The 129,196-nt window shown below is 40.7% G+C and overlaps 14 protein-coding genes across 16 annotated transcripts; all 14 read right to left on the reverse strand.

The window, feature by feature from the left end:
• Positions 1-20,966: 20,966 nt before the first annotated feature.
• Positions 20,967-42,537, reverse strand: pcdh2ac (protocadherin 2 alpha c). 3 transcript variants are annotated; one of them, XM_062426266.1, is made up of 5 exons: positions 40,242-42,522; positions 39,934-40,196; positions 36,449-36,513; positions 33,762-33,847; positions 20,967-24,152 (listed from the first exon to the last, which is right to left on the reverse strand). In XM_062426266.1, the coding sequence occupies exons 1-5, from the start codon at positions 42,520-42,522 to the stop codon at positions 23,845-23,847; spliced, it is 3,003 nt and encodes a 1,000-aa protein (XP_062282250.1). In that variant the 3' UTR covers positions 20,967-23,844. The 3 variants fall into 3 exon arrangements, with proteins under 3 accessions (XP_062282250.1, XP_062282248.1, XP_062282251.1); XM_062426264.1 differs by adding an exon at positions 37,169-37,171 and having other exon boundaries at positions 39,928-42,522; XM_062426267.1 differs by having other exon boundaries at positions 39,934-42,537.
• A 12,880-nt stretch (positions 42,538-55,417) lies between these two features.
• Positions 55,418-58,081, reverse strand: LOC133986339 (protocadherin alpha-8-like). Its single transcript, XM_062426166.1, has 2 exons — positions 55,699-58,081; positions 55,418-55,461 (listed from the first exon to the last, which is right to left on the reverse strand). The coding sequence occupies exons 1-2, from the start codon at positions 58,079-58,081 to the stop codon at positions 55,418-55,420; spliced, it is 2,427 nt and encodes an 808-aa protein (XP_062282150.1).
• Positions 58,082-58,689: 608 nt separating this feature from the next.
• On the reverse strand, positions 58,690-61,098 carry LOC133986340 (protocadherin alpha-2-like). Its single transcript, XM_062426167.1, has one exon. The coding sequence runs from the start codon at positions 61,096-61,098 to the stop codon at positions 58,690-58,692; it is 2,409 nt and encodes an 802-aa protein (XP_062282151.1).
• Positions 61,099-61,666: 568 nt separating this feature from the next.
• On the reverse strand, positions 61,667-64,096 carry LOC133986341 (protocadherin alpha-13-like). The gene has a single exon (XM_062426168.1). It carries the CDS (start codon positions 64,094-64,096, stop codon positions 61,667-61,669), a length of 2,430 nt encoding a protein of 809 aa, XP_062282152.1.
• Positions 64,097-68,240: 4,144 nt separating this feature from the next.
• LOC133986342 (protocadherin alpha-2-like) lies at positions 68,241-70,652 on the reverse strand. The gene has a single exon (XM_062426169.1). It carries the CDS (start codon positions 70,650-70,652, stop codon positions 68,241-68,243), a length of 2,412 nt encoding a protein of 803 aa, XP_062282153.1.
• Positions 70,653-71,983: 1,331 nt separating this feature from the next.
• Positions 71,984-74,404, reverse strand: LOC133986344 (protocadherin alpha-2-like). The gene has a single exon (XM_062426170.1). The coding sequence runs from the start codon at positions 74,402-74,404 to the stop codon at positions 71,984-71,986; it is 2,421 nt and encodes an 806-aa protein (XP_062282154.1).
• Positions 74,405-79,194: 4,790 nt separating this feature from the next.
• Positions 79,195-82,262, reverse strand: LOC133986345 (protocadherin alpha-3-like). The gene is made up of 3 exons (XM_062426171.1): positions 82,249-82,262; positions 81,671-81,734; positions 79,195-81,549 (listed from the first exon to the last, which is right to left on the reverse strand). Exons 1-3 carry the CDS (start codon positions 82,260-82,262, stop codon positions 79,195-79,197), a joined length of 2,433 nt encoding a protein of 810 aa, XP_062282155.1.
• Positions 82,263-82,785: 523 nt separating this feature from the next.
• Positions 82,786-85,236, reverse strand: LOC133986346 (protocadherin alpha-4-like). Its single transcript, XM_062426172.1, has one exon. It carries the CDS (start codon positions 85,234-85,236, stop codon positions 82,786-82,788), a length of 2,451 nt encoding a protein of 816 aa, XP_062282156.1.
• Positions 85,237-89,989: 4,753 nt separating this feature from the next.
• On the reverse strand, positions 89,990-92,386 carry LOC133985576 (protocadherin alpha-3-like). Its single transcript, XM_062425240.1, has one exon. The coding sequence runs from the start codon at positions 92,384-92,386 to the stop codon at positions 89,990-89,992; it is 2,397 nt and encodes a 798-aa protein (XP_062281224.1).
• Positions 92,387-93,392: 1,006 nt separating this feature from the next.
• Positions 93,393-96,063, reverse strand: LOC133985577 (protocadherin alpha-10-like). Its single transcript, XM_062425241.1, has 2 exons — positions 93,685-96,063; positions 93,393-93,422 (listed from the first exon to the last, which is right to left on the reverse strand). Exons 1-2 carry the CDS (start codon positions 96,061-96,063, stop codon positions 93,393-93,395), a joined length of 2,409 nt encoding a protein of 802 aa, XP_062281225.1.
• A 1,047-nt stretch (positions 96,064-97,110) lies between these two features.
• On the reverse strand, positions 97,111-103,033 carry LOC133985578 (protocadherin-23-like). The gene is made up of 3 exons (XM_062425242.1): positions 100,652-103,033; positions 99,551-99,593; positions 97,111-99,431 (listed from the first exon to the last, which is right to left on the reverse strand). The coding sequence occupies exons 1-3, from the start codon at positions 103,031-103,033 to the stop codon at positions 97,111-97,113; spliced, it is 4,746 nt and encodes a 1,581-aa protein (XP_062281226.1).
• A 102-nt stretch (positions 103,034-103,135) lies between these two features.
• LOC133985579 (protocadherin alpha-3-like) lies at positions 103,136-106,423 on the reverse strand. The gene is made up of 2 exons (XM_062425243.1): positions 104,016-106,423; positions 103,136-103,247 (listed from the first exon to the last, which is right to left on the reverse strand). Exons 1-2 carry the CDS (start codon positions 106,421-106,423, stop codon positions 103,136-103,138), a joined length of 2,520 nt encoding a protein of 839 aa, XP_062281227.1.
• A 143-nt stretch (positions 106,424-106,566) lies between these two features.
• LOC133985581 (protocadherin alpha-3-like) lies at positions 106,567-109,901 on the reverse strand. The gene is made up of 2 exons (XM_062425244.1): positions 107,496-109,901; positions 106,567-106,644 (listed from the first exon to the last, which is right to left on the reverse strand). Exons 1-2 carry the CDS (start codon positions 109,899-109,901, stop codon positions 106,567-106,569), a joined length of 2,484 nt encoding a protein of 827 aa, XP_062281228.1.
• A 1,353-nt stretch (positions 109,902-111,254) lies between these two features.
• LOC133985582 (protocadherin alpha-8-like) lies at positions 111,255-113,693 on the reverse strand. Its single transcript, XM_062425245.1, has one exon. It carries the CDS (start codon positions 113,691-113,693, stop codon positions 111,255-111,257), a length of 2,439 nt encoding a protein of 812 aa, XP_062281229.1.
• Positions 113,694-129,196: the final 15,503 nt, after the last annotated feature.

Consider the following 129,196-nt stretch of genomic DNA (forward strand, 5'->3'; position numbering starts at 1 on the left):
TTTACAAATATCATTCAATAGCCATACAGCTGATCATTCTGTAGGTTGACAAAGACAGTTTGATATCATATGTGAACTTGGTAAGAATGACACAGGGAAACATCTGATTATGAACTCCTGTCAGTAATGAAAAAATAGCACTGCAAAGCTCTCTTATCTTAAAAGAAATCTCAAATAAAAGACAATTTGTATATCTCACGACCCAGTTTATATCGAAAGGGTGACAAAAATATGTTGGTTTGATTGGAAGTGTATGCTATGCTTATCTCTCAGCTGTATAGGACCTCGGAGGACCTCACATGGAAGCACAACGCCAACTGCCTGACCAGGAAGGCACAGCAGCGACTCTTCATGAGAGTTCTCAAGAAGGTCAATCTGTCACAACATCTGCTCGTGTCCTCCTATCGCTGTTCCATTGAGAGCGTCCTGACCTACAACATCCTGGTGTGGTACAGCAGCAACTCTGCAGCTGACAAAAAGGCCCTGCAGAGAGTAATTAAAGCTGCACAGAAAATAACCAACACCTCCCGCTGCCTCCAGAAAACCTCAAATATTTGAAAAGACTCATCACCCTGCCCATTTTTTTGACCTTCTGCCCTCATGCAGACGATACAGGACACTGTACACGCACCACTAGATTGTTTTTACCCAAATGCCATCACTACACTGAACACTTCCATGAAATCATCCAGATAACTGAATATATATTTATTTTATGTTTACAGCATATGTTGGCCGTATACCTGCTGACTGTGACTGTGTGAGTGTTTGTTTGTGTGTGCGTGTGAGTGGAATGTGCATTTAGTAGAATTAATCTTATTTATCTAGTTTTGTATTTTTACTTTTTTACTTATTGCTTTGAGACCCGTCCTCACTTGATGCAATGAAATGTTGTATTTTTTTTTTTTACAATGACAATAAAAGGAATTTTGAAATCTTGTAGACAGATGTTTGTTTGTTTGTTATGGGTCTTTTTGTGCTCTAAATTATCCTTGACACGATGCTGTCTGCTCTCTTAGACCCATTTTTTCAGTTTTTTCAGATAGCTCCAGTACTTACAACCATACCTTGTAGGCTATATGGCCAACTGGTCTTCACTAAGAGACATACCTATTCATCACTTTATAAACAAAGCCCCTGTTGAAAAATTGCCATTTTTTCTTTACCATATATTTTTTGCATATTTTCACAAACTGAACTGAAGTGAAATTAACCAGAAAATAACAACAATGTTTTTTGAGGATTTTTAAAGTGAATCTCATTCATACAAAAAAAATGGTTGCAAGACAATCACATAGGGAATAACAAATTACTTTTTGTAGAAATAAATAAGTAAAGTATCAGTGGCAAGTGGCGCAAAGAAAAGAAAAGAAAAGAAAAAGAAAAACATTAAAAGGCCCAAAAGCTCTATTTAAAAAGTATTTGTAAGATGAAGTGTCAGTTATGCAGAAGCAAATCCTAAAGGTTACACAACAGAGCAATATTACACACTGATGTGTTTAAATGTCATTCTAATGAGTGCCATTATCTCCCAGTGTAGCATGCCCATCATGTTAGTGCCAAAGGAAACACACTCCTGTCTCCCTTTCTCATAATCAGCCAGTGTGTGGTCATGTTTTAACTTTTTTTTTTTAAACTTAAATGCTGGAGTTGAATACTGTCCTATCACAATGGTGCAAAACATAACTACCTAGTTGGACTGTTAACATGCCAGCAGTTATTCAGGGTACTTCATTCAGACTTTAGCATCCTCTCACTATAAACTGGTACCCAGGTTTTGATGAGTTTTGATGACGCCTCAGACTGAAGTATCAAAATCTTATGCAATTGGTGGGATGGACAAGAAATGACAATAATGGTTTCAAAATGGGACGTTTGGTGAAATGGCCAGTTATGACTCTTCAAATATATTATACAGCTTCGACATGCACCATTCCTGGGGTATCCAATAAACACAGATACTCAGCAAAAATGTCCATCAGATGTGTTGTCCAACTATCTCAGATCCACTTTGCCTGAACTGCTGTCTTCTTGATCTCTTTTTTCTCTCAGGTATCTGGAACAACATCTGTCCTGGAACCACTCTGCTTTCCTCACTGTCAGTGGATTTACAGAGGTCTTGTACCCGGCTCCTCAACCGTACCTGTGGTCTTTCCCTCTCCTGTGTGAATGATGTCCTTATCTCTCTCTCTCTCTCCATTGTGTGTGTGGTTTCTTGTCTCTCCTTCCTCTATATTTGTGAATGGTGTGATGTGAACTTGTGTGTATGTGTAGTCTGTCCTCTTTCTAGGTCTGCCCTCCCTCTGGGTATCACATGACCCAGGTCTTATCTGTTTTTGGTGGCACCTGGAAGTTGCACAGAGGTGGGCAAGACAATAAATATCCACTTCAGCAGTCTCTGGCCTGTGTTGATGCAACTAGGTGACATACAGCCTAATGTCAGTCTAATACAACAGCCCTGCAATAAAGCATACTTTCTGAAGGGTTTCTATTGAAACTGTTATAGACACAGTTTTTACAGTAATTTTTGATGCTGCAATGTGTGGTCCTGATGGCAGTATTGTGTTAGTATGAGAAGTGTTTCAAACACCAGTCTACCATCACCAAAATACATTTCCAGTTGATTGAGTGCACTGAAAAAAATTTTTTGGCCCTGTAATTATTATTTCAATTATCTATATAAATTCTACAAAAAATACGAATTCAGTGCTTTTACTTTAAAATAGCAGTTTTTCATGTAGTGCATTACTTGGTGATTGTTTGTAATTATGTGTCCTCAGTTTTGTATGTAAATTGAATCCTTCGATCCAAGTAATATTCACTAAACCAGTTCATTGGCTTAATTAGTTGATATTTCCAAGTAAAATGTAATTGAGTGACATCAGTGAATCTGGCAACCTTCTCTGCATTCGGAGCATGACATCAAAGCCCCTCCCCACATTTGAGCGGGCTTTCGGCTGACACTTACTACACGTCCATGGTCCACATTTCAACTAGGTTGGCGGACTTTGTTGACTGAGACGGGGAAGAACGTGAATATGGAACCATGAAGGTAAGTTTTAAGCGAAACAAAATGTGTACGTTCCTGTTGGCTCACCTACTAAGTCAGTTTCTCCGCACTGAAAGCAGCAGCGGCTGCAGCGCTAGCAAATAGTGTATTTTTCTGCTAGCTAGATAACTAGCTTAGCTGGCACGAGGTATGTCCTTTTCGCCTGGAAAGGCACCATTACATGAGGTTGTCGCTCACAGTATGGGTACAGTACGCCCGACTCTGGGAGCCATAACTGTGCTGGAGGAATGCTTTGGTCTGTGCTTAGCCGGCTGTGAGCCAGGTGTTTAGGAATATCATTTATTCAAAAAGTACATTTTATGCATGGTAGCATATCTATAGACACCTGTTCACAGTTTGTAAACAGTGTGACGTATTTTGGGGGCGGGGCTTAGCTGGAGGCAAAACATCTCAAAAGGTATAGCTTGTAAACGCCGGTTAGCGTGTTTTAACGAGTTTTGGCAAGAATGGACAAGGAAAAAACACATTTTAGTAAATATGTAATTACACTTACTCTCCGAGACCGTGTATGTTATTTTAAAAAATTGACACTGACTGACGGGACGACATTCACTGACCCCTACACTCTCACTCACTGGATGGACAATTTGACAGGACTGCCCCCCCTACAATGGCCAGACATTTACACCTACCTACATTTACACCTACCTAATCTAGTCTACACAAAATAAAAAATTAAGGCATACAAATCATTAGACGCTTATAACTATGTCGTGAACGGATATGTTCAAGATTTGTTCCCACTGCAAAAGTACGAGAGTTAAGTTACTCTCGCTAACGTTACCATGACTGCTGCTGATGCTAACTTACTGCTGCCTGCCACTACTCACGTTACTACTACAAACTCGATACTACTTATTCTACAGTGGCTTTTAGTTTTACTACTAATACCGACTTTCTGCTATTGTTATTGCACCTGCCTGCTGCTGCTACTACTTCTACTGCTATGACTACTAACTTACTGCTACTCAAGTTATACAACTGCTGCTACAGTTGCATTTCTTTGACATATTTTTACTGTCACCACAACTACTGCAGCCCCAAATAATGATTAACTTAACGTAATTTCAGTCACAATTTAGTCTAACCCATAACGTTATCCAGGCTGAAACTGATGATGCATTACATATTAATCTGACCTGATATGAAGTGTGCGCTGCAAACACGAGCGTTGTTGATTATACTTTCAGTCCAATCCTTCCGTCTAATCGCGTTCAACCAGTCTGTGTAAAGTGAAAATAAATATCTGTTCTGAGTTTGACATATCACAGAAAAATGTGTTGTTAACCACCCTGCAACATTTGAATGATTAAAGAAATCGCCAAATATATGAAATTATGCTTCAAAGTTGTGTAAAAGTCTGCCTATTTCTATTCTACCAAATGCTGTGGGAGTGCCCGCCTAGTCCGCTGGAACCCCGCCCCCTACCAATAGTCCATGGGCCAGACCAGATGTCGGTACCACTCAAGGTGGCAAAGGTTACTTATCATTTTTGAAAACCTCCATGTCTGTAGATATTATTTTTGTATGATAACCCTTCCTGAGTCACAGCTATATTACAGTTATCAGCTGTTGAAGTTAACTTCCCCCATGGAAAAAATGCATTTTAGACGTTGGTACATATCTTGGTTTAGGCTCAGGTTCAGAATATTTTTCAATGTTTAAAAATATTGTGTTTAGTATCATTTTAAAGGGGACACTCTAAGCTTTCATTTAAGCCCTTTTGTAAATCTTTATGACAAGTACAGTGATCACTGGAGCTCATCAAACTTTTAGTCACACACGTTTTTCCACAATTTTCGCCTAAATCATTTACTTTCTTTTAGTCCTGTGACATAAAGGAACATCAGGGACACAAAACGTTAATATAAGAATACTCACAGGACTCCAAGGATTCAGGAAATGTATAACATACCTATATTACTCAATTCCGAGGGGTGATTTTCAGCCTTTTATTTTAAGCGCAGCTTTACTCAGAAAGTAACCAGACCAAAGTCAGTTAGTTCAAAAAGGTGTCTTTATACATTCTTTCCAATAGACAATGAGTATAATAAGTTACCACAGTGATTTAATAACTATGAAAAACTATGAACAACATTGACATTTGCATGAACTTGGTCAGTGTGGGATATATTATAATTAATGTTACTGGTATCAAGCTCTATGTGCACTTAGATTGCGTTAACAAGGGTAACCAGGTCCAGAATCACCACACTGAGCATCAAGCTATACTACTACTACTACTATTACTATAACAGTAATACCATCAGAATTGTATTACACTGTGTTACTCATCAAACTGATCATCTCTTTCATCATCTGACCCCCTAAGTTCAAAGTATGGTTCTGGATCATCCAATTGCTTTTGGTTATTACAGGTCTGTAACCTGCACATGTCTGTGCAGGTTAGTCCATTTGACAGGCACGTGCAACTTGGCAATTTGCATGAACGCACACACTTGCATGATAGCAGCTCCAAGACCACATCTGGTGCAGGTGGGGAGCGCATCCAGTGAATGGCCAGCTTGCCATCATTGTCTGTCCATCCATACTGAGTAGGGCTTGGCGCCACAGGAGTAGCTTGCAGACAGCACTTCCAGATTGCTGCCTGATAGTTGGCTCGTTGAGCATGCATGAAGAGACAGTCTCTACATGGTGGCAGTTGGCTGGACTCGACTTCTCCCCTTTTAGTGCAGAAGAGCTGGTAGCGCAATTCATTTACCTCAGCAGTGCTGCTATTAGCAACATACATGCGACAGGTAAACTGCTCAATTTTCTGGAATAGCTCATCACTCACATTCCATGACTTTCCCAGTTGGCTGAAAGTCTCTTGGCAGGAAGTGTCCTTTCTGACCATCTTCAGGGCATTCAGCTTCCCTCGACCGGCGAATGCACTGACAGTGTCACAGCCTGTGAAGGCGTGGAAGCCAATTAGGCTGTCACAGATGCTGTTTCCAAGTGAGCTTACCAGTTTGCTGATGTCAACAAAACGTGTGCGGTTCTGTGTCCCACATTTCTGGTAGATGGGACAGGCAATGTCTTTCTGGAAGCCAAGACAAAGCACCATGACATCAGTGTCCTCAGCTGTTATGATAACTGCTTTTGAGCCTGCATTAGCTGCATGCAGTGCATGCAGGAGCAAACGTGTGTCAGCTTCTTCATGGGTTGAGTGCAACTCTGCTACTTCCTCACACTTATCGTTGGTCAACTTGTAGCAGGTTTCCTCACAGGTCATGTACAATACCTTACCATGAAGCATTTTTCTGTATAGTGGGCCTTTCCACTCTTCCACCAGAAATTTAATGAGACTGGTCTTGTTGGAGGGACTGCAAAGGAATTTTCGCCACTGCCTGACATGGTGACCCCCTGTGAGGTTCTTGTACTGGAGTGTTGTTTCTGCACCCCGGTTCAGTCGTTCAGCACCTTTGATTGAAGTCTGGCAGTAGACATCAAAAACAACATCAATCCTCTCACTTTGTGCTCCTTCCTGGAGAACCTGAGTCAAGGCTGACTCTGCCACCTGTGCAAAGATTTTGTTGTCACCATTCATTTTCTGCACCAGGCTCATCCCATCAATGATGCAGGTAGATGGGGTTGGGATGTGTTCTGTAGGAGACACATTCTTTTCAAGCTCTCTGGCGAGTGCAGCCTTGTTTGTCTTTCGTAAGGACCCATCAGGATTTGCCAGTGCCCATGGCAACGGGCCTAGTGGGTGAGCAAGGACATCCCTCATATTAACCTTCCTGCTTTCAGCCACAAGGATCATGTGGCTGAACAGATTTCTATCAGCCTTTAGAACCACCTCCTGAGCTTTCTTTCCATGAGTTCTTTTTATGCTGATATTTGAGAATGTTTTCAGACTTTGCTTGGTCATCTTGTCATGGAATTTTAAAGGTGGCGGGTCCTCTTCTAACCGTGTTTGCTTGAATACCTGGTAGGCCTTTTCTCCTATCTCAGGAGCTCTCAAGAGATCCCTGCTCACATCAGGTGGAGCAACGGAGCCCGTGGAGAGGTTACCCAGACCAATGCCATTGGGGGCCATAGGATTGAGCCAGGTATTCTCCATCAGGTCAATGAGAGACTTGACATCTTCTTCATCTCTTTTGATCCTTGGACCTTGTAGATCCGGATGGGACAGCTGGGAACTGCCTTGACCTATCAGTTCTCTCAGCTGTCTGAGGTACATGCTTCTGTACTCGGCTGTTAGGTAATATTTGGTCACAGCTCCTGGCTTCAAGCTGAATCCCTTTGTCCCTCCAGCTGTCTGGGTGTCTTTGTTCACAGTTTCTTCAATAGCTTGATCAACAGGGATACAGCCAAAGGGATTGGTGGAGCCCAGTTGCACTGAGAAACCTCCTTCCATGAATTCTCTGTACACATCTGGGTGTGTGATGGGCAGCTGAGACATCTGAGCATAGTAGTAGGGAAGGTAGCGTGCATAATTCATTCTGTCGTAAGCAAAGCACCAAGGGATCATTGCTCGAATACTTGCCAGGTGCAGCATCCAGTCTCCCTCTCTGGATGCTCGAATGAGCCCCAACAAAATTTCCACCATGTCCAAATAGGACATCCAGAACGCTGAGAGACTGCCATTTCCATCCCTAAGAAACTCCCTGTAGACTTCAAAAAGCTCCATGATGCGTGTACAAGAGCTGTTCTCAAGGACCTCCTTTAAAGCGGCTTGTGAGACCTCTTTCCCAAGGCTGTCAATTGCCCTCAATGTGTCCTCCAGGTGAACCATGTCATTCAGGTGAGTTGCTTCCAACCAGGACAGGAAACCATTCCATGTCAGCCGCATGAGAGCTTCATACAGAAGCTTGTGTAATCGCACTGCCCTGTTGTACTTGCGGCCATCCATAACACCAGCAACAGAACCTTCTGCAATAACACCAGATTCAATGCAGAGATCTCGGAGTCCAGCATCTTGAAAACGCTTTCCTATTATTCCAAGCAACGTGCAGATGGTGTGGAATACCCCAAGCCTGACAATTATATGTTGGAACTTGTCACTGTGTTTCCATGTAATCTCAACGGCCTTCGCATAAAGGGCTTGGTCAAAGACACAGACAACCTTGTTCAGGCTTAATTGTTGCATGATTCTCAGTGACTGATTGAGCACCTCGTTGACAGTAGACATTTGTGTTGCTGGAGCATTGATGGTAGGTAGATAGCCTACATTGTTGGGGATAACGACCATCTCATCTCGAGTCAGGACATTGAAGCCTGTCCAGCTGCTGACTGACTGTCTTTCCTGTTGTGACATGCGTGCAAGGAACCAAACAACGTTCTTCTTTCTGGCAAGCTGAGTATTAGCCGAGGTACTGTTATCTGCACTTTTGCTTTGTGGTGGCCCCACCCGTTGTCCAGCGTTGTAGGTAGGCAACGTTAGTGCAGGTGCCCTGATGCTTCTCTGCTTTGTTTTGGCAACAGTGGGCTTGGCTTGGACAGGAACTTGGTCGACTTTCTTTGCTTGAACAGCGATTCCATTAACTCTGTGAGATGTTCCCTCACCACTTACAGTTTCTTCAAGGCGATCAATATTGTCCCAAGCTAAAGTTGTGAATATACCAGGGTGGATGTTAGCAGGCAAGGCTATGTCACTCCCTAATGATGAGAGTTTCTGAAGGCAAAGGGCAGTATTGATCTCCTCCATCTGTGAATAAGACACACAGTGACCAAGTCGATTTAGGATGTTTATCAGCTCTACATTCCCTGTCAATGACTTGATACTAAATGGAAGAATGACATGCTTGGAAGGCTTGATCGTTCCACATGTCACTGCATATACTATGTCTTGTCCAAATGATTGCAGAAGCCGCTGAACTCTCTGGGTTGCATGATCAAGATCATTAGAGCCTGTGAGTAGATAGCAAAGTAAGACACTGAGCGACTCTGGAATGGTAGGACATTCTACTTCTGGTTTGACTTCAGGTGGCCAGGACTGAGGAACATCTTGACTCTTGATGTCTGCTCTCAATGTAATGGCTGCTCTGGCTATAGCATCTTGAGCACCAATACTTTTAAGGATGTGTAGCTCTTGAATAAGAGACTGGTTTTGTTTTATAAGTTCCCTAATTGACAGGTTATCTGGATAGAGGAGGAGTTTTCCTTTGGCATCAGGAAAGATGTGCAGGAATCCATCAAATTCACCCTCAAGTTTTCTTCTTAAATGTTTAATGGTTGATTCCTTGACTTGGATAATTCCTTTTGAGTTAATTGAAGCAACCAGTCTGGAAGTTAGATCGGCCATTGTCATTACTTGAGGTTTGGCAAAAAGCTCCATCCTGATGAATTGGAACAGCTCATCATATGACTGATTTACAGCAGCTTCATACTGGGCTTCAGCATCATCAGATGTATTGCAGACTAATCCTTCTTTAGAACCCTCCTCTTTAGTATACAATCTATAGCAAGACCTGTGGTAGTGTCCCTCGGCTGCTACAAGGTCTCTACTAACTATTGCAAGGATTCTGCTGTCCTTTTTCCTTGTGGCTGCACTCCTGATCTTTGCATCAGCTCGCAGTTCTCTACACTGTACTAGTGTGTCTTTCATATTTTGTCTCTTTACATATTTGTCAGTTTTCTGACAAAATATGCACTCCATATCATAGGTTCTTGATGTCATTGGGGCATGTCGAGCTTCTCTCTTAGTTGCTTTCTCTTCAGCAGAGCCACTAGCACATTGCTTTTCTTTATTGAGGATGCCATCAAGAACTTTCTTCATAGTGAAGATACTGCGGCACTTCCTGTGGTAGCAGATTGCTGGTATCTGTCCCTCAGGAATGTGTTTTGCCAGTTCTAAAACTGGTGCATGATTACGGATCTGAGCTGCCCTGAGCAGAGTTCTCCAGGAGTCAACACTCTGAAGTGAAACCAATTTATCTCCATCATCAGAGCAGTGGATAATACATTCCATTTGTGGTTGCTTTGGTAGTGGGCTCTTCCTTACTTTCTCACCGGTGGCCATGATAAGTCAATTTTCAACTGCAATATACAATCAGAAATCATTAATCAAAATGTATCTTAACTAATGGTAACTAAATGATCAAATCATCTTAGCACATGCATTAACAACACACTGAAGGTAATGTTAGTACTTACTGATCAGAAATACAGAACACTAGTATTTACCTTAATTGCAGGTATATGATAATGAGCAAACAAGCATGTATCAATTATATACTTAGAGTTTACCTATGGTGTTCAAAATGTTCTGGTCTAAGGGCTGTATGGGGATTACAAGTAATTGTTCAAATTTAAGGCATGTATTCATGGGCCTAGGAGGCATTTAAAATGTGGGTAAATGTGGAGGGAAGCAGGGACACTGCCATTATGTGCATGCGCAGTAACCAATTGGCTTATGGTTCCTTTTAACAGGTGTTTTGACACTTTGATCTGAATATACTAGTGCGAGAAAAATTCTGGGTACATTTTGTAATCACATTCAGAGGAAGCGTTTGACCCCAGATCATATGGAGCTAAATCGAGGTCATATGTTTTATTCATTCGAAAAAGAGATTCGAAACTGAAATTCCAAATTTCGATATTGAAATTTGAAAATCTGTATTTAAAAAACAAAAGTAATAGTAGTTTATTTTGAGTAAATTATTTGTGTTCATGCAAATCTTTTTCAGTTTTTTACAGTATCAAATCTAACCTTTTCCAGTTAAAGGGTTTTTGCCCTTTGCTTTGTGGGTGTGGTATTTTGAAAATTCCCCCCTTGCCTCTTGAGGAAGCATTCTGATTGGATACTAAAAAGCCAATCAGGAAAGGAGTTGAACGTTGCAGCCTCCCACAACGATACTTGGTTGTCTATAGCAACAGCATAGCAACCGTCTATAGCAACAACATAGCAACTTAGCTGTTCAAGTTGCAAGCCAAAACTGAGCACACCTCATTAGTTAGAGCGCAGTGAGACTTATCTGAGCGAGCAATTTATATTTTGAACAGAAAATATTAATCTGAGCAAACAAAAATATGTCCTGTGGGCGTCTACACGCTCGCTCAATCTCTGCTCTATGCAATGACAGGCACCCGGCGCGCTTGCTCACAGAGTCTATGTGCACGCAAAACTTCATGTGTGCTCAAAACTTCATGTGCCCCCCTTGAGTTGTATGTAAATGAACCACAAAACCAGCAGCCAACCACAGACTGGGAGGGGAGGAAGCAGCCTGATTGGCTGTTGAGCTAGCCAAAGGGCTGAGTTGCTATGTTGTTGCTATAGACGCTTGGTATGCTTTTGCTATAGATGGTTGCTATGATGTTGCTATAGACGCAACCCAGTATCGTTGTGGGAGGCTGCAACATAGACGTTGCTGCAACGTTCAACTCCTTTCCTGATTGGCTGTTTAGCATCCAATCAGACTGCTAGGAGGACTTCAAAATACCACACCCACAAAGCAATATCAGGTCCAAAACCTCTATAACTGGAAAACATTAGATTTGAAACTGTAAAAAGAAAAAGATTTGCATGAAAACAAATAATTTAATCAAAATAAAACAATTACTTTTGTTTTTTAAATACCGATTTTTATTTTTCAAATTTCAATATCAAAATTTGGAATTTCAGTTTCGAATCTCTTTTCGAATGAATAAAACATACAACCTCGTTATAGCTCCATAAGATCACATATAAGAAAACTATAAACCTCTTCTTTAAAAAAAATAAATCCTAATGTCCATGTTGTCTGTGGTAGCAAACATATCAAACCAAGAGACTGTCAGCCAACCTAATGTAGCATTAGCACTTCTTAATGGTTATCTAACTGAACAGTCTGTGTAGAAACTTTGTCACAGAAACATAAAGGCGACAAAATACTAATATTTAGTAAAATACTAGCATTTAGTTAAATACCAACATTTAAATGGTCATTTTGATTTTCAGTAACTTAACAATGTCCAGAACATTTAGTTGTGATAGTGTTTGACCCACCTTAAGCTTCCCGGTGTCCGTGCATCAATGGAGCGACAGCATCACCTTGCGCGTGTGTGTGTGAGCGCAAGTGTGCGAGCGTGTGCAAGATGCTGCCAGTAGCAGTGAAAACGTGGACTGGAGTTTCATTGATTTGGGTTTTCTCTCAATAAACATTTTGAATGGATTTGACAATGAAACACTTACACAGCGCTCTGAAAACAGCGCTGAGTGGATAGACTGATATACTGATTTTTTGACATGGTAAAGGTGGAGGGTTCCAAACTAACAATTTTAGATTATCCTGTATATGCCTGCATTCATGTCTCAAAATAAAATAATATAGGTATGTTATACATTTCCTGAATCCTTGGAGTCCTGTGAGTATTCTTATATTAACGTTTTGTGTCCCTGATGTTCCTTTATGTCACAGGACTAAAAGAAAGTAAATGATTTAGGCGAAAATTGTGGAAAAACGTGTGTGACTAAAAGTTTGACGAGCTCCAGTGATCACTGTACTTGTCATAAAGATTTACAAAAGGGCTTAAATGAAAGCTTAGAGTGTCCCCTTTAAATTGACACTAAACAAAATATTTTTAAACATTGAAAAATATTCTGAACCTGAGCCTAAACCAAGATATGTACCAACGTCTAAAATGCATTTTTTCCAAGGGGGAAGTTAACTTCAACAGCTGATAACTGTAATATAGCTGTGAATCAGGAAGGGTTATCATGCCAAAATATTATCTACAGACATGGAGGTTTTCAAAAATTATAAGTAACCTTTGCCACCTTGAGTGGTACCAACAAGTGAAATTTTGGCCTCTGGCCCATGGACTACAAGTGTCACCTGTCAATCAAAGTCACCACCTCTAACAGAAACATGGACGCTATGTAGAGCTTTCTGCTGCTAACTCAGCTGCTAGCTCGGCAGCTAATTCAGCTGATAACTCGGCGGCTAGCTCAGCGACTAACTCGGCGGCTAGCTCAGTGGCTAACTCGGCGGTTAGCTCTGCGGCTAACTCAGCTAACTGGCTAACTGTAGACTGTAGTAGTAGTAGTGTGCGCTAAATGTATTTATACCTCTACAGCAGCAGGGGCGGGTTTATGCTCCGGTGTGTAACGGTGCTATTGGTCACTGGTTACGTAATAGCCGGGTTACGTAAGCCGGTGGAGATTTTCAGACCCGCCCATTAAATCCAGACACAGAAATCTTGAAACACAGTTTGTGAAGCCTAGCTCCACAATTCAAATTTAAAAGGTTGAAATGCTTTTTACACCTTTTTTAGAAATACATTTATGACCTATTTAATGTGTTTAGAAGAAAATGTCTGAATTCACTTTACACGGTCTTTAAGTTTGTGTTTTAGCTTTTGCGGTTTTGGCACCCAAAAACACAGCAAGACGACATTATCGCTGGTGTTCGCCTCAAGCTTACATTTGTTTTGCCTCCAGCTAACCTCGTGACATCACAGTGATGTAGGCCATGAAAGGGTCTATTGATTTCTGCTGTCTATACTATCAATTTGGAGAACTTTTTCGCTTATTCTTGTTAACTGCAGGCGGGAGCAACAGCACCCCCTATAAATGAAAAAACGTCTCGGCAGGCTGCAGCTAAACAAGCACGCATATAGTCATATGACACACCGTGTTGTTCAGAAGAAGCTCAGCCATCGAGCCAGCACAACCATTTACAGCTCAACAAAACACAAGTCAAACACCGAGCAAACACCTCCACTCAACCCTGCAGCTCAGCCTTAAACACCTGTGTGCTGTTTAAAAGTACACAGCAGCGACATTTTGCTTTTTGGTTTGGTTTTTGGTTTTGGTTGGTTCAATATAAGAAAGCAAAGCCTTAATGAGAGATCTTCTTTATGGTTATGATGATGATCTCTGTATTAAACAGCTGTATGGATCACCTGTTGGGGCTGAGCATCAATGTGTGCTGCTCACACAACCAGGTGAAAACTGGAGGTGACAACTACATCCATGGTTGTACTCATAAAAATCTTTCAAGGTTGGCAGGTCTGAGCAATATCCCTTCATACTGCCCATAGACTCCAATACAATAATTTCCCAAAATATTACTCTTGTGTGTGGGAATTCCTGTTCCTGGTTCATTTTGTGATAGGAGGTACTGTTATGTTGCGAAAAATTCATTTGCAGGTCCAGTGATAGCAGAAAACTTCCCTCACTGGGCGAGACAGAGTTTCTGGACCCACAGATTATGACATGCACTAGACATTGACTCTTGTCTCAACACACATCGTTAAGAAATTCATGTTAAGTTGCACACTTCACAACGTTAGAATGCAGTTGCAGGCTTACATTCCCCATGGGTAACTTTCTGTTTACATCTTTATATGCTGTTATGTATGTATATATCATATGTTATGTTATGTATTCTCTGCAATACATTTTTCTTTTTGTGTTTAATAGCATCATATCGATGGCAGAAGGGACATTATCATCCGTTGCTTAGTTGAGTATCTTGGAGAGAGTGGAGAGGAGCTGATCAAAGACTATCAGGTATCTGATGATCATCATGACCATATTAAAATGATTGTCTAGCCTTATAATCTGGTCTTCACTTGTGATATTATATTGAAGGTCAAAGATTCTTTACACTTGTGATGTTTTTTAAAAAAGACTCAAGATGCATATTTTTAATCAGGCTTTTAACTGATTTTTTAAATTTGTTTTATGCTCTTACCCTTTATTTTTTTAATCATATTTAATCTTTATCTTATCTATCGTAAACGTCAATTTGCCTTTTGTCTCTGTTTTTCTGACTATTTAACGATCACTTATTAACTTTATTTTATGAGCAAAAGAGTATTTCATTTCATTTATACCTTTTTATAACCCATTTTACTGATTTAATCCCTCAGTTTTCAGCTCCAGTGATTCCTCATGGGGACCTTTCACACAGGGAGTAGTTCTGGTCTACCAACACGGGTGCCGTCCCATGGCTAGCTCCAGCCTGGGTGGCTGGAGGGCTCTGCACCTCTGTGTGGAGCCTCCGGTCTGCCCGGGCCAGGGTGGTAACTGTGGCGGTCCTCCCTGTGGTCGTGGGCGTTGACCCTTCTCAGTCTGGATGGCCCCAAAAAGTGACTTTCTTTGTCTCAGGGTCAGCCTCTCTGAAGCACGTTGTGTAACTTTACGTATGAAAAGTGCCATATGAACATTGTTTGATTTGAGTACACTAAATTGAGTATACCTCTTTGTTTTTATTTTCACATTTTTTTCTCTTAACCCTTTCTTTTATTTGGAATCTATTCGTAGTTATTTCTAATTGTGGCTTATTTGTTTTCACAGGACGTCAGCCAAGAAGCAGTGAAAGAGGACTGCAGTAATCACATGATGAAGATCACCGTCATCCATCCCAATGTGGCACAGGAAAACCAAAATCCTGTGACCGTGTCAGTCATCATTGAGGGGACAGAAGTTCTGGAGGACTGCGGTAGTGTGACAAACGCTTGCCTCCTGCTCATGGTTGTCATCTATGCTTTCAATTTAAGTTACCCACTGAAATTCAAATATACGTTTGAAGTATTTCAGAAGCTGTTTCTTGATCTTGACATCCTTAAAATGTCAGCAAAGGTCCAGTCTCTCCACAAGAAACTTTTAGCGTGAGTGTTCCAGTGTTATTTGTGCTTTTGTCCAGCACAAACAATTTGTTTACATTTTGCGTCAGTGATTTCAAGTGTTGGTCAGTTTTATATAAGCTCTTTTTGTTCTGATCATCCTGAGAATGTTAGCAAAGGTCCAGTCTCTCCACAAGAAACTTAATGCGCCAGTGTTATTTGTGCTTTTGTCCAGCACAAACAATTTTCGTCAGTTTTCTTACAGTGATTTGAAATGTTACTCAGTTTTATATAAGCTTTTTCTGTCCTGAACATCCTGAGAATTTCCGCAAGGGTAGTGATCGTAACTGTTAATGGACAGAGTTGATGTATGTATTCTTTACTGTTCTGAAAGTTGATTAGAAGAAAGGGGACAGTGTACACTGAGTTTTTGAATAGCATGTTTTTTTCCCCTGCTAAGGCCAGCTATCTGATTGGTTGAAACTTTGAGCATTTTTTTCCCCTTCTCAATGAACTTCTACCTATGAAATCCACGAGAAAAGTGAAAGTTTCAATCTTTTGAAGTTTGTAATAGAGCCCAATTGATGGAATTACAGAAGTTAAAGGTAAAAGTCAACTGTAACACTGTATTGGTTTGTATGCTGGATTATCAATCATAAAGTCAGTTGGTGCTTTGTCATTCCGCATTTAATTTTTCAAATTCTGCACTGCTTTACTTTTGAGCTTTATAACGGTCTCTGAACTCCCTTGATGTATATACTCTATGTACAGTGTATGTATATATGCACTGTTTTGAAATTTGCTAGCAAGAAGTTCTATGGCCATGTATTTGTGGTTATAGATATAGATATTTTAAATATATCTATGCCATGCCATTTCAAATGGGAAATAAAAGTCTCTTTTAAACATCCTTTAAGCTGCAAATATTTGTTTTTGGAAAATATTGAATAATTATTTAATAGAATAGTAAACATTTACTTAATTCAATTAATATTAACTAACACATTCATAATAAATATTACTTAATAATTACATAGAATACAAAGAAAAGATGAGTAAGAAACACAAAGAAACATCAGCAACATTTACTTGGGTTTTGTAATTAGATGTAATGGTAATCTGAGTGAATGTTACAATCTATAGGTGAGTATTGCCAGTGCAATTTACTTGTGTATTTTTCATAAAAAAGAAGTGGTTCTAGTAAGTAAATATTACTTAGAAATAGCCTGAGTAAAGATTACAAGCACTTACTGTGTGGAAAAACTGGCCTAGCTTTTTTTAAGTAAATGTCAGTCCAAATTGTTTTCAGTTTACTCCTGGTGAAGTGTAAACCAGTAAAGCCCGAAAACTAGCCTGATCAGTACCAGACTAGTCTGGAGGGATACATCTCCATTATAATTTAAGTAAACCTATTTAAATGTGTCTTCGTGGACAGATTCCTGAAATGTTAATAAATACCATTAAAGCACAGCAACATAAAAGTAAGTTAAAACTAAACTAAAGAAAATACAAAACATTTTTTTCCTCCAGATTTTCAAAATTGGTTTGGGTTATTTCTCTCTCTCTCTCTCTCTCTCTCTCTAGTGCTTTAAATAGTGGATACATATTATAAATATAAACAGCAAATAATATATATAAATGTTTAACATATTTGGAAACATTTGCAATATAGATTTAGATTGAAAGCAAACATTTTAATTGTTGCATAACAATTGACTTAATTCAATTTCATTCTGAAACAGTAATTCATCTGTCAGCAATCTTTCCAGGAGGTTGACTCACTCAGGCAGTTTGCAAATTAACACCACACCCACAACAGTGACTAAACAATCCAAATGTTTATTTTGACATTCAGCAAAACTTCCCCACTCAAACTGATGTCCCACTCAGCCTGAAATCAACCTATTACTGGTAGATACTCGGCCACCATGCATCATCTGAAACCTCACTGTATTTAATCAGAATTCACACATAATGTTGTATATTATCCTGTATTTACCTTGCTTTCCACTACTTTCTTTAGTAAGTCATTTTGATTCGGCAGACAGTTTGGTTATAATGACCATTTGTGCTGTAAGACTGGAACCAGGAGATGGCGCCTTTTGCTCACCACTCCAGCAAGTAAAACGGGTGCAGCAGTCAGGATTAGATGGAAAAGTAATGTGCTGCCATGAAGTAGGTTCATACAGAAAGGTTTTTATAACATTAACCTGTCTAACAGTTTAAGAAAATATATTACAATGTAAACGTACGAACATATCCGTCCAATTTCCTCTTATTTTATCTAACAGGAATGATGGATGCTGAAGCACCATCGTCACTGAGCAAAGGGATATCCTACACTCTGCACGCACTGCATCGTGGTATATGAAGTCCAACATCCAACGTGTTACATTGTCCACTCCGTGTGCTGTAGAGTTGCACACTGTTCTGTAGCTTAACAAGAGCTGAGCGTTGAATGCAATGGTGCCCTAGCTTACTGAGTCTTTTTTCGGTTAGCCACAGGAGATGGCAAAGTCGGCTACAAAACACAAAGCACAACCTCAGGCTCACAGCAGATTATCAAATGACCTCTACATTGTGACCGCAACGTGTCTCTTACGGCAGAGAATGATCCAGTGGAAAGCAGTTATTGTTCAGGCTCATCTATCATCACTTATCACTTAATAGAAAGGCTACGGTTTGTGTGGTGGTAGCTTGCACTGGAAACTATCAAGTCATGTGTGCGAAGGCCTCTTGTATTTAATGTGTAGCTTTTCATTGGCTGTTCCTTCGAATGAATTAAATACTGGATATTTATATTATGACATTTTAGACCACACAAACAAAAACACAGGGACATATAGATAGATAGATAGATAGATAGATAGATAGATAGATAGATAGATTAAAAAAATACAGCATGGGGTTGAAGCTCTTTGGGAAAAGTAAGTCAGAATGTATTATCTCATTTGTTAACTCTAATTTACTAGAGACCCCCAGCTTTCACTTATTCATTTTTTTTCATTAAATGCAGATTTCATAAAACAACAAATATCAAGACCAAATTTGCACTTGAGTGTGGCTTATTTATCCCTATTTAGGCTACCAGTAAAGGGCAATTAAGATCAGTGGCATTAATCATGACAGGCTGAAATAAATTTAGTCTACTTAATTCTAAACTTCTGTCTCACCCTGTTTAATTAACTCCCTTGCACTCTCTCTCTCTCTCTCTCTCTCTCTCTCTCTCTCTCTCTCTCTCTCTCTCTCTCTCTCTCTCTCTCTCTCTCTCTCTCTCTCTCTCTCTCTCTCTCTCACTCTCATACACGCTAGCACACAAACACACACACACACAAACATACACACACAAACACATGCACACACACATGCACACAAACACACAGTGTGACATCTTGTGGTGTTATTGCCACAGGCCAGAATCATTGTGCACATTAATCTCTCCATCTTCATCCTGGCTGCTCCCAAGTCACTCCATTTGGCTTCCTCAGCAGGATGATGGTCCTGCTGAGTCACTGCAGCTGGCTACATCACCAGCTAACACACCCACTAAAACAAACACATACACATTTTACTGTGATTGTACCATTTGTACCATGATTTGGCATACACTTAATGGTATCAACACATGTTCAAAGACCTCTTTCACATACTTATAAAGATCATTTAGTTGTTTCTATTTCACTGTTTGGCTTTCCACCCTCCTTGGTTGTTTAAATCCATTGCATAGATGAAGGTATGGGGCTATGCACTGCACAGTAAAGTGTAGTCTGTGTTTATGTCATGCAAGTCTAATCTGGTTTGCATTTGTCGCTGTGCAATGAACAGCTTATAAAGAGGGTGAACAGAGTGGCCCGCTGCTCTGCTTGCATGGCTCTGTTCATTCTGCCACAATATATATCCATATTCATCAGCCAGAGATTCACTGCTGTGCAGACCAAACACTGCAGGCTACTTTTCTGCACACAGAGCCAGTTTGCTTGTTTGTTAATTTGTTTGTATAATTCAAATGAGCCAAAATTCAGAAAGACCAGAACACATTTTGTGAATGCTCATGGGAATACATAACTGCAGGGATATTTAGTGTGTGGGTGGTATTAATTTTTGTTAATATGTTCTTCTATGGATCACCCGCTCTTAACAGTAGTGTATTTAAAGGAGTCAGAGGTGCTGTTTGTGTTATTAGCAGTCATCTGTGCTGCCTGTGACACATGAAAGGACACACCCTTGACCTCATCCTGGGCATCCCACTGGTTAGATGCTCCTGTGTTTGCTAAGCATATAAGGCTGTTGCTATAGAGACTGTTCCCCCAATAGCTGTAACCATAGAAACCATTTGTCTGTCTCCGGGATAGAGAATGGGATGTAGCATTTTTGCATGCATAACATGAACTATTGAACCTCTCTCAGTGCTATCTCCCCTCTATGGATCTAAGATGAAAGCCAAAACTGGAAAGAGTGAGGCTTCATTAAGTTTATATATTTCAAGAGCAGCATGAGTATATAGAGACAAAAATACGCAAACACATCTACCTTATACTCAGCTGTGAATGATTATTCCAGACAGACAAATAACAACAAAATGGAAATTCTGTTGTTGTTGCTGGATTTCTAAATAACCTTTCTAGGAAACTAGTGTTGCCTGTGTAAGCGGATGACTCGATAAAAGTATTGATTATTTACGCTGAATTTTATCTAGGCCAGCATGACCGATGACTCTTCATTGTTATATTCACCCACTGGGATACAATAAATCTACTTAGCCACTCTATTAAATTATATTGCGTCTGGAAGCTTCCTTTCACAAGGGACTGTTTCGACCATCTGTGACTATGGCTTTCCACAAGGACAAATGAGGCATCAGTACTGGCCAGGTAACTCAGCCTGTGTGTCTTACCTCTGCTGGGAAGGTGTTTTTCTGAGAGCTTGTCAGTGCAGAGAAGAATTGGGATGTGAGTATGTGTGAAAGAAGAGAGCAGCCGATCGGACCAGCCCTCGCTGATGTGATGAGACGTACTCTCTACCAGTAACTAATCAATTATTTCCCACTCTTATAGAGTGTCACATTGACCTTTTAGAAACGTGCTGTCTAAGTTAAATACAATTCTGATACTGATTTTAAATTAAAGCTGTAATTTGCACGTTTTAAATTGTCCTATTCATTACACAGTATTTTAAGAAATGTAGATGAACTGTGTACTTATGTATGACCATTTTAATAAAAATCCTAAACAAACCCAAAATCTAAATTCAGTCATATCCTTTATTTGTTACTCCTCTAAACCAGTCATTATGCTTGTAATGTCTAAAAACTCACATTGCAATGAATCTCTTATAATGAGAAAGTAAAACACATCCACACATACAAATGGCCCCAAGACAATTAATTCAAATGTATTTTTAAGAAAGAAAACTTTATTAGTGATTTATAAACAAAACACATTACCACTGTATCCATTTAGGTAAAATAAAAAAGTCCGAAAATAAATGAAATAAATGAAATTCACTACTGCACTGTTACAGTTGATGAGCGGGTGTACAAAAAAGGGTTTTACAACAGATCTGGGCTGGTCCATTTAGGACAGCACATTGCCACCATAGTTCACCACCATACATTGGGAAAAAATGACAGCATGAACGCTCACTAAACACAAGCATACACTACATATACCTTTTTTTTCTTCTTTTTTTTTTTTCTTTACACTGGAATATTTTTTTCAGTCATTTTTTCTTTTTTTAAGAGTGAAAGGGAAGTGATAGCTCATCATAGGATCATACATATTTCAGTTACAATATTACAGTGTTAGTTAGATCGTCATGTCAAAGCCGGACACAGAGTGATTTTTTTTTTTTTTAAGGTTTTTTTTTTCTTGCTTTGCTTGATCTCAAAAGCATAAATGATAGTTTGGAAAAGAAAAAAAAAACTTGCGTTGAAAGGTATCACACTATAGCATTTACAAATATCTAAAGAGGTTTAGTGAATGCCATACAACATCTGTAGAGCGTGAAGATTGTAGTACATAGATGTTTGGCATAGACAGAAGTACATACAAATAACTCCTGCGCGAGTAATGAAGAAAAATGATAATACAAAAGAATAAACTCATAGCCATCTATCTATTTATATATATATTTCTCTATATAGTATGTGTTTCCTTAGAGCAGTACATGCAGCAGCCACTTAATGGAGTGACGTCATACTGAACCGCAAAACTTTGGGGACATGGCAACAAGTTACAGGCAGGGGACAGGAACCAACAGAAGCAGGTCTTGAGGCATGTCTCTTTTTCAAAACCTCCTGAGAGAGGATTGGTGGGATATAGCTGTGGGACGGGAATCCCTAGATGCCCATATTTTTAGCAGGTTTCAATTACTAGTGTAGAGACAATCTATGAAAAGTCTACGCTACATTTACAGTGTACATAAAAGCTATGTGACTCAATGAACCTAAACAATCAGTTTTCTTCTCTTGCACATGGAGTCGGAGGGCCAGCCCACGGCACCTGTCTCCTCACTTTATCCCAGTCCTCCACCCCTGTAATCTGCCTCATCCCACCTGGTCCCCTCTCATCAGTGGCTACAAACAGGAAATGAACAGCGTACTGTAGTATTCACAAGTTAAAAGCACTGAACCGTTTTGCACTTAGAGAGACATCTGACAAAGAGTTCAGGGTGTTGACCCCGACTGGCTTCCCCAGGCCTCATCCACATTACTCCATGCTGTTCTCAGCACACCACAATGTTCAGAGCAGGCCATTCCCAGGATGGATCCTGAGCAGGGGGGTTCAGAGCGGGAGTAAGGGGGCAGTTTCTGAGGGCAAATGGGGGCGGGCATGACATGCAAAAAGCAGTTAAAGCTGTGAGGAAAAAAAATAAAAAGGATGTAATAGTGAATCTCTTTAGAGAATAAAGAAAAACAGATTAAGTTCACGAACTTCATCATCACATGAAGAGGCATTCAGTGGGATGGGTGACTGTGGGGGGAAAAGGCAGTTGGGGGGAGGAGAGGATGGCTTGTGGCAGCTTGGGGCAAGTACAAGCAGGTGAGCAGTTGTAAACTCAAGGTATCAGGTAAGGACTGGTTGCTACCAAACATTCAAAGCAGAAAGCATTAGGCTTTTGCTGCAGCAGGGGAAGAAGAGACGGTATTATCAAAATCTCAAGACTCTCCTAATATTCTGTAAGGTTTCATCAGAGTCCACTGACTGAAAGCGGAGTCACAAGCAAGCTCAGCGGGACTCTCCCCTCTGTGATCCTCAGTAGAATGTGAGGTATCTTCCCATCTCTCCATCTTTCCTGTGCTCTCTGCATTCCTCAGTTGGGGTTCTGGCTGGAGATGTAGCTCTCTGTGTCCTTCTAACTGCAGTGAGCAAAATACAGAGTGATTGCAAAGGATGCTGCTTCCATCCTGAGAGAGTTGATGTACACATGTGCACCGCATTGGTGACTGTGCAGGGCAAAAAGCTTGCAGTGTCTAGTTTTAAGCACATTTCTTTGATGTCAGTTGATTCTCCTTTTTTTATTACCCTCCTTCTCTCCAGGTCTCAAGTGCTTTCCGTGTCCACCTTGTCATGATAAGTGTGTGTCTCTGTGTTTGTTTGCATGTTTGAGTGTGTGAGCATGCGTGTGTGTGCATGAGATCTCAGGAAACACTGTTGGTAGTTACCAGAGGATTTTGCAGCAGTGTCATGTCAAGCCGTTGTTTCAGTGACTCTCTCCTGTGCTATTTACAAGTAGTGTGTGTCCAGCTCCAGATTGCGTACATCTGACTCAATCTTCTTTGTCTTTCTTCTTTTCCTTGGCTGGCACAGAGCTTTTTGTTGTTCTTGAACAAAGTATTTGTCTTCTCTCACAGAGAATGGTTTACAAATCATAGTTGGGGAGGGGGTAAGACAGAGGTGCCAACATGCCCAATGGGTTAAAGGAGAAAAAATTCAAGACAAGGGCAAAGAGTGGTCCTTCCTTATTTCAAAGGATGACATTAGTTGACTTGTGGTATATAGGCACATAGGGGCGTGGAGGAAAATCAATCCTTTTATTGTTTATCAAGGCAAGATCAATAATTTACCTCAGTAAGGGACTGAAGGCAAAATAAATATTGGTAAGGCCAGGTTCAAAACAGAAAGAGCTTTAAAATGTTTTCATCGAAAATAGTTAATAAAATGAAATTGGAAAATTCATAATAGTTTTCACATTTTCTTTTTGCCCAGTGGACTTTGGTTGGTACCTCTGTTTTAACAACGCCCTTTTCTTCATTGCTATTTTCTCTCTCTGCTCCTCTACTCATCTCCATCATCCTTTCCCTTATCCTTCTTGTCTTTCTTCTCCTTCTTCTTCTTCTTCTTTTTCTTGGCCTCCTCTTTCTTTCCAAAGGTGATGAAATCGCTCTTGTCGTCCTCTCCTCCCTGGTTTTGTCTGATGGATATTATGGCGGGGGAGCCTGGGATGATGAAAGCCTCTGGGGGAACCTCACCAGGCTTCAAGTGCTGTGGGGGTGCACCAGGACCGCCGGGGCCATAGCGAAAGTGCCAGCTGTTGCTGTCTACGCCAGCACCCATTGGGGGTGACACCTCTCCCCCTTCAGCATCTGGAGGAAACAAAAAGAGATGGATGACGGATTATTATTTGCTATTTATTTGTTTCAGACAGATGTCAATAATTATGATACATGGACCACTATTTGTGATATTTGTGACCGTCAGCATTAAATTTGCCAACATTATATCCTAAGAGCTCTGAACCTTAACACAAAAAGCTGCACTTGCCAGGTATCATTCACTGGCAAAATTCTTCAGACGCACTGGATAAGATTTACTTATCATTTTGTATCTAACTCTGTCTCCTCACTGTTGGCTACTACTCTCCATTTCTTATTAAAAACCTGTTATTTGTGTTTTTGAACTAACTCAGTATAGATTTATTTCTGAAATTTGAACCTGAAATTCACTAAGCTGCTACTGTACTAAAACAGTCATGTTCAAGGAGAGACAGTCTGATAAATTGCAGTGGCTTATATTTTTTATATGCAATATTTTCTACTGTGAATCACTGTATGTCTTATCTATGTATTCTATTTTGTTTCATGCATGTTCTTGCTGCATTAGCTCCATACACCTTTCTATGTAGAAATATGATTCTTGGTGATTTATTTGCAGTAATATTACAATTGTTTTATTTAATCAATAACCTATGCCAAAACAATTATCTTAATCAAAGCACAGACATTTAAGGTATATCTCAATCTCAGTATTTCTTTCATTTTAAGTCTGACAAATCTCATCCTGAACCTTGCAAGACCCGTCACTTGCAGAATGTGCTTGTGGGAGGCAGTTTTAGCAGCTGACCATAAAATAAGCTGCTACAAACTGAAAGAATTTGCCATGCTCTTTTATATACATAAATTTGGCATACTGTGTCAAAAATCTGACCGTAACAAGAACCCACTGATCTTTCACAGTAGGGACTGAAAAAATCTTATCGTCAATAATAAGTACCATTCCCTGAGGAAAAGCCATGGCTATGCTATAAAAAGTGGGAGGTAGTTGAACTTAAAGAGAGATTTCCATTAAGAGACTGCTAAGTGGCAATGAATCAAAGGCTCCCTCCTGCCACTGCTAACATCCGTGGCACAATTTAATAAAACATTAAAACTCCCATCAAAATATTAAAGGCTGGGGACAGACATAGAGTAAAGATTTCAGAGGAATTTAGCTCAACTATTTTAATTTGTAATTACTGTCACTGCAGTAAATGCCATATTTGGTCCTTCTGCTGTTTGCTCAGATGTCAGTTTACAGTGATTTTTAAAATGTTCAGAGGGTTAAAAAAAACTGAGTTGGGTCTAGCTGTGTAGGTGAATAGTCCAGGATTTCTGTCAATTTGCCTGTGAATAGACATATCTTGTCCACAGAAATAAATACACAGTTCAATGGTGGTAACATGTACAAGTATAACACTTGTGGTGTGGACACAAAGCCAGCGCAACATTATTGAGGCATTGGCAGGGGTAACTGTATTTAGGAGGGCATGGACACCCGGCCTGACCGTATATTAAGGAATGACCAAACCATTAGTCCATTTTGTGTGTGAGTGTGTGTCATTGTATAAATGTTTATGTGTAGTACATAACAAAGCTAAAGTCAGTCTACCAGTAAAAGACCCCATTACTTTGGTTCTTTCCTCATAGCAGTGACCTACTTGCCGCACTTGCCTCACATATTCCCTTTTATTCCTTTGACTCTTTTTTGAGTTCTTTCCAAAGGGGAGATTAGCTGAGCAGGGCTCCATCCGACCAGAAGGAACAGTGTCTGGAAGAAGTAGCCTGACCTAATGCAGTACCCAGGGCAGAAAATACCATCCCACAATCTTATCGTATCCCTCTGACCCAGCCAGCTCCAAAATACAGAGTGTATGTTCAGTTTCCTCTTTCCTCATGTTGCAACTTTTACACAAAGTAGACTGTGTCATCCTAAAAATAGTGGGAAACAGGTTGCAAACAGAGGTGAAGGGTCAGCCTCTTTGCAGATGGCAATAAGGGCAGCAATTCAGTTATTTATCTGACATTTCTCAGATTATGATGACTCTGTGATGCAACACACTAGGATCAAAGTGATCCCTGGGAGACTGTAGCCTACTGTTTCTAAACACTGATATCAACATACCTCAATCCTCCATTACATCACTGAGATCAATCTCAAGTTGTCCCCTTTTCCAAATATTATGCACTCCAATCTTATTTCCTTTATAACTACCACCCCACCACTGCTTCACGTCTTCTCTTTGCTTATACTTGTTTTCCCTTCCATATTTCACTAACTCCCAGTGAGATCTGCTCACAGTGAAGGATTCATGGAATAAAGCCGTAGCAAACATGACGTCTCCCGCTTGGCACACAATCCTAATCAGTCATAGAGGCACGCACTGCTGCAAAGCTCCTCCATCTGCCTGAGTCGAAGCAGAGAATGCCATTTTATTCCATTTCATTTAAAAGTCACCTGAATTAATACACACAGGCACACACACCACAGCTCTATAAAGGGTATCTAGAATACTTAGTTTGAATTAGAGCTGAAAAGATTAGTTGATTTATTGATTAGTTGATATACAGAAAATTATTCAGTGACTATTTTGATAATTGATCAGTCAATTAATTGTTTTAGTCATATGTCAAGCAAGAAAACAACAAACATGTTCTGATTCCAGCTTCTCCTTTGTGATGATTTGCTATTTTCCCCTGCTTTAAGAAACTGTAACTAGAATATTTTGGGATTTTTGACTGTTGGTGGGATGAAACAAGCAATTTCATGATGTTATGATGAAAATGTTTCACTATTTAAATATATGTAATATACTATGATATAGTATATGGAAATAATTGTTAGTTGCAGCTCAAGTCAGAACTGTAAGTTTTAATATCATGTTCAATTCCCTCAGATATTCTTAAAAATCAGACATTGGGACCATAGTACAAGGTTTAAGTGGGTCATGCACTTGAATTGGTCCACATTACTATTTGCCAAAAAGTTCTCATTCTTTCACCCACTGTGACAACACAGCTGCAAGTTCTTCAGAAAGACGACAGAATTTGACAAAGAGACTGAGAAGATTAGGACAGGACAGTCTAGATTCAATCATTGCTTCCTCAACATGTAGACACGGAGACTGCAAGAGTCACATTCGTTTACAAGGCAGGAGTCCTCTCATCCATGATAAGTCCTCATCTGACTCTCCCAGCAAACATAAGAAAAAGTGCACAAAAAAACTAGATGAAAAATGCAGAATACTAGAGTGCAGGCAATGCTTTGCTCTAAAGGGTCCATGCCCTTGCTTGAGAAATTAACTGTCAAACTCAATGTGGGAATTTGACGAGACACCAATGCCCCCATGCAAACTTACACTCATAAACAAAACAACACCCCGGAGAGTGATGAGTCATGCTGAGAGCAGACATATGCAAAAAAGGAAGACAGGACTGGGCAACTCTTAAAAGGGTCAATGTCTTACTGCTGGCTTAAAAAATACAAAAAACAAATCATTGGCTGTGCTGTTATCTGCTGGTATTATAAACTGAAGAGGTCATATCAGTCTTTACTGCTGCCTATGTAGCTATATTTGGATGTTACCTGCAAAACTGACACATGATTTGACCTATAATGACAACTAGACCTCTGTCTCCTCTATATTTAAACCATTTTATCTGTCATCTTATGTATCCCTGTATGTCTTTTCTCTCTTCATTTGCTCTTTGCCTCTTTTCTTCCTCTTCCCTTTTCCTTCATGGTGGTAACAGACTCACTTCACCTATAACTGATCTCCACACAGCCATTGCTTCTATCTGATTTGTCGATGGCTGTTGCAGAGCAAAATTCTCCCTCTTCTCTCCTCTCTGTTTCTCCTGCTCAGCCTCTCTCCCCCTTCTTTCTTTTCCCTGCCACCCTCTCTCACTCATTTCCCCTGACCTTTCATCTAATCTGGCGTGAAAACCCAGCCAGCCAACACCAGTCCCTCCCAGTTATTGACAAAAGTCTTAATCATGCCTATCAATGCTTGTGATAACATTAATGTGATTGGGTATTAAACAGCTTGTCCATCAGTGATAACTGCCAGGCACATTAGAGAGGAGGATAATTTCTTTCCTCTATCGAGGATGACGACAACTGTTGCCCCTAACTGTATTACTGTCTCCATATATCTGTAACCTGCACTATTTTTATCCCTCTGTATTTGAAATGCTAGATTGATACACTCCACTGTGATCAATAACATTACAGACTGTGATTCTTGCTGTATCTGTACCCTTAAGGTTGATCTCTGGAGTCTTCAATCCAGTATCTCTGCGTGTCCTTTCGCTCCCCTGTGCCGCTCAAGGTTTTCACAGCCACTTAAATCACCCAAGCTCCATTTTGCCACGTCTACTTTATTCATCCCCCTGTCTCGCCCTACCATGGGCCAGTTGGGCAGAAGCGCAGTGCAGCGTTACATAACGAGCTGAGGAGGAAGAGGAGGAGGAGGAGGAAGAGGAGGTGGAGGAGGAGGAAGAGGGGCAGGGAAGTGCAAGGATGCAGATATGAAACACGATGCTCACCACCAAAATGGAGGGTAGGAGGAGGATGGAAAAAATGGATTTAAATATACTGAAATATATATTTCTCTTTTTTTTTTTACACTGCAGTAAAAAAAGTGTGATTGTTATGATGGCAGACACTCGGAGGGACCACACCCTTTTCCAAGATAGCACCTGTGTCTGTTAGTGAGCTGTGCAGCATTTGTGTACATTTTGATAAAAAAGTGTGATACTGCAGTCCATAAAACATAATTCATAATCATGTGTATGTGCTTTCACTTCTATGCCTAGGTGGTGGTAGAAGAATGCATTTAGGTGCCTGCATAAATCAACATATATTACCCAATCTGCTTGCAGTTAGTGAAATACACAAGTAAAACTGTCATGGTTAAAAACACAACAAAGATAACTGATTATAAGCTCTTAAGAGCAGTGCTGTGCATGTTTGAGTGTACAATTGTTTGTTTGTGTATGTGTTTGTGTGTGTGCACATCTGTTGGGTTTCACGCCAGGTTGAGCACCTTGCAGTCTGTTACCTGCTGGATCATGTGGCAGAGGGTGGACACAAGTTATCCCAAGTGACAGGACTTAACACAATAAAAATAGCACCCAGTGTAGGTGTGTGTGTGTGTATGTATGTGTGTGTGTGTTGAGGGGAAGTGTGTTGAGTTGATACCTGTGTATCTGTTTGTGTAGTGTGTAGTTAGTATGTGTGGGTACTATGACAAAAAAAGTGTTAGAAGAGAAGCAGAAATCCATTCATTCTCCAGAGAGAGAGAAAGAGAGAGAGAGCTGGAAAGATATTTAAAGAATAGGAGAGTGCAGGATGGGAACAAAAAATACAGTGACAATAAAGGAAAGCAAAGCACTGAAGTTGAGAATAGGAAACAGATGGGGCGCAGGGGTCTGGAAACAGTAAGAAGTCCCTGACAGCTTCTAGAGCGTTCTACCTTGCCTTTTTGATTCTGCCAAATATCACTTTGCGGCCAAAAAGTATAACATGCAGCCATAAATTTAATTTACTCTCTTTATATTTTCCTTACCCAACTCTGTCTTTATCTCTTTTTCCTCCACTCAGATAAAATCTCTCAAATGTGACTTTGAAATTTGACCTGAAACTCTCACCTGCCCTTCCTGATGTGACAAATAATGATTAAATACATATAAATGGATCAGGCGGTGGTCCCAACTTCTCAACGGCAGTTTTTATATCCAGGGTCTTAGTTTTTTGGATATTTATATATATATATATATATATATATATGTACTTTTTCTCCCTTACTTTTCTATTGCTTTCACCCTTCAGGGCATTTTTGGCCTGACAGGTGCTTACTGCAGAGGATTACTGTTCCCTCTAATCATATCTGTCTTTCTCTGTCCCTCTGCGTGCATGTTTCATTGCATGCGTGCGATCAGGGCTGATACAGAAAACAGTAAACCTGCATCCAACTCTGCAGTACAGCACCACCCCAGTGAATGTAGGTCACTCTCCTTCTGTTACTCACTCCTCTGCTCTCTCCTTCCCTTTACACCTCTTATCCCCAACTCTCACCTTCCAAACACATCCCTTCCTCCTTTGACTCTATAACTACCTCTGGTTCAGTTTTTAGATTTTGCTCATTTACGTGCATTTCTGTCAACACATCCTTTTGTCTTGTCCTTCACCTGATGCTACAGTCAGCTTTTTCTCTTCCCCCCCCACCCATTTCAGTACCTTTTGTCCCACACCATATGTTTGCACTCCCCTCTATATAACAGCTCCCTCCTTTCCTCCCCCCTGCCAATATTAGGCAGCATGAATGGTTGCCTTGGAAACAACTTCCTCCACTGAAGCAGTAGGACATTGGAAGGAGTCATGGTGACAGTGCTTGTGCTGATGGAGAATAATGCTGCAAGCTCTCTCTCTCTCTCTCTCTCTCTCTCTCTCTCTCTCTCTCTCTCTCTCTCTCTCTCTCTCTCTCTCTCTCTCTCTCTCTCTCTCTCTCTCTCTCTCTCTCTCTCTCTCTCTCTCTCTCTCTCTCTCTCTCTCTCTCTCTCTCTTTCTCTCTCTCTCTCTCTCTCTCTGGTCTAACCACTCTCCCCTAGCAACAGCAGCCTCATACAGATTCCTCTCTTTCTTTTGCAGACTTTGCTTCAGTCTATCTCTCCGATTTATTCATTGTCACTCCCTCCCAAACAGTTTGTGTCTGTCGCTGCTCTACCTTCCAATCCACCTCATCCTTTATTGTGTGTTTCTTGTTCCTTTTCAGTCCCTTGCTTTGAAAACCACCCACCTCCCTCCTCCTAGCTTTCTCTCTCTGCCCATCTCCCTTGGGGATGGTTACAATTCTGCATGGTTCTCTCTGAATCCCTCAGTGCCCTTGGTTTACAGACAAAGCTGTGAAAGCGGAATAAGATGATAAAGGAGTGAGGAACAGATAGGGAGAGAGACAGTGAGCAGAACCCTGATTTCATTAATGTGGGTCTGTTAATCTGGGCGTGGGCTGTACTCCATCTGTCACAGCAGGAGCGGCACACAGAGCAAGCAGCCAAAACACACTCAGAAAACCAGCCAAGCACTCACGCACACAAACACACATGTACACACGAAACCACAAAATAAAATGTGCCAGCACATGTATGCAACTAAACAAACACACACATTAATACCAACACACAAATCCACATGCTCTAAATGAAAAGGGAAGAAACAGGGGCGTTGTCAACTGCAACTCTGTGTCTCACATCGGAGCAAAAAATAGACTGTGAGGCAAAACAGCACCCACACTGAAACAATTCTCTAAAGAGACCAAACTCCCCTATACCCCTGCTCTCCACCTAAGGAACACAGTCTGCCTAACAAACAAGACAATTTAGCTATAAATAGGACTGTCTATGACTCATAGGGATGTGAAAGGCCACTTTGAATGAATATCTCAATTTTTATCATTTCTGGGATATGATAATCATTCTGAAAGTAAGAACACAAATCCTTTTCTCACCTATACTATAGCATGGAAGCTCCAGAAATGTTTTTTTTTCATATTATCTGACATTCTCATAATTATCTTTTATCCAACCCCAACTCAGTTTGACCTGAAGCTGATAGAGCCTTCAGCTAATATTTCCATTCTTAACCTGGCTAACAATGAGATAAAGAAGGGACAGCTTGCCCCAAGTCAAATCAGGGTTAGTGTGGACTGAAGTGCCACGACCTAATTAGACCACCTTAAATCCTCACCAGGTGATCTTGTTACCACTGACCCATCCTGTTGACGTCACTCCAGTCTGTTCTTTCTCTCTCTTTCTACTTGTCTCTCTATCCATCTATTTGTCTCTCTATCTCTCATGTTTTGAAGTGCCTACAGGCTGTAAGTCCTCAGCCAAGGCAGGAAATCGATGGCAGAGAGGAGGAGGCAGTCTGTGTGTGTGTGTGTGTGTGTGTGTGTGTGTGTGTGTGTGTGTGTGTGTGTGTGCGTGCATAGGAAGAGACAATGTGTAGATAGTTTGTCTGCCTGCCCAGCCCACCGCCTCCTGTCTATAAAAGACACCAGGCCAGGCCACCTCTACATTCTTAATTACAACAAATCACATCTTTATCTAAACTAAACTGCACTGCCGTCCTCACTCCAGTCATTATGCATACTTCTGTCTTGGTCTCTCACCTGTCTCTTCCTTCATTTTACTCTGCTCAGCTACTTTTTCTCTCTCTATTTTTCTGCTTTTATAAACAGAATGGGAGGAGAAGTCGAGTTGACAACCAAATTCTCTTCGATGCACAGAGGGCGCTGACACTGTGTACGCAGTGCATCTCTGGTCATATATCTTGGTTAGGGGCAGTAGATATGTCATCATATGCAATGACATTCACATTACTTTGTGTTGAAATGTCATCTGGCATAGAATACGCCGTCATTTAACCCAATGTTTCTGTTCTTAAACTAGCACTAAACTACTAGTATTGTTATGCTTTGTTTGTTGTTTGTCTTTTCCATCCTGATGAAGGCCAGATGGAAAAACAAAACATTTTGTTTTCAAGCCTTTTGAAAATAATGTGACTTCTTCCATGGAGTGTGACCCTCTGTTTTGCAATCATTAGTTAACATAATAAGGATAGGGCACCAATCTTTCTAAGCAAGGTGGAAACTATATATGTCTGTTCCAACCTTGCAGTTTTCCTGCAGCTCTGACAACAAAATGCAGCAAAATATGTGAAATGTTAAATTTAGACTTGATGTTTATGAAGTAGAGAGCTAACTTGACACTCCCATGTGCGTCACTTGCCCGGAGCAGCTTCACAGCAAAGCACTTCCAATAATTACCATTCTATTTGATTTTCACATTTTGGCTCAGATTTGCAATTTCTCAGGCTGTCTCGCAAATTAAAATGCCTGATGGTAGAAGTTCTTCAAAAGATTGTTTCCTACATGTCAGCAATATTGATATCTAGCTATACTCATGTAAAGTTAGCATACAACTGCTTAATGTAGGTAATAATGCACAAATTCATAACCATAAATGTCTATACATTAAATAAAATTAGTCAAAACAAATGTATGTACACATTGATGTGAATGTGTTGCCCCCATCACCCACCCCTAATCTTGGTCTTTGTGAGCATGTGTATAAAAGAGTTAGACAATGAGAGAGATTCACATTAAAGGAGAGGGAATGTAATTATGTTTATTATTCTTATCTAATGTGATCTCTAATGTTTGTCCTCTGTGGTTTGGTGGCTTATGCCTCTGTAAACATCTTGCTGATAATCCAATCAACCATTGGCCCTCTCCCTCCCTTTTTTCTCTGCATTGTCTCTTCCTGCGACAGAGAGCAGAGATATCCATCTCCGCCTACGTAGCACATGTCATTTCCTCTCCCTGCAGTAGTGGGAAGTGGAAGGAGTGGGTAGGGGCGATCTCGTAGTTGATATCTGTTTTCTTCATTTTATTACTCTCTCATGGTTTGATAAGCTCTTCAGGAGTGTGCAGTCATTGGTATTCACTGGTAGTCATATTTTTCTGTCTGTCATGGAATGTTTGCATCTTGGGACACACAGATCTATTATAAAATAATTGTGGATGGTCTGTTTTTCTGTGTGTATACCACTGTTGACATTGGTTTTGATGAGGTGAAGATGGGCTTACTGATTCTTACCAGCAGCGCTGGATGCAGTGGGCCAGTTCTGAACCAGGACCCCCTGGGCTCCCTGCATTACCGAGGACTCCTCCATGTGCACTGAGCTGGAACACAAAAAAGCACTCATATAATCACACATTACACACAGGGAAGGTAGGAAATATTATATACTGTAACTCACAGACAGTATATAGTAGGCTTTGTTAAATTCATTTAATACATACATACATAATTATTACTTTGGGAAACTGATTGTTTCATGTTTCTAAAATATGAGATCCTACATATCCAATTCTATCTTCTCCACATCTTTCCTATATTACAAATTCAAACCCCCTTGGCATGTGTGGAGGGGTTGAGATTACAGTAAACGCAATCCCAGAAATGCAATTTTCAGATTAGGATTTAACCATTTACTCCACGTTTCATTTCACTGGCATTCTCTGGATTATGGATTACAGATGGCCGTTACATTTTCACACCCACTCTGTGGGATTTTAGCACCCTCCCCTCCCCTGAAAAACACCACACTCTCTGCAGTGTTGAACAGCAAACAGAAACGCTGCTACAAAGAACAGTTCTCTCTCACTGACACTGCCTCCCCTTTAACAAAAAAATATTATATTTTCCATCCCTGACAATATTTTCTCTACCTGCTGCTGTTCAACTTTTAATACACCTGTCCACTGTTCTCCCAACTGTCCTCAAGTGTGAAACGAGGTTTTCAGTTGAAATCTGTAATTTGGACTTTCCTCCTTTTAATCTGTGTATTTTGTTTTAATTTCTTGAAAGCAAGAGGCTTTCAATCTTAATGAACATTTTTAAAGGAGGAGTATTGAAATAGAACTTTGTAAATATGTGTACAAGTCTGTAGTTTAAAAAAGATAAACACAGTTATGTATCTGACCATATCCCTGTGCTTACAGCATGCGCAGTGTGAGGAGAACACGAGTGATTTGGTGATGGAAGCCATTTTAAGTGCTGCTAAGCACCAGTGTCATCCAGAAACTGATCAAATATTAATAGAAAACACTGGATTGATACTACACTTTTCAGCTTATGCTAGTCCATTGTACTCATTTTCTACTTTCTGTTTGCAGTGTTAAGATTTTTCATTAAGCTTACTTTGTGGCAAATCATAACCACAATGATGCACAACACAACCTTGTAAATCTCAGGAAAGGTTGTGCTTTCCACTAGAGATTAAATGAAATGAAATAGGTCAGCATCATTACATGGTGTTTGGGTGTGGTATCCAAAATCTCTGACACAAGCTCCGATTATGTAGTGGGGTATAAACAGATGAACATTTAGTGGGGCTTGGTAATGGGCCATGGGAGAGAGTCAACCTATAATACATCAGAGTTAGCGAGTCACAAGAACGATTTAGTATATTTGACACATGCATATTAACTTGCAATAATCCCTGCTGTAATTATGAGATCTGTATAACATTAATGACACTCAGATGGTTCACTTTTCGTAATCGGAAAGTGCATACACATGAATATTGCAGATATGTGTATCTATACTGATATTGTAATGGGCATGTTCCTACACAGCATTATATAAATAAAGATCTGATGCAAACAAAGTCAAACATGCTGCTCAACACACACAGTTGAGCCCCAGGAGACAGGTCTCGTGAGGAGCAACAGACAAATGCTATTTATATGGAAGCTTTTTGTAATTATGATTACATCTCATTAGCATGACCCTTAATTTAGTTGGGTCCATCTGATCCCACAGCAGGTGCATGCCCAGTGTCTTATGGGTAATGTGATCACTGGTTTGGTCATGCTGCAATCCCCCTGTCCCTGATAGGGCATCTTTCCACCTGACTACCTGCCCTTCATCCATCACTGGCCCCCTGCTTACCCTTCCCTCCTGTCAGTAGTCCATCTGTCTATGGCAATATGAAGAGAGCCATTTCCAACTGCATTACTCCTCACTGTCCATCCTCTCACATTTCACATTCCAGACCCTGTTTATCCTCTGCTGCAATCACAGCTGAGCAACAGCAAGCAGCAAGCATGATCGCTATGTCTTCTCAAAGGTAAATATTATCACCCAAAAGGTTAACTAATCAAAATCGTTATACATTAAGGTGACCCAGCTTGAAAAGAAACATTAAAAAAAGTTGCCATATATGTTAGATACTTCCACTATTCAGAGTACTTTGACAAAGCCACAAATTATATTGTCATTGACTGAATATGTACACCTTTGCTGTAAATAGCCATGTTGTAAGAGAAATTAAGTTTTTGGTATAAAATTAAGATCTGTGGCTTCTGCACATCCATCACTCCTACTCCCCATTAATGATGACAGAAGAGTGACTTTCCTTAACCTTTTGCAATCGCATGCAATTTCATGAATATATGATCTTAATTTATGCATCAATCATTTTCTGAAGCCCTTTCCGTAGACTTTTAGAAGATATTTTACAGATTACCATGTTGTTGGTAGTAAGCTGTCTGAAGTAGCAGCAGGTTTAAGTAAGGGGAGGGTTGGCATGTTTAAGATCACTCAGCTAGTAAACGTTGCAGGATTAGTGTTTTTGCTCAAATCTTCATACATTATTAGGTGGTAAAACTACCAAACATATATTTTGGTCTTTAACAAAACATGATGCAAATGTATGAGTAATGTATGATGAGATACTTGCAAAATGACAGAAACAGAAACAAAATGGGGGTTCTTACCTCTGCATTACACCTCCTGCTCTCAGGGAGGCTGAATATCTCCAGTCTGAATTTGGCAGCTTGGGCTGCAAGAGAGAGTGAGAGGAATAGAGTCTTAAGTACAGGTGAAACCTAATATGTCTCATTAATAAGTCATGGCACGAACTGTTAGTGCATGTGCAACTACCACTACCACAGAGATGTTGCAAGACTCTCACATAGTTGTATGTCCCTCTCTTTCTCTATATGATCTATTACTCTTTATTATACTTTCAAAATATGACATCACAAAAGCCATCATAGTAGTGCTGAAATATCACAATGTTTTATCAGCAATGCTAGATAATGGCAATGGTTTCTGAACAACCTCCATTGTCTTCTGCCTTCTTCTGTATATTCATCACTCCCTTTCTTGTGCCGCTGAGTTCTTTCTCCCTGTTATATCCTCTTTACACTGACCAAAACCTTGAGTTTCACTGGCACAGAGTCTGCCTGAATCAGTCTGACAAATCTCACCATGGAAACTGTGCAGAGCCATGTTTTCATTTTACTCTCCACCCACCGCCCTCTGTCATTTCACTCCTATGAAAGTCACAGGTGGCGGAAGGAAGGGGGGGCTGGTATCAATTCAACCCCCTCAGCTCATCATTGAGACTCAAGACACATTAAAACAGAGAGACAAAGGAACATCACATCACTACAACCTCTGCCTGTCTGCCATTAACGCAATTTGATGGTGACAGCCTAACATAAGACATGTTCATGTGCTTCTTGTAAGTTCCTATTACCACAAATATATAAAGATACAACATCATAAAACCTGAACAAATGTGGTAAGAGGACTAAGATTCATTAGTGGTTGAGTTGCTTCTGTGGATCGTGCAGCATAATGGGTTGTTAACCTGAACATATAAGCAAGATAAGATTGCATTTTCTCTCATCTCAACCTAAACCACGGATAGAGCTAAACCAATCTGACTGAGAACACAACATTCTCCCTGCTTTGCCATGCAGTTCATAAGAGACCCATTTGCAATCCCATTTCCTCTCAAATATGACAGATGTTCACTTGCTGCTGAAGCTGCATTGACCTCTATGAAGTCTGCAGTGGACATTCATCACCCTTGAAATCCAATATTGGGTCTTAATGAGAGAAGCCTGGTATTCCTCCAGGAGTCATTCAAGCAGAGCAGGTTCTCTACAGGGACACAGAGTACGGCAGCATGACACTCATCCATACTAGACATAGGTGCAATGGTTGATTATTTGCAGACAATCCACTTATTAAAAAGATATCAGTTGCCGAATCAATAATTTAGATTGATATTTGAAAAAGATGTTAGTTTGACATTAAACACAGAGTTAAAAATTCCCTTGGTCTCATTTTGTCTTTTGTACCATAAACAGAAAGAAAATGAGACAAAAAAACACAAAAATACAGCCAGATTGTCTGCAAATGGGACTAAACAGCTTTACTAAATGTTTCCCCTGTTGCAGAATGGCTGTGGCCGAAGGGAGACTGGTCTGCTTGGCCGTATGGTGTTTATGGGGGTAAATGAAAACACACACACACTAGCACATACTAGATCCAAGCACATGGAAAGTACACATGTCTGCAGTCTGATATACACCCAACAGAAGACACACATGCACAACTAAAATATTAACAGTCATGTAGATAAAAAATAAACAAAACAAAGAACCAAAAATCAGACTAATGAGAAAGAGAAATCAGTGCATTTTGTTTCATTATTTGAAAAAGGAAAAATAAAATTAAGGGTAAATAGAAAATAACAATCCTGTAGGTTTTTGGTGTACCAATTTCCTTGCCCGACTGTTCATCATAAATCAGGAGGAAAGAAAGCTTTTGGTCTGGTTGCACAACCCTTTTCTTGCCTTTTCTTCCATTCTTCCCTCTCCCTCAGACTGAACTCTTTCTAGCATGGATACAGAGCTCACACCTCCGCCATCAACACTGTGTCCAATCACCTTTCATCCCCCGCCTCATCTGCACAGAGCCAGCCAATCCGCACACAGTACTGAGAAACCCATCGCTGCCAGTTGATTAAATAGCAAGAACAAACATGACTGGCATTTAATGAGGAACATGTCGATTGATAACAGAACAATTACCTTAAACATTTCTAAATTCCTCTTTTTATCATTTATTTTCTCCCTTATCCTTTTCTGCACTGTAGACAGAACCACAGACGCTCTGGGGCAAACATGATTTTGCTGAAAACAAATAATGTTTGTTTTATCCTAATATTACTGTTTATTTAGCTACCATCAGGGATGATTCAAACAACTCTGCATATTGTCATCAACCTCTTACATGGGGAAACAATCCCATGGGAGAAAACAGTACTATGAGACCATGAAAAAAAGCTTGCATCTAAATGAAATTCAAACGGTAGGAATAACAGTCTCTGCCTCATTCCTGCCTTCTTCGCCGATTCACATACTCTGGCTTATTGTTCAGCACCAGAGAGGTACGTGACCAGAAGAGGATATTTTGGTGCAGTGGGACGGGTGGCCCTTGAAGTTGGCAAAGGCTGCACTATTTTCCAGACTCTCCCTCCATGTAGAGATGACCACTTAATGCCCTCTGGACCCACTGGACTTGAATGTTGTGCCACACAGCTCACAGCAGACAAACAACACTGGCTGTGTGAGGTCATAGGTGAACAAGCTACGGAAATATTCTAATTTGCTTTGGTAAAGTGAAAATAAGAAATGGGGAGTGAGACAGACAGAGGGATGCTTTTACAAATTAAATATACTGAGTACAGCTCTATGCACAACTATGGAGGACAGAAATCTGGTCTTTAGCAAGCCGGGGATAGACATAAAGACGCACTACCACATGCAGTAGAAATCAGAGTCAACCCATCCACCTACTCAAATAAATACACAACCCAGAGAAGCTACCCACACATGAGTATGCCAGCTTTGTTCCTAATATCAAGATGTAAAACTGAGGATAAATGCAAGTAATGCAAAAACCACTAAAGGTAATAATGGAATTATATAGTACATCAACAAAATGGAGGTGTCTGTTTTTCTTTATCCTGATACAAACAAATCATTTAAATGTGTGCGAGATAACTCAAGGGACTAAGCATATCATTGGAGTGGCACACAAATATGAACATTTTTTCAGTTTTTGTTACAAAGATGTCTTACGTCCAAGTGATAGAACGGCAGAATACATTTTCATATACAACTAGAAAAACAATATATTTAAAAAGGATACGTGATAATGTTTTTTTTTTCTTTTTTTAAATCACACGCCAGAGGAACAGCTGAGACTTGTATACAGCTCCAGAGCTGTAAATGTCAAATGCAACCCTACTACAAGAACTCAGCCCCACAGCAAAACCTAAACCATAACTCTCAAGTCAGTTGTCCTTTTATGGCTCATTTTTATTTGGTAACTGCTGTTATAAGTCACTGCTGTAAGACAATCTTGAATAACCAATACACACATCAAACCAGACACACACCTGAATGGCAGTTGCGTCTGGCATACTGAGACGCCGAACAAATAACTGGCTCTGTCCGCTGTGGCTGGTGACGTAGCCGGAGCCCCAGGTGCCACTATGGGGCCGTCCCGTGTTGTAGAACATAAAAGTGTCACTTCCTGACGTTGCAGTCAGGCATGTTTTGTAGCAGTATGTTTTGGTCAAAGACCCATTACCCCGCACTTCAATATAATGCGGTTCCACTTTGAGGTCACGGCGCATGGCCACATTGTTGCTTTGTTGCCCTCCACCACCACCACCACCACCACCACCACCACCTCCACCTCCGCCTCCACCTGCAGCTCTTGCTCCACCGCCACCACCATCTGCTGAGCTTCCACCCTCTGTCACACTCTTCTTGGACACACAACACGGGGAGCAGGAACCAGGCTGGGTGCAGTAGGTATGGCAACGTACAATGGCCAGCACAAAGACGGTGACCAAGAACACAAAGGTAGTGGCACTCAGGGCAATGATGAGGTAGAGGGTGACATTGGAAAACATTAGGGGGCTGTTAGGCCTGATGATGCGCTTGGGGTCAGGGGCCAACTTTGGCGGCAGCTCCATAACGTGCACATGAATGGTGGTGGTGGAAGAAAGTGGTGGCAGGCCATTATCACGCACCAGCACCGTCAGGGCGAAGGAGGTGGAGTTGTCCTCAATGACACGCCTTGTGGTGCGGATCTCACCTGTATGCTCATGCACCTTGAACAGGTCAAAGTCTGCACTGGTCTGCTCCAGGGCATAGAGCAGCCAAGCATTCTGCCCTGCATCATAATCCCATGCCACCACCTTGGCTACCAGCACTCCTGCTTCAGCGTTTTTCATCAGTGTCTCTATGGTGCGGCTTCCATTGGCGGGTGGGTAGACGATCTTGGGCATATGGTCATTCTGATCCATGATGTAAACATACACTGTGGCCACACGGCTGAGGGGAGGTACGCCGTTGTCCTGGGCTTTAACCTGAAAGTGAAACTCTCTCAGCTTCTCAAAGTCGAAGGCTCGCAGGGCATAAGCTTCGCCTGTATTAGGTTTGATGCTGACGTAGCTCGCTACTGGGATACCATGATTGTTGTCATTGAGGACAGTATAGGTGATGCGTGCATTTTCTGCAGCATCAGCGTCTGTGGCCTTAACAACACACAGAGGTGCACCGGGAGCATTGTTCTCCGTAATGTAAACAGTATACGATGTCTGTTCAAAGCGAGGTGGATTATCATTAACATCTGCAACGTTAACTTTAAAGGTCATTTGAGATGACAGCGGTGGAGTACCTCCATCGATGGCGTTGACCGTGACATTGTAGGATGAAATTGTTTCCCTGTCCAGGAAGGCGGCTGTGACAATGGTATAGTGGTTACGGAAGGACTTGATCTTGAAAGGCAAATTAGGCATGATCTCCAGGGTTACTTGTTTGTTTGGTCCAGAGTCACGGTCATTCACACTGATCAATGCTACAACCGTGTCAGCCCGAGCATCTTCACGTACAGGGCTGGAGAGTGAAGAGAGTACAATGTCAGGAATGTTGTCATTCACATCTAAAACTTCTACTACTACTTTACAGTGCACTGCAACAGGAGCTGGCCCTTTGTCCATTGCCTGTATGTACATTTCATATGAGTTTGTTTCCTCATAGTCTATATTGTTTTTCACCCTGATTTCCCCAGTGTCTGTGTCCATTGAAAACATTTGTCTGACTCTTTCTGGCGTGTAACTGCTGAAGGAGTAAAAAACTTCCCCATTTGAACCCTCATCAGGATCTGTGGCGTTTAATTTAATCACAAGTGCACCCTTTGGAGAGTTTTCAGACAGTTTTACTTTGTACACGGAGCTGTCAAACGCAGGCACATTGTCATTTGCATCAAGGATACGAATATTGATTTTGGCTGTGCCAGTTCGCTGTGGGGTGCCTCCATCCATAGCTGTCAGGATTAGCTGATGAGAGGGCATCTGCTCGCGGTCAAAGGGCTTTTTGAGAATGAGCTCTATGTGCTTATTATTGAAAAAGGGCTTAATGGAGTCCAGAGTGAGGTGGTCGTTTAGGCTGAGGCGGTACTGCTTCACGGAGTTGGAGCCGTCATCCGCATCCTGAGCTCCCTCTATGTGGAACCGCGACCCGGTGAGTGCGGATTCCGACACCTCAAGTTGATACTCATCTCGAGGGAATTGAGGTGAGTTATCATTCACGTCCAAAATCTCCACCTCCACGTTGTGCTTCTCCTGCGGATTCTCTAATACCACCTCCAGATTGCGTGAACAGGTGCCACTGAATTCACAAATTGTCTCTCGGTCAATGCGGTCACTCACCACCAGCTTCCCTGTTTTGTGGTTTAAGGTGAAATATCTCCGTCCACTGTCAGGTGTGATTCTGACGCGACGGGTGGAAAGTTTCCTCAGGTCCAAATCCAAATCCCGGACAATGTCACCGACCAATGCCCCGTTCTCCAGCTCCTCCGGAATGGAGTATCGAATTTGTGCGTTTGTAAGGCCACCTAGTACGAACATAACCAAATATAAAGAAAAAGGCACATTCTCTTTTACACTGTAACAACATCGTGCCGTCACAGCCATCGCAGGCACACAGGATAAGGAGACGGGTTGGAGAAATCTTTCCGCCTTTTTAGCTTGCTGTGCGTCCCCACCCGCCTCATTAAAAACGAGGGAATAGTCCGTACATAACTCCGACTACGTGCAGGACGGCCACCGCATCCTCTCTGGTGCCTGGCTGAAGTGGATTTTTCCCTGTGCCCCCATGTTTTCCTTTGTTTGGCTGGGTGATGTTTTTAAATTTCTCTATGCTCCTAGCAAGGCTGAGTCCTTTCACTGTTGCTGCCTATTGGTCTCTCTCCCCCTCCCTTTCCTTTCTCTCCCTCTCTCTCTCTCTCTCTGCGATGTGGTGATGGTGTCTGTGGGCAAAAGGGGAGGGGGAGCCACTCGCTGAAATGATGCTGGCTGCATTTCAGCACCTTAGATAAAATGATCGAGCACTATCTAATAAAAATATAACCCCCAAAGACAAAAGTTTTTTCAGTCTTATCAATATATCCATCTTCAAATTTTGAGCATCGTACATGGAGGAGGCAGCGTCATCTGGGGAAATTAATTCGACACAACCGTTTTCCATCTTTTTGTCAGTGCCACCGCCCTTTTCATTGTGCGCCGGGAAACTGATTTATGAACCAGCCTGGCGATTAGACTTCCTCACTGGTGCAAACCCACAATTAGTGAGGAGCCCTCTAGCCAAAGCATATTTCTGACAAATACAGACTGTTTAGAAAATAAACGGAAACGGTTAAATAAAGAAACTGTACAGAATAAAGCACCATCCAATTGATTTTTGGCGCAACAACTCAGTGTTTATAATTTACAGTGTATATATTCTATACTATAAAGACGAAAGCCGTGAGGATAAGATAAAGGAGATGACAGGTGAACGGAAATGATCCATCAGACCAACAGTGAAATCTGCCTGTTTCACCTTGTGTCTGCCTGCGACTTAACTGCAGAGGCACTGGGGATTTATGGCAACACAAAAACATTTTCTGTTCCTTCATGATACCACTTTGCTCCACAGTGACAGCTGACGAAGCCTTGTCCTTAAAACCGCCATTGGAAGTGGGTGCTGCAGAGCCCTTTCTGCCACAGGTTCAGTCTCTCATAAGTTACACACAAAGCAAGTTATGTCATGAGGTTGTTCAGCAGTGACGACGCTATAGCCGCCTTTAGTGACAAGATGCACCAGATGTGGCCCCTTAACACATCATGGCAAAAATACACTTTTGACTTTATCTCCTGACAGGCAGCACTTACAAAGAGTGACAGCTTGTAATCATTTTACTCCATTATCACATTTATATCCTTGATTAAAAAAAAAAAAAAAAAAAGTACTCATGATCAGCCACAATATCATATAGCTACCACATCATATGACCAATTATGCATTTTAAACAGCTGACTTCATAGATGTCATTAGAGGAAAATCAGACCTTCTCAGTTTCAGATGACAAGACACACATTTTAAGAGTCCAAGATGATCTGACAGTGCATGTCTAATCCAAGTACTTCAGCCCCTGGACCCATGTACCTCAATTAAATTATAATTTAAAGTGGATTCAAGTTAATTGGACGGGACCTTACCCCTAATACAGTCGACATAGAGACTAATGGAAGATCTTCTGACACTCAATTCAATTTCAAAAAGCTTTTGGGTTTTCAGATGAATTCATCCATACACATTAATGCTTGTTTGTTGTGAACAATCACCACTCTTTAGATATTATGCTGTGGCGATGCCCTTGTGAGACCCTGAGCTATCCTGATTCACCGCGGCCAATAGGCCAAGATGCGCGCCCACCGCCCACATCTTTCCCCTCTTCTGGTGTGCTGCCACTCTAACCCACGCCTAGTCTGCCCACGGCAATGAGAGTGCTTGGCATCCCGGGAGATGGGGAGAAGACAGTGACTCACTTGGATGCTGCCAGTGGATGGGTAGATGCAAAGCGACTCTTCACACTCCAAGGTGACAAGGAGGAGGTGGCAAACCGAGGAGTTGGAGAAGAAATCAAGTGTCCTTTGAAAGAATTATTACATACAAAAAAATCCCTACTACCTACAGTGGGTTTATAAAAGAGTCTGTGGTTAATGGTTAATCTCTGACATCATTGTAATAGTAGCGAAGTGTCCCTGTATGATGTCATTTGAATATTTATCAGTGCCTATCTTTGCAGTGCTTCTGCAAAATATTCAAGAGTCTATATTTGGCATGACTTTTTCTCTCTGCATTATTATCCCTCTGAGCAGCGGCGATAACAAGGTTTCTTTTAGCTGGGGCTAGTAGTCTCTGATGGGTCTACATGAACGGTCCGCCACGCTACTTGTGACATTTAGCAGATTTTCCTGGTGGGATGTGTGGACCTGTCTGTTTGGCAATGACACAAAAATGAAAACGACTTTTATCTCTTCTATTACACACAGAGAGCTGGATTTACACCCGACCTTTACACCTTTCTCCCTCCCTCTCCTTTCCTCTCATCTCCGTACTGTACTTAAGGATATGTTACAGCTCTCTCATACCTGTTTAAAAACGCACATCTGTTTCAGCATTAATTACACACAGCTGAGCTGTTGATTTCTCACTCAAGGGTGCTGCAGATAAAGTTATCACCATTAGTCCACCAGCAGACAGACACCTTTTACGCATCAACAAACTGATTTCAAAGAGACAATTAGAAAATTGGTATTACTTTTAACTCCACCCTGTCTTCAACATGTTGTCTTAACTCTGTCCAAATCCATCTGCATACATTCATTTACCTTTTAAATTTTAACAGTATTTCTTATCCTCAATCCCCTTTTGCAATCCCTTCATGCTCTCACTTCCCCCCATTGTCTCTTGCCTACTCTCTCCACTCTGGAGTGTATCCAGCTGTGGCCCTGTCCTCGACATCCGCTGTGCCAGCTGAGGGCTGGCTGGGGGCATACTGGGTCTTAAGTGGGGACACAAGAGCTTGTGCCTTTTTTAGAATGATAGAGACACACACAAAAAAACAGTGGGTGAGAAAAAAACCCCAAATGGTATGGTTTATGATAGCCATGAAGACGAGCGATAAAGATTGTAAAAAAAAAACGAGACTCCATCCTCCCTATGCTGCAATATTAACATCTCCCATTCAATTAATTATGCAAGATGGCCACTATATTAATAACATCCCCTTCACCAAGACTCAACCTCATTAATATTGTAAACGACCATTCTAAAAGCCATTCATATCACCTCCCCTAAGAGTCTGTTATGTGGAATTCCCCCATTTTCAGTGAGTCAGATGAGAGGCAGGGATCCACCGAGAAACAGGTCACAGCTGGGCTATCATGAAGCAGGGCTCCTTACATCACTCAGTCAGTCAACTTATATACAAACAAGAGGCAGTCATGCAAACTTAAAGGGCACTTGTGCCTGTGGGCACGCGCGCGCGCGCACACACACCCACACACACACACACACACACACACACACACACACACACACACACACACACACACACACACACACACACACACACACACACACACACACACACACACACACACACACAGTAAAAGACGATTGTATAAACACAAATGATAACTAAGGCCAAACAAGATTATTTGATCTGGATGAATGTCAGAGCATGCCAGAATTTGTTTCCTCTAATTTAAATGAATTCTGTTCAATATTGTCTGTGGAGCAGGAAATTAATTTAATTAAAAGACCAGATCAGTCACAGTGAATGGTAAGTGCAAAAGCTGTCACAGGCTTTGATAAACAGATGAGAGGGAAATTCTCTATCATCAGCAGAGACAGCTGCCCTAAAGTTTTGTTTGAAATCAGTGTTATTCTAGTCAAAACTTCATCATAAAGCTTTAGTTTTGTGGAGTGTGACAGTGATCATATTGCATTATGGACTACATTAGTACTGGTATGTTTAAGGCACTAATAATGCCTTCATTTTTTCTTCATGCTATAGGAAATGTCTTCAGGCTTATTTGTCGGTGGACACCAGTGTCTGTGGTGCCAGAAAATGTGTTTTCAGATTTAGTTAATTAAAAGGGATGCACTGAAATAAAGAAACTGACACAGAAACAGCCTTTTTCTTAGAGGTGACAGCACAACCTGGTGCTTCATCATACAAATTGAATTGGAAAAAAAACCCGTCATGGTGGGTGTCATCATGGCATGTAGTAAATTACATTAATAAAGACATTGGAAATAGTTTAAGAATCACAAGCCAGTCACATTAACAATTCATCTAATGCTGCATTACATGTTGCCCTTTGGTAATCACTTCTGCTTAAACCAAGATATGAAATATGTATGGCAAGAAATTAGTCACTTCAGGATAAGTCTAATAAATGCTGTGTATTTAGATTCAGTTATGCCTGTAAAAAAAAGAAAGATCAAAAGTAATACTAACAGCACAGCACATTTAAGTCCATTGTAAGAAAGAGTGGTTGAGTCAGCCCAAGCAAGAAGGAACAAAGGTGGGAGAGACAGTGAAATTGGTCCCTCTGTTGGAATAAATTGGTAGTACAAGGGTTGGACACGTGATCGTCACCCCACTGCCCATCCGCACAGGCTTTCTCATTAAGCCAGAGCACTAAAACATAATCCCAGCTATGAGTGTGAGTGTGTGCGTGTGAGTGAGAGAGAGAGGCGGAGAGAGAGAGACAGAGAGAGTAAGTCATTTTCTATCTTATATCCACTACAGTGACAGGAAATGGATAGTGCAAGATACCATGGAAGGCACCCTCCCGAGGTGAAATGATAAAGGGTAAAAAGCATCGGCATATACAACATGTTGATGATAGAATCTACAGTACCAATATAAAAAAAAAAATGAAAACAGTAACTACATTTACCATAAATGTACTGGATAATGCACAAACTTAAGAGGAGGATTCATGTCAAATGTGAGAAAAAGCCAGCTTATCAGAAGCATGTTGTCTCTAAGGATTTTGTTTAACCATAGAAGCAACTGATTATCACAGTTAAGACAGCATTTATATCAAATGACAAGAATAAAAAAATGTGCAGAAAAAAATTCTGAAAAGCAAAAAAACTCATACACACTGCTAAGTTGGATCAGCTTCTACAGACTAAAGCTAATATCTACCATATTGGTTTATGACAAAGCTGTGTTCTCATACCTCCTTGTCATCATTATTTCCTCTGCAAAAAAAACTTTTGCATTTTCAAATCTCCGAAACAAAGTCCCATGGTAACCACAATCCCTTTACTCAGGTGGACACAGTAAGCGGGTAGAGGAGGCATTCTCTGGGTATGTTTGTTTGTCTTGATCCCTTGTGTACCTTGCTTTCAAAAATAAAGGGCATGAGAAAACTAAAAGCAGCACAAATCCCTCCCTGTGGGACTCTATAAGGGTTAAACAGCTCCTTGGTTGTCCTGGTTCAGCATGTGCATAAATCAAACAGATTCTTGTTGTGGCACTGAACAAAGCTATCAGGAAATGCAGGCAGGCTTTGGATACTTCCCTCTCAGGATGCCCTGGCTTTATATCCTTGCCGGATGGGAGAGGATGGAACCCGTGGTTTTGAGCATGACAAAGCTAATCTAACAACTGCAACAACATCCCGATGCCACTAAGAGGGAGTATGGATGAAGGACGAGTTGGTGGAAGTAGGGGAGAAAGGGGTGGGGTGGTGATAAATTCTTCCCTTTATCTGTGACCAATTGTAAGCCTGTGGTGTTCTCACTCAGCTACAGGGCATGTATTTAATGTGTTTTTTTTGGTTGTCCATTTCATCCTAAGAAGCTCCCGTTTTTCTCACTATCTCATGCTCAAGGCTTGAGTGCTGTATTTGTGTCTTCCACTAAAACCCTCTCCATTTAAAAAAAAACAAAACGTTTCTCTAATCTCACACATTTGCTTACTTCCTTTATCCACTGACTTGGCATTTCTGCTCGTGATGCTGTACATCTTCAGGCTGCATCTCTCTCTTTGTCTCTCTAACCAGCTCTCCTGTCTCCTATTGTGTCCACCTTGCTTCCTTCCTGCTTGCCTGTACAGCACATGCTGGGATGGATGTGTGGGTGGGGGCGGGTACATAATGGCAGCTCCCTGGAAACAGACTAGTTCATCATTTCGTTAAGGCTCAGAACAGTCTCCATGACAACCTCAGACAGCAGCACTAACCTCACTCACACAAAGGACACACCCTGTAAGGGAGAAAAAAAAGGAAGTGCTACATGTAAGTGCTTTACTGATAAATACAGAAGCTGTTCTGTCATTTTGTATTAAAACTGCTGCAGTAAGGACATTTCTTTCTGGTCCATCTGTTGAACCCATCTGTGCAATAGAACTGTAACAATTAGTTGATTTGTTGCCAACTATCTTGATAATCACTGAATCGTTTTGAATCCTTTTTTTAAGTAAATCCAAATTCACAGATTAATGCTCCTCAAGTATGAATATTGTTCTGGTTTATTTAGTCCTCTATGATAGTAAAATCATATCTTGTGTATCTGTTTCACTTTGGGCAGTGTGTTGATTTTTTTCAACATTTTATGTAGCTAACAACTAATCAATTAATTGAGATAATAACTGACATATTAATCGATAATGAAAATAATGGTAAGTTGCAGCCCTGCTATGTAGGTTACACCACAAAAAATGACTTTACTGTATGACTGCAATCTATGAATTGTGGACCACTTAGTGTGTGCCTCAACCAGGATAATGTGCTGTAGAATCAATAATTTAATGCACTTTGCAGTATAGGGGAGGCAGAGTTAGAAGCTTTCATCGGATACACAATCTAAACCCTAAATCATCATCCTATGTACGTCCAGGAAACTACTAGGCTACTCTCTCAACAGTTCTTCAGTGTGTACACATCATTAACATTATGGTGGTTCTATAAAACACCCACCCCAAGCAAATGTTGCATATGCTCAGACGCAGTATCTTGCGGTCACACAGCACTCGGACAAAAACACAAGATGTTCTGATGGCTGCATGGATAAAAGCCTCTCCTCCTCATCCTCCCTGGCCTTTTGCCCCGCCCAACCGGTTTAGCTGTGACTAGGTGTTGTCAGCCCCGCCCAGCCGCAGAGCAGAGCAGGAGGCAGAGCTGTGCCGAGCGGAGCTGATACCTCGATTGGTACTGACGCTGCCTGCTTCTGCGACTGCAGCGAGTAGCGGAAAATTACCTGCCCCTCCCCCCTCTCTTCCACATTCACAGAGAACTGCGGCATACAGAATGCATACTGAATCGCTTTTACGCGCTCCAGGCATTGTTTGAAGAAACACAGTAGGGAGAGATGGTGCATACGTAGATTGTGTCAGAGGGAGGGATAAAAAAGCAACCACCTAACGCAGGTTTATTCAGATGGTGCATGTAGCACACTGCCACCTTTAAATCACATGCTGACCCACTTAAAAGCTACACAGTCCATACGCATCGACTGCTACATGCGATGTCTGAGTGTGAGCACACTAAGCACTGATCGAGTCTCCATCACACTGAACCAACCACACGAACGGAGCTTTGACAGATCGGGCCATGCTTGTTTGTGCTGAACCACTCCCTGAAATGAGGTCATGTTGTCTGAGTGAGTCAAAGCATCACGGATCCACAGCCGCACACTGTGCACTGAACTTCACCGAGATTATTTGAACACAGTCTACCAGTTAAGAGAAATAACAACATTACTGAATGCTTAGAAATGTCACGAATGTACATGAAACACAAGATTTGACCGCTGACAAATTCAATCAAAACGGAATACACCAGGGCTTCTGTGCTATTTGGTATGAGCGGATCAGGGTCATAGGAATGCTAATGATAATATATTAAATCGTGTTTACAGCGCTGTAAAGCTGATAGCACACGTCTGTAGAGATGGACGCTAATTCCCTGTTAGTTCTCTCAGCTGCTCCCCTTCTCAGGGATTGCTGGTGAAGAAGAGGGGGAGGGGAAGAGATCTGGCAGCATGGATGAGGAGGAGGAGGAGGATGAGAAAAAAGGACCAGGTTTGGGATGAATAATATCTTGATGTTGCACAGCAAAAAAGGGGGAAATAGAACAGGCAGTTGAATGCAACATAACTGGGAATAACATGTATAACTTGCACAATACATTTGTTGGATGAGAGCATGGTATTTTAACACATATTTATATTTAAAGCAGAGAATAGCCTATGAACACATGGTCCTTGGCTCACAAATATTTTTTTGTATTGAAAGTAAAAAGATAGCTCGGCAAAACAGCAATCTTTTCTAAGGTTGTTCATCTATTATTAGAGACACATCATCACACAGTACTTGATGAAAATATAACTGTGTTTCACAATTCATTGGGGTCTTGAAATGCAGTCTAACAGATTAAGACAAAGGGGCATGGATTAATAAAATGAAAACCTTAGCATATATTACAGACTAATAGATATTTTATAAAATATCGCTTAATAATAATACTAAGGCTACAATTATGCAAGAAATTGCTGAGTAGAATTTACTGTACAAACACTAGAGAAAGGATAATGACTCCATGAAGCTGAGGTAAATATCTCAGGAGAAACACAGTTGATCGCAAGACTGAACAAATATGAGCACAGCACAATCAAATTCTGACAAAAAGATAAGAGAGGGTTTTTTTAAGGCTCAAGTGCTACAGTTACAAACCTGAGAGAATTAAAGGCCCTACCCACACAGGTGTTTCCACTTATTTTGCCTAATTAGACCCCCTCTTGGGAACAGTAGGCATGTTCATACAGTATGTACTTGATTGACACCTCCCTCACTTTCCTGATGTGCATGTTGAGGTGGGTCAAAATACACCTTTATCATTCTTGTAGGCTTTTTTCACAGAAGAAACTCTGACATGAACACAGTAGGAAGAACATAGGTATAAATAATCTAAATTAATGTTGGCTGAATTCTATAGCTGCATTGCTTTCAGCATCTTGATATTGTGCATGTTGCATGGTTCACTGTCACACTGCTGTGGTGTACATGAAGAATTGAATAGAACAGAAAGAGCCATCGTTAATGTAATTAGTTATACCTGTACTTCTCCAACTATGCCTAAGTCTGCTGTAAAAAACAACAACTTTGAGAACCTTGGAAGCCCAGTGGTTACAGCGCATACCATGTAATGACAGCGTCCAGGTTCAATTCCAGCCAGAGGCCTATGTTGCAAGTCATTCCCCTCTCTCTCTCCCTTTTTCCTGTCAGCCTCTCAGCCACCTACTATCTAAAATAAAAGGCAAGAAGCCCAAAATAAATCTAAAAAACACAACATCTTCAACCTGGGTCGAAGAATAACTAAAGAAGACACCTATGTGGATGGGAACACTGTTCAGGGCCTATTAACACTACAATCTTTGTAACATACAAAGAAAATTTCAGACAGCTGTATGCACACACAAAAAAACATTACAACTTGCATTTCTTAACAGGTTTTGTCTTATGATAATATCTATCAGAGAAATAAGTTTTTCAAAGATAGAGCCAAGTTGTTTTTCACCCACAGAGACATTTCATCTGATGCTAAGACAGCAGACATTTCCTAATTTTAATGCAGAACTATTAACACAAATAAGTATAAGCTTTCAAAAATGAATGGACTGAACATATTATACAGCTGATGTCAATAATGCCTCGATCAAGTGCAATGCCACAGAAATCAAAGACAGGTATGAACAGACACCAGGTAGCAAGAGGTTTTCAAAGAGTTACAACTAGTTCCATTTACTTTTTTCCCCATCCCAGATATGAGCTTGTTCAAAGTCAGCAAATGGGCTGTGAAAATCACTACATACCCATCACACCCTGTATATTAGTGCTACAGAACACTGTATGCCAAAACAACTAAAAAAAATAACGGGTTCTCTCCTACACTGCCACTACTATAAACAATTAAATCAGTCACAAAGCAATCCCTGTCCAATCACCCTGAACTAAAACACTGGATGTATTACAATTCATATTACAGTGTAACATTGAGTTATAAATGTATGTATACAATGTATACAGTCTACAGTGTCTATACTGTACATAGACATGTATACAAACAGTGCAGCCATACATTAAAACATTAATCCATACTTCCCATATGACCATTAATCCAGTCCGCTTTGTAGAAACACCCACCCTTGCACCTGTGAATCACTTGTGTATATGCTTACTTGTCTGACCTTGTTTTGGCTTTACCACCATAAATGATCCTACACCTTGTTACATCTGTGTGTAAGCACATAGACAGTAATTGGAAACCGGTGTAAACCTCCTTGTACGTGTAACACAGTTGGCAAAAAAAGGTGATTCAGATTCTGACAGAGGCAGGTTTCATAATTATCAGTGGGGCAAACGAAGTATTTCATAGGTTAGGTTGAAAAGTGTAGATAAAAAGACGAAAAACACAACAAGACTTACTCAGTTGGAGGACAGCGATTTTCATGAAATACGATACAACCCATGTGAGGCATCTTATGGCTGGCCGAAGAAATGAAGAGAGGTCCAAAATGGCCTCACATGTGGCCCAAACACAGATGTATGATAAGACGCCAGCTCCTATATAAAAGGTTGCAGTAGCGCTTTAGGCCATCAGGGGCAGCACTGAGCACACTGCTGCTATCGTCAGAAGGTGATGGGCGAAGAAGACGCGCCATCTTGGGTTTTTTCATGAGTAGTTGACAGTGTGGACTCATGAAGGACTTACTTAGAGCAAGTTGTGTTTCTGTTACATTAAAACATACATGACACGCACTCATTTCACCGGACAGGTCGCTAAGGAGTCTAACATATCTCCGGTGAGTTTGTGTTTTCAACATTAAGTAACTTAATAAACTCTGAATGGACACTGAATTGTGATGTGACAGTCACTGCTGCGAGCTTCTGAGAGGCATACACTTCTCAAATCACGCTTGTAATAAAGTCTGTTTTCTACCGAGGCTCACCGCGAAGCTAACTCTTCTAAACAGACGCCGTTTTGCCGGTAAATCACGTATTTAGCATCATGCTAAATACGCTACAACCTTTGGCGCTATGAAGAGGCTACACAACAAAACACACATAAGTAGTTTCTTTAACTATGTTGTGTATAAAAGCTAAATGCTTGGAGTATTTTAACTAATAAACACATGTTGTAGAAGTGGTTTATGCTACAGGAGTGGATTGACAAGTCGTTGAATATGTTTTAATATATTTGCGCACTTATTTTGTTGAAGTGGCTTGGTTGACTAGCTATCTTAACTACTGTGAACACAGGTTGACTACAGCTGCTGCGGAGGCGCAAGATACACTGTGATTTCAAGCTTACATATGGTTTATAATGATAGTGATATATAATATACTATTTTATATAAATATGCAATAATATTAATATTGCAAAAAAATCAGACCCATCCTGTCTCAAAGTGATGCTGAAAAACTAGTCCATGCATTTGTTACTTCTAGGCTGGATTATTGTAATTCATTATTATCAGGACCTAACAAGTCTCTAAAGACTCAGTGCTTTCTCGTCTGTGCTTTCTCATCTCACAGGTAATCCAGGTCTGTAGACGTCCGGATGACAGATTCCAGTCCCAGACCTACTAGCTTCAATGTTGATTTTCAATGTGCTTCTCTCTCCTATCCTTCCTTTCTCTCCTCTCTACCCCAACCGGTCGAGGCAGATGGCCGCCCACTTTGAGCCTGGCTTTGCCTGAGGTTTCTTCCTGTTAAAAGGGAGTTTTTTCTTGCCACTTTTGCCAAGTGCTTGCTCATGTGGGAATGTTGGGTCTCTTTAAAATTAAAACCTGAAGAGTACAGTTTAGAACCTGCTCTATGTGTAAAGTGCCTTGAGATGACTTTGTTGGGATTTGGTGCTATACAAATAAAGATTGATTGATTGATTTATAATATAATATATTCCAGGGCCTGGAGAATCTGTTGCAACACACCATCCTGCCAATTGTTAACCAACAACTGGACCCTCCAATTTGCCTACAGGGCCAAGAAGGGCAAAAAGGATGCTGTGGTCTGCCTGCTCTGCCTCCATCTCCAGCACCTGGATACCTCAGGCACCTTCCAGGATCCTCCTTGTGGACTTCAGCTCTGCTTTCAATACCTAAGGCACCTGATGATCTTCAATCTATACCAACTCACCACTCGTCCCCCATCTCATCCATCTCCTGCACTATTTTTTCACTGACCAACGACAAGCTGTTTGGGTAGGCAAAACAACATCATCTGCACTCACCACCAACTCTTCATGATGTACACCAATGACTGCACTGGTCCCTTACCCACCACTACTTATCTCAAATACTCCACACTGCCATTCTTGCTCTTCTCACAGATAACCATGATGTTCGGGACTATCACAACACTGTTACACACTTCACCCAATGGTGTGAGCGTAACCGCCTTCAGAGCTCAACTGTAAGGCCATCAAATGCATTGCAGATACACCCACTCAATTGCCACTTCCCTGTGCTGCCCTGTGGGTGCAGGTACAGGTCCCCAACATGCAGAAGGGCTCACTTTGGCAAAAGCCTGGTACCTGCAGCCATACCAGCCCTATTTCTGTCTGTCATTGTTGTGTGATGATGTGTGTAAAGAGTAATGTTGATTTTTTTCCCCCTTTGATGTACAGTGCTATAAAAAGGATTCCCCCCCCCTGGGGACAATAAATTGTAACTAATTGACTAACTAACTAATATAATCTATTCTTGTTTTCCATAATAATATTCAAGTAAATATGCAACCAATAATACATAGGCTGTGAGAGGATATTAAATATTGAATTACACTTCTTAAACTTATTCAAACTTATACAATGAAGTGTTTCTTTTAGATAACAGGATCAATTTGGTGCTTGTGCACCAAGCCTTTGGTTGCTACTAGAAATTACTTCCACCAGTTGTTTCACTAAATTTATTCTTACTCTTACTCTACTTTAAGTTATTATGGCTACTTTAATTTCATTAATATGAAGTGTAATACCTTTTTATAAACACTCTATGACCCACTTCTTTTTTTTGCTGTGCTCTGTGGGTTGGTACTGAGGGACACAGAGGCACAACATTCTTTACCAAGCCCTGTGATTTCAGCACCATGGACAGCGCTTGAGCCACAGCAGGCAGAGACAGAGAAAAAAGTGGGCTAGTGAGACATGTAATAGAAAACACTCTTCTCAAGGCCCAGCCGCAATATTGTTTATAAAAGTTGTACACAAATGTGTAGTAAACTTGTTTAGGAGGATAACATCTTACCTTATTAGGTAATGTCTGTGTAAAAGTGTCTCCTCCATTAATACTGATCAGCTCTGCATCTACAGGTGGAAATGGTGCGGGAAAAACCACCATGTCACTCTTCAATGTGTCTGAGCTGAAACACACGTCATACTGCTGAGTAGCTTTAGAGTAAGACCAGCTCCCGTCAGGGTGGGTGGTGATCATTGGGGCGCCGTACCTACTGAAACTGCCGTCGGTCCTGTGACATTTGACAGCTATTAAACTGATGAGGCTCAGCAGAAAGATCGCTGACACCGACACAATGGTGATCAGCAGATACAGGTTTAAATCAGAGAAGCTGTCCTCCTTCACTGGAACATGTCTGAACTGAGTCTGAATGTCAGCTGTGCTTTCAACCACCACCACATCAATAGACACAGTAGCTGACAGGGAGGGTTCTCCGTTATCAGAAACCAACACCACCAAGGGGTGAGTTTTCAGGTCATTGTCACTCATTCTCCTCTTAGTCCTGATTTCCCCGGTGCTGGTTCCGATCCGGAAGAGGTTGTTTCCTTTGGGCTCAGACAGGTGATAAGAAAGCAGCGCATTGTATCCAGAGTCTGCGTCTACAGCCTTGATATTTGCCACAAAGTATCCCGCTTCAGCAGAATAGGGGATGCTCTCACTGTTAACGGAGCCGTGCTCAGAATAGGGCGCCAGAACAGCTGGATTATTGTCATTTTCATCCAGTATAAAAACATTGACAGTCACGTTGCTGCCGAGCGGAGGGACACCAGAGTCTGTGGCCTGAACTTTAAACTGAAACGTTTTTAACTCCTCAAAGTTAAAAGACTGCAGAGTGACTATATCTCCAGTCTCTGAGTTGATGTTTATAACAGATCCTATTACATTGTTTTTATGATTATTATTAATAACTGAAAACGTTACTTGTGCATTTTCGTCTACATCCGGATCATCTGCAGTCATAGTATAGATATTAGCGCCTATGGGACTGTTTTCCTTAACGAAAATGTTTATCACCGGTTCTTTAAAACGAGGTGCATTGTCATTGACATCAGAAACGTGCACTGTAATAACACTTGTCCCGGAAAGAGGCGGGACCCCTTCGTCAGTCGCTATTATTGTTACATTATATTTAGAAGCTTGTTCTCTGTCTAGAGTTCCGTCTACGACCAAAGAATAATGGTTCTTGTATGTATTTTTAATTTTAAACGGAACAGAATCAACTATTCTAACCTGAACAACTCCGTTTTTATCTGCATCGTTATCTTTCACTGTTATAAGTCCAACCATCGTGTCTACTTGTGAATCTTCTCTGACCACATTGACTAAAGACGTCACTGATATTTCTGGTGCATTATCATTAACATCTGTGATTTCAACTAGTATTTTACAATGAGATGCTCTTGGAAATGGTCCTTTGTCTTTCGCTTGGACCCGGATTTCGACTGCACTGTTTTTTTCGTGATCTATTTCGCCGTTTACCGTAATTTCTCCCGTTATGAAGTTAATGGCAAATTTATCAACATCATTGTCACTGTCGTGGTTGATAAAAGAATACAGTATTTCTCCATTAAGACCGTCATCTAAATCCCAAGCATGCACCGAAATGACGCTTGTACCGCGAGGTGCGTTTTCTGGCACTGTGGCTTTGTACAACGACTTATCAAAAATTGGAATATTATCATTTACATCTTGCACATTAACAGTGATATGCAACGTGCCTGATTTAGGAGGTTTTCCTCCATCTATAGCCGTCAGTGTGAGTTTGATAGCTGGCCGTTTCTCACGGTCTAAGGCTTTCTGTAGTACCATTTCAGCAGACATTGTTTGCTCTCCAGCATTCTGCACATCCAGGGTAAAATGTTCGTTTTGGCTCAGCTTGTAGCTTTTTACCGAATAAGTACCCACATCAGCATCGAAAGCCTTTGCCAGTGTAAATCTTTCACCGGGAAAAGCTGATTCAGACACATTAAGAACAATTCCTGGAATCCGAAAAGAGGGCGCGTTGTCATTTATATCCAAAATATTAACCTCAAATCGGTAGAGATTTAGCGGAGATTTGACAATGGCTTCCACTTCCAGAGAACACTTCACGCTGCGAGAGCACAGCTCCTCTCGGTCTATTCTGTCTTTCACCAGAAGTATTCCAGTCTTAACAATTACCTCGAAATACCTCGTGTTTGGTCCTGATATTTGAAAACCTCGAGTTTCCAACTCTTGTATATCTAGATGTAAATCCTTAGCCAAATTTCCCACAGTGGTACCCGGGCTCGATTCCTCCGTAACCGAATATGCAATCTGTGCTGCTGCGACACTCCATATTTGAAACGCAGAGAAAAAATAATACATCCAGTGACGGATAATGTTCCCGTGGCGTTGCATTCTTTTCATAGCCCGCTAGACAAGTGACTTGGAAATATTTGACTCTAGTCGTAACATTGTTTGGTACTGATACACCCAGATAAGAGCCCCTCAGTGCAATGAGGGTGATCTGTATAATACGACGAACACAGATTTACAAGCCCTCTCTCTTTAATATAAAAGGGAGGAGCTTCACACAGAAGAGTTTCAACTCTGTGAGCTGATAGTGACATCTTGTGGTAACATAGAAGAAAGAAAATGATGAAAGATATTCTAAGATAATTAAAACATTAGGGTTTTCCTGAAATTAAGATAGTAGAAAAATCTATACTAATTTACCACTAACAAAAAAAGCAACAAAAACACACCTGACATTCAAGCCAGACTACATCGCCCTAATAGTGCAACATTCAGTTATTGTAAAGAGGAATGAGAAATTGGTTAAATATTTAAAATTAGTTTCACAGTCTATTGGTTTTCTTTGCAGCACACAAGAGCATCATACAATGGCCAACAAAACCAGAGAGCATTATAGAATATATTTAGAATGTCATAATTTGTCTTTAAGTCGTACAATAAAGGAATGGCTGTTTAGTCTTAAATATCATGTGAGTAGGCTACAACAAAAAGTTCTAGCCCTATGTATTATGTACCATTATTTTTACCTTTTCTTTATTAGGTAATGTCTGAGTCCTGTTGAAAGTGTCTCCTCCGTTAATACTGATCAGCTCTGCATCTCCAGGTGGAAACGGCGCGGGGAAAACCACCATGTCACTCTTGAGTGTGTCAGAGCTGAAACACACGTCATACTGCTGAGTAGCTTTAGAGTAAGACCAGCTCCCGTCAGGGTGGGTGGTGATCATTGGGGCGCTGTACCTGCTGAAACTGCCGTCTGTCCTGTGGCATTTGACAGCTATTAAACTGATGAGGCTCAGCAGAAAGATCGCTGACACCGACACAATGGCGATCAGCAGATACAGGTTTAAATCAGAGAAGCTGTCCTCCTTCACAGGAACATTTCTGAACTGAGTCTGGATGTCAGCTGTGCTTTCAACCACCACCACATCAATAGACACAGTAGCTGACAGGGAGGGTTCTCCGTTATCAGAAACCAACACCAGCAAGGGGTGAGTTTTCAGGTCATTGTCACTCATTCTCCTCTTAGTCCTGATCTCCCCGGTGCTGGTTCCGATCCGGAAGAGGTTGTTTCCTTTGGGTTCAGACAGGTGATAAGAAAGCAGTGCATTGTATCCAGAGTCTGCATCTACAGCCCTGATCTTTGCCACAAAGTATCCCGCTTCAGCAGAATAGGGGATGCTCTCACTGTTAACGGAGCCGTGCTCAGAATAGGGCGCCAGAACAGCTGGATTATTGTCATTTTCATCCAGAATAAAAACATTGACAGTCACGTTGCTGCTGAGCGGAGGAACACCAGAATCTGTGGCCTGAACTTTAAACTGAAACGTTTTTAACTCCTCAAAGTTAAAAGACTGCAGGCTGACTATATCTCCGGTCTCTGAGTTTATGTTTACAACTGAAGTTATTGGTATACTTTTTGAAATACCATCTAAAGATGAATAAGTTACTTTTGCATTTTCTTCAACATCACGATCAACTGCAGTTATAGTAAAGATAGTAGCTCCCACTACACTATTTTCTTTCACATATACATTAATCACAGGCTCTGAGAATAGAGGCGCATTATCATTCACATCAGAAATATGAACAGAAATAACACTGGTGCTGGAGAGAGGTGGAGTGCCTTCATCCGTAGCTGTGATAGTGACATTATATTGAGAAACACTCTCTCTGTCAAGAGGTCCATCAACTGTCAATGAATAATAATTTTTGTAGTTAAGCTTTAGTTTAAAGGGCACCAACCCAACAATTGTAGCACTGGTAAGCCCATTATTACCCCCATCTTTGTCAGTGACAGTCACCAAAGCGACCACTGTCCCTATCTCAGCGTCCTCTTTAACCGGGCTCATAAGAGAAGTTATGATGATTTCAGGAATATTGTCATTAACGTCAATTACTTCCACTAACACTTTACCATGCACACTACGAGATGGCGTGCCTTTGTCTCTTGCCTGTACACGAATATCATATGCTGTATTCTCTTCATAGTCTACTTTTCCACTTACAGTTATTTCCCCTGTGTCTGGGTTTATTAAGAACACAGTTTCAGGATTGAGATTCCCCCTCTCAATAAATGAATACACAATCTCACCATTTATTCCCTCATCTAAATCTGTAGCTGTTACAATCAGTATGGATGTCTGAAACGGAGTATTCTCAGTGACCCGGGCCTTATACAGAGGTTGGCTAAATACCGGAACATTGTCATTTATATCTATTACATTTACAACTATTTTTAATGTCCCTGACCTGGCAGGTTTTCCTCCGTCCAGAGCAGTTAACGTCAGGTGGATGACGGATTGTTTCTCTCTGTCTAAAGATTTCTGCAGCACCAGTTCGGCAGACTCACTGTGTTGTCCGCCGCTCTGTACGTCTAATGAGAAATATTCATTTGGACTCAGCTTGTAGCTCTTTACCGAGTTACTGCCCGTGTCTGCGTCATTTGCCATGGGGAGTAAATACCTCTCCCCTGTAAAAGACGATTCCGAAATATTAAACGTCTTCTCTTGTTCACGAAAAGATGGTGCGTTATCGTTTATATCAATAATCTGAAATTCTATGCGATGCAGATGCATCGGGTTGCTCAGAATGGCTTCTATATTGAGAGCACATTTTACCGTATTTGGACAGAGCTCCTCACGATCAATCCTATCGCAAACATATAGAACACCAGTTTTTAAATCCACGTCGAAATATTTGTTTGAATTTCCAGATACAACTCGCAGATCCCGTTTTTCCAATTCGTGGACGTTAATTTGTAAATCCTTAGCAAGATTTCCCACCACCGTCCCTTTGTCAACCTCCTCGGAAACCGAAAACGATAGCTGCGCTGTAGCCCGATCACACAAACAGAGCAAGGCTGTAATAATTTGTATCCAAACCGTGACTGTTAGTCTTCCACGTCCCATTGCTGCAACCGAATGGACGAAATAGGATAATACTTTACGAGCACATCCACAGTTTAGCTGAGTAACAGACGAAGCCCCCTCCGTCTTGTGGCCATTTGTGTACTTTCTGACAAAGCACGGGTGGACTACGGATGTTTCACAAGGAAAGGAGGAGTCTGGGGAAAGAAAGGAGCCTCACGAACATTTGTGGTCTCCAGCGACACCAACTGTTATTTCGGTGCTATTTCTTTAAAGCTGTGGATGCTATACTTGAGTGCAGCCTATAATATTTGTGCACGGGGTCAAACTAGTGGAAGCATATTCAAAACCTCGTTCACAACCAGTTTCTGGTTAGTAAGAAAGGACTATTTAAATGTGTTACATGTTACAATTCATTAAAAGAGATTTGTAGTATGCATATAAGTTTAAATAATGTAAAAGCGAGGCATTCTTTGTTACTGCAAGCTACAACACCATCTTGAGTCAGCACCATGGATAGTGTCCATGGGCACCATTATGTAACAGTGCTGTATCAACATATTATATCTTGTACAGAAAGGCCAAAAAAGTGTTCTTACTGACGTACAAATCAAATGACAAAGTCATCAGAAAGACCCCAGATCAAATTCTTGGGTGGCAAACGACTCACCTTTTCTTTATTTGGTAATGTCTGAGTCCTGGTAAAAGTGTCTCCTCCGTTAATACTGATCAGCTCCGCATCTCCAGGTGGGAACGGTGTGGGAAAAACCACCATGTCACTTTTGAGTGTGTCTGAGCTGAAACACACGTCATACTGCTGAGTAGCTTTAGAGTAAGACCAGCTCCCGTCAGGGTGGGTGGTGATCATTGGGGCGCTGTACCTGCTGAAACTGCCGTCTGTCCTATGACATTTGACCGCTATTAAACTGATGAGGCTCAGCAGAAAGATGGCTGACACCGACACAATGGCGATCAGCAGATACAGGTTTAAATCAGAGAAGCTGTCCTCCTTCACTGGAACATGTCTGAACTGAGTCTGGATGTCAGCTGTGCTTTCAACCACCACCACATCAATAGACACAGTAGCTGACAGGGAAGGTTCTCCGTTATCAGAAACCAAAACCACCAAAGGGTGAGTTTTCAGGTCATTGTCACTCATTCTCCTCTTAGTCCTTATTTCCCCGGTGCTGGTTCCGATCCGGAAGAGGTTGTTTCCTTTGGGCTCAGACAGGTGATAAGAAAGCAGCGCATTGTATCCAGAGTCTGCATCTACAGCCCTGATCTTTGCCACAAAGTATCTTGCTTCAGCAGAATAGGGGATGCTCTCACTGTTAACGGAGCCGTGCTCAGAATAGGGCGCCAGAACAGCTGGGTTATTGTCATTTTCATCCAGAATAAAAACATTGACAGTCACGTTGCTGCTGAGCGGAGGAACACCAGAGTCTGTGGCCTGAACTTTAAACTGAAACGTTTTTAACTCCTCAAAGTTAAAAGACTGCAAACTGATTATATCTCCAGTCTCTGAGTTAATGTTTACCACGGACGTTATTGGAATAGTTTTTGAATCACCTAACAATGAGTAGGTTACTCTCGCGTTTTCATTTATATCAGGATCAACTGCAGTTATTGTGTAGATACTAGCTCCAACTGCACTATTTTCTTTTACATAAATATTAATCACAGGCTCCATAAATTGAGGCGCGTTGTCATTGGCGTCAGATACATGAACGGTAATAATGCTGGTGCTAGATAGAGGCAGCGTACCTTCATCAGTCGCTGTAATCGTAACATTGTAAACAGAACATCCTTCCCTGTCAAGAGGTCCATCCACGACTAAAGAGTAATAATTTTTATAATTAGAAGTGAGCTTAAAGGGTGCAGAACCAATTAGTTTACAGTTAGTCTGTCCGTTTTTCCCTCCATCCTTATCAGTCACTGTCACTAAAGCGACAATGCTTCCTACGTCAGCATCCTCTTTAACGGGGTTCATGAGTGACGTCACCACAATTTCTGGAGCATTGTCGTTCACATCTATTACCTCCACCAGCAGCTTTCCATTTGCTTTTCTTGGCGACAAACCTTTATCTGTCGCTTGAACATGGATTTCATATGCTGGCTGTGCCTCATAATCCAAATCACCCTTTACAGTGATCTCACCAGTCTCTGCATTAATAAGAAACACATCTGACGGATTGAAGTTTGCACGCTTCACAAAGGAGTAAGTCAGCCTCCCGTTGTCCCCTTCATCTAAATCTGTAGCACTTAGTTGAATTACCGACGAACCAGCTGGTGCATTTTCATTTACACGTGCCTTGTAAAGCGTTTTACTAAATGATGGCGTGTTATCGTTAACATCCAGAACATTTACATGTATCTGTGAGGTACCAGTTTTTGGAGGTTTTCCTCCATCTACAGCGGTCAGCATTAGTGTAATAAGGGCTTGTTTTTCTCGATCCAAAGGTTTCAGCAGCACTAATTCAGCAGACACACTATTTTCCCCACCGCTCTGTACATCTAGAGAGAAATATTCATTTGGACTTAGCCTGTAAGTCTTTACTGAATTGCTTCCCGTATCCACATCAAGAGCCATAGGAAGCAAGAAATGCTCGCCTGTAGGCGATGATTCAGAAATGTTAAGTGAATGTGACCTCTCGACGAAGGTAGGTGCGTTGTCATTCAAATCAGTAACTACCACCTCAACACGGTGGAGTACCATAGGATTACTCAGTATGGCCTCTAAGTTTAACGTGCATTTTATCGTATTTGGACAAAGCTCCTCGCGGTCAATTCGCTCATTGACATAAATATCCCCCGTTTTAAAATTCGTCTCAAGATATTTCTTACTGTACCCAGACACGATATTTAGATTCCTCGCTTGCAGGTCCCGAGCATTGACATTTAGATCCTTTGCGAGATTCCCCACCACAGTTCCTTTGTCCGCCTCCTCGGAAACAGTGTAGGATATCTGTGCAACACAGCAGTCACATAAAAGCAGAATAAACATCCAGCAGAGAGTCCGATTATTCCGTCCACAGCCCATCGCTGCTTTCAACAAATCTGACGCGAGAAAACAAGTATACGTCCATGAAAGGCCACTCGATCTCCCATAATCTGCTATTCCATCCTCTCCAGTCCTCTCCTTTTCATCGCTGTTCGTGTTCCTCTCACAAATCAATGGCAGTCTGCTGCTGACGCGACACACTGAAAGGGAGGAGACTGAAAACGTCGAGCTCACAAAATTATGTGGTCATCAGCGACCCCACGCGTTACAACTGTGATATGAACACACTTTTAGATCAACACAAGTTTTGTCAATGTTTCACAGTACAATACCTGTGAAATACCTTGACTTTAAAGTCTAAGAACAGGACTAAAAGTGTCGTTCTGTCCAATTGTGTAAAGAGGAAAAATTAAGCCAAACCATTCAGACTTAATGATGTAAATGGCAGTTATCTAGTAGCAGTCTGAAATTATTCTAATGCATTTAAAAAATAAACCACAAACGTCAAAACCATATAATGAGTTCAAACTAATGGAAAATAGTTTCCTTGTAGTAAAGTAATAACAGACATAAAAAAAACTATTATTTAAAGACAAGTTCGGCAAGACATAAGCTAATGATTTTTTAAGCGATATCACTGGTAAAATGAAACATTTTGGAAGTGTTAATTGGCGGATCAAGTAAATAAATAGGAGTGATATCATTATTCAACTCTGTCAAGACACAGTGTTTGGATTGTGAACACAAGTGCACGAAAAGGATGCAAATGCGGTTTCAGCACCACGGAAAGCGCCTTACACACCCAGTGGCAGGATATGCGAACTATTTTCACCCCTAAATGAGTCCCTTTATAGTGTTTGCTTTCCATTTAAAGCAACAGAGACTATTTTTGCAAATAGCAGATGTGTTTATGATGAAATTATGTTGGCAGAAGAAGCTGATCCTCGTGTGTTTTTCACTCCTTTAAAGTGGAGTGAAAAATGCAAACAACTCACCTTTTCTTTGTTTGGTAAAGTCTGAGTCCTGGTAAAAGTGTCTCCTCCGTTAATACTGATCAGCTCCGCATCTCCAGGTGGAAACGGGGCGGGGAAAACCACCATGTCACTCTTGAGTGTGTCTGAGCTGAAACACACGTCATACTGCTGAGTAGCTTTAGAGTAAGACCAGCTCCCGTCAGGGTGGGTGGTGATCATTGGGGCGCCGTACCTGCTGAAATTGCCGTCTGTCCTGTGACATTTGATAGCTATTAAACTGATGAGGCTCAGCAGAAAGATCGCTGACACTGACACAATGGCAATCAGCAGATACATGTTTAAATCAGAGAAGTTGTCCTCCTTAACAGGAACATGTCTGAGCTGAGTCTGGATGTCAGCTGTGCTTTCAACCACCACTACCTCAATAGACACAGTAGCTGACAGGGAGGGTACTCCGTTATCAGAAACAAACACCACCAAAGGGTGAGTTTTCAGGTCATTGTCACTCATTCTCCTCTTAGTCCTTATTTCCCCGGTGCTGCTTCCGATCCGGAAGAAGTTGTTTCCTTTGGGCTCAGACAGGTGATAAGAAAGCAGCGCATTGTATCCAGAGTCTGCATCTACAGCCCTGATCTTTGCCACAAAGTATCCCGCTTCAGCAGAATAGGGGATGCTCTCACTGTTAACGGAGCCGTGCTCAGAATAGGGCGCCAGAACAGCTGGGTTATTGTCATTTTCATCCAGAATAAAAACATTGACAGTCACGTTGCTGCTGAGCGGAGGAACACCAGAGTCTGTGGCCTGAACTTTAAACTGAAACGTTTTTAACTCCTCAAAGTTAAAAGACTGCAAACTGATTATATCTCCAGTCTCTGAGTTAATGTTTACCACGGACGTTATCGGAATAGTTTTTGAATCACCTAACAATGAGTAGGTTACTCTCGCGTTTTCATTTATATCAGGATCAACTGCAGTTATTGTGTAGATACTAGCTCCAACTGCACTGTTTTCTTTTACATAAATATGAATCACAGGCTCCATAAATTGAGGCGCGTTGTCATTGGCGTCAGAAACATGAACGGTAATAATGCTGGTGCTAGATAGAGGCGGCGTACCTTCATCAGTCGCTGTAATCGTAACATTGTAAACAGAACATCCTTCCCTGTCAAGAGGTCCATCCACGACTAAAGAGTAATAATTTTTATAATTAGAAGTGAGCTTGAAGGGTGCAGAACCAATTAGTTTACAGTTAGTCTGTCCGTTTTTCCCTCCATCCTTATCAGTCACTGTCACTAAAGCGACAACGCTTCCTATGTCAGCATCCTCTTTAACGGGGTTCATGAGTGACGTCAAAACAATTTCTGGGGCATTGTCATTCACATCTGTTACCTCCATCAGCAGCTTTCCATTTGCTCTACGAGGCAAAAAACCGTTGTCTGTCACTTGAACGTGTATTTCAAATGCTGGCTGTGCCTCATAATCCAAATCACCCTTTACAGTGATCTCACCAGTCTCTGCATTAATAAGAAACACATCTGACGGATTGAAGTTTGCACGCTTCACAAAGGAGTAAGTCAGCCTCCCGTTGTCCCCTTCATCTAAATCTGTAGCACTTAGTTGAATTACCGACGAACCAGCTGGTGCATTTTCATTTACACGTGCCTTGTAAAGCGTTTTACTAAATGATGGCGTGTTATCGTTAACATCCAGAACATTTACATTTATTTTTAAAGTTCCCGTTTTAGGAGGTTTTCCTCCATCTACAGCGGTCAGCATTAGTGTAATAAGGGCTTGTTTTTCTCGATCCAAAGGTTTCAGCAGCATTAATTCAGCAGACACACTATGTTCCCCACCGCTCTGTACATCTATAGAGAAGTATTCATTTGGACTCAGCCTGTAAGTCTTTACTGAATTGCTTCCCATATCTGCATCAAGAGCCATAGGAAGCAAGAAATGCTCGCCTGTAAGCGATGATTCAGAAATGTTAATTGAATGTGACCTCTCGACGAAGGTAGGTGCGTTGTCATTTAAATCAGTAACTACCACCTCAACACGGTGGAGTACCATAGGATTACTCAGTATGGCCTCTAAGTTTAACGTGCATTTTATCGTATTTGGACAAAGCTCCTCGCGGTCAATTCGCTCATTAACATAAATATCCCCCGTTTTAAAATTCGCCTCGAAATATTTCTTACTGTACCCAGACACGATATTTAGGTTCCTCGCTTGCAGGTCCCGAGCATTGACATTTAGATCTTTCGCGAGATTCCCCACCACAGTTCCTTTGTCCACCTCCTCGGAAACAGAGTAGGATATCTGAGCAACACAGCAGTCACATAAAAGCAGAATAAACATCCAGCAGAGAGTCTGATTATTCCGTCCACAGCCCATCGCTGCTTTCAACAAATCTGACGCGAGAAAACAAGTATACGTCCATGAAAGGCCACTCGATCTCCCATTATCTGTTATCCCATCCCCTCCAGTCCTCTCCTTTTCATCGCTGTTCGTGTTCCTCTCACAAAGCAATGGCAGTCTGCTGCTGACGCGACACACTGAAAGGGAGGAGACTGAAAAGGTCGAGCTCACAAAATTATGTGGTCATCAGCGACCCCACGCGTTACAACTGTGATATGAACACAGTTTTAGATCAACACGGGTGTTGTTATTGTTACACAGTACAATACCTGTGAAATACCTTGACGTTAAAGTTCCAAGAACAAGACAAAAAGTTAAGCCAAACCATTCAGACTTAATGATGGAAATGGCAGTTATCTAGAAGCAGTCTGAAATTAAACGTCAAAAATATATAATGAGTTCAGACTTATGGACAATATGTTCTTTATAGTTAAGTTACAACACACATCGACACAATATTTAAAGACAAGTTCGGCAAGTATGAAGCTAATGGATTGATTGATATTGATATTGATATCACAGGTAAAATGAAAAATGTAAGAAGAGGTTGCAATTGACATATCATTTGATTTGTGAGCACAAGTGGACGAAAGGGAAGCAAATGCTGTTTCAGCACCACGGAAAGCGCCTTACAAACCCAGTGGCAGGATATGCGAAATATTTCCCCCCCTAAATAAGTCCTTTTATAGTGTTTGTTTTCAATTAAAAGCTACAAAGACTATTTTGGCAAAGAGCAGGGGTGTTAATGATATTATGTTGGCAGAAGAAGCTGATCCTAATGGTTTTGTCACGCCTTAAAGTGGAGTGAAAAAATGCAAACAACTCACCTTTTCTTTGTTTGGTAAAGTTTGAGTCCTGGTATAAGTGTCTCCTCCGTTAATACTGATCAGCTCTGCATCTACAGATGGAAACGGTGCGGGGAAAACCACCATGTCACTCTTGAGTGTGTCTGAGCTGAAACACACGTCATACTGCTGAGTAGCTTTAGAGTAAGACCAGCTCCCATCAGGGTGGGTGGTGATCATTGGGGCGCTGTACCTGCTGAAATTGCCGTCTGTCCTGTGGCATTTGACAGCTATTAAACTGATGAGGCTCAGCAGAAAGATGGCTGACACCGACACAATGGCGATCAGCAGATATAGGTTTAAATCAGAGAAGCTGTCCTCCTTCACTGGAACATGTCTGAACTGAGTCTGGATGTCAGCTGTGCTTTCAACCACCACCACATCAATAGACACAGTAACTGACAGGGAGGGTTCTCCGTTATCAGAAACCAACACCACCAAGGGGTGAGTTTTCAGATCATTGTCACTCATTCTCCTCTTAGTCCTGATCTCCCCGGTGCTGGTTCCAATCCGGAAGAGGTTGTTTCCTTTGGGCTCAGACAGGTGATAAGAAAGCAGCGCATTGTATCCAGAGTCTGCATCTACAGCCCTGATCTTTGCCACAAAGTATCCCGCTTCAGCAGAATAGGGGATGCTCTCACTGTTAACGGAGCCGTGCTCAGAATAGGGCGCCAGAACAGCTGGATTATTGTCATTTTCATCCAGAATAAAAACTTTCACGGTCACGTTGCTGATGAGCGGAGGAACACCAGAGTCTGTGGCCTGAACTTTAAACTGAAACGTGTTTAACTCCTCAAAGTTAAAAGACTGCAGTGTGACTATATCACCACTCTCCGAGTTAATATTTAAAACGGATGAAATTGGAATATTTTTTGGATAACTGTCTAATAATGTATACGTCAATTTGGCATTACTGTCCAAATCAGGATCAAACGCACTTATCGTATAAATTACGGAGCCTGTTGGACTATTTTCTTTCACATAAACATTAATCACAGGCTCCATGAAACGAGGTGCGTTGTCATTGACATCAGTAACATGAACAGTAATGACCCTGATACTGGACAGAGGCAGACTTCCTTCGTCTGTGGCTGTAATGGTGACATTGTAAAGAGAAGTGTTTTCTCTGTCCAGCGGTCCGTCTACTACTAATGAATAGTCATTTTTGTAGTTAGACTTCAGTTTAAAGGGAACAGACCCCATTACCTTACAGTTGGTTACACCATTGTTTCCTCCATCTTTATCACTCACTGTAACTAAAGCAACGATTGTCCCCAATTCTGCGTCTTCTTTTACTGGGGTCATCAGTGACATCACAGATATTTCTGGGGCATTGTCATTCACATCAATTATCTCTATCAGTAGTTTTGCATGAGCACTACGAGGAACGGTGCCTTGATCCATTGCCTGAACTCTGACTTCATAAGCAGGCGTTTCCTCATAGTCTAAATTACCTTTCACTGTGATTTCTCCAGTTTCTGAATTCAGATCAAATATATTTGATGGATCAGTAGTCCCTCGTTTGACCAGTGAGTACAGGATCTTACTGTTCATGCCCTCGTCTAAATCTGTTGCATTTAACTTTATTACCACTGTTCCACTAGGGGTATTTTCATGCACACGTACTTTATAAAGTGATTTGCTAAACGTTGGTACATTATCATTGACATCTAATACATTTACACGTATCTGCAATGTACCTGATCTAGGAGGTTTTCCTCCATCTACAGCGGTGAGAAGAAGTGTGATGACCGACTGTTTCTCTCGATTTAAAGCTTTCTGCAGCACTAACTCAGCAGACACACCGTGTTCTCCATCACTCTGCACATCAAGCGAGAAGTGTTCATTTTGGCTCAGCTTGTATGTCTTAACTGTGTTGATGCTGATGTCTGAATCCTCTGCTATTGGGAGAAGATATCTCTCTCCCGTTAGAGACGACTCGGAAATATTCAATGAATGCATCTTTTCAACAAAAGAAGGCGAATTGTCGTTTATATCTAACACGTTAACCTCTATGCGGTGTGCAGTCATTGGACTGTTCAAAACAGCTTGTATTTTCAAAGAGCATTTTACCACATTCGGGCAAAGCTCCTCTCTATCTATCCTCTCATCAACAAAGAGGTTTCCGGTCTGCAAATTCACGTCGAAATATTTCTTACTGTAACTCGAAACAATTCGTAGATCTCTGGTCTCCAGATCCTGTACATTGATGTTTAAATCCTTTGCAATATTCCCCACTACTGTGCCTTTGTTCACCTCCTCAGATATCGAGTAGGATAACTGCGAAGCAACCGAGTCACAGAAACAAAGAAACAAAACAAATTGAATCCAGGCGTAATCCCTTTGCCGTTGAACATACATCGTTGATGCAACAAAAGAGCTGAATCCAAGTAATCATTTATGCACAGTTTGGATAATTCAATCGAGAGCAATACTGTTGTGGGGAGCCTTCTGCTATTGTCGCCACTGAACCTTCCGCGGCTGTACTGCAGGCCGGTGACGATTTAATTTTTTTCCCCAGGCAGGGAGGAGGAGTTTTGGATATGAATACATTCCTGTCTATGGTCTCCTGCGACATCGTGTGGTGAATGATAGGTAAGAAAATACAAAACTGTTACCCTAATAATTTAACTAATTATGTTATATAAAAGCATTTGTCTCAGATCCAGCTCCAGTCCACCCTGGTGATCTAACAGTGATCACATTTTAAGAGTGCTCAATTGAACATTAATGTCGTGACAAATAACCAAGATACTATGTTTATACTATGTGCTATGTATACATGGCCTTTTGTAATATTTAGTTTGACACCCTCGAATTGACGGAGGAGCTAAATATCTCAGTAGTAAAGCGAGTTGCTGTAAAGTACAATATATGCAACGCAATATACACAGTAAAACACTTGTGAATGTATTTATAAAGTGTATTTCCAATACAGTAATTCAAAAGTCACATATTTTTAATAAATAATAAACTAGAGAGGCAAGTTTGTTTCACTGAAAGATTGCTTAGAAACCATACAGTATATTGCAAAGACAACGGCTAGCACCATGGACAGCGATTTTTCACTCATTTCAGTGAGCTTTTTTCAGAGGGCATTGTCAGTGCAATGTGGTACCAGCTACACACAGAAGAGGTTTTAGGTTCAGCACCACGATAAGCAATTTTTCCATAGACAGAGCAGCCTGGACCTATGTAATCACAAATGAAATAGTTGAACAAACAGGAATAAAAGCAGCTGGTTTTGCGGCAGAACAGTACAAAGAGCGGCTTCAGCATCACAGTGATCGCAAATATTGACAGGAAATAAACTGTCTCGATCATCTAATTTCAAACACATGAGGTGTTTCAAGAAGCCATTTTACAAAGTTTATTTTTCATATTCATCATTAGCATATGTTTGCAGCACAAATCTGTCAAAGCCTACTGAAACAGATTATTGAAGCATGGTATTTCAAAACAGGCCACCTAAAGCAGAGAACAGGCAATGATTCCAATTGTGAAATGGCTAAAATTTATGTCACAACTGGTGCTTGTTGCTGAGTTACTTGATTTCAATCATCCTCAAAGTGCATTTGTGTTGTCATGAATATTTGTCAGTAGCTGTTTCAAAAAGTCTGGTAGGTCTCTGCCACAATAAATATAGTCTTTAAGTGAGCGTTCTTTGTGCATCAATATGGAATAACGTGAGATCATAAGAAACCAGGAAAAGGCCTTACAAATGTATAGCCTACCTTTTCTTTGTTGGGTAAAGTCTGAGTTCTGGTATAAGTGTCTCCTCCGTTAATACTGATAAGCTCCGCATCTGTAGGCGGAAACGGGCCGGGGAAAACCACCATGTCACTCTTGAGTGTGTCAGAGCTGAAACACACGTCATATTGCTGAGCAGCTTTAGAGTAAGACCAGCTCCCGTCAGGGTGGGTGGTGATCATTGGGGCGCTGTACCTGCTGAAGCTGCCGTCTGTCCTGTGGCATTTGACAGCTATTAAACTGATGAGGCTCAGCAGAAAGATGGCTGACACCGACACAATGGCGATCAGCAGATACAGGTTTATATCAGAGAAGCTGTCCTCTTTCACAGGAACATGTCTGAACTGAGTCTGGATGTCAGCTGTGCTTTCAACCACCACCACATCAATAGACACAGTAGCTGACAGGGAGGGTTCTCCGTTATCAGAAACCAACACCACCAAGGGGTGAGTTTTCAGATCATTGTCACTCATTCTCCTCTTAGTCCTGATCTCCCCGGTGCTGGTTCCAATCCGGAAGAGGTTGTTTCCTTTGGGCTCAGACAGGTGATAAGAAAGCAGTGCATTGTATCCAGAGTCTGCATCTACAGCCCTGATCTTTGCCACAAAGTATCCCGCTTCAGCAGAATAGGGGATGCTCTCACTGTTAACGGAGCCGTGCTCAGAATAGGGCGCCAGAACAGCTGGATTATTGTCATTCTCATCCAGAATAAAAACGTTGACGGTCACGTTGTTGCTGAGCGGAGGAACACCAGAGTCTGTGGCCTGAACTTTAAACTGAAACGTTTTTAACTCCTCAAAGTTAAAAGACTGCAGTGTGACTATATCACCACTCTCCGAGTTAATATTTAAAACGGATGAAATGGGAATATTTTTTGGATAACTGTCTAATAATGTATATGTCAATTTGGCATTACTGTCCAAATCCGGATCAAATGCACTTATCGTATAAATTACGGAGCCTGTCGGACTATTTTCTTTCACATAAACATTAATCACAGGCTCCATGAAACGAGGTGCGTTGTCATTGACATCAGAAACATGAACAGTAATGACCCTGATACTGGACAGAGGCGGACTTCCTTCGTCTGTGGCTATAATGGTGACATTGTAAAGAGAAGTGTTTTCTCTGTCCAGCGGTCCGTCTACTACTAATGAATAGTCATTTTTGTAGTTAGACTTCAGTTTAAAGGGAACAGACCCCATTACCTTACAGTTGGTTACACCATTGTTTCCTCCATCTTCATCACTCACTGTAACTAAAGCAACGATTGTCCCCAATTCTGCGTCTTCTTTTACTGGGGTCATCAGTGACGTCACAGATATTTCTGGGGAATTATCATTCACATCAATTATCTCTATCAGTAGTTTAGCATGAGCACTACGTGGAACGGTGCCTCGATCCATTGCTTGAACTCTGACTTCATAAACAGGCGTTTCCTCATAGTCTAAATTACCCTTCACTGTGATTTCGCCATTTTCTGAATTAAGATCAAAAATATTTGAAGGATCAATATTGCCTCGTTTGTTCAGGGAATATAGGACCTTACTGTTCATGCCCTCGTCTAAATCTGTTGCATTTAACTTTATTATTACGGCTCCGTGTGAGGAATTTTCATGCACACGTACTTTATAAAGCGATTTGCTAAAAGTTGGTGTATTATCATTGGCATCTAAAACATTTACACGTATCTGCAATGTACCCGACCTAGCAGGTTTTCCTCCATCTACAACGGTGAGAAGAAGTGTGATGACCGACTGTTTCTCTCGATCTAAAGCTTTTTGCAGGACTAACTCAGCAGACACACCGTGTTCTCCACCACTCTGCACATCAAGCGAGAAATGATCATTTTGGCTCAGCTTATATGTCTTAACTGTGTTGCTCCCTACGTCCGCATCTACTGCTATTGGGAGAAGAAATCTCTCTCCCACTGACAGAGATTCAGAGATGTTTAACCAATGGAAATGTTCAATGAATTCTGGCGAGTTATCGTTTATATCTAAAACATTTATCTCAATGCGGTGCACATTCATTGGATTGCTTAAAACTGCTTGTATTCTTAGGTGGCATTGTGCCGTGTTCGGGCAAAGCTCTTCTCTGTCTATCCTGTCGTCAACAAAGAGGTTTCCGGTCCGTAAATTAACGTCAAAATATTTCTTTCTGTTACTCGAAACAATACGCAGTTCTCTGGTCTCTAGCTGTTGCACATTCAAAATCAAATCCTTTGCGATATTTCCAACCACGGCGCCTTTGTTCACCTCCTCGGAAATGGAGTAAGATAATTGTGAAGCAGACCAGTCACAAAGACAAAGAAAGAACAGACAGTAAATCCAGACGTATTCATCGTGCCGTCGAACACTCATGGTTGTACACTAAATACTGAATCTCGATAAACTTGTATCTCCAGATTATAAATATATCCAACATAAACACGATGCTCCAGTGAGCAGCAGCAGCAGCAGCAGCCCTCTTTGCCACAGTACTGTCCCAGTGAATGTCTAAAGTGAAGACCAATGGCGGATTCAGATTCCCCGTCCAGGGAGGAGTTTAGAAATAGTGTAACAAATACATCTATGGTCTCCAGCGACCTCATGTGGTAAATAACAGTTAAGTCTGTAAAATTCTGAATGAAATTGTAGTTAAAAGAATATGTAATTTACAACGTTAACACATGGATTTGGCTTCAATGTATGGGAATTAAACCATAAGTTGTTTGTCAGTCTCACATGAAATTGGATATTTCATGTGTTAATATTTAATTATGTCAATCAATTTTCAGATGTAAATGTGAACATTGGGGGTGCCATTTGTAGATATAGTAAAATTCTGGTGGGGTACAGAAGATGGCTAACTTTATGTTCTAATAGAAACGTATAAAACTAACAATTACTTAATAAAGTATTCGATCAGGAAACCAACTACTGAAAAATATGAATAGTGTAAAACAAATGTCCATGGAATGAATGTAGATACATTTAACAACAAGAGGCTGCACAAAACCTTAATTGTTAGAAAGGGGAATCAAAAGCTTACATGTAGACTCATTTCAGCACCATGGAGAGCGTTGCACATGCTGCAACACACTGCTACACACTGCTTTATGCCCATCAATACTAGTATTTTAGAGCAAACAATATAAAATATGGGTGAGGGGTGAGCAGCTGAATTTCATCACAGTTTCATAAATTCAACAATAGAAATGACACCACACAAAGGTAGTAAATACCGGAAACAGTTGCTTTGACAACTTGGGAGCAATTCATGTTATTTTCCTTGCAATTTGTGGTTCTGTTATCTTGTATGTACAGTTTCACATAAATAGTTAAGCAAAGGTGTTAATCATGATGATCATCAATAATTACATTTTAGTTGCAACATTGTTTCAAACCTAAATAATTAAATGCTAATTTCAGGACACATACCTTTTCTTTATTAGGTAAAGTCTGAGTCCTGGTAAAAGTGTCTCCTCCGTTAATACTGATCAGCTCCGCATCTACAGGTGGAAACGGTGCGGGGAAAACCACCATGTCACTCTTGAGTGTGTCTGAGCTGAAACACACGTCATACTGCTGAGTAGCTTTAGAGTAAGACCAGCTCCCGTCAGGGTGGGTGGTGATCATTGGGGCACTGTACCTACTGAAACTGCCGTCTGTCCTGTGACCTTTGGAAGCTATTAAACTGATGAGGATCAGCAGAAAGATGGCTGACACCGACACAATGGCGACCAGCAGATACAGGTTTATATCAGAGAAGCTGTCCTCTTTCACTGGAACATGTCTGAACTGAGTCTGGATGTCAGCTGTGCTTTCAACCACCACCACATCAATAGACACAGTAGCTGACAGGGAGGGTTCTCCGTTATCAGAAACCAACACCACCAAGGGGTGAGTTTTCAGATCATTGTCACTCATTCTCCTCTTAGTCCTGATCTCCCCGGTGCTGGTTCCGATCCGGAAGAGATTGTTTCCTTTGGGCTCAGACAGGTGATAAGAAAGTAGCGCATTGTATCCAGAGTCTGCGTCTACAGCCCTGATCTTTGCCACAAAGTATCCCGCTTCAGCAGAATAGGGGATGCTCTCACTGTTAACGGAGCCGTGCTCAGAATAGGGCGCCAGAACAGCTGGATTATTGTCATTCTCATCCAGAATAAAAACGTTGACGGTCACGTTGTTGCTGAGCGGAGGAACACCAGAGTCTGTGGCCTGAACTTTAAACTGAAACGTTTTTAACTCCTCAAAGTTAAAAGACTGCAGTGTGACTATATCACCACTCTCCGAGTTAACATTTAAAACGGATGAAATGGGAATATTTTTTGGATAACTGTCTAATAATGTATACGTCAATTTGGCATTACTGTCCAAATCAGGATCAAACGCACTTATCGTATAAATTACGGAGCCTGTCGGACTATTTTCTTTCACATAAACATTAATCACAGGCTCCATAAAACGAGGTGCGTTGTCATTGACATCAGAAACATGTACAGTAATGACCCTGATACTGGACAGAGGCGGACTTCCTTCGTCTGTGGCTGTAATGGTGACATTGTAAAGAGAAGTGTTTTCTCTGTCCAGCGGTCCGTCTACTACTAATGAATAGTCGTTTTTGTAGTTAGACTTCAGTTTAAAGGGAACAGACTCCATTACCTTACAGTTGGTTACACCATTGTTTCCTCCATCTTCATCACTCACTGTAACTAAAGCAACAATTGTCCCCAATTCTGCGTCTTCTTTTACTGGGGTCATCAGTGACGTCACAGATATTTCTGGGGCATTGTCATTCACATCAATTATCTCTATCAGTAGTTTTGCATGAGCACTACGTGGAACGGTGCCTCGATCCATTGCCTGAACTCTGATTTCATACGCAGGCGTTTCCTCATAGTCTAAATTACCTTTCACTGTGATTTCGCCATTTTCTGAATCGAGATCAAAAATACTTGAAGTATCAATATTGCCTCGTTTGTTTAGGGAGTACAGGATCCTACTGTTCATGCCCTCGTCTGAATCTGTTGCATTTAACTTTATTACCACTATTCCACGTGGGGCATTTTCATGCACACGTAATTTATAAAGCGATTTGCTAAAAGTTGGTATATTGTCATTGACATCTAATACATTTACACGTATCTGCAATGTACCCGATCTAGCAGGTTTTCCTCCATCTACAGCGGTGAGAAGAAGTGTGATGACCGACTGTTTCTCTCGATCTAAAGCTTTCTGCAGCACTAACTCAGCAGACACACCGTGTTCTCCACCGCTCTGCACATCAAGGGAGAAGTGTTCATTTTGGCTCAGCTTATATGTCTTAACTGTGTTGCTGCCTATGTCTGCATCTACCGCTACCGGGAGAAGATATCTCTCTCCCGTTAAAGACGATTCAGAAATATTCAAAGAATACGCTCTTTCAACGAAAGAAGGCGAATTGTCGTTTATATCTAACACGTTAACCTCTATGCGGTGTGCAGTCATTGGACTGTTCAAAACAGCTTGTATTTTCAAAGAGCATTTTACCACATTCGGACAAAGCTCCTCTCTATCTATCCTCTCATCAACAAAGAAGTTTCCGGTCTGCAAATTCACGTCGAAATATTTCTTACTGTAACTCGAAACAATACGTAGATCTCTGTTCTCCAGATCCTGTACATTGATGTTTAAATCCTTTGCGATATTCCCCACTACTGTGCCTTTGTTCACCTCCTCGGATATCGAGTAGGATAACTGCGAAGCAACCGAGTCACAGAGATAAAGAAACAAAACACATTGAATCCAGGCGTATTCCTTCTGCCGTCGAACATACATCGTTGATGCAACAAAAGAGCTCAATCCAAGTAATTATTTATCCACATTTCAGATATTTCAGTGGAAAGCAATACTGTTGCGGGGAGTCTCCTGCTTTTCTCGCCACTTAACCTTCCGCGGCTGTACTAAAAGCCTGTGACGATTTCATTTTTTTTTTTCCCAGGCAGGGAGGAGGAGTTTTGGATATGAATACATTCCTGTCTATGGTCTCCTGCGACATCGTGTGGTGAATGATAGGTAAGAAAATACAAAACTGTTACCCTAATAATTTTAACAATTATGTTATGTAAAAGCATTTGTCAGATCCAGCTCCAGTCCACCCTGGTGATCTAACAGTGATCACATTTTAGGAGTGCTCAATTGAACATTAATGTCGTGACAAATAACCAAGATACTATGTTTATACTATGTGCTATGTATACATGATGTTTTGTAATATTTAGTTTGACACCCTCAAATTGACGGAGAAGATAAATATCTCAGTAGTAAAGCGAGTTGCTATAAAGTACAATATATGTAACGCAATATAAACAGTAAAACACTTGTGAATAAATTAAAATAATTTAATTCCTATACAGTAATTCAAAAGTCCCACATTTTGAATACATTATAAACTACAGAGGCAAGTTTGTTTCACTGAAAGATTGCTTAGAAACCATACAGTATATTGCAAAGAGATAGTCTAGCACCATGGACAGCGATTTTTCACTCATTTCAGTGAGGTTTTCCAGAGGAAATTGTCAGTGCAATGTGGTACCAGCTACACACAGAATATGTTGTAGGTTCAGCACTACGGTAAGCCTTGTTTTCATAGAAAGAGCAGCCTAGATCAATGTAATCACAAATAAAATAATTTGAACAAATAGGAATAATAGCAGCTGGTTTTGCGGCAGAACAGTATAAAGAGCGACGTCAGCACTACAGTGGGCGCACATATTAGCAGGAAATAAACTGGCTTGATCATCTCATTTCAAACATATGAGGTGTTTCAAGAAGCGATTGGACAACATTTATTTGTTCATATTTGTCAATAGCATATGTTTTCAGCACAAATGAACATCCTGGCTCCTTAACTTTGTCGAAGCCTACTCAAAGAGATTATGAAGCTTGGTATTTCAAGACAGGCCACCTAAAGCAGAGAACAGGCAATGATTCAAATGCTGAAATGACTTAAGTTCATGTCACAATTGTTGCTTGTTGCTGAGCTATTTGATTCAATCAGCCTAAAAGTGCATATGTGTTGTCATGAAAATGTGTCAGTAGCTGTTTCAAAAGGTCTGTTAGGTCTCTGTTGCAAAATTGTAGTCGTTAAGTGCACGTTCATCGTGCATCAATATGGAATAATCGTGAGATCATAAGAAACCAGGAAAAGGCCTTACAAATGTATATCCTACCTTTTCTTTGTTGGGTAAAGTTTGAGTCCTAGTAAAAGTGTCTCCTCCGTTAATACTGATCAGCTCCGCATCTCCAGGTGGAAACGGTGCGGGGAAAACCACCATGTCACTTTTGAGTGTGTCTGAGCTGAAACACACGTCATACTGCTGAGTAGCTTTAGAGTAAGACCAGCTCCCATCAGGGTGGGTGGTGATCTTTGGGGCGCTGTACCTGCTGAAACTGCCGTCTGTCCTGTGACATTTGACAGATATTAAACTGATGAGGCTCAGCAGAAATATCGCTGACACCGACACAATGGCGATCAGCAGATACAGGTTTATATTAGAGAAACTGTCCTCCTTCACAGGAACATGTCTGAACTGAGTCTGGATGTCAGCTGTGCTTTCAACCACCACCACATCAATAGACACAGTAGCTGACAGGGAGGTTTCTCCATTATCAGAAACCAACACCACCAAGGGGTGAGTTTTCAGGTCATTGTCACTCATTCTCCTCTTAGTCCTTATCTCCCCGGTGCTGGTTCCGATCCGGAAGAGGTTGTTTCCTTTGGGCTCAGACAGGTGATAAGAAAGCAGAGCATTGTATCCAGAGTCTGCGTCTACAGCCCTGATCTTTGCCACAAAGTATCCCGCTTCAGCAGAATAGGGGATGCTCTCACTGTTAACGGAGCCGTGCTCAGAATAGGGCGCCAGAACAGCTGGATTATTGTCATTTTCATCCAGAATAAAAACGTTGACAGTCACGTTGCTGCTGAGCGGAGGAACACCAGAGTCTGTGGCCTGAACTTTAAACTGAAACGTTTTTAACTCCTCAAAGTTAAAAGATTGCAGTGTGAGTATATCCCCTGTCTCTGAGTTTATATTTAAAACTGATGAAATCGGAACGTTTCTTGGATAATTGTCTAATAATGTATACGTCAGTTTGGCATTAGTGTCCAAATCAGGATCAAACGCACTTATCGTATAAATGACGGAGCCCATCGGACTATTTTCTTTTACATAAACATTAATCACAGGCTCCATGAAACGAGGTGCGTTGTCATTGACGTCACAAACATGAACAGTAATGACCCTGATACTGGACAGAGGCGGACTTCCTTCGTCTGTGGCTGCAATGGTGACATTGTAAAGAGAAGTGTTTTCTCTGTCCAGCGGTCCGTCTACTACTAATGAATAGTCATGTTTGTAGTTAGACTTCAGTTTAAAGGGAACAGACCCCATTACCTTACAGTTGGTTACACCATTGTTTCCTCCATCTTTATCACTCACTGTAACTAAAGCAACGATTGTCCCCAATTCTGCGTCTTCTTTTACAGGGGTCATCAGTGACGTCACATATATTTCTGGGGCATTGTCATTCACATCAATTATCTCTATCAGTAGTTTAGCATGAGCACTACGAGGAGAATGTCCCTGGTCCATTGCTTGAACTCTGACTTCATAAGCAGGCGTTTCCTCATAGTCTAAATTACCTTTCACAGTGATTTCTCCAGTTTCTGAATTTAGATCAAAAATATTTGAAGGATCAATATTGCCTCGCTTCATCAGGGAGTATAGGATCTTACTGTTCATGCCCTCGTCTAAATCTGTTGCATTTAACTGAATTACCACTGTTCCGTGTGCAGCATTTTCACTGACACGGACTTTGTACAGCGATGTACTAAACGTCGGGGCATTATCATTCGCATCTAATACATTAACACGTATCTGCAATGTACCCGATCTAGGAGGTTTTCCTCCATCTACAGCGGTGAGAAGAAGTGTGATGACCGACTGTTTCTCTCGATCTAAGGCTTTCTGCAGAACTAACTCAGCAGACACACCGTGTTCTCCACCGCTCTGCACATCAAGCGAGAAATGATCATTTTGGCTCAGCTTGTATGTCTTAACTGTGTTGCTGCCTATGTCTGCATCTACCGCTATTGGGAGAAAATATCGCTCTCCCGGTGTTGTCGATTCAGAGATGTTTAACCAATGGATCTGTTCAATGAATTCTGGCGAGTTATCGTTTATATCTAAAACATTGATCTCAATGCGGTGTACATTCATTGGATTGCTTAAAACTTCTTGTACTCTTAGGGAGCATTGTGCCATGTTCGGGCAAAGCTTTTCTCTGTCTATTCGCTCATAAACAAATAGATTTCCAGTCCGCAAATTTACGTCAAAATATTTCTTACTGTAACTCGAAACAATACGTAGATCTCTGGTCTCTAGCTCTTGCACTTTCAAATTCAAATCTTTTGCGATATTTCCCACCACGGTGCCTTTGTTCACCTCCTCTGAAATGGAGTAAGATAATTGCGAAGCAGACCAGTCACAAAGACAAAGAGAGAGAAGACAGTAAATCCAGACGTGTTCCTCATATCGTCGAAAAGTCATTTTTGTTAAATAAACGCTGAATCCCGCTGAACATGTACCTCCAGATTATATATATATCCGACATAAACACGATTCTCCAGCAGCAGCCCTCTTTGCCACAGTACAATACCAGTGAATGTCTAAAGTGAACACCACTGACGGTTTCAGATTACCCGTTCAGGGAGGAGTTTTAGAAAAAGTGTAACAATCATATCTATGGTCTCCAGCGACCTCGTGTGGTAAAATAAAGATAAGTCAATATTAATATGAGTAAAACTTCACTATATTAAAACGTGTTGTTTAAATCGTTGACACATAGTTTGGCTTCAGTATGTGAAAATAACATGGAACGGTTATTTGTGAGTCTCATGGAATTAGATTTCTTACATAGTCTTTCTTTCTTTCATATCAAAGTTTGTCAATTTTCAAATGTCGTTGTTTTTTTAAAATGTATTTTTATTTATTTATTTATTTATTGTTCATATGTGGGGCGGGCGGGGCAGGTGAGGCGGGATGAGGGAGAGTTTGAGCTAGTGTGACTGAACATGTTTGTATTGTCTTTGTCTTAAGTCTGGAGGACCCCCTCGAAAACGAGATGTTCCATCTCAAGGGGTTATCTTCCCAACAACAATACAAATTTCAACAAATACGAACATTGAAGAGGTCATCCGAAGCCACAACAAAGTCCAGGAGGGGGCAGAAAAAGGCGCATTTTATTTTATGATTCAAACTCATAAAACTAATAATTACTTAATGAATTATACTATCAATTAACCAACTAGTAAACAATACAAATATACTGTGAAACAATTTTTTGTTGAAAAATGTGGATGGTTTAAGAACAGAATTATGCAGAAAACGTCAAAGGTTAGAAGGGGAATCAAAAGGCTAAAGACTCATTTCAGCACCATGGAGAGCGTTGCACATGCGACTGCACACTTCTTTGCGACTATCAATATTGAGTTTTTAAGATCAAACAATATCAGCTGTGGCTGAGACGCTAGCAGCTGAATTTAATCACAATTGGTCAATAAATTGATCAATAGAAATGTATAAAAGTGCATGAATACTGGAAATCGTTGCTATTACAATGGGGAAGGAATTGCTGTTATTTCCTTGTTTTTTCTGGTTTTGCTGGCCTTTGTACGTACAGTTATCAAATATTTTTAGCAAAATTGTAAATGGTGATCGTCATAAATGATTATATTTTAGTTGCAATATTGTTATGAGCTTAAACAGTTTAATGCAATAATTAAGAACACATACCTTTTCTTTGTTAGGTAAAGTCTGAGTCCTGGTAAAAGTGTCTCCTCCATTAATACTGATCAGCTCCGCATCTCCAGGTGGAAGCGGTGCGGGGAAAACCACCATGTCACTCTTGAGTGTGTCTGAGCTGAAACACACGTCATACTGCTGAGTAGCTTTAGAGTAAGACCAGCTCCCGTCAGGGTGGGTGGTGATAATTGGGGCACCGTACCTACTGAAACTGCCGTCTGTCCTGTGACATTTGACAGCTATTAAACTGATGAGGCTCAGCAGAAAGATGGCTGACACCGACACAATGGCGACCAGCAGATACAGGTTTAAATCAGAGAAGCTGTCCTCCTTCACAGGAACATTTCTGAACTGAGTCTGGATGTCAGCTGTGCTTTCAACCACCACTACCTCAATAGACACAGTAGCTGACAGGGAGGGTTCTCCGTTATCAGAAACCAACACCACCAAGGGGTGAGTTTTCAGGTCATTGTCACTCATTCTCCTCTTAGTCCTTATCTCCCCGGTGCTGGTTCCGATCCGGAAGAGGTTGTTTCCTTTGGGCTCAGACAGGTGATAAGAAAGCAGCGCATTGTATCCAGAGTCTGCATCTACAGCCCTGATCTTTGCCACAAAGTATCCCACTTCAGCAGAATAGGGGATGCTCTCACTGTTAACGGAGCCGTGCTCAGAATAGGGCGCCAGAACAGCTGGATTATTGTCATTTTCATCCAGAATAAAAACGTTGACAGTCACGTTGCTGCTGAGCGGAGGAACACCAGAGTCTGTGGCCTGAACTTTAAACTGAAACGTTTTTAACTCCTCAAAGTCAAAAGACTGCAGGCTAACTATATCTCCGGTCTCCGAGTTGATGTTAACAATTGTTGAAATCGGATACATTTTTGGATAATTATCCAACAATGTATAAGTCAATTTAGCATTGTCATGTTCGTCTGCATCCTGTGCAGTTGTTCTTGCGATAATATCTCCCACTTTACTGTTCTCTATCACGTAAACATTTACACTGGCTTCTGGGAAAAGGGGCGAGTTGTCATTAATATCCGTTATGTGAACGGTTATTACAGCAGTGCTAGAAAGAGGAGGACTACCTTCATCCGTCGCAGTAATGGTTACATTGTAGTGGGATATGGTCTCCCTGTCAAGGAGACCATCAACCATCAATGAGTAATAGTTTTTGTAGTTTGATTTTAATGTAAAGGGGACTGCATCTTTAATCTTACACTTGGCAAGACCGTTTTGCCCTCCATCTTTATCAGTCACAGTCACCAATGCTACGACTGTTCCAATTTCTGCACTTTCCTTTACCGGACTCATTACTGATGTTACAGAGATTTCTGGTGCATTGTCATTGACATCGATAACCTCTACCAATACTTTAGAATAACCACTGCGAGGGGAGGCGCCTTGGTCTGTTGCTCGCACTCGTATTTCATATGCATTGCTCTCTTCATAATCCAAATTAGCTTTCACAATAATCTCACCACTCTCAGGAATTACTGTGAATTTTTCAGGCGAGTTTGCATTCCCTGTCCTCATTAAAGTATATCGTATATCTGAATTTGACCCCTCGTCTAAATCAGTTGCATTTAATTTCAATATTGTTTTGCCTATGGGCACATTTTCGATAACACTTACCTTATAAACAGACTTGCTAAACGATGGTATGTTATCATTAACATCTACCACATTCACTAGAATCTGCAAAGTGCCAGATCTAGCAGGTTTTCCCCCGTCTACAGCTGACAATGTTAGTTTAATAATAGGTTGCTTCTCTCGATCTAAAGCTTTGTGCAGCACTAACTCAGCAGACAAAGTCTCTCCTCCGCTACTCACATCTATGGAGAAATGCTCGTTCGGACTTAACTTGTAGGTTTTCACGGAATTACTGCCGGTGTCTGCATCTTGAGCTATCGGGAGAGGATACCTTTCTCCCGTTGAGGAAGACTCAGCGATGTTAAATACATGAGTTTGCTCGAGAAATGACGGTGCATTGTCATTTATGTCAGTGACGCTGACCTCAATACGATAAATATTCATAGGATGGTTCAATAGTCCCTCTATATTTAAGGAGCACTTGAGTAAATTTGGACAGAGCTCTTCACGGTCTATTCTTTCGTTAACAAACAACACTCCTGTTCTAAGATTCGCCTCGAAATATTTTTTACTGTATCCCGATACAATCCGAAAACCCCGTTCTTCCAGTTGCTGTGGTTGGATGTTTAAATCCTTAGCGAGATTCCCTACCACTGTGCCTTTGTCCACCTCCTCGGAAACAGAGTAGGAAATCTGAGCTGCGGACCAGTCAAATAAACAAATAAGAATGGCGCACAACATCCATTCGGCCCCTCCATACTGCCGCCGATTCATCCTTTTGTTAGATTCAAGCGAGCAAACGCCACACATCCAGAAAAAACGGGAAAATATCCAACAGACAGCAAGGCTCTCTTCATTTCGGGACCATCTTTCTTGACGAATTGGATTACTAACCCAACCCCTAGGAAACGTACCCACAGTGGAGGAGGAGTTTTAGCTTATAAATGAACACGATTCAACGGGCGGTCTCCAGCGACATCTTGCGTTCATACGATAAATCTATGCAAAGTTGATTCTTTACTAAAGACGCCACATGAGGTTTTTTTAAAGAATACACTCGTATGACTGATGATCAGATTTCCCTCAAGCCTTACGCTGATATTGCAAAAACGAAACAGCAAGAACAGTATCCAACATGATAAGTAAGCTGAGTCTAAATTAATCACAGAAGACTGCTGTAATGGTCAGAAAGACTGTAATAAATGCATGGATCTAAATTTTTAAAAAAGTGAATATGTAAAATGACTTAAAACCTAGCCTTTGCTTCTTTGTTATTTAGTACACTTCTACCACAAAATTTAAATATAGTATGTTTCATAAATCATTTGATTATTTAAGACAGAATCTCCACCGTATAGTGATCTTACAGAAAGTACTCATTTTTTACCGTGCTATTGTTTACCAGCTGATCAAATTCATTTTGTGGATTTCTAATATCTAATAAAAATATGCACAACCGTGACGAGCTATAGCACTTGCACTGCAGTATGTGTTTACCATAAGAATGGATTTACTGGAAGTCAAGCATGTGCTGAAGACTGAATAACACATTGATATATCAGCACCATGGAGAACACCTTTCCCAATAAGCAGTGTCAGACACTGTTAAAACTGGGCAAAACGGTAACACTTTACTTGAAGGTATCGTCATAAGAGTGACATGACATTATGTCAATGTCATAAACGTTTATGACTGTTGTCATTAAGTGTCATTCGGTTTTTGTAATGACAAGTTGACATTGTTTGGGTTAACAATCAATCAAGACATCAATTTGTGACATTGGCATAATGTTTATGACACGTTCATGACTGTGTCATGTAACAGTTATGACAGTGTCATGTCACTCTTATGACAATACCTACAAGTAAAGTGTTACCAGTAAAGCAGTGGCAATCTACCAGACTTTTTCTTAATGCCAGACAGTGGATAATGAATGATGACTGGTTGGACACCTGCACCATACTTAATTACTTTACAGTTGTCTATTGAAAACACCTGGATACATTAATAGTGACTCATTCCTTGTGAATGCATGTATTTAGCCTTCACACAAAGCAGCTAAAGCAATCTATGAAAGACACACAATATGCACTATTTGATAGTGTTCATTCTTAATGTCTCTTACCTTTTCTTTATTGGGTAAAGTCTGAGTCCTGGTATAAGTGTCTCCTCCATTAATACTGATCAGCTCCGCATCTACAGATGGAAACGGCGCGGGAAAAACCACCATGTCACTCTTGAGTGTGTCTGAGCTGAAACACACGTCATACTGCTGAGTAGCTTTAGAGTAAGACCAGCTCCCGTCAGGGTGGGTGGTGATCATTGGGGCGCTGTACCTGCTGAAACTGCCGTCTGTCCTGTGACATTTGACAGCTATTAAACTGATGAAGCTCAGCAGAAAGATTGCTGACACCGACACAATGGCAATCAGCAGATACAGGTTTAAATCAGAGAAGTTGTCCTCCTTCACAGGAACATGTCTGAACTGAGTCTGGATGTCAGCTGTGCTTTCAACCACCACCACATCAATAGACACAGTAGCTGACAGGGAGGGTTCTCCGTTATCAGAAACCAACACCACCAAGGGGTGAGTTTTCAGGTCATTGTCACTCATTCTCCTCTTAGTCCTGATCTCCCCGGTGCTGGTTCCGATCCGGAAGAGGTTGTTTCCTTTGGGCTCAGACAGGTGATAAGAAAGCAGCGCATTGTATCCAGAGTCTGCATCTACAGCCCTGATCTTTGCCACAAAGTATCCCGCTTCAGCAGAATAGGGGATGCTCTCACTGTCAACGGAGCCGTGCTCAGAATAGGGCGCCAGAACAGCTGGATTATTGTCATTTTCATCCAGAATAAAAACGTTAATAGTCACGTTGCTGCTGAGCGGAGGAACACCAGAGTCTGTGGCCTGAACTTTAAACTGAAACGTTTTTAACTCCTCAAAGTTAAAAGACTGCAAACTGACTATATCACCTGTCTCTGAGTTCACAGTTACCATTGAAGCTGCCTGTGTGCTCTTAGGAGAGCCGTTAAATAAATGATATGTTGCTTTTGAATTTTCATTTAAATCTGAATCAAACGTGGTCAGTGTATGAATAGTCGTTCCAGTCGGACTATTTTCTTTAATATAAATATTGATCAGAGGTTCCAGGAATCGAGGCGGATTGTCATTGACATCAGAAATGTGAATACTAATTACATTTGTGCTCGACAGAGGGGGAATTCCTTCATCTGTAGCTGTAATTGAAACATTGTACAGGGGAACAGCCTCTCTGTCAAAAGGCCCGTCAACCAACAAAGAGTAGTAGTTTTTATAGTTGGATTTTAATTTAAATGGCACTGTACCTGTTATCTTACAGTTTGTCTGGCCATTTTTGCCTCCGTCTTTATCAGTGATAGTCACCATAGCAACAGCTGTGCCCATTTCAGCGTCCTCTTTCACTGGACTCATGAGTGATGACACTGATATTTCTGGAGCATTGTCATTGACATCAATGACCTCAACTAAAACCTTGCCATGTGCTGTGCGAGGAGGATTGCCTTTATCCCGTGCTTGAACACGAATCTCATATGCTTGAGTTTCCTCATAATCAATATTCCCCTTTAAGGTAATTTCTCCGGTATTGTCGTTCAATGCAAATTTGTCATCAGGGTTTAAACGTCCCCTTTCTGTAAAAGAATATACAAGCTGACCATTAACACCATCATCTAAATCAGTTGCTGATATTGTTAATAACAATTTGCCAATATTTGCAGTTTCAACAATTTGCACCTTGTAGAGAGATTTACTGAACAAAGGTGAATTGTCATTTACATCTAGGACATTCACTTTTATCGGCAAATTTCCCGTTTTGGGAGGTTTTCCTCCATCGATCGCAGTGAGCGTGAGTTCAATAACAGCCTGTTTTTCACGATCTAATGCTTTCTGTAGAACTAACTCAGCTGAGACACTCTGGTCTCCAATGCTCTGTATATCCAAAACGAAATATTCATTCGGGTTCAATTTGTAATTCTTTACCGAGTTCGGACCTACGTCTGCATCGTGAGCTATCGGCAGTGGATGCCTTTCTCCTACATATGAAGACTCATACATATCAATTGTACTTATTTCTTCCAGAAAAGACGGGGCATTGTCATTAATGTCATTAATTACCACTTCAATTCGATGGAGGCTGCGAGGGTTTCTCAATATGGCCTCTATATTAAAAGAGCACTTTACCGTATTGGGACAAAGCTCCTCTCGATCTATTCTCTCGCTAACGACAAGTATCCCAGATTCCTGATTTATGTCAAAATACCGCTTTTTATACCCAGAGGTAATCTGAAGACCCGTAGATTGTAGTTGCTGTACATTGAGATTTAAATCCTTGGCGAGATTTCCCACCGCTGTCCCTTTGTCCACCTCCTCTGAAATGGAATAGGATATCTGAGCTACGGACCAGTCGCAGAGACAAAGCAGAGTGAGAAACAGACCTCCAATGTAATCCCATCGTTCCCGAGCAGCCATTGCTGTTTAATTGAATACAATGATCCTGGTTTCTGCCTCTCGACCTATCCACGGAAAAATGAAAAAAGCCTTTTTATATATCCATTCTCGCCTAGGATCCTCTATCTTCAGGGCTTCACTAGTCTGTAAGCGCTGTTTTCACAAAGCACTGCCAGATGATGACGTTTTCTTTTTTGTCATGAATAGAGGAGGAGTTTCTAAACTCTGGACAAACGATTTTTTGCGTGGTCTCCAGCGACATCTCGTGACAGATTTAAGTAGGGGGAAAAAGACCCAAAACAAAAGAGAAAATGTTGAATCTAAAGTACAGTAAATTCTATTAACGAGGCTGATTGTAGAAGACGAACCTGTCTAGTAAGCTGTTCATAAAATATGTTTCTATAAAATATGCGGTTTAGTTAACTCGTCTTTCAATTCATCTACATATAACATCCGCTTGTTTGGTTTATTTTACACTACTGTTCTCTTATCACTTACTGAACGCTAACACAGAGTATAACATGCAGAAATTACACTTCACTATATCAGCACCACAAACAGCGCCCGAATGCACTGTAAAGAAGACATTATTTCAGGACCATGGAAAGCGTCTCAATGCAGTTTAAATGAACTTTCGTGCCATTGCTCAAGTGACAGCACAGTACTGTATTGAAGACACCAAAGTAAGTAAGTACACTGATTTCAACATTGTTATACACACAATTATTCACACATCATTTAGTCGTTCTCGACAGATACGCATTGATAACAATTCCTCTTTCTAGTAGTTAACAATGCACCATCAAACCACTTAGACTTATGTTTTACGTCTTCTCAACAACGAGTATAGTATGATTAGTATTATAGATAAAGTTGAAACAGAATTTGAAATAAAAAAATAAAAATAAAAAAAACATTTCAAAGGGCCAACACTTAAATCACACTTTTTTTTTTTTTTTTTTTTTTTTACATATTCGTACAAAATACTCGCACAGCATGTTCTCCCAAACACTAAAGATATTCACTCCTTCAGACGAATGAAATCAGGCATGGCTTACCTTTTCTTTATTAGGTAAAGTCTGAGTCCTGGTAAAAGTGTCTCCTCCATTAATACTGATCAGCTCTGCATCTACAGGTGGAAACGGTGCGGGGAAAACCACCATGTCACTCTTGAGTGTGTCTGAGCTGAAACACACGTCATACTGCTGAGTAGCTTTAGAGTAAGACCAGCTCCCGTCAGGGTGGGTGGTGATCATTGGGGCGCTGTACCTGCTGAAACTGCCGTCTGTCCTGTGACATTTGATAGCTATAACACTGATGAGGCTCAGCAGAAAGATCGCTGACACCGACACAATGGCGATCAGTAGATACAGGTTTAAATCAGAGAAGCTGTCCTCCTTCACAGGAACATGTCTGAACTGAGTCTGGATGTCAGCTGTGCTTTCAACCACCACTACCTCAATAGACACAGTAGCTGACAGGGAGGGTTCTCCATTATCAGAAACCAACACCAACAAGGGGTGAGTTTTCAGGTCATTGTCACTCATTCTCCTCTTAGTCCTGATCTCCCCGGTGCTGGTTCCGATCCGGAAGAGGTTGTTTCCTTTGGGCTCAGACAGGTGATAAGAAAGCAGCGCATTGTATCCCGAGTCTGCGTCTACAGCCCTGATCTTTGCAACAAAGTATCCCGCTTCAGCAGAATAGGGGATGCTCTCACTGTCAACGGAGCCGTGCTCAGAATAGGGCGCCAGAACAGCTGGATTATTGTCATTTTCATCCAGAATAAAAACGTTAATAGTCACGTTGCTGCTGAGTGGAGGAACACCAGAGTCTGTGGCCTGAACTTTAAACTGAAACGTTTTTAACTCCTCAAAGTTAAAAGACTGCAGACTAACTATATCACCTGTCTCTGAGTTTATTTGTACCATGGTGGGGAAGGACAGTGATTTACTACCAATGTCTGAAAGTGAGTAGGTCACCTGACCATTGTTGCTGACGTCAGCATCAGTTGCAGTCACGGTTTTAATAACCGTTCCTACTTTGCTGTTTTCCTTCACATAAACATTTATCTCACGATCTGGGAAATGTGGAGCATTATCATTAACATCAGAAACGTGAACAGTAATTACACTGGTGTTAGAAAGAGGCGGAGTGCCTTCATCTGTAGCTAAAATTGTCAAATTGTACTGGGGAGTTATTTCTCTGTCTAGATGTCCGTCAACCACTAAAGAAAAGTAGTTTTTGTAATTTGACTCCAGTTTGAACGGAACATTATTTAAGATCTCACATTTCACTTCTCCATTTTTTCCACTGTCTCTATCAAGAACGGATACAAGTGCAATAGCTGTACCTAAACCAGCGTCCTCATTCACTTTGCTGAGCAGTGACGTCACCGTGATTTCAGGTGCGTTGTCATTTACATCAATTACTTCAACCAGCACTTTACTATGAGCAGACATAGGAGGCTGGCCTTTGTCCCTGGCCTCTGCTCGGATCTCAAAAGCTTTCTTTTCCTCAAAGTCGATATGACCTTTCACTGAAATAATCCCCGTGTGAGGGTCGATTTTGAAAATATCTAGAACAGGGTCCTGATCTTTGCCACGAAGAGAATATATTATTTCACTGTTTGTTCCTTCATCAGCGTCGGTCGCATTTAAGGTGAAAACTGCAGTACCAATGGGGATATTTTCTAACACTCTAATTTTGTAAAGTGTACTTCTGAACACTGGTGCATTGTCATTACTATCTAGTACATGTATTTCTATTTCTGATATGCCTGAATTTAATGGAGTTCCTCCGTCTACTGCAGTTAACGTGAGCTGCATATTAGACTTGTTCTCGCGGTCTAGGGCTTTCTGCAACACTAACTCTGGAGATATACTCTCTCCTCTTGTCTGTGTTGCAAGAGTGAAGTATTCGTTTGGACTGAGCTTATACGCACTAACGCTATTCTTACCCACATCAGCATCGCTTGCCTCCGACAACGCGAATCTAAATCCTGGCAACGTGTTCTCTGCAATGTCCAGCGTTTGCGATTTTGTGTCAAAAGACGGCGAATGGTCATTCACATCTCTAATTTCTATTTCTACGCGGTAAAGCTTTAATGGGTTGTTTATCACAGCTTCTACGCTGACAGTACACTTGGATTCATCTGCACATAGCTCCTCTCGGTCTATCCTTTCATTAACATACAGATATCCGGTCTTTAGATTTACCTCGAAGAATTTCCTCTTTGATCCCGCAACAATCTGAAACAAACGGGTCTCCAAATCCTCCACATTGAGGTTTAGATCCTTGGCGATATTTCCGACATTAGTCCCCGGGTTTACCTCCTCGGAGACAGAGTAGGACAACTGCCCAGACGCCGCTTCCCAGAAACAATCCAACAACACAAGCACGAGATATGGAACAATGGACCTCCTACTACTCGGCAAAGGCATAATTCCGCCGATAAAGAACAAAGCATACATCCACAATGGTGTTTCTATCGCAAAGTGATGAGGTTTGAAAAAATATTAGGCAACGCTGTTTCACCGTTCTTCATTTTAAAGACAAATACTTCGTTATGTCGTCCACTGTCCTCCTGTGTCTCTTTGTGATGAAAATCCACAGTCATTCCGTTTTGTTCTCTGGGAGGAGCCTCAACATTTCTGTGTTATGGTCTATAGCGTCACTTCGTGGTGATGGTGAATAAATGCACATCTTATAAAACATTTAACTAAAATACATATCCTAATTCAGAGAAGCTGATAACTAAATTTTAAATAGCAATAGGATATATTTCAATTATTAGGATAAATAACTCATTAAAACATAACTATATAACTCAAAGCATATTGACAGTCACAGTTTGTATAATGCCACAGGCAGAATATGGATCCTAAACCATAACTAGTGAATATGCTGTAACTTTACTGTATTAAATTACAAAAACGACCAGTAACTCATACTTCTATACTCATTGTTGACATTAAGTGTGCATGTTGAAACAGAATCATTTAACATGGAATGGTATAATTGATATTTTCAGGACATGATGAACATTTATTTTCTCTTTACTTGACATTGCTTTACTTTACTTTATGTATGATATACTTTGTGTCATATACATATTCATGTTTCCAGTTTCTAAGGTTGCAGTTTGCAAAACCTGAAATTATAGCCACTCAATCTGTGGACAATCACATGCAAACCTCAAAAATACACACACACACTGACAAGCAAAATTCTGAGTCACAGGAACACTGACTTGAACAGTTTTTAGTGAATATCCGAAGAATGACTGAAGGATGAGTTTTCACATGCTATTTTCATCTTAAAATGAAAACAAAATATATTAAATATATATATGTACATTTGTGGATATAGTGCACCGTTGTTCATAGCTCTTATTTAAAAGGAAGTATGTATTTTCTAGATGTGACGTGTGCCACAGGCAGAGGAATTTCAGAAACTTCTGTTCAGCACCACCGACAGCTACATACACATTATAATGCTGTGAGCAGCCAAAAGTGAGGGGATTGCAACACCATATACTGATGTGCAGCAGATGTATATCAACATACCACAGGAACCTTAGTTCATTTTCATTTACGTTGCACATCAAGTCTATTATAATGAAAGCTTGCTGTTGCTTTGGTAGCATAAAGCCCATTGTCATTACCATAAAACTACAATTTCACTGTTGATTGTCAACCAAAATGAAGTGCAATATTGAAATGTATGCCAGTGTTCTTACCTTTTCTTTATTAGGTAAAGTCTGAGTCCTGGTAAAAGTGTCTCCTCCGTTAATACTGATCAGCTCCGAATCTACAGGCGGATACGGCGCGGGGAAAACCACCATGTCACTCTTGAGTGTGTCTGAGCTGAAACACACGTCATACTGCTGAGTAGCTTTAGAGTAAGACCAGCTCCCGTCAGGGTGGGTGGTGATCATTGGGGCGCCGTACCTGCTGAAATTGCCGTCTGTCCTGTGACATTTGATAGCTATTAAACTGATGAGGCTCAGCAGAAAGATCGCTGACACTGACACAATGGCAATCAGCAGATACATGTTTAAATCAGAGAAGTTGTCCTCCTTAACAGGAACATGTCTGAGCTGAGTCTGGATGTCAGCTGTGCTTTCAACCACCACCACATCAATAGACACAGTAGCTGACAGGGAGGGTTCTCCGTTATCAGAAACCAACACCACCAAGGGGTGAGTTTTCAGGTCATTGTCACTCATTCTCCTCTTAGTCCTGATTTCCCCGGTGCTGGTTCCGATCCGGAAGAGGTTGTTTCCTTTGGGCTCAGACAGGTGATAAGAAAGCAGCGCATTGTATCCAGAGTCTGCATCTACAGCCCTGATCTTTGCCACAAAGTAACCTGCTTCAGCAGAATAGGGGATGCTCTCACTGTTAACAGAGCCGTGCTCAGAATAGGGCGCCAGAACAGCTGGATTATTGTCATTTTCATCCAGAATAAAAACGTTGACAGTCACGTTGCTGCTGAGCGGAGGAATACCAGAGTCTGTGGCCTGAACTTTAAACTGAAATGTTTTTAACTCCTCAAAGTTAAAAGACTGCAGGCTGACTATATCTCCAGTCTCTGAATTAATGTTTACCATGGTAGAGAGAGGTAACGAGTTACTGTTGTCAGTTAAAAAGGAATAGCTCACGTCACCATTTTGATTGACGTCAGTATCAATCGCTGACACTGTTTTTATAACTGCCCCTACTGGCCTGTTCTCCTTCACATAAACATTGATTATGCTTTCTGTGAAGAGAGGTTTGTTATCATTCACATCTGATATGTGTACACGAATAACGCTGGTGCTGGATAGTGGTGGGCTGCCCTCATCAATAGCAGTTATGCTGATATTGTATTGTGATACGCTCTCTCTGTCAAGAGGACCGTCCACAACCAACGAATAGTAATTCTTATAATTTGACTCTAATTTAAAAGGTACATTATTGGAAATTTTGCTGTGCACCATGCTATTTTTGCCCCCATCTTTATCAAACACTGAAACAAGTGCAATTGCAGTGCCAATGGATGCATCCTCTTTCACTGTGTTTAACAGTGATGTAACTGAAATTTCTGGGGCATTGTCATTGACATCTAAAATTACAATTAGTAATTTTGCATGTGTGGTCAGGGGAGGAGTAGCTCCGTCACTGACCTGAACTCGAATCTCAAAATTATTATTCTCTTCAAAGTCTATATTATTTTTATTTGTTACAGTCCCAGTGTTTTCGTCTATAGCAAACAGATCATCTTGTTTCCCTCTACCTACTTCACTGAATGAATACAACACTTGTCCATTTAGGCCTGCATCTAAATCAGTAGAATTTAAAGTGATTATTGAAGTGCCTATCTTTACATTTTCATACACACTGGCTTTGTATAGAGTTTGACTAAATACGGGAGCGTTATCGTTTATGTCCAGCACATTTACTATTATAGTCATTGTGCCAGATTTAGCCGGAGTTCCACCATCAATGGCGGTCAATGTGAGTCGAATCACAGGCTCTTTTTCTCTGTCTACAACCCTCTGAAGCAATAATTCTGGAGTTACACTCTCTCCTTTATGTGTATCGAGAGAGAAGTGTTCATTTTGGCTTAGTTTGTAGGTACTGACAGTATTTTTACCGACGTCAGCATCATGAGCTGCATGCAGAGGAAATTTTGTACCTGCTGCTGTGTTCTCACTTATGTTTAATACCTGTAACGTGTTGATAAATGACGGAGAATTGTCATTCACATCTAAGATTACAATTTCAATACGGTACAGTTTTAACGGGTTATTAATAACTGCTTCTACGCTGAGGGAACATTTAGGCTGATCGCCACAGAGTTCCTCTCGGTCTATTCTCTCATTAACGTGGAGGACACCAGTCTTTGGATTTACCTCGAAATATTTTCTTTTTGATCCAGCAACGATCTGAAACATGCGAGACTCCAAATCATGGACATTGAGGTTCAGATCTTTAGCGATATTTCCGACAGAAGTCCCCATGTTCACCTCCTCTGAGACGGAGTAAGAGATCTGCCCAGACGCCGCTTCCAAGTAACAATCCAGCAGCACGAACAAGACATAAATCCACACAGAGCTCGTTCTGCTCGGTAAATGCATTATTCCACACATGGAGAGAAACCATAAAGGAAGATTCGTTCTGTTACGTCACAAAATAAAGGATTGACGCTTCATATGAAAACACAGGAAAATAATTTAAACTGCCACACGCAATCGTCGTCGTACCGTTCCCTCTCGCCCTCTAGTTCTCTTTGTTTCAATTGCCGGAGAAATATCATCGCCCTTTGAATCTGGGAGGAGTCCCGAGCCATCAAAAAGCAAGTTAAAATGTGATGGTCTACAATGTCCCCTTGTGGATACTTAGAAGAACTACATTCAACATCAACATATTACAATGTTAGTTGTTGTCATGATCCTGACTTTCTTCATGACTTTTTGAACATTTATCCTATGTAACCCACAGAGAAGGGTCAGTATGAATGCCAGTTTTTCACAATTAACATTTAATTATCTCAGTACATTAATACGACCTGTTTCAGAAAAATAAGTTAAATGCTCGTGTTTGTCAAGTATTAAGTGATTAGACGCAAAATATCCACATTCCAGAAAGATCGTTTAGTCTTGCATGTAAGCAAACAAAAGCCCTAGTCCCATCGTAACCCAATATTGCACATCACATTTTTTTTCTAGAACAAATGGCAAAGACGAAATACAGAGTTATTTTGGAAGTTAATTATGCAATACTTTCTGCAATGGTGTGAATGAAATTATTAATAGACAGTTATACCACCCTACTGTACATATATTTGTTATGAATGAGCATTTTTTTTAGTCCTGACGATTACAAACAGCACGTGATCAGCACCATGGATAGCGGCATACACGCGAAAACAAAACCTGCCCAAAAATAATGGCTGACAGGATAAACCCATCAATACATTGAAAATAGCTTTACACAACATAGCAACATATCCACAACATTGTAATTATATAACTCAAACGTACATCGATTCATCTGTTAGTCTATTGTCATTTTCACGATATGACACCAAGTTATTTTAACAACTATTTCCATCTAAACCGCATCAGTTAGTACACATTTCTCGTCATAAATGTTGCACAATAATGTGCATTATTCCAATGCAATTATGGTCTTACCTTTTCTTTATTGGGTAATGTCTGAGTCCTGGTATAAGTGTCTCCTCCGTTAATACTAATTAGCTCCGCATCTACAGGTGGAAAAGGCCCGGGGAAAACCACCATGTCACTCTTGAGTGTGTCTGAGCTGAAACACACGTCATACTGCTGAGTAGCTTTAGAGTAAGACCAACTTCCGTCAGGGTGGGTGGTGATCATTGGGGCGCTGTACCTGCTGAAACTGCCGTCTGTCCTGTGGCATTTGACAGCTATTAAACTGATGAGGCTCAGCAGAAAGATCGCTGATACCGACACAATGGCGATCAGCAGATACAGGTTTAAATCAGAGAAACTGTCCTCCTTCACAGGAACATTTCTGAACTGAGTCTGGATGTCAGCTGTGCTTTCAACCACCACCACATCAATAGACACAGTAGCTGACAGGGAGGGTTCTCCGTTATCAGAAACCAACACCACCAAGGGGTGAGTTTTCAGGTCATTGTCACTCATTCTCCTCTTAGTCCTGATCTCCCCAGTGCTGGTTCCGATCCGGAAGAGGTTGTTTCCTTTGGGCTCAGACAGGTGATAAGAAAGCAGCGCATTGTATCCAGAGTCTGCGTCTACAGCCCTGATCTTTGCCACAAAGTACCCCGCTTCAGCAGAATAGGGGATGCTCTCACTGTTAACGGAGCCATGCTCAGAATAGGGCACCAGAACCGCTGGATGATTGTCATTTTCATCCAGAATAAAAACGTTGACAGTCACGTTGCTGCTGAGTGGAGGGACACCAGAGTCTGTGGCCTGAACTTTAAACTGAAACGTTTTCAACTCCTCGAAATTAAAAGACTGTAAACTGACTACATCACCAGTCTCTGAGTTAATGTTTACCATTGTAGTTAACGGCAACGAGTTACTGTTACTTTGTATAAATGAGTAGCTCACCTGACCATTTTGATTTGCATCAGCATCAAGTGCTGTCACTGTTTTAATGACTGATCCTACTGGACTGTTTTCTTTCACATAAACATTAACAAGTGGCTCCGAGAACCGAGGAGGGTTGTCATTGACATCAGAGACATGAACAGTCACTATACTGGTGCTGGAGAGAAATGGAGCCCCTTCATCAGTAGCTATGATAGTGACATTATACTGGGCCTTACTCTCTCTATCAAGCTGTCCATCAACTACTAACGAGTAATAGTTTTTATAATTTGTGTCCAATTTAAATGGAGTTTCATTGGAAATTACAGCTTTTACTTCACCGTTCTTCCCTCCGTCCTTGTCCAGTACAGAGACAAGTGCAATAGCAGTGCCGACTTCAGCGTCCTCCTTCACTGTGTTTAATAGCGATGTCACAGTAATCTCAGGAGCATTGTCATTTATGTCCAAAACCTCCACCAGCACTTTACAATGAGCAGACATTGGAGGTGTGCCTTTATCACTGGCCTGTGCATGAATCTCAAACGCAGGATTTTCTTCATAGTCGATCTTATCTTTGACTGTAATTTCGCCTGTTTGAGAATCAATTTGAAATAAATCTAAAACATGATCCTGACCTTTTTTTCTCAATGAATATTCTATCTCACTGTTTAAACCCTCATCCGCATCAGATGCATTCAGAATGATCACTTTAGACCCTGTTTGTAGGCTTTCGGGAATTTGAATCTTGTATAAAGATTTACTGAAAACGGGGTGGTTGTCGTTATTATCTAAAACATTGATAATGATTTGTGAGGTTCCTGACTTCGATGGATTTCCTCCGTCTACTGCAGTCAGTGTGAGTTTTATAACAGAGTCATGCTCACGGTCTAAAGATTTCTGCAGCACTAACTCGGCAGACACACTCTCTCCCCCTTTGTGAATTTCTAGCGAGAAATAATCATTTGTACTAAGCTTATATGTACTAACACCGTTCTTTCCGACATCCAAATCTGATGCCTCTATCAACCCAAATTTCACTCCAGGTAGAGTATTTTCTGCAATGTCAAGTGACTGTAACTGCTCAGAAAAATGTGGTACATTATCATTTATATCTAATATCGTTACTTCCAAACGATAAAGCTTGAGGGGGTCGTTGATCACGGCTTCTACACTGACAGTACACTTTGTAGCCTTTGCACAGAGCTCTTCTCGGTCTAATCTTTCATTGACATAAAGGACTCCCGTTTTCAGATTCACATCGAAATATTTTCTCTTTGATCCACTAACAATCTGAAACATGCGAGACTCCAAATCCTGGACGTTTAGATTTAGATCTTTGGCGATATTTCCAACAGAAGTTCCCGGGTTCAACTCCTCTGAGACAGAATAAGAGAGCTGTCCAGACACCGCTTCCCAACAATAATTCAGCAGCACGACCACAAGATATATCTGAAAAGGACTCGTTCTTCTTGAGAAATACATAATTATATCCAGCCCGAAAAAAAATAATAAATCCAAGTCCAAACACTCTCGTCAAACAATATTAAAATCAAAGAACACAAATCCAATTCCTCGCATTTTTATCAGCCAGCCTGGAAATGTTTTCAGTCCGTTCTCTTCGCTCTCTGTCTCTTTGTAACAAAGACCAGAGAGACATCGTCATCATCCTATGTTTCTGGGAGGAGTCTTTCACCTCCTGAAATAACGTCAAGATGTCATGGTCTACAGTGTCCCCATGTGGTGATATAAAGGAGTTGCATTCAACCTCTGACAACAACACGGGAATGACTAATCAGCATTGTAAATGGAACAGTTTCGTTAGAGTAAGGAGATATTTAACCGTGTTCAACTATGTCAAAATATCACAAGTACTACAATGTGACTTAACCCCACCCCCTCTTTTTAACGTAGTTGTTTTGGTTTCAGTCCATACCGATAGAGTTACACTTTTTACAGATGCACCGGGTACAAAGTAACACATCTTCAACTAAATATTACATCACATTTATCAAAATACAGAGGAATTTAAAGGTATTGATGGGAAATAAAAATTGCTATTGTACTATTTTCCACACACAAAAAGTTGTATGTATTTAAATATATTCCCTTAAATGTAATGAAATGGAGCTAACACCATTAATCAACAAAATCAAATAACTGCCATAAAACCCAAATAAATGCGAAAAAGGCAATACACTTTTCTGTCATGCGTAAACACATTTTCCGTGTTGCACTCAATAGACCGCACACAACAGCCTGTATTTTAGCACCATGGACAGCTACATACACAGTTTGTACAGTGAAAGACACTTAAAAACCTCAAATGCCATTACCTTGGCTCCTGGCAGTCGAATTTAAGACAAATTAAAACCCACAAATACATTTAGAAATATGACGCGGGAACTTATAAAGTGCGTGTATAAGAACTAAATAGATACATATAAAAATGGAGGGATAATGCTTTAAGCGCCTTTAGACAATAAAATCGCACGAAGTGAGAGACTTTGATTTTACATATATGTTTTAAAACTTAATATACAAGAACAAAGATGGAGGGGATTTTGTTCACCGTTGTCCCCCAAATGTAAAACGATAATTGAGACATATTGATTGTTCATAGTTTTCTTACCTTTTCTTTGTTAGGTAAAGTCTGAGTCCTGGTAAAAGTGTCTCCTCCGTTAATACTGATCAGCTCCGCATCTGCCGTTGGAAACGGCGCGGGGAAAACCACCATGTCACTCTTGAGTGTGTCTGAGCTGAAACACAAGTCATACTGCTGAGTAGCTTTAGAGTAAGACCAGCTTCCGTCAGGGTGGGTGGTGATCATTGGGGCGCTGTACCTGCTGAAACTGCCGTCTGTCTTGTGACATTTGACAGCTATTAAACTGACGAGGCTCAGCAGAAAGATTGCTGACACTGACACAATGGCGATCAGCAGATACAGGTTTAAATCAGAGAAGCTGTCCTCCTTCATAGGAACATTTCTGAACTGAGTCTGGATGTCAGCTGTGCTTTCAACCACCACCACATCAATAGACACAGTAGCTGACAGGGAGGGTTCTCCGTTATCAGAAACCAACACCAACAAGGGGTGAGTTTTCAGGTCATTGTCACTCATTCTCCTCTTAGTCCTGATCTCCCCAGTGCTGGTTCCGATCCGGAAGAGGTTGTTTCCCTTGGGCTCAGACAGGTGATAAGAAAGCAGCGCATTGTATCCAGAGTCTGCGTCTACAGCCCTGATCTTTGCCACTAAGTATCCCGCTTCAGCAGAATAGGGGATGCTCTCACTGTTAACGGAGCCGTGCTCAGAATAGGGCGCCAGAACAGCTGGATTATTGTCATTTTCATCCAGAATAAAAACGTTCACGGTCACGTTGCTGCTGAGCGGAGGAACACCAGAGTCTTTGGCCTGAACTTTAAACTGAAACGTTTTTAAGTCCTCAAAGTTAAAAGACTGTAAACTGACTATATCACCTGTCTCTGAGTTGATGTTTACCATTGTAGTTAACGGCAACGAGTTACTATTACTTTGTATACATGAGTAGCTCACCTGGCCATTTTGATTGATATCAGCATCAAGTGCTGTCACTGTTTTAATAACTGATCCTACTGGACTGTTTTCTTTCACATAAACATTAACGAGCGGTTCCGAGAAGTGAGGAGGGTTGTCATTGACATCAGAGACATGAACAGTCACTATACTGGTGCTGGAGAGAGGTGGAGTCCCTTCATCAGTAGCTGTGATAGTGATATTATACTGGGCCTTAGTCTCTCTATCGAGTGGTCCATCAACTACTAACGAGTAATAGTTTTTATAATTTGTGTCCAATTTAAATGGAGTTTCATTTGAAATGACAGCTCTTACTTCACCGTTCTTCCCTCCGTCCTTGTCTAGTACAGAGACAAGTGCAATAGCAGTGCCGACTTCAGCGTCCTCCTTCACTGTGTTTAATAGTGACGTCACAGTAATCTCAGGAGCATTGTCATTTATGTCCAAAATCTCTACCAGTACTTTACAATGAGCGGACATTGGAGAGTGGCCTTTATCACTGGCGTGTGCATGAATTTCAAACGCAGGATTTTCTTCATAGTCGATCTTACCTTTGACTGTAATTGCACCTGTTTGAGAATTAATTTGAAATAAATCTAAAACATGATCCTGACCTTTACTTCTTAATGAATATTCTATCTCACTGTTTAAACCCTCATCTGCGTCCGTCGCATTCAAAATAATCACTGTTTTACCAACTGGTAAGTTTTCATAAATCCGTGCTTTGTACAAAGAACCACTAAAAACCGGAGCGTTGTCATTAATGTCTAAAACATTGATAACAATTTGAGATGTCCCTGATTTGGGTGGATTTCCGCCATCGACAGCAGTCACTGTAAGTTTAACAGTGCTTTGTTTTTCTCGGTCTAAAGCTCTCTGAAGCACAAGCTCGGCAGACACACTCTCTCCCCCCTTGTGAACCTCTATAGAAAAATACTCATTTGGACTTATCTTGTATGTACTAACATCATTCTTACCAACATCGAGGTCTGACGCCCCAATAAATCCAAATTTCCCTCCTGGCACAGTACTCTCAGCAATGTTAAGAGACTGCAAATTCTCCGGGAAATACGGTGCATTATCATTTATATCGACTATATTAACCTCCAAACGATAAAGCTTCAAGGGGCTGTTGATCACGGCCTCTACACTGACAGTACATTTTGTAGCCTTCGCACAGAGCTCCTCGCGGTCTATTCTTTCATTAACATAAAGGACTCCCGTTTTCAGATTTACATCGAAATATTTTCGTTTTGATCCGCTGACAATCTGAAACATACGCGCCTCCAAGTCGTTAACATTAAGGTTTAGATCTTTAGCGAGATTTCCCACAGAGGTCCCCGGGTTTACCTCCTCAGACACCGAGTAAGAGAGCTGTCCAGATACCTCTTCCCAACAACAATCCAAGAGAACAACGACTATATAAATCCCAAAAGGGCTCCATATCCTCCGCGTCGACATGTTTGTATCCAGCCTGAACAAAGCATAAAGATTCCCGTCTCAAAAATCCCCTCTATTCATTCAGGATGATCGCACAATTCCAGGATCCAGTGTCTTTTCTTTTTAAGGGGCAACAAACAGACAATACATGATCGCCACACAAGTCACTCTTGCACTGCGTCTCTTTGTAACAAAGCCCCGAGAAACATCATCATCCTCTGAATCTGGGAGGAGCCTGAAACCTTTAAGAGGAACATCAAAATGTGATGGTCTACGATGTCCCCGTGTGGTCATATGAAACAACTACATTCACCACAAATTCAGACAAACCACCTTCATTATCCCGAACTGTGAAGTCCACATACAGCTAATAGGAAGTTATAACTCATACCACATTAACAGTTATACATGAACTTTATTCAGCTATCCTCTGTAACCATATAATTAAAAACAAACAAATAAAACTTGATTAAAATGCATGTATAAAATACTTTTCTTTTACACCTTCATTTACTCTACACACTTTTATACCTACATCCTTTTCTCTAATACAATCAAGGTAAAATTATCCAGAGAGATACATTTTTAAATTGTGATGAAACCTGATGTGCATAATTTATATCAGTACATTTACTATAATTGTGAGATGTTTGGTCGATGAAGTATTAGTTTCTCACCTTCAAGACAACATTGTGGCGCTACTTTCAGCACCATGGACAACGACACATTGCAATACTGCTCTCGAAGAATAAAGCAGAAGTTTACTTTGTTAACTTCAACATTGTAATTACTTTGGTTCATGTATCCTTGCAAATTTAAAACTAAACACGTTTATTCAATGTATATTTGTTGAAAAGTAGTATTTTCACTTCATATTTAAGATAAATAGACGGTCTTTTTCGCACTTTATGTGTAAGAATAAAAACACGGAATAACATGCTTTGAGCCTACCTTCTCTACAATAAATAATGATATTGTGGTTAATAATAATATGAACACATACATTGTTTTTTTTCGTATTTCTCTTACCTTTTCTTTATTGGGTAAAGTCTGAGTCCTGGTATAAGTGTCTCCTCCGTTAATACTGATCAGCTCCGCATCTACAGGTGGAAACGGTGCGGGGAAAACCACCATGTCACTCTTGAGTGTGTCTGAGCTGAAACACACGTCATACTGCTGAGTAGCTTTAGAGTAAGACCAGCTTCCGTCAGGGTGGGTGGTGATCATTGGGGCGCTGTACCTGCTGAAACTGCCTTCTGTCCTGTGACATTTGACAGCTATTAAACTGATGAGGCTCAGCAGAAAGATCGCTGACACCGACACAATGGCGATCAACAGATACAGGTTTAAATCAGAGAAGCTGTCCTCCTTAACAGGAACATGTCTGAACTGAGTCTGGATGTCAGCTGTGCTTTCAACCACCACCACATCAATAGACACAGTAGCTGACAGGGAGGGTTCTCCGTTATCAGAAACCAACACCACCAAGGGGTGAGTTTTCAGGTCATTGTTACTCATTCTCCTCTTAGTCCTGATTTCCCCAGTGCTGGTTCCGATCCGGAAGAGGTTGTTCCCTTTTGGCTCAGACAGGTGATAAGAAAGCAGCGCATTGTATCCAGAGTCTGCGTCTACAGCCCTGATCTTTGCCACAAAGTATCCCGCTTCAGTAGAATAGGGGATGCTCTCACTGTTAACAGAGCCGTGCTCAGAATAGGGCGCCAGAACAGCTGGATTATTGTCATTTTCATCCAGAATAAAAACGTTAACTGTCACGTTGCTGCTGAGTGGAGGAACACCAGAGTCTGTGGCCTGAACTTTAAACTGAAACGTTTTTAACTCCTCAAAGTTAAAAGACTGCAAACTGACTACATCACCAGTCTCTGAGTTAATGTTTACCATTGTAGTTAACGGCAACGAGTTACTGTTACTTTGTATACATGAGTAGCTCACCTGACCATTTTGATTTGCATCAGCATCCAGTGCTGTCACTGTTTTAATAACTGATCCTACTGGACTGTTTTCTTTCACATAAACATTAACGAGCGGCTCCGAGAAGTGAGGAGGGTTGTCATTGACATCAGAGACATGAACAGTCACTATACTGGTGCTGGAGAGAAATGGAGTCCCTTCATCAGTAGCTGTGATAGTGATATTATACTGGGCCTTACTCTCTCTATCAAGCGGTCCATCAACTACTAACGAGTAATAGTTTTTATAATTTGTGTCCAATTTAAATGGAGTTTCATTTGAAATGAAAGCTTTTACTTCACCGTTCTTCCTTCCGTCCTTGTCCAGTACAGAGACAAGTGCAATAGCAGTGCCGACTTCAGCGTCCTCCTTCACTGTGTTTAATAGCGATGTCACAGTAATCTCAGGAGCATTGTCATTTATGTCCAAAACCTCTACCAGTACTTTACAATGAGCTGACATTGGAGGTGTGCCTTTATCACTAGCCTGTGCATGAATCTCAAACGCAGGATTTTCTTCATAGTCGATCTTACCTATAACTGTAATTGCACCTGTTTGAGAATCAATTTGAAATAAATCTAAAACATGATCCTGACCTTTACTTCTTAATGAATATTCTATCTCACTGTTTAAACCCTCATCTGCGTCAGTTGCATTCAAGATTAACACTGTCTTACCTACTGGTGGGTTTTCAGAAATCCGTGCTTTGTACAAAGAACTACTGAAAACCGGAGCGTTGTCGTTATTGTCTAAAACATTGATAACAATTTGAGATGTCCCTGATTTGGGTGGATTTCCGCCATCGACAGCAGTTACTGTAAGTTTAACAGTGCTTTGTTTTTCTCGGTTTAACGCTCTTTGAAGAACAAGCTCTGCAGATACACTCTCTCCCCCCTTGTGAACCTCTATAGAAAAATACTCATTCGGACTTATCTTGTATGTACTAACATCATTCTTACCAACATCGAGGTCTGACGCCCCAATAAATCCAAATTTCCCTCCTGGCACAGTACTCTCAGCAATGTTAAGAGACTGCAAATTCTCCGGGAAGCAAGGTGCATTATCATTTATATCGACTATATTAACCTCCAAACGATAAAGCTTCAAGGGGCTGTTGATCACGGCCTCTACACTGACAGTACATTTTGTAGCCTTCGCACAGAGCTCCTCGCGATCTATTCTTTCATTAACATAAAGGACTCCCGTTTTCAGATTTACATCGAAATATTTTCGTTTTGATCCGCTGACAATCTGAAACATACGCGCTTCCAAGTCGTTAACATTAAGGTTTAGATCTTTAGCGAGATTTCCCACCGAGGTCCCCTGGTTTACCTCCTCCGACACCGAGTAAGAGAGCTGTCCAGATACTGCTTCCCAACAACAATCCAAGAGAACAACGACTATATAAATCCCAAAAGGGCTCCATATCCTCTGCGTCAACATGTTTGTATCCAGCCTGAACAAAACATAAAGATTCCCGTCTCAGAAATCCCCTCTATTCATTCAGGATGATCGCACAATTCCAGGATCCAGTGTCTTTTCTTTTTAAGGGGCAACAAACAGACAATACATGATCGCCACACAAGTCACTCTTGCACTGCGTCTCTTTGTAACAAAGCCCCGAGAAACATCATCATCCTCTGAATCTGGGAGGAGCCTGAAGCCTTTAAGAGGAACATCAAAATGTGATGGTCTACGATGTCCCCGTGTGGTCATATGAAATAACTACATTCACCACAAATTCAGACATTTCCAAAGTCACCTCATTTATTCAGGACTGTGAAATCTACATAAAGGTAGTAGGAAGTTATAACTCATAGGACACCAAGAGCTATACCTTTACTTTTATAATTCTTTGTAACTACAGAATACTACTACTACTACTACTACTACATCAATGATAATATTAACTCAACTAAAATGCAAACAAAAAATACTTTTCTTTTACACCTTTATCTACTATACATACGTTCTACTTACATATTGTTTCTAATATAATCAAGGCAATTAAATTATCTAGAGCATTTTTAAAAATGTTTTTATCATGACGACACCTAATATGGATAATTAATATCAGTAAATACAATTAGTAATACTTGTGAGGTGTTGGGTCTATCAAACAGTTACTTTACTTGCACACGGTACACAACATTGTGGCGCTTCTTTCAGCACCATGGACAACGACACATTGCAGTAGTGCACCCGAAGAATAAATTAGAAGCTCTCATCATGTTAACTTCAACATTGTTGTTGCTTTCGTCCATGTATCCCTTCACATTTAAAGATAATTATCCTTATTAAATGTATATTTGTTGAAAAGTAGTATTTTTCACTTCATATGTAAGAGAAATACAGGCACCTGTTTTCAGCTGCTTCTGAGAATAAAATCGCACAAAGTGAAACGTGGCTTTTACGTGCCTTTTCGCACTTCATGTGTAAAAATAAAAACATGCTTTCAGTCTCCCATCTCGACAATAAACAATCATAATATGAATAATAATATGAACACAGACACATAGATTTTTCTTATTTCTCTTACCTTTTCTTTGTTAGGTAAAGTCTGAGTCCTGGTATAAGTGTCTCCTCCGTTAATACTGATCAGCTCCGAATCTACAGGTGGAAACGGTGCGGGGAAAACCACCATGTCACTTTTGAGTGTGTCTGAGCTGAAACACACGTCATACTGCTGAGTAGCTTTAGAGTAAGACCAACTTCCGTCAGGGTGGGTGGTGATCATTGGGGCGCTGTACCTGCTGAAACTGCCTTCTGTTCTGTGGCATTTGACAGCTATTAAACTGATGAGGCTCAGCAGAAAGATCGCTGACACCGACACAATGGCGATCAACAGATAAAGGTTTAAATCAGAGAAGCTGTCCTCCTTCACAGGAACATTTCTGAACTGAGTCTGGATGTCAGCTGTGCTTTCAACCACCACCACATCAATAGACACAGTAGCTGACAGGGAGGGTTCTCCGATATCAGAAACCAACACCACCAAGGGGTGAGTTTTCAGGTCATTGTCACTCATTCTCCTCTTAGTCCTGATTTCCCCAGTGCTGGTTCCGATCCGGAAAAGGCTGTTCCCTTTTGGCTCAGACAGGTGATAAGAAAGCAGCGCATTGTATCCAGAGTCTGCGTCTACAGCCCTGATCTTTGCCACAAAGTATCCCGCTTCAGCAGAATAGGGGATGCTCTCACTGTTAACAGAGCCGTGCTCAGAATAGGGCGCCAGAACAGCTGGATTATTGTCATTCTCATCCAGAATAAAAACTTTGACAGTCACGTTGCTGCTGAGCGGAGGAACACCAGAGTCTGTGGCCTGAACTTTAAACTGAAACGTTTTTAACTCCTCAAAGTTAAAGGACTGCAAACTGACTATATCTCCAGTCTCTGAGTTGATGTTTACCATTGTAGTTAACGGTAACAAGTTACTGTTACTTTGTATGAATGAGTATCTCACCTGACCATTTTGATTTGCATCAGCATCAAGTGCTGTCACTGTTTTAATAACTGATCCTACTGGACTGTTTTCTTTCACATAAACATTAACAAGCGACTCCGAGAAGCGAGGAGGGTTGTCATTGACATCAAAGACATGAACAGTCACTATGCTGGTGCTGGAGAGAGGTGGATTCCCTTCATCAGTAGCTGTGATAGTGACATTATACTGGGCCTTACTCTCTCTATCAAGCGGTCCATCAACTACTAACGAGTAATAGTTTTTATAATTTGTGTCCAATTTAAATGGAGTTTCATTTGAAATGACAGCTTTTACTTCACCGTTCTTCCCTCCGTCCTTGTCTAGTACAGAGACAAGTGCAATAGCAGTGCCGACTTCAGCGTCCTCCTTCACTGTGTTTAATAGCGATGTCACAGTAATCTCAGGAGCATTGTCATTTATGTCCAAAACCTCTACCAGCACTTTACAACGAGCCGATATTGGAGATTGACCTCTATCACTGGCCTCTGCATGAATCTCAAACGCAGGATTTTCTTCATAGTCAATCTTACCTTTGACTGTAATTGCACCTGTTTGAGAATCAATTTGAAATAAATCTAAAATATGATTCTGACCTTTACTTCTTAATGAATATTCTATCTCACTGTTTAAACCCTCATCTGCGTCCGTCGCATTTAAAATAATCACCGTCTTACCTACTGATAAGTTTTCAGAAATCCGTGATTTGTACAAAGAACTACTGAAAACCGGAGCATTGTCGTTTATGTCTAAAACATTGATAACAATTTGAGATTTCCCTGATTTGGGTGGATTTCCGCCATCGACAGCAGTCACTGTAAGTTTAACAGTGCTTTTTTTCTCTCGGTCTAAAGGTTTCTGAAGCACAAGCTCGGCAGACACACTCTCTCCCCCTTTGTGAACCTCTATAGAAAAATACTCATTCGGACTTATCTTGTATGTACTAACATCATTCTTACCAACATCGAGGTCCGACGCCCCAATAAATCCAAATTTCCCTCCTGGTACAGCAATCTCCGTAATGTTAAGAGACTGCAAATTCTCCGGGAAATAAGGTGCATTATCATTTATATCGACTATATTAACCTCCAAACGATAAAGCTTCAAGGGGCTGTTGATCACGGCCTCTACGCTGACAGTACATTTTGTAGCTTTCGCACAGAGCTCCTCGCGATCTATTCTTTCATTAACATAAAGGACTCCCGTTTTCAGATTTACATCGAAATATTTTCGTTTTGATCCGCTGACAATCTGAAACATACGCGCCTCCAAGTCGTTAACATTAAGGTTTAGATCTTTAGCGAGATTTCCCACAGAGGTCCCCAGGTTTACTTCCTCAGACACCGAGTAAGAGAGCTGTCCAGATACCGCTTCCCAACAACAATCCAAGAGAACAACGACTATATAAATCCCAAAAGGGCTCCACATCCTCCGCATCGACATGTTTGTATCCAGCCTGAACATAGCATGAAGATTCCCGTCTCAGAAATCCCCTCTATTCATTCAGGATGATTGCACAATTCCAGGATCCAGTGTCTTTTCTTTTTAAGGGGCAACAAACAGACAATACATGATCGCCACACAAGTCACTCTTGCACTGCGTCTCTTTGTAACAAAGCCCCGAGAAACATCATCATCCTCTGAATCTGGGAGGAGCCTGAAGCCTTTAAGAAGAACATCAAAATGTGATGGTCTACGATGTCCCCGTGTGGTCATATGAAATAACTGCATTCACCACAAATTCAGACATCTCCAAAGTCACCTCCATTATTCAGGACTGTGAAATCTACATAAAGCTAGTAGGAAGTTATAACTGACAGGACACCAAAAGCCATACATTTACTTTAATTATTCTCTGTAGCTACAGAATACTACTACTACTACTACTACTACTATTACTGCTACTATTACTGCTACTACTACTACTACTACTACTACTACTACTACTACTACTACTACTACTACTACTAATAATAATAGTGATGATAATACTACTACTACTACTACTACTACTACTACTACTACTACTACTACTACTACTACTAATAATAATAATAATAATAATAGTGATGATAATACTACTACTACTACTACTACTACTACTACTACTACTACTACTACTACTACTACTACTACTACTACTACTACTACTACTACTACTACTACTACTACTACTACTACTACTACTACTACTACTACTACTACTAATAATAATAATAATAATAACTCAACTAAAATGCAAACACAAAATACTTTTCTTTTACACCTCTATCTTCTATACACACCGTTCTACTTAAATCTTTTTCTAATATAATCAAGGCAATTAAATTATCTAGAGACATATATTTTTTTTATTATGACAACACCTAATATGGATAATTAATATCATTAAAGACAATTAGTAATACTTGTGAGATGTTGGGTTGATCGAACATTAGTTTCTTTCCTTGTACATTGTACACAACATTGTGGTGTTTCTTTCAGCACCATGGACAACGACACATTGCAATAGTGCACCCAAAGAATGAAGTAGAAGCTCTCCTCATGTTAACTTCAACATTGTTGTTGCTTTCGTCCATGTATCCCTTCAAATTTAAACATAATTATCCTTATTAAATGTATATTTGCTCAAAAGTAGTATGTTCACTTCATATGTAAGAGAAATGCAGGCACCTGTTTTCAGCTGCTTCTGAGAATAAAATCGCACAAAGTGAGACGTGGCTTCTACGTACATTTTCGCACCTCATGTGCAAAATATAAGACATGCTTTCAGTATCCCATCTCGACAATAAAGAATCATAATTTGAATAATAATATGAACAGAAACACATTGATTTTTCGTTTTTCTCTTACCTTTTCTTTGTTAGGTAAAGTCTGAGTCCTGGTATAAGTGTCTCCTCCGTTTATACTGATCAGCTCCGAATCTACAGGTGGAAACGGTGCGGGGAAAACCACCATGTCACTCTTGAGTGTGTCTGAGCTGAAACACACGTCATACTGCTGAGTAGCATTAGAGTAAGACCAGCTCCCGTCAGGGTGGGTGGTGATCATTGGGGCGCCGTACCTGCTGAAACTGCCGTCTGTCCTGTGACATTTGACAGCTATTAAACTGATGAGGCTCAGCAGAAAGATCGCTGACACCGACACAATGGCGATCAGCAGATACAGGTTTAAATCAGAGAAGCTGTCCTCCTTCACAGGAACATGTCTGAACTGAGTCTGGATGTCAGTTATGCTTTCAACCACCACCACATCAATAGACACAGTAGCTGACAGGGAGGGTTCTCCATTATCAGAAACCAACACCACCAAGGGGTGAGTTTTCAGGTCATTGTCACTCATCCTCCTCTTAGTCCTGATTTCCCCAGTGCTGGTTCCGATCCGGAAGAGGTTGTTTCCTTTGGGTTCAGACAGGTGATAAGAAAGCAGTGCATTATATCCAGAGTCTGCGTCTACAGCCCTGATCTTTGCCACAAAGTACCCCGCTTCAGCAGAATAGGGGATGCTCTCACTGTTAACGGAGCCGTGCTCAGAATAGGGCGCCAGAACAGCTGGATTATTGTCATTTTCATCCAGAATAAAAACATTGACAGTCACGTTGCTGCTGAGCGGAGGAAGACCAGAGTCTGTAGCCTGAACTTTAAACTGAAACGTTTTTAGCTCCTCAAAGTTAAAGGACTGTAAACTGACTATATCTCCAGTCTCTGAGTTGACGTTTACCATTGTAGATAACGGCAACGAGTTACTGTTGCTCTGTAATAATGAGTAGCTCACCTGGCTGTTCTGGTCAGTGTCAGCATCAGTTGCAGTTACCCTTTTAATAACTGCTCTTACTGGTTTGTTCTCATTTACATAAACATTAAGCACAGGCTTCGAGAAAAATGGTGCGTTGTCATTGACATCAGAAACGTGAATAGAAACTACACTCGTGCTGGAGAGTGACGGGGTGCCTTTATCAGTGGCGACTATACTGACATTATAGTTAGAGGCAGTCTCTCTATCCAATGGCCCGTCAACTAACAAATAATAATAATTTTTGTAGTTCGTTTCAAGTTTAAGTGGAACCTCATTTTGAATTTGGATTTTCACATAACCATTTTGTCCATCATCTTTATCGAGGACTGAGACAAGTGCAACTACGGTACCTATATTAGAGTCCTCTTTCACGGTGTTATGCAGTGACGTAATGGTGATCTCAGGAGCATTGTCATTTTGGTCCACGACTTCTACCAGCACTTTACAATGAGCGGACATCGGAGGCTGACCTTTGTCACTGGCCTCCACGCGTATCTCAAAAGCCTTTCTTTCTTCAAAGTCTATATTGCCTTTTACCTTAATGACACCGGTTTGACTTTCAATTTCAAAGATATCAAGTACGTGATTTTGATCTTTGCTTCTTAATGAATACACAATCTCGCTATTCAGGCCCTCATCTGCATCGGTGGCGTTCACAGCGATTACTACTGTGCCCAGGGGTGTGTTTTCGGGAATCTTTATCTTATACAAAGATTCACTGAATATCGGAATATTATCATTAATGTCTAAAACATTGATAACGAGCTGTGAGGTGCCTGATTTCGGAGGAGTGCCTCCATCTACAGCGGTCAGTGTCATTGTGATCACAGGCTGCTTCTCTCTGTCTAAAGCTTTCTTCAGCACTAACTCAGTAGACACACTATCACCTGCTTTGTGAACAGCCAATGAGAAATGTTCATTTTGGCTTAATTTGTAAGTATTGACTCCGTTTTTCCCCACATCTGCATCAGTTGCTTCAGATAATGCGAATTTCACTCCTGGTAAAGTACTCTCTGCGATATACAAATGTTGCGTTTTGGTCGTAAACAATGGCGCATTGTCATTTACATCTAAAATGTCTATGTCAATGCGATAAAGCTTCAAAGGGTTATTTATCACTGCCTCTACACTGACCGAGCATTTAAGTTCCTCTGCGCAAAGCTCCTCTCTGTCCATTCTCTCACTGACATACAGTACACCAGTCTTAAGATTTACCTCGAAAAAACTTCTCTTTGATCCAGTAACAATCTGAAACATGCGGGCTTCCAAGTCCTGTAAATTAACATTTAGATCCTTTGCGATGTTTCCAACGGGGGTCCCCGTGTTTACCTCCTCTGAAACGGAATAGGAAAGCTGCCCAGACACCGCGTGCCAGTAACAAGTCAATAGAAAAAGCCATAGATATATCCCGAAATAGCTCCATCTACAAGGTGAAGACATACTTCTGTCCAATGTGAAGAAAGTATACATTTAAAAAAAGAAAATCCAACTGCGGTCAAATGTTTTAGACACTATGAAAGATAAGCTTTGGATACAGAGGGAATATAGCGTGCTTGTTCCACCGTCCTCTGTCTCTTTATAACAAAGACTGAAGAAATGTCCCTATAGCCTGGGAACGGGAGGGGCCTAGATGTATCACAGGGAGGCGCTGACTCTGATGGATCAACAGTGGCGCCACGTGGTAAAAGAAGCAATGTGCACAGAGTAGTGAATATGTGTTGTTGCTTCTTAATGACTCACTGGAGCTATAAACACCGCCAAAAACATGAACAAGAAAAAAGTCATAATTATATGTGCTCTTCAACACCCTAGCTGATATTACAGAAAACTGCATTTTATTTTATGTAGCTTTAAATGACTTTTCAGCACCATTAACATGCTCTGAGTATAAAAGTTTTTCTTCCTGTCTGGAGGTGCGCTAACTCTGCCAAAATTCATATTTGTACATGAATGCAATGCGATGTAGAAATTAATTATACATTTTCCTCCCACTGCGCCCCTTTTCTCTTTGTGTTTCTGTTATCCTCGAGGGCAATTGATGAATTTAATTGCATGAACACAGGAGGGATATCCGTATGCTGCGCTGTATTTCGGTGTATTTTGGTGTTCCTCCGCAGAGACGGTAGTCATGAGTTTATGAACATTCCCTCGTTTGTAATCCCAGGATTAAACCCTGGATTCAGAAACTCCTGTCCCATTTCCATTCTGTAGGAAACATGATTTGATTTAAAAATGTTAATAACCATCACACACTGAGCTGCAGTCATGTGTTAACCCCAAAATGCAATAATAATAATAATAATAGTTCACTAACAATGACTTCTATACTTCATTTTCCTAATGTATGGCAAAATAAATCGTCTATCTATATTGACATTGAGTAGACAGCACGTGTTTGTTATGTATATCCATCTAAGCACACAAAGACCAAATGAACCATCAGACCCAGACAGCCCATGATGATTCATGGTTTATTTGTAGGTCACAGTCTGTATTGCTCCAACCTCAAAGGACTCCAGTCTGGATTATCTGTCTCATAAAATCAACATAACACACATTGACCACTGATGTTACAGTTTACTCAACAGTATACAGTGAATTCATCCTTTTTAAAAAATTGGAAAAATTGAAAATCTTATTTGAGATTCTGCTTTGTGGCCTGCTGACACTGTGACTTTATTTTATATTCTAAATGGGCAGGTCAGTGTATGTTAAACACACTATTTGTCAGCTTTCCATAAAGTAATAAAACAAAACTACGATGGCACAAATTCATTTAGTATTGCATAGCCTAAACACAGTATATGGATGATATCAGAGGCTGCAGTATTTAATCCACACAGGGTATGCTCATTTGGCCACATGGAGGAAACAATGATTGTGTAATGAAGGTGCAAAAAACACTGAAGACACTGAGCTGCCACATACAGCTTCACAGGGAAATATCATAAGAGGGGTCGATAAATCAATCAATAGCTCTGTGTGCACTTATGCATAAACAATAACTGATGCAACTGATGTACCTTGAATTGTTAAGGCTTTAGTTTATTGGATTAACCAAGCATTCAAATTTTTAATCATGAACTCTGTATGTATGCATTAATGAAAATCACATTTCCTGAGGATATGATAATTGAATTTGCTGAATAATTAATAGTGAATAAATAGTGGTTAAGAAAGATACACAGTGTTTTCTCCCTGAACACAGGGAGCTGTGTAAATAAATCTAGTGGTTAAATTCATGTGTGTCTATTAACCTGCTTCTCTGTCTGTTGTTTGCCCATCACGTGATATAGGAGAAACAGTTGGGAGCACCAAGAGCAGTGTGACGAGAGGAGGGAGTGTGTGTGTGTGTGTGTGTGTGTGTGTGTGTGTGTGTGTGTGTGTGTGTGTGTGTGTGTGTGTGTGTGTGTGTGTGTGTGTGTGTGTGTGTGTGTGTGTGTGTGTGTGTGTGTGTGTGTGTGTGTGTGTGTGTGTGTGTGTGTGTGTGTGTGTGTGTGTGTGTGTGCTTGAGAGTAAGTGTGTGTTATGAGGGCGTGTACTGTAGTGTTCATCTGTGTGTGAGTAGATGGGGGAAGGGTGCTATCTGAACATGCTCCAAGGCGAGTCCCCCCCCCCCCCCCCCCTTCTCTCTCCTTCTGCACAGCTCTCGTCTCTATAGCAACACCATCTCAGGAACAGACATGATGCATGCACACACACACACACACACACACACACACACACACACACACACACACACACACACACACACACACACTAACACAAGCCTGTGGGTTTATTTTTCAAAAGGCAGGATATAGTACAAAAAGTAACACCCTAGAATCTGTACCCTCTTCTGTATTTTTATCTGCCACTGCTCATTTTAATGCTGCCATTTCATCTCACTGAATGAATCAGATCACATCATAGTGACAGGCACACACAAACACACACATACACTTACCCACCCACCCACCCACCCAAGCAAACACAAACCACACTCCTCTGCATACCAGACCAGGCCGTCCATGGTTGCAGTTGGACTGCTCATGCATTGGTAATGTTGCACTGCAGCAGCATATTCACTATGACAGATTCACTTCAGCAGCAGTGCCTGTTTCTCTTTCCACCCCCACACCACACAGATAGCCTGACCTTTTCATTCAACCATGCCCAGCCCACTGTACCCTCTCTGGGCCAGGCCTCTGGAGACCACCCCCACTCCTGCAGTCCGCAAACTACATCCTTCTTCATGTGACGGGATACTGATGTCATGGTGATGTTTTTGTGTGTAGTAGAGCTCATTAGGGCACAAGGGGGCAACCTACTCCTTGTGCATGTTTTCCTCTTCATTCACGTGTATCATAGTCATTGCACTGATCGATAATTTATGTCTGCTGATGTGTTTAACCAAATTCATTGTTTTAAAAATAAATTGGTGATTATGAAGAGCTGTGACAGCTGTGACTAGACCCTTACCTAACTGCAGTAGTGCACTAATGACTTAGATTCTCTGATAAAACAGAGGACATACAGAGAGATAAAGAGGTAATAGATTGGCATAATGTAATAGAAACAGTCCATAGAGAACCACAGGAAACATGGGCAAGTGAAACAACAGCAGATAAATTTGATTTAAGTCAGAGGGAAGACATAAAAGGAAATGCTACTTGGAGTAGAAAGAAATCTAAAAATACCAAAAATGTCCTGACTTTTTCATGAGGACATAGTTTCCAAATGGGGGAATTACCTCCATATCTAACATAAGACACAGTTGTTTTAAAATATTAAAATTTGTTTTTAGTGGTGGATTTATAAACTCTATAGATTATCCATCAACTAAAAAGCTAGACTCGCACTGCACTCAAACCCCTAACCATTTATACATGAACATGCACACAAAGAAATCCTCTACGACATAATTTATGGTAGAGAGAGAGAGAGAGAGAGAGAGAGAGAGAGAGAGAGAGAGAGAGAGAGAGATGAGGGGGTGGAGGCAAAGATGATTCCCTCCTAGTATTTAATCCAACTACCACTTAATCATTTATTTCCAAATCTGAGCTAGTCTCCACTGGTTGCTGGAGTAAGTAGGACAGGGGCGGGTCCAGGGAAACATGAGCCGGAACAAGATGAAAACCAGGACACAGCAATATGGAGCATGCCCAAACACACACATGCACATACCCCAGAGATAAAAATAGAAGCACACCAACACAGTGTTCACTCATTTGGAAAGTAATGCCCAAAAAATCATATAATTAGTTACTCTACTGTGAAACAACAGGCAGGGGAAACAGCGTACTACTGTTGCTGAATGTTCATTTGATGCTGTCATGAGGTGCCCAGATGGGAAGACATTGCTGATGTAACATTGTAATTTGTACCTCAGTACATATCCAATATTCTTAATTGATTTTATACAATACTTTTTATATATCTGTACAGTTTCTCAGAAACTGTCACATATAATCTACTGTTTTAGCCTATTTTAGCAAGTACAAATTCAACAAAGACAGGGTGTGTTATTGAAGCTGTAATGGTGAGTCTACAATAATCAGTAGTACACATTTCAACAGTATGAAATGCAGTGTCTGAGTGTGGGGGTTAGCTGCTGGAGTGTGTGTGTGTGTCACAAGTGTATGTGTGCACAAGAGAGGTGTGAGAGAAATAGACAGACATGGAAAGAGAAAAAACAAAGAGATGATGTGTTTCTGTGCATGAATTCCGTTCATATATAGTAGTTCAGGGGATGGTCTTGTTTTGTTTATTCTATAAAAAAAACATCTTTAAAAAAATATAATCTAGCAAAAATTTTGTAAAAGCAACAGACCATTAATCAAAGCTGTCAATAAAACTGTCTTTTTTACAATAAGCTTGGGAACAGCAAAGACACACAGCATGGAAATCTGATTGGCCAGGTAGAATCAATATGACTGTAAACAACACTCTGATTGGCTCAACGTTGTGCCTAGTGACAAAGGCAGTGTCCGTTAGATCTCTGCTTCTACACAGGGAGTACCCATAATTGATTCACCATATCCCATCTTGTATCCATGGTAACGCAGATGCAGCCTCTGACAGTGCCACTCCCTGCACCCACCTGCTCCGCACCCCTCCTTATGAGCACTCTGAGAACATATGCCAAGGACATTATGCCAAGGACATGGTGTACACCTCATTGAAATTCAATAATCTGGATTACTGTTGACCAATTACATATATTTTCCACCTTGTGCACACTCATTAATTCTATCTAAGGGTGTGTTGTATAACATAAAATATAAGAGAACACTCTCTCTCCCTCTCTCTCTCTCTCTCTCTCTCTCTCTCTCTCTCTCTCTCTCTCTCTCTCTCTCTCTCTCTCCTCTCTCTCTCTCTCTCTCTCTCTCTCTCTCTGCACTCCATCTTTCTATTATCTTTGTTTCTCTCACACACAGAAACAGCATGAACCAAACATTTTTTTTTAGATTAAGAATAAATCTGGCTTTGTAGTCAAGCATGGATAACCTAGATTTGTCAATCAAACAGTTCACTGGAGAAGAGTGCATGTATCAGTTGTATATACTGGAAAATGGGACAGGACCCCACTATATGTGAATCAATAATGACACAAAAACTCAGTAACAATACCAGTCAATACACTACCACATACAGAGTGGCAACATGCTAAATAATTGAATGTATTGACACACAGACACACATACTATGGCACAAAAGATGTTCCACTTTTCACCACAAGGGGGAGCTTTTTCACCCTTCTTTGTTCTCTATAGCAGGTTCCACATGCACAGACAGACACACACTGATGCTAGAGGCAGGCAAAGCTATAACGCCTTATATTAGATTAGCACACTCACACACCTCCAAAAATTGTATCAGTGGTACAGATACACTAGCAGTCTCTGTGTGTCTGCCACACATTTGCTCTGCCTGCGGAAATTAAAACGTCAGCTCTCCCAGATGGGAAAGGAGATGTGAGTGTATCGAACAATACCTGCACATTGTCATCCAGCCGATACATATCAAAACAAAGAAGAAAGACAGAGATAATTCCATTTGCCACAGCTGAAGATTATGCTACATACTCTATCCTTTATAGAGCACTTACATATATTGTACTTTACATCATTCACATATGAAGGGCAAAATACAGGACATGAGCTATAAAGCATAGTTTATCCACACGTTGGTGTCTCATTTATATTTTCCATGTCCCATTATACCTGTATATATCAATGTATGTTCAAGCATTGCGTAATATATTATTACTCATGCAGTATTGAATATGCAGCAGGCAGTGCTGCATGTGAAGTGCACTGCAGGTGCAGGCCTGCTGCACTAGGCTTGGCCCATTTCTTAAAAAAAGAAAAGAGGGGGTGGGTCTGAATAATAGAGGAGAGTGCTGGCCTGCAGAGAGTTTGAGGTTGGAAACAGTTGAAATGGTTTTGTGAGGTTGCTCCACTTTCGACAGAATATGCTGATAACTATTTATAAAATAATGACTTGCCTACCAATCATTTCAGCTTAGTGGAGCTCTCCGAGAATAGCAAACACATTCCTCCACTCTCATCACCATCAAAACTTAAACAGCTACATGGACAGAAGCTTCTTTCTGTGATGATGATGGTAAGGACTTAGGTGCAACATGAGTGCGCATTTTACCTGGCATGTGTGTGGTATATGCTGGTTGGGGTGTGTTTTTTACATAACAGAGGAAGCAGTAGAGTGAGTATACACTGCCAGTTTATGTAGTACACCTGCTAAAACCAATGTGCACTGCTACAACCTTCATTAAGGATATAATTAGTTTAGTGTCAGTTCAACCCACATATCTTTTTGGGCCTGTAGTTGGTTCTGTTAAACTGTTTTTTTTCTTTTTCTGAGAGGTGTTTCTAATATTTTGCTGGTCACAGTAAACATTAAAAACAGGTCTCAGCATAATGCAATACAATTAAACAGCACCACAACAGCCTCCAAAGACCATGAAGTTGAATGAACACCTCTTGGACTGTAATATATTGCCACTAATAATAAATCATACAGCATCTGTAGCACAGAAAAGACTTATACATTTATGAGGCAACAGAATTCATTCCAATTCTATGTAGAACAGATTTGTAGAGAAATGTGGGATTTTAAGCACCTGTCATTTTACTGCCATTAATATAACTGTGAATGCACAAATAAAGCAGACAAGGTCAAAGCAAATGCACAATAATAGAACACAAAGTTAAAAAAAACAAAAAACAGCTAGACGCCTTTAAGGGTGAGTGGCATCCGAGCCCATTCTGTGCTGCTGCCTTTCCAAAGCTACTCTTCATGGCATCATTAAGATGATTCCACCTAATCGCATTAGAGGAGCAACATAGTAGAATTATCCCTTTACAGAGGCCTTAATCCAGGACAACTGGGAATACTAACAGCAGTGGCAGGATGGAAAAAATGTTTTGACAAGAATTGCCAATTAAAAGCACCTGGAGGAAGTGGGATGCAGTTTTGTGAATTGACAGCATGCAACAACTATTTACTACCCACTTTACTGTCACTTAGATATAATTTCACATCTAGTTTCACAAAGGTAATACTACTGTATATGTACTGTAGGGCTACATCAAATATACTATTTATATTCCACTGGTCACTGAGTGCATTAAAAAAGAAATCATACATAATATATATTTTTTACATAAGGAGTATCATCAGCACAATTTACCACTCCAGCTCTCGGTCAGAGGACAAAGCAAAGTGAGGCAGGATTAAGACACATATTAGGCAGTAAACAAGGGTTTAGGGAACAATTACACTCCAGTCTCATCCAAAGACCCCATTTACAGTAGTCTGTAAACAAGCACACCAAACTCCTTGTTAGTTTGTTACAATGTTTTCTTAATGCCTATTTTGTCTCTGCTCACTTTTGCACCTCTTACATTAAGTAGATTATCGCTTCATTATCTGTAATCTGATGCATGGATTATCTAGCCCATCTACTGTAGATGACTTAGTTTTGATGTGCATGAAAGATTTAGTTTTTTTAGTTGATGCATCATGTGATACCTGATCTTGTTTTCTGCTATTAAACCCAGCTGGTATCTAAACCGTCAGACTAATCACAGCAAAACAGTGATGCACTGAGACCTGAATGCAAGGTCTTATGAGATGAGAAGTACAGATGCTGAAATAAATATGAGGACGGAACACTAAACTGCTATTGTAATTAATGGCCATGTGGGAAATGTATCATTACATTAAGCATCTGCCATTACATTAGTGTTGCAGTCTTTGATTATGCATGGATAATCACAGATTTTGAATGTGTGACATGCATTCATATGACCATCGCACAACATCTGAAAGAAAGAAAGCAACTCCCTCCAAAAAAGAAGATACTCTTTGGCTTTAAATGATGATTGCTATAAGATTGTATTTCAAGCCAAAAGCAGTAAAACACTACTACTTTATCAGTTGAACCATGTTTATGCAGCACAATACTGAACCGAGTAGCAATAGTTATAATGATCATTGTAATGAGTACTTGCGCAGGCCACACACACAAACACACACCTCAACACAACCCGACACAGACACACACTGACACACGCATGCACGCACACACACACACACACACACACACACACACACACACACACACACACACACACACACACACACACACACACACACACACACACACACACACACACACACACACACACACACACACACTGAAGCAATAACATTATCTGTGCAGGGCTGTACTCCAGGAGGCACAGAGCTTCATCTTTAAATCAGACATGATGAGATTAGCACTGTCAATAAAGTGTCAGTTGACAATAAAGAACAACATGTATTAGTAGTATATTAGTAGTCTGTAAGTTGTTCCTAATTGCTCAGTGATGGTTAGAGGCTATATTGCAAGAGATCCTACTAAAACACATCACCATACAAAAATGCCCTTATTAGTGTTAAAATAAATATCTTTCATCTTATATGAAAAGGAGAGGACCCTGCAGTGTTTTATATCACAAACTGTACCCTAACATTAATCAGAATCACCAACCTCACCTGAAACAATGATTATCCTTACCTATCAAAACTTAAATGGCAAACACAAAACATATTAAATTTGGTCATCTTTCATAGAGAATACACACACACATCAACACAAACCCAGACAAACAGCCATTAGTTTTTCTCATTTTCAGATATAAATGTAGAACATTTACATCCGAAAGCACAACACATAAGTGAGGCAATTAGAGGGAAAAAAGTTCCAGATAAGGGGCCTGATTTGAGAACATCGTGCCGTCTCAATATGTCTGACAGTGCTCATGTTACAAATAAAATAGCCATGAAAAATTATTAAAGTCAAGTCAGGTCAACAACAAATAAGCAAAACAGTGTCTCCGGGTTCACACAGATAAGGCACACAGTAACAGAAAATAGGTTTAGGTTATTTTGTCTTCAGCTCCAGGCCTGAGGCTGCTGTGAGGAACCAGACTAAGGTTTTTAGTGGTTCCTACCTCCCTACTTCTACTGCAGTCATAAGGCTGAGAGAAAGGGAATGGTGTTCTGACAAATTCAGCTTTACTCATAGCTCCAGCTTCCACAGAAAGAGAAGGTACTGTAGAAGTACTGTGGTCAGAGAGAGAGGAGGGGGCATTATGGAATAAGGGCAAAGCAACAAAAGGGTTGTCAGTAAGTTATCCATTTGTTTATTATATATTCTAATAGGAATCAGCAACCAATTCACGAAGAAGCACTGACAATTAATAAATAGAGGGGAGAGGGAAAGAGAAAAAGAGTAATCCAGCCTCCAAAAGGTGTCAGCCATTTTCTACCAACTTGTATTCACACAAATAGACAGGAGGGGGCATAAGAGAGTATCAGCCAGAGGAGATGCGTAGGAGGAGGAGTAGGAGAGAAATGTAGAAAATCAGAGGACATTCTTTGTGTGAGGATGAGACTGAAGAGATATGCAAACAAAGACAAGGGTTGAAGAAACAAGCTTGCAAAGGAAAAGAATCCAGTAAAAGGTGAAGATGAGCAGGAAAGCACACACAAGGCTGGAGAGAAAGCGAGGCAGTGATAATGAGAACAAAGGCAAAGGAAGGAGGAGAGAGAGAGCCAGTCGGTGGGAGGAGAGTGGGATATGAGTCAGGCTTACAGCATTAACACTCATCTTCCACACCCATGTCTCATTGTTTTATTCATACACTGCACCCACTTGATAAGATGGCGGTAAACATGGAATATGCGTTTAGTGATTGACACGCATGTTAATACACACAGCTCAAGTATGCGTGGCAACAGAATATCATATAACCAAATTTACCTAATATCATGATGGATCAATACTAACACTAACCCTGAATGCACAAGTTCCTGGTTTCTTTTTTTTATATGACAGATGGTTTACCTAAAAATAAACACAGCAGACCAACTTCACAAAATGAAAAGCTACATGTGGGATGAGATGACTCACCCACTGTACAACACAGCTTTCTGGTTCACACTCAAAAAGATGACCAGAAGAAGATGAGCTGCATTCAGTTCATTTGAATGAGAAGAAAACCGATATCAAACTGTAGCTTTCATGCATTTCATTAAAAACATACTTTCTCTTTGTAAATACATAACCACATCAGTGTCAGATGATCACATACACCTGATATCAGCACAGTGACTCCCTGTGCATCCCACAGAGACTAGAGATCAATTAATTATACTTCTCTATGTACACAGGCGATTAGGCTTGGTGCTTACTGATCACATTTTCCTGTTTAATAGAAAATACTGTTTTGTAATAACATAATGTATCAATGCACCTTTATTAAAAAATAAAAACTGATTCATAGCTTGACAATCAGGAGTTTATCTATTTAAAAGAAAAACAACTTAACAGTTCAAGAAATGCAGAATGTATTTAAAAGGACGTGTGCTTCTTAAAATAAAGGTAAAACATACACACATCACAAAAAATAGTCTGTAGCTGTCTTTCAGTGTACCTACTCTCACATTCCTAGCTATTTGTGTAAAAAAACATTAAAAGAAAAAGATATGTCCCCAATATTGTGTTGTGCATGCATTAAATAAGTGATTAACATATAGAAACTCTTACTATAAAGCTTTTCTATTGTGAATATCGTGCTAAAAACAAGGCTATGCAATTACCCAAGATGCTTAGTGGGAGCACTCGTAGGGGGCAAATAGCCTCAGGGGGGAAGAGGAACCCTGCAGCTAGAGACTGGATCTCTCTAACAGCTAACATCTGATCCCATCCACACACAGGCCAGAAATAGACCCAACATAGGGTATTCATCAGTAAACTATATAGCAACTGTGACTGTATCTACCCATTTACCCCACAGTGAGTAGTGTTAGGATTCGGCTGTAAGAAGGCAATCCTCTTACCACGGCTGCATCCACCATCCAAACAGCTGACTCTGGATTTCCCTCACCCATTCATACATTCTTTCAATCAGAAATCACAACCACATCCCCTAAATCTGGAAATCAGGACACTCCACAGTTTTTGTATTTGTTTTGCAACCTTCATTCAGTTGTGTCTTCACTAATTTTCCACTTAATGACTGACTGTCTTGCATGAAGCCTTGTGCTGACCCCTCAGTCAGTTCAATCCTCCAGGCAGGAAGTGATGACCTAAGTACAGCAGCAGATGTTGTGGCTGTATAAGCACTGATGCCAGACAAGAGCGGCACAGACCTACATCTGCTCTGATCTCTGTTGATTCAGAGAAAAAAATTAAACCTAACACAGGGGTAACTGCACTTAACAGATAAATTAAACACATGTTGTTACATCAGACAGTTTTAGAGGCACATCTTTTTTTCAATACTAATATTACATTAGTATTATTACTGTTCATTATTACTGTTAAAAGATAAGTTCATTCTGAAATAAAGCAAGTAAACCCATCAGCATACTGCAGCACCCTGAACTAAGCACAGTTCATCCAGCAAGGATGAAAAATGTCACATGAAGATAGTGTGACAAATGTTTTTCATTAGTGCAATGTTATTAATGCTCATGAAAATAGACCAGGGGCGCACCCTGGAGAAAGGCAGAGTGAATTGATTCAACTGCAGTGGAGTGAGTGTAAAACGAGAGTGGCAACGTCGGACCTATAGCTCTCATCCATACAGCCATGACTCAAAGGACAGAGACATAATGAAAATGAGGGCTTATATAACTGAGTGGTGGAGAAGAGAAAGGGTCAGACCTACTCACACAATCAGGCATGAAAGAGATACAGTGGGTCAATAGAAAGAAGGAAAGAAATGCAAATATTTACAAAATATAAATACAATTATTACTTATTAAAATACTGGGATAATTCAAGGTTACAAAATCTGGCTTGCTGAACAAGCTCACAAATAAAAATGACAAGTTTCATTATCAATATGGAAGAACCTGGTTTGACCTATATACTGAAGAGCAGTAGTGGAAGTAAAAGTACTAATACAGCAATGTAAAAATAGTTAATTACAGGTAAAAGTACGGAATGAAAAATCCTAATTAAGAATAAGTACATAAGTATTAGCAGCAAAATGTATTCGAAGTATTAAAGTAAAAGTAGTGGTTTGTCCCGCTGACTGATACATTATTCAGTACAGTACTTGAGTAAATGTACTTAGGTACTTTACACCACAGCTGAAGAGCAATGACTGGTATGGGCCTACATTCACATCAAAGCACACATGGCTCTAAACCAGTCTCATCATGTACTAGGAAAAATAACAAGAGCAAAAGGAACTGTGCCAGGGAGTCTTGGCACATAATTATGAATGCAGCCCACAATTTGTGTGGCCCACTGATTCTGACTTTCTCCTTTTGACCCATAGTATATCTGCAAGTTGCTTGTTACTGGTTAATTTAATTTATTGTCAAATAATCACCATCAGAAAAAAGATGGTTCTCTGTTACTGTTCAATAATTGTGAAGTGTGAAGCTACTCGAGAGCAAGGTATTTGGTTACAATTCCTGTCAGTGTCACACATTATAGAAAAATACTGATATCAATACATATAAAAGTACAGGATGTTTTAATACACATCAGACTCAGTGTTAAAGTCACAAAATCTAAATACCATCACACAGGGAAATATTTATTGTCAGTGAAACTTGATATACAGTTATTTTAAATTATTGTCCAGCCCTTCTCTGACACTCTGTATTGAAAGTCCAGCACTGCACAGAGGTGTACAAACAGCTTATTGACCAAACACTTTATAACTGCACTGCAGCAGTGCCTGTACTTGCTGACATTCACAATAACAACCTCCTGATTCACCAACACCAAATCACCTGACTAGTCTGCAAAGAGGAACAACTGATGCAAACAAACATACTCACTAACACACGTGCACAAAAGCAGAGCACATTTACTATCAACCCATATAAACTGTCCAGCAGCACCATGCACCATGTGACACAATACAAAAGAATCTAAAACATCAAGTATTTATGTAACTACTAACCAACACAATGTCAAGGTAATTGTAGTGGAAAATGTTTCTATTCTGATGCTTTCACATTAAAACTCATGCTCAATATTGCTGTGTAACCTTTGTATGCGCCATATATTGTGCATTCTACTAGTTATTGCAAAGAAGAGAGCAGCCTGACCATTTGAAGAATATGAATATGAATATGAATATGATGATATGGCAAGGATGAACCAATGGGATTAATGAAGGCAAGTTCAGGAGGTGTACTCTTACAACTTCTTTACTCATAAAAACGGTATAAAATAGACTATATTCTCAGTTATATTCTTTGGATACTCTGCAGAGTAGCACAAGTCTTTGTTGCTTCAACAAAGATCTTTACTCCTTTGAAGACTTCACCTCCAATTATTTAATTTCCACAGCATAATATTCAACAGTAAGACATAATGCAATACTGTTGTTCCTCTATCAACCGAGCCACATCCACCTAATAAATGAGAAAAAAAACCTTGTAAGTGAAAAAATGTTATGTAGTACTCTGAATGACCTCAGTATGGTACACAAAGTACACATAAAGTACACAATGGAAGAAAAACAAAACAAAACAAAAACATTGCTCCACAAAGGCAGATAAGTTTGTAGTTAAGTACTATGCTGTGAGTGTTGTTGCACTGTCAGGCCTATCTCAACACAATTGGTGTGCCATGCCAGAGCAGGAGAAAAGTTTTGCGAAACAAACCTATCAAGAATGTTTCTTAAACCAGTCAGTATTTTCAGTGGCAAGCTCAACCAGTTCAAAGTTAACCTGCACTCTTAATGGATACAGTGCTTAGGGTGTGAAATGTTACTGATGTATTCAGCTTTATCATGGGTTTAGCCAGGTGGAACGCTCGTCATTGAGTCTGACTGTTCTGTAAGTGACTTTAACTTACTGACCTCATGGAACAAAGGCAGCCATGGCTTACAGGTGATAGACCTGAATAGAGAAATGTTTTTTGCAAAGAAAGAGCAGACAGGAAAACTGAGTATATAGGGACTTTAAGTTTGCAAAACACAACGTTAGAAAGAAGAACACAGATAAAAATGAAATAAGTGGATTTAACTTCATGGCCTGAACAGCAATGTGCGTACATTGAGCAAGAACAGCTCAGTTACGTATGTCACTTCACACACGGTGAGCACACTCTGTGACACTGATTAGTCCACCAACAATGAACTATTGCTGTAAACCACACATCTACCTGTGCACGCTTGCAACTTCCTTGTAGTTCAATACTAACTGTACAATATTTACTGACACTGAGCTGTGAAAACATAACATTGTGCAGACATGCATGCAACAGTCTGCATACAGTGGACTTCACTATTTGATGCAAGACTGAAATAATCTATAAGTAATGTGCTGAAGGCCATATTTTAGAGTCACAATGAAATCTTAATGTTAAAATTCTTAAATGGGAAATTCTATAGAATACTATAATGAACAAAATAATAAAATCAGCAGAATGTTTTTTTAACTTAGTATTCATACCAAGTATACAACCAAGTATTACCACTAAAAATGATTGAATCATTCTTCTTTTAAAACAATTAAAAATAATAATAATGATAATAAAAAAATTCCCACAGACCCCCTTCACTTATGCTAAGTGACATGGTATTCAACACAATGCTGCTCATCTCCTTCAGTTGGGAGCGGGGCTGTTTTATATTATTGGGGTGGGGCTGCTGAACCTGAAGATGCATCTGTTGGCCCTAGCACCAGGAGCAGGGACAACTGATTTAGTATATAATAGCTTGATAAATGTTTACCTGCATTGATTAAATGTCAGATAAAAGAGGAGTGAAATACAAATACTTAGAATATTCTGTGAAGATATTAGCAGTAACTAATGTTAGGGGAGCAAAAGTAACATTAACCAATTTCACTGTGGACTAAGCTGATCTGACATGTTCATTTCCATCAGTCATGGACTAGACACACCTTTTTTATGAAAAATTGGGTGACATATTGTCATCCTCTTAGTTCTCTCTCTTGTCTGTCTTTTCTTTGTTTTCATTTGGAACCCTGATTGTATTTTATGAATCTGTTGAGACATGCTCATGCTGCACCTAGTTTGGAGACAGAATTTGAACCATTTCATGTCAATTAGAGGGTGTGTTTGGGCAATACAGAGGCTTTGGATGGTTCATTCATTGACGCGTTGGTTTAATGACTACATTGTCAATAAAATATAAAATATTAACGTCTATTATTGAAAACTAAACTAATGTTCTAATATTTTTTTTAGAACCGTATTCATTTTTAACCCCCTTACAATGCCCCTGAGGCCACTATATCATCGAGTGATAATGCTTTCCCTATGCTCTGTTTTCTTGTTCTCAGCATGTCTCAACCTACACTACCAGTCAAAAGTATGGACACACTCTCCCATTCCCTTGAATGAGAGATGGGGTCCAAACTTTTGACTAGTACTGTATGCTCAACATATT

This window comes from Scomber scombrus, chromosome 9 (genome assembly GCF_963691925.1).
Source record: "Scomber scombrus chromosome 9, fScoSco1.1, whole genome shotgun sequence".
In the NCBI taxonomy this organism is placed as follows: Eukaryota; Metazoa; Chordata; class Actinopteri; order Scombriformes; family Scombridae; genus Scomber; species Scomber scombrus.

Excerpts from the sequence above, each read along its gene's own strand:
- pcdh2ac (XM_062426264.1), bottom strand. The coding sequence starts at position 42,522 with ATGGCTGTGACGGCACGATGTTGTTACAGTGTAAAAGAGAATGTGCCT. Across the intron at positions 33,848-36,448 it reads GCAGGAGGTGTAATGCAGAG|CTCAGTGCACATGGAGGAGT; the intron begins GTAAGAACCCCC and ends TTTGTGTTCCAG. Across the intron at positions 24,153-33,761 it reads CACTGCATCCAGCGCTGCTG|ATGCTGAAGGGGGAGAGGTG; the intron begins GTAAGAATCAGT and ends TGTTTCCTCCAG.
- LOC133986339 (XM_062426166.1), bottom strand. The coding sequence starts at position 58,081 with ATGAAAAGAATGCAACGCCACGGGAACATTATCCGTCACTGGATGTAT. Across the intron at positions 55,462-55,698 it reads ATTACCTAATAAGGTAAGAT|TGGGTCATAGAGTGTTTATA; the intron begins GTTATCCTCCTA and ends AAAAAAAAGAAG.
- LOC133986340 (XM_062426167.1), bottom strand. The coding sequence starts at position 61,098 with ATGGGACGTGGAAGACTAACAGTCACGGTTTGGATACAAATTATTACA.
- LOC133986341 (XM_062426168.1), bottom strand. The coding sequence starts at position 64,096 with ATGGGCTGTGGACGGAATAATCGGACTCTCTGCTGGATGTTTATTCTG.
- LOC133986342 (XM_062426169.1), bottom strand. The coding sequence starts at position 70,652 with ATGTATGTTCAACGGCAAAGGGATTACGCCTGGATTCAATTTGTTTTG.
- LOC133986344 (XM_062426170.1), bottom strand. The coding sequence starts at position 74,404 with ATGAGTGTTCGACGGCACGATGAATACGTCTGGATTTACTGTCTGTTC.
- LOC133986345 (XM_062426171.1), bottom strand. Across the intron at positions 81,550-81,670 it reads GAATCGTGTTTATGTCGGAT|TGGTCTGCTTCGCAATTATC; the intron begins ATATATATAATC and ends TGTCTTTGTGAC.
- LOC133986346 (XM_062426172.1), bottom strand. The coding sequence starts at position 85,236 with ATGAATCGGCGGCAGTATGGAGGGGCCGAATGGATGTTGTGCGCCATT.
- LOC133985576 (XM_062425240.1), bottom strand. The coding sequence starts at position 92,386 with ATGCCTTTGCCGAGTAGTAGGAGGTCCATTGTTCCATATCTCGTGCTT.
- LOC133985577 (XM_062425241.1), bottom strand. The coding sequence starts at position 96,063 with ATGCATTTACCGAGCAGAACGAGCTCTGTGTGGATTTATGTCTTGTTC. Across the intron at positions 93,423-93,684 it reads CTTTACCTAATAAAGAAAAG|CTGTCGGTGGTGCTGAACAG; the intron begins GTAAGAACACTG and ends ATGTGTATGTAG.
- LOC133985578 (XM_062425242.1), bottom strand. The coding sequence starts at position 103,033 with ATGTCGACGCGGAGGATATGGAGCCCTTTTGGGATTTATATAGTCGTT. Across the intron at positions 99,594-100,651 it reads CTTTACCTAACAAAGAAAAG|GAATTGGATTTGTGTTCTTT; the intron begins GTAAGAAAACTA and ends TAAAAATGCGAG. Across the intron at positions 99,432-99,550 it reads TTTAATATTGTTTGACGAGA|CGGTGTCTGGACAGCTCTCT; the intron begins GTGTTTGGACTT and ends ATTGTTGGGAAG.
- LOC133985579 (XM_062425243.1), bottom strand. The coding sequence starts at position 106,423 with ATGTTGACGCAGAGGATATGGAGCCCTTTTGGGATTTATATAGTCGTT. Across the intron at positions 103,248-104,015 it reads GAAATACGAAAAAAAACAAT|GCTCCTCCCAGATTCAGAGG; the intron begins GTATGTGTTCAT and ends TAAAGGTTTCAG.
- LOC133985581 (XM_062425244.1), bottom strand. The coding sequence starts at position 109,901 with ATGTCGATGCGGAGGATGTGGAGCCCTTTTGGGATTTATATAGTCGTT. Across the intron at positions 106,645-107,495 it reads GAGAAATAAGAAAAATCTAT|GCTTCAGGCTCCTCCCAGAT; the intron begins GTGTCTGTGTTC and ends TTCCTCTTAAAG.
- LOC133985582 (XM_062425245.1), bottom strand. The coding sequence starts at position 113,693 with ATGTCTTCACCTTGTAGATGGAGCTATTTCGGGATATATCTATGGCTT.